Consider the following 124,813-nt stretch of genomic DNA (forward strand, 5'->3'; position numbering starts at 1 on the left):
GGAAAGTAGGGCATTCTCATTTTCTGGTCAAGAAAAACTGCAGTAAATATTGGTCAAATACCAGATTTGTCCGGAATTTATGAATACCATTGTTTCTGTTGCCTTGATACCTGTTGGCCCTCAGCCCATCCAGAATCCCCCAGAATCCCGAATGCAACCCGCAGCCGGAGTGAAGATTCATCCGTTTCGACTGTGCAGAAGACCTGGAGTGGGATTTGAAATACTGCTGAACGACCCTGCAGCACGCCGTAACGCCCGAAATTGCTGTCGGTCATCACCAAAAAAGCTGCGGAGGTGATCGGCTTTTAATCGACTACTAACCAAGTCATAGTGACGGATGGCTAAGCTCGACCTTAGGTCAACCGCGGTGGGCAGCCTCCTCTCGGTGTCGAGCTGTTCGCGCGCAGGCGTTTGTTGAGTCCTTTTCGAAGGTCAGGAAGCCCATCTCACTGGCAGCAATAATACGATCCTTTGGCGACACGGTTACCAGGGGTGTCCTTTCTTAAGTCGTTTGGAGCTCACCCGACAGGGCTGATCTAACCTGCCCAAAAGCCTCATTTCTCCTGGATTTCGGTCATTTTAACTTGTGTCCCGGAGTTTCCAAGAAATATCGCTTTTTTTGTCTGTTCAAAAATCCTTTTGCTGCGGAGGAAGCGATGCGTTGCATTTTGTGACTATTTTCCCATTCCATTGCATTGCACTTGCACCTGCACTTGCATGTCGAAGGCATACTGTTTACCCCGAGTGTGCTTGTATCCTTTCGAGAAATGGATTGCTAACGTAATGAAGCTTACCTTCAGGAGAATACAAAGCAAGCTTCCGCAAGTTTACCCTTAAGTTGACAGCGTTGCTGGCTGTTTTGTATGTTGAAAAAGGGAACGTAGCGGATGTCGTTACGCTCGTTTTATAGAGTGTCAACGACTGCATTGGCCATATTAGTAGCTGCTGCATACCTCTGGCAATGCATATGGTCAGAGCCCAAGTTTGGCATGGAACCAGGGATCGCCACTTTTCACCTTTTGAATGATTTGGTGAATTGCCTGAACTGGCCTTTACATCCTATTTCATAAATAAAGTCTTGTTCCCTTAAACCGGCAGTTGCGCATAATACATCAAAATAATATCAAACCACATAAATGTGCGCCGACTGTGCCGCAGCCACGTTATCGCAATCACTCTTGCGCACCGGCCTTTGAAAAAAAAACTCGGAACCCCAACTTCATCTACCCTTATCAGACTCTAAAGGATCTCAATAAAAACAAGTTATATTCGATTGCAAACAATAACAACAAGTTCAGCACAGTGCATATCACGGCCCATGTACCTTTGTGATATGGCGGCAGAGTTTGGAGATACGAATTCTTAGCACTTGGCAAACAATGCACTTTGTCCCAGCTTGAAAAACGACCCCAGATTTCCATGCCTACTTGCTTTGCCCTGTCATGTGGACGTCTGTCCCCGCTTCCACGGCTTCCGTCATGAAGAGCAAACTGACCTTACACACGACCCACAATTATGGTAGTCGACGCCCTTTCATTGTAAGCAGTAACCTTTAGCTTGTCAGCGCTGTTAGTGTTGTCTGTGTGAAAAATGGGTTAGCAAGATATTTTGCAGTGTTGTAGTGCTTAAAGCGAGCCCAAAGTGATAAAAAACGCAAATCTGCATTCAGTTTTCGCTGTTTGATTACAAAAACAAGGCATGTTTCAAATAGATAGACTTTATCTTGGGGACGAGTTTAAAAATATCTGGGTTTTGCAGCACCGTTGAGAATTACACATGTTTCTGTCTGTATTTTGACGCGCTCAAGTTCGGCTGTCGAAGCCTTTTCAATAGCTGATTGCTCATTGTGGTGGTTCATTAAGAAAGTGAACCCTGTGAGCACAACAAAACGCATTTGGAAGCAAACAGGCCGTTTTCACACAAGCGAAATTAGACAGGGACCTAATTTGGTAAAGTATATTTAATGTACGAAAACCGGGATGAACGGGAGGAAAACATCGTTTACCGTCCATGTATCCATATAGCCTGTAAATGTTAGTCCGGAGGCGATGCGAAGCCTGCACTCGATGTTACAAACAGCGAACACCCCGTTGCAACGCTACGTTACTGCACGTTAACCCCTAAATAGTCTGTGGAGTGCACCAGGCGATGTGCCACCGCCCATACGGCTGTGGCGACAGTCCCTGGTGACCAGGCGCAGGTAGAGTCACGTGACGTCAGTCAGAGGCTGCCTCTGTGGTGGCAGGACGTCTGGCTGAGCGTAGGTGTTTTGCGGCGGCGGCGACGGAAGTCAAGCAACAGCCGGAGCGGTCGTGCGTCCCGTGACAAATCCCACACTGTTTATTGTGTCACTTATTATTTACTTTTGGAGAATACAGCGCGCACTTATTTTGCGGAGCGTCGATTTCCAGTTGCATATGGCTAACCATGCCCATATCAGACCGAACAGAAGACGACATCTGGTTTCAAATGTTTAAAATGATGTCGAAAGCTCATTGCCTGCCATTGCGGCGAGCAATGTCCGTTCAATGCATGGCTGATGTGGTGTCCAAGTCGAGCTTCAAAAAAACAAAAAAAACACTGGGCTGACTCGTATCTTGAGGTTAAAGGGCTCGGGTTGAGAGGATCTTACAAGGGGCCGGTATTACCGAAAGACCATTCTTATGCAGAAAGTGGCGCCATTCCTCACCCAAGTGTTGTAGCCCGTGCTGCACCTTTCATGAACTGCATCGGATATTATCGGAAAAAACTGAAAAAAACACATTAAGCAGAATATGCAGAACCTAAGCTCATATAATGCGGTCATGTGTATCAAAATGACCCCGCAATTTTAGTCCGGCAGCGTTTTCGTTTAGTCGCCGTGCACTCATTCGTCATTTTGCGTTCCGATACTGTGTGATTTTGCCCCATTGGACCAAAGTCGTAAATGCGAAGTGACGAACAGGTACATGGTAACCACGGACGACGACATCGTAAGGTACGTGGTGGACGCGTCCCGCACAGCCCTCAGATCGTGGGCGACTGTCCCCACGACCTCGGAGAGCCACGACATTATCGAACGCACGTACGTACACGCGTTCTGGTCAAGCGAGCACAGAATCTCACATAGAGCGCTGAGCGTATTTGATATAATTATTGCAACGCCTTGGAAATAGTGGATCAAGCACACTATGCGTAAATCCTCTCAGTAGATGGCTCCTTGCGCTGTAAACTTAAGAACCCACGCTTGCCATTTCGGCTGTTCAGCGCAATATCCATGCTTTTCGGCAGCTGTTCCACAGGGGTGGAACATTGTATGTCCACGGGGCTATGGTCATGCCGTCGTCGAGCTGCCTGCCCCAGTGTATGGTATACCCCGTCACGTGGAATTTGGCTCAAGATAATCTTCCTGTGCTTTGAAACGGTAGAAACTTGAAATTTTGAGGACGGAAAATAGATCGGAACAATCTATATTTTATGCGTCTCCAAGATAAGTCAAAGGGTTCGCTGAACTTTTGTTTTGAAATAGTTCATGTACTTTTATGGTGAGATTTGGCTCAACAACCTATTCAAATTAAATGTAAGCCTAAGCCAGCGACGGACCCAGAAGAGGGGGGCATGGGCCCATGGCCCCCCTTGGGCCCCGAAGGGGCCCATTGGCTCCGAGGGGACCCGTAGCCTGCCGAACAGCCGCAGTGATTTTTAACACAAAGCGCAACAAAACTGCTTATCTGGACTTCCAGGCGACCAAGAACAGCTGTAGGCGAAAGTGAAGGAAGGCCCTGTGAGAAGTAAAAAAAAAATGATATGATTAGAGAAGTTATGAACTGGGAATCTTAAGCCTTATTACACTGTCTAGGGGCTCCACGCTGTTCCTGGGGACCTATATACTACTTGCAGGATCATTTCGATCGTTGAGAAGCATTCCTCGTTGCCCTCCACCTCTTTGCATTTGCTTGGAGGGCCCTGTGCTTTTTGTTGGGGCCCTTCCTGTCAGCGTGCCGAGTCACTCTTGTCAATCACGGGCCCTTCCATGGGTTCTTCCCAATCGCGAGAAAGGCTCTGTGAGCTATAGCTGTGGTCCCATATCGTAGCTTGCCGGGGTATTCTCGGTTGCTCATGGGCACTTTACGTGAGTCTCGGTTAACTTACCGACACACTTACGATATGCTCATGGGCTCTCTACATTGGTCTAGGGCGTTTCCGATTCTCTGTCACTTGCTTAGGGCCCTACGCTCTTGTCGGGGGCCCATCTGATGGCCTGCTTGGGCGCACTCAGTCGTTCGGGGACCCTCGGCACTGGGTCTTGGGTACTTCTTTTCTGAATGGGAGCCTTACGCTCTTGTGGGGGCCTATCTGATAACCTGCTTGGGAACATTCGATCTTTCGTGGGCCCTTTACATTGGGTCTTGGACACGTTCTATTGGAATGGGGCCCTACGCACTTGTCGGGAGCCCCCTCTATCCGCCTCCTCGGCCACAGTGGATTGCTCGGGGGCCCTGCACATTGGTTCTTAGTGTTTGAATTTAGTGCCCTCTGCTCTTATCGGGTTCATCTGATAGCCCGTTCGAGTACACTCCATCTTTTGGAGGCCCTTCCCACCGGGTTTTGAGCACCTCTTATTTGAATGGAGGGCCTTACGCTCCTGTCGGGGTGCCTTCTGATAAGATGACCGAGCCCATTCGATCGTGGGGGACCTCTACATCTGGCTTTGGGTACTTCCTTTTTGAATGGAGGGCCCTCCGTGCTCTTCGGGGACCCTATCTGTTAACCTGCTCGGGCACACTTGAATATCCGGGGGACCCCCCGCATTGTATCTTGGGTACTTCCTATCTGAATAGAGGGCCCCACGCACTTGTTGGGGACCCAAGCCGTTCGCCGCTTCGGCCACACTGGATTGTTCGGGGCCCTTTATATTGGGTCTTGGTGTTTGAATTGAGGGCCTTGCACTCCTGTCTGGGCCACCTGATAATCTGCTCGGGTGTACTCCATCTTTCGGGGGCCCTCCGCATTGGTTTTGGGTACTTCTTATTTCAATGGAGGGCCCTACGCTCTTGTCGGGCCCCTTCTAGTAAGCTGCTCGGGCACATTCCATCATACTGGGGCCATTTACATAGGGTCTTCGGTGCTTCCCATTCGAATGGAGGGCCCTACGCTCCTGTTGGGAGCCCTATTTGTTAATCTGCTCGGACACACTCGATTGTTCGGCGGGCTCTCTACATTAGGTTTTGGGTACTTCCTATCTGAATGGAGGGCCCTACGCTTTTCATGGGGTCCTATACGTTAACCTGCTCTGACGCACAGGATCATTCGGGAGCCCTCTGCATTAGGTCTTGAGTACTCTCTATTTGAATGGAGAGTCCTACGCTCTTTTGGGGAACCTTATGTGTAACCTCCTTGGGCGCACTCGATCATTCGGGGGTCCTCTACATTAGGTCCTGAGTACCTCCTATCTGAATAGAGGGGCCTAGCTCTTGATGGGGGCCCTATATATCAACCAGCTCTGACACACTGGATCGTTCAGAGCCCTACGCGTTGCGTCGTGAGTATTTCTTAATTGAATGGATGGCCCTATGTTCTTGACGGGCTCCATCTATTCAGCTGCTCGGGCCGGTGGCGGATACAGAGGGTGGGGGGAGGGGGGGGGGGGGCCCGGGGCCATGCCCCATGGACCATGTCAGAGCCAAAGGTTCTGGTCTCATTTGCGGAAGACTCTTCACTCCTATCGAGGCTGGTGTTGTTAACCTACCCGTGCACTTTTGATCGCACAGGGATATTAATTTATGATGTTGGATAATTCCCTTTCGCTCGGAGGGTTCTGTACTATCACCGGGGCTTTATATTTCAGCCTGTTGAGGCACTACCAATCGTTTAGGGGCCCACGACGTTGGTCTTGAGTCCTTTTTGGTTGCTCTGGGGACCTTATACTTGTTGACGGGAGCCACTTTGTTGGCCTCCGCGGCACCCAGCATCGCTCAGGTTCCGTCCCTATTGGCCTTAGTGCCTTGGTCTAAGACTAGCAGTCGAATATGCGCCGATGAATTTTTACGCGCAATTGCCGAACGTAATTTTACATGCCGCCGACGTCGTATGTCATTTCCATCGGCTATTGTGTGACACTTATTACACTAGTGCATTACGTTCTTAACATATTTTGAATGCTACGATACGTTGCACTCCTTTATAACGAAGGAACAGTTCTGCATTAGGAATCAAGTCCATGCTTCGTTTGATGGTTGTTAGCAGCCAACTCAAGTTTATTTTGCCTGTTGTTCCGAGACACTTGGCCTCAAAATCAAAGCATTACAAAATTATCTGTAGAAAATAAGTGCTCTCCACATGTATGCATGCGTAGCACGCTTAGCTTTATGGGACTGTGCACAGTAAGGTGGGTTTCCGTATTTATCAAATAACTGACTAAGAATATATATACACTCTACGTACATATATACATACACACACATATATATATATATATATATATATATATATATATATATATATATACACCAATACATACTCACACACACACACACCTATATATATATATATATATATATATATATATATACCAATACATACTCACACACACACACACACCTATATATATATATATATATATATATATATATATATATATATATATATATATATATATATATACCAATACATACTCACACACACACACACACCTATATATATATATATATATATATATATATATATATATATATATATATATATATATATATACATATATATATATATATATATATATTACACACGACTTGTCTAACAATGCAATGACCGAAATGCAAGGATATTTTTTGGAGGGCGCCCCCGACTCCAAGGGGCCCCACAATGTTGCGTGCCCCCCCCCCCCCCCTTGACGAAATCCTGGATCCGCCCCTGACCCAAGCGCGCCGTTGCTTAGGTGATGTTTTCATATCCCCCCTTCCAGTCTTGTTTGCAATAAAAAGGCGTGAATTGCCTCACATTGCGTAGGACACTGGTCAAGACTATGAATGCCCCCCGCGGCAAGCGTCCAGAAATGCCCGATTGATTTTTAGAGGGGAGGGGCAAAAACCTCTGCCAGATAAAGTGAGATACGTTTGCTGTTAAAGGCGAACAAGGACTGCAGTAGATAATTCAAAGAAAACTAAGTATCGATCACCTTTGAACCAAACCACCGGTCCAAATCCAGCCATGCTGAAACCCCTTCATTATTGAAGTGCGATTTTCAGAATTTGCGTGCTCCACTTGACTCAGCCACCGGAAATCTGGAAATCGCGAATTATTGACACATTGATGATCATTTTTTCAATGGTTCACATGGTCTTTTTCTCTTTGTGTTCCATCGTAGCCGGACACTAGCAGATCAGGTGTCATTCTGGTCATGGCCCCAAATCCCTCCCCCCAAAGTGAAGGATACCAGTCGTGTGTTTCGGGTTCCCCAACAAATCCACTGGCTTTCGGAGCTACCAGTGAAAGGGGAAACGATTTTTTAAATATCAAATATATTAACTTTTCGCGTAAAACACTAGGTGTGTATAATATGCGATAAGAATAGTTCACACCGACCTTAATCTACATTGAAACAAGGCTTGACTAGTGGCTTCATAAACTTTAACTTCATGCATCGAAGCCAATGGGTATGGTTTCTCGCTGATTCTAGAATAAAAAAGCATCACTCACAGCAGGACACCATTAGGAGCAATTTAAGCGATTTAAGCGTTTTAAAGTAATAAGCGTTAATTTAAGCGTTTAGCTTAAAGCCCGCAGAACCTTCGGCTAGCGGAGATAGCGTATGAAAAAATGCATGGATGACGATGATTGATCGAAATGTATTCCCTGAATGCATGTGTGAGAATTAGTAACGTTTGGCACGGCGAGCCATCCACGCGGTGGCTTCCTCGGGGTGGATGTAGCAGGGTAACTTGACTCTCGCTACTTCGAAATGAATTCTCGAAGTGAGGGAAATTTTAGATATCTTGGGGAAATAATTGTATCTATAGACGTATTATTCTGGTTTTGTCCATGAAACGTAACTTCAGACGCTTTCCTCCCGGCAACCTAAATATAGTACGTGTACACTAGTAATTCAGCGGCCTTGCAGGGACTTTTATACCAACGACACATTGTCCTCTACCCATGTTGGGTTATGGCCATAGCATAATTATATTTGAAAGCAGAATTTTTCTTTTGTAAGGTCTCGTGAACAGTTTTATGGAGGGGCTGAGGCGACGTATTAGTATCACGGTTGGAGTAATTGTTTGGACTATCGTCCTCATCTGGTGTGTTAGTTACACAGCGTTTCGGCCAGCTGACTCTCCGGCCGTCGTCAGGCGTCGTGAAGTCCTAAGAGGGACTGGATGGTGCTGGGCTATCACTCACGCATGCGTCACAACCCCAATTCCCTCTTTGGAATTGCTGGCATTCGAACTAGGGTCTTCTTAGTTGTGAGTCCGCTGCTCTAACAACTGTGATAGCCGAGAAGGACCCCTTGTATTTCCTTCCCCGTAAACCCAAACCTAAGCCTAAACCCAAAACGTTGGGTCATAAGGACCGCAATGGTTTGAGAGGTTAAACTGAACAGCTCCTGAGTACGGGTTTGACCTACGTCCTTCATCGGTAACCCAGTCCCCGTTTCCCCACTACCGATCATACGTTCCGCTACCCATGACGCTGACGAAGCAAGAACGCTTCCGCAGCAAACCAAACCTGCTATTTACATAGACCCGACGACAAACATTGGGTCTCGCTCCCTTTTATCCCAGTCTCCGTGCATTTCAGATTTGTTACGAAATTAAATCCATGTTTTATAAAGCATTCAGACCAATATCCGAGACATTTTTATACGGATGCTTTTTCCGAATGCAATGAACCGAATGAGGTTTGTTCTTTTCCGCACCGTGCCAATAAGTTAAGATGCGAAGTCAAAATGAACCTTAATTTATATTTACCTAATTTTAAGTCGCCAAAATGCTTTTTAGTCTAGTGCTAATTAGATGAAGGTTCTGAGGTTGAATGCTCATTTGTTGATATGTTATAAGTGGGTTTTAGACAGAAGCTCCGGTCCAGTAGGCGCTTTTTCACCGTTGCTCTGCAAAGGGGTCTCATCAGCCCCCTGAGCCTACCCAGCTGCGGCAGATTTCGAAAGCCAAGCATACTAGAGTTACGGGACGATGGTACTGAAAAGCTCTCGTGAACTATATCAGATAGGTGTGACCAATGACAAAACAATGGCGAATGTTACTTTTGACTGACCAATCAGGTCCACTCTCTTGTTACTGCAAGGACTGCGGACACTATAACGATGCGGACAATTACGTTGAATAAGTCTGAAAAAGCTTCTATCGGATGGGCCCCAGTAGACATCGAGATAATGTAATTTAATGTAATAATGTAGTAATGACCTGTAATGTGACACGTCAGATCAAAAGGATGAAGACTATTGGTCTGTTGACCCATACAATTATATCAAGAATCAAGCAAGGCACCCAAACCGAATTATTCGATGCATGAAAGCTAAAAATGCATCTGCAGCTTCCAAACATTTTGAGCATTTTAGCTTACGTGATGGCTATCATTTCCATAGCGTTGTGTTGTCACTCGGTTCACTTGCTGTTTTACAACTGTGGTCATATCTACACACTGGGCATGCAAGAACACTGAGGACGAAAAATTTGCACATTTCTGGTCAGGTGGGTAGGGGACAATATATAATAATTTCGATGTCCGCTTATCCTGTTTTCGGCTACTGGTGAAGCCCGAGTTATATATATATATATATATATATATATATATATATATTGTTCGTCTATTTGTTTATTTAGGACATGGGCATTACACAAGCAAAAGCCCAATTACAGAATCCAGTTTTAAGACATAATTATACGATGCGCACACAGATAAAAAACCTAACCAAACAACCACTCATATACACATTGCACACAGGCGTAAATACACCTTACACATTCAGACACAACGGTCATCAAGAGAATGCTCCACGTGAGCCGGCGAACCTAAACAAATCAGACCGGAATGATTCTGTTGGATGGAAAAAGTCAGTTGAGGGAGAATGCTGCAAAAAATGATCGCAGACAACTGGTAGTCGTGCGACGAATCCATTTTCGACAGTGTTGGTACTTGCAAATGGCTCGTGGAAAAAGGCCAGTATGCCGAGAACACCGGACGGGTGTAGCCAGACCGAATAGTGATGTCAGGTGAGCCCAGTCAAGCCCGTGATGATATAGGTTGAATAGAAATAAGATGTCAGGCTGAGCAAAGCGTGCCTAGATAGATGCTGTTTCCAGTGGAGGATATCGGGACTGGCTACTCGAACCCAACCACATGAGAAACCGGCGTCGTGGTCTGAACGGGGCGAGACGGGAGACGACACCACCGCTCCAAATAACGCTACCGTACACTTATCAATGATCTCACATGAGCGTCAAAGGCAAAAAGCAGGGCCTTGTGATTGAACCGCGCTTGACGAGGGCACGACGACATCTGCATACTTTGCATGAGAAGGCCCGGCATCCTGTTTGCTTTGGAGACAGCTGAATCTGTGCGATCGGCAAAGGTGAGTTTGGTGTTCAGGAAGACGTCAAAATCGCGAATCTGCTGGCAGCTAACCAAGCGGTGACCGCCTGGTGCGTATGAGGAGTGAACAGGTGACGTGCGGAGGGTGAATGAGATGATATTGCACTTAGCTGGGTTCAATTTCAGTTCCCAGTTTTCGTATAATTTACAGAGGCGATCCAAATCTGCCTAAAGTGTGAGAGAATTTGTTACGTCGTCGATTCGGTGATAAATTATCACATCATCAGCGTACATAAGGTACTCTCAATTTAGTCAATACATATGCGCTCAAAATAGAAGGCACTGACTCTCAATATATCCGTGTGTGTTCCTCAGAGCGGGGTCTGGCCATCAGATGCCACGAATGCGGCCGCTTCTCGAAGGAGAAGGGCATCATCGAGGCCTGCAACAAGACGCAGACGTCGGCTGCCGACCGCAAGGAGTGCCACCACACCAGCATCATGTGCCTGGTACGAGCAGCAGGCCGGCCAGCCGTTGCTGGCACCAGCGGGCGCGATGACTGGACATCAAGGGATGCAGCATGCCGGCATCATGCCGGCACGGCCGTGTGCGTTGCTTCACCAACCGTTTGATTCACTGATTCTTATAATGAGCTTAATGGCATGGGTTGTTTTGATCAGGTGGCGCTGTGGCGTCGTGATTCGAGTCCCTATCCAGCATGTCTTATCGCGTAAATGCCTGATACGTCGGGCCCAAAGATAAACACAGAAATGCATCGATATACAAAAGTAGGTAAAAACAGGTAGAAAATGGGTATTAAACCCGACTTGATGGGCGGCATGACGTGAGTAAGGCAAAGGTTTTTTTTGGAAAAATGATTTTTGTAGAAAAATATACAGTGCACATCTTGCATTATAAGGGACTCGTCTGGACAAAATGACGCATCACCCCGTGTTGACCGCAAAAGATACCGCAATTTTAGGATGAATATCGTCGCCTCTGTCCTCCTACCTTTCGCCTGATTTCAGAAACATGTCAATGGCAAGAAAATGGTGAAAATGTGCACCGACTTTTGCATACCCTACAGTGAGTATGGCTGTGTCGTTTACTATTTGTAATACACACCTCAAAACGGGGCCAAGGGACGTGAGGTGGCCAAAAACGTATATATATATATATATATATATATATATATATATATATGTGTGTGTGTGTGTGCGTGTGTGTGTTTGTATGTATGCTTGCTAACTTATGCCAGGAATCGTGATTAGATGTAATATTCTGAACAAGTAAAAAAGTGGCCCTTGTATCCTGGGCTTTGATGTAGATGCTCAGTACCATAGATAAATGATGGTTCTAGAAATGCATGTATAGCACCGTCCATAGCTCGCTCAGCTGTCGAACTCATAGGCTGCTGTGATTATCTGACTTTGGAGAGGGAGGGGAGTTGGGAGAGAGAGAAAGAGGGAGAGAGGGAGAGTGGGGCAGGAGGAGAGGAAGGAAGGGAGGAAGAAATGAAGTGAGAGGGAGAGGGTGATGTATATATATATATATATATATATATATATATATATATATATACGTATAGCTTAAGCACTTGCGGCGCCAGATAACCGCAACAGGAGGAATTCACACGCTCGTGAAGGAGTTCGCACGTATGCTAGGTTTTCACCTTACACGCGCAACCAGTGCATGCACTTACATACCCACTGATAATGCCTGCTATGCAAGTGATCAGCCTCGCGTTGTGTCATAACTTTACGTGTTGAAAACCCACTAACCTAATATTTGCAGGCTTATTGGACAGTTCACTCAGTATTATATAACATACCACGGCTCGCCCAACAGTCAAATTCCGACATGGTGTTATTCTAAATTCGTGCATGTGATGCTTCTAGATATTGTCAAAGCTGTGTCACAACTTGATCACGCGAACACCCCTTAATGGCTTGTTTTTCTGGCATGCTTGCAGGAGATGGTAAGTACATTAGGGAATGCTAGATCTATTCACGGCTAGGAGCTTTTTTACCCGATCTACCCGCCCCTCAGGAGGCTGTGTCGTTTCTCACCCATTACCCGATCAAAATCAGTCGTACCCAACCGTTACCTACCTGTTGGCATTTCACCAGCGCTTTTGGGTATAGATTATGGAAGGGTTATACATAAACGTATTTTTTATATTAATGCTTCCAAAAGCAGTTTGAAATGCAGCTTATTATGAACAAAAGAGGCGTAAGCAGGAACATGTTTATTATTTTGGGCATATGTACTGTCACTCTCCCATACATCTTAAATATACCCGTACCCATACCCACTTTTTCCCCAAAGTTGCACTCAACCCACCCGTTACCTATTTCACCTGATTACGCATGGGAATCACATGGTCACTCACCAAATCCGTAAATTTCTCTAATGAGCGCTGCTAATTTATGGCGCCAGAGCATGGAGAACATCTCTCCTCGATTCCACACGTGGAGCAAAATCATGCGTCTCTTTGGCAGCTTTGTTCACTGTCTGTCGCTAAGTGGGGCGTTAAGAACCCCAAAAAGTCGGAACCGGTAGGGCTCAAGTTAGCCTATAGGTACATCTACCGTCCAATTGTCCGTCTTCGATCTAAACATAATGATCATGTGATACTGCAATCAGGAATTTGCTTCTGCACTATGACCAAGCTATGTTATAGGCCTATACATGACTTAGATGATTCGAGCCTTGACTTATACTGCCATGAGTAAGCCAGCGACAAATGGTCTCAGTCGTTCTTTTTTGTTGTTGTAAAGTTGACACCGTGGAAAGGTTACCAGAACCTCTATGAAAGTCGCATAAGTATCTTAACACGGAACGAAGCGTCTCGAAAATACAGCATACTTAACGATGTCTCTGTCATGAATCAGTTAAAACGATTGAAGATGCATGGTGGCCGGAGGCTTTTGCGTGAAGCAGTATAAATAAATAAAGTTCATGTTTTTTTACGAAGGGCTGATCAGGCCTGTCCTGGCGTAACTGACGCACGTGTTCGCGACCGCGTCCCGCGGGCGCCCCTGACCATGTCCGTCATCATTGCAGAGGAGAACGGCGGCGAGACGTACTGCTGCACGATGCCCGACTTTTGCAACAGTGCGACCGTCCGTCTCCCAACTGTGGCGTTCTTGATCTCCGTCTTTCTGGTCACACTCAGCTCCAGCTCCACAGCTGCGGCCTGAAGTCAGACAGGAGACGGCGCCTTTCATGATAGCCGTCCTCCTGGCAACACGAGGAGCACCACAGTAAACCCTTGAGCAGTTCTTAAACGGCTGAACACCTCCCGAAAACCAGCCCGACAGCACGCTTCTGCTGATCTCCACCATGGCCTAAACAGTGAACAGTCAGCCAAGCGCTGCCTGTGGTCCAGCGATTGCGTATTTTTACTTCCGCCCATCTCCAGACCGTAGAAGCCTGAACAACCACGCTTAGACGGCCAGCTCTTGACAACGGTGAGGGAAAAGAACTAGTTCGTGTTGGTGGGAACCACGTCAGCACTGTTTTCAAATACAGCCCCCTGTCTGAAAACGACAACAAAAATATGTGCTTCGTCAGAACATTTTGGCTTCTGTTTATCTCGCCTCTCAGCCAGATGACGCTGAAATAAGTTTTCTCCGAGAATACAAGTTGTACGGGCGGAGTTTCTGAAGGGAGGGCCCAGAGCTCCGTAAGTAGGCATGACGCCGATTTTGAACTTTCTGTCGGGAGCCATCTGTAGTGAAATACGAAAAATTCGGTCTTAAAGGGGGGGGGGGGGGGGAGGGCAAAGTGGTGAGTTTGTTTGGCTGTATGCGTGGGCTCTCTTCGAATACGCCGGAAGTTTTTCGTCACATTATTCGTGCGATGCAAAGATAAAAAGTACCGAAAGCGCACATAGGAGCGTGACTAGTACGCTGTTAGTTGATGTCCTCGCGAAAGGTGTGCAATGTAAAACACGGGCAAACATATTTTGAATAACTCTGTGCGTTGTAACCGGCCTGACGTAGCTGTAGCTATAGCTGACGTTTGGCCGCTGACTTCTGAGTGGAACACTACTTGCATCGATTTACGCTTGATATTAAGCTTCATAATTCATAATTTTTCAGAATGTTTGCGTAGCATTAATTCATCATGGTGTTAAGTTTTTTATAATTTGTGTTTTGCATTAATGTATTATGTTGTTAAATGATAGACTTAATTATTTAATGTCAATGTCTTAACTAACATCCATCTAAGGCGTTGATTTCTCGTTGACGGTTGACTGGTTATATAACCCGTCACTCATGTTTATTGTCGTGGTGGTTGCCCGTAGCGCGGCTTAGAACGGCTTTTGTAATCGCACATCACCTTGCTTTTTTACAAGTGATTTCCTCACTGTGCCGTAATTGTGTTAAACGTTGGTACGAAGGTGTGACCCCACTGTAGCAAAATAATTATAGGCAGGAACTCGATAGTCTCTCAGTACTTGCCTACCCCGTACTTGCAGTTTGTGTTTCGTGAAATGTTTCTGTGGATGCATAATACGTGATCACGAATATAGATCCTGGGTAATGACATTCTGCACTTGATCCAACAAAGCCGATGAGCTCATACAGTCGATGTGCCGATCCTGTCATTACGAGATAAAGAAGCGCGGCGTAAAAATGTCACGAATGTTGATGTGTCCATGTGCTGATGACAGCAAGTAAAATACACAAGCGATGCCATGAGATCCACACTATCCCCGGTGAATTCCACGAACGGTTTGAACAATGAGCCACTTGTATCCTTTTTTGCGACGCCTTGTGTGCAGCGGCAAGAAGAACTATATTATATGTATGTATATACATATATATATATATATATATATATATATATATATATATATATATATATATACATATATATTGCTGTGTTTAGCCAGTGTGTTATCACCTATGCAAGCGTTGTCTAAGACCTTGCTGTACGTGCATTGAATGAGCTTTTTCTGCATTTGCTCTTGTTTTCTAATCACCGTTTCTGTTCCGCACCGAGACTTTAAAATAAGTTGTCGAAGGTTGACATCTATTAGTTGATCTGATGTTCCGTAGTCACCGCATTTTAGTCAAAGAAGCACATAAACAACATTCAAGCGACGAAGATAACATTACACGAAAACGGTAAAGTATAGGAAAATTAATTTGCAATCCATTCAACTTCAAAAAGACTTGGTGACCGTCGCTGGATTGTCAAATCATAGTTTAAATCAGATGGTTAACATTTACATACGCCTTGGATTGAGGTGTATGATCCCGCTTTGAGTTGCCTTGCATGTATGCATCGCCTCGGTTGACATGTTTGGGAACATAAGAATTCAACCTGCAAAACACGTGCTGGAAAGTAAGACACGCTATTCATACTGATGGTAACGATCATTTCTAAATGAGATGAAGTGAGAATTTCGGTTGTTTGTTGAGTTCCGGAGATGATACCTTGATGGTGACGGCGTCCAGAGTCTGACGCTCTCTCCTGTTTAATGATGATGGTAGGGTACTGATGATCCATATGAGGTCGTCTCGGGTGATGATTCGGCGTGTTCGTTCGTCCTGTGTTCTTTTAGAGTGCTGTGAACCAGGTGCGTCGTCACCCGCGCTGGGAGTGTGGTGGTTGTGGCACCAACGTAGTTTGATTGCTTTAGGAGCCTGCAATCCGCTACATCAGAGTAGGACTGGCAAACAACGTTTGTGCATTTCAAGGGGTTATATTTGGGCGTGGGGTTAACGTTGGATTCTGATAAAGCGGTTTAATTTAATTTTGTTGATGTTTGACGCCACCATTTATGCCGGTTATTGCGTCATAAAGGCGTTGATCTCATGGTGGATGGCGATGTTGAAAAAGCCATTATCTACAAAGATTTGTTTGATGCTCTGCTGTTTACTGCGAAGCTGCGTCCAGTCAAAGCAAAGTCGGAAGCCTCTTCGGAGGCAGGGAGCAAGCTTCACTTATATTTTACCGTCCCGAGCACTCGCTTATGGGACCATGGAATCGTCCAGCCTGCGTTGGCTTTGTGTACACTATTCTAAAGAATCGATGATCAGCGAAGATGTCCGTGTCTAAGAACAGACTGCGTTTAGTGCCGCTCGGTTCGGAGGTGAGCCGGAGAACGGTGGCTTGTTCCATTGCACTTTTTGTTTTGAGCAGTTGGTTTTCGCGGAGCACTCGTGACTCAGCTTTTAACGTTCAGCAATACCGGTAAGCCAGAGGGCTATGTGCTCTTTAGAATGCCCGAAAACTCGTCCGTTGGCTTTAGGTTATGTTCGATGGAAGCGTACGGGGAGACGAGACAGTTGAGCTACCCGGCCGATTGGTAGGTGGACGTTGGACACTGAGATGACGAGTCACAACGGATTTCCTGCTTTATTATTATTACCTGTGCTGCCAAGTGTTGGCAATTTCCGATGGATCATAAATTAAGTGCGTATTTTGTTAATCAATTTACTTAAACGGCCTTGGATTATGTCTAACTATTTTCACGGAATCATGTTTTCGTCGATTGCATGTTTTGTGTGTGTATCTTTGAAGATGGAATAAGTCATATTTGTCAATATTTGTCAATATTTGAATATTCCCAAACGTTAGTCCAACTAAAAGATACTACATAGCAGCGAGATGCTTTTTTGTCTCAATGATGAACAGAGAACTGTAACAAGAAAACTAGAGCCGGGCAGAAATTATCGTGCACAAGTGCACGCACGCCAATATATATATATATATATATATATATATATATATATATATATATATGTATTGCACAACGTGATGCAGTCTTCTGCATACAAGAATATTTCTGATCTTATTGAACACAATCTGACTGTAATGTATGTCCTGAGTGCAAGTATGGTAATCACCCCATGTCTTAACCCATGTTCCCACGATCCGAAGCTAAGTGCTTTACGGCACTAGTTAGCGTGTCCTCTCGTTAGATAGGATCGGATGCCAAGACGCACAAGAACGAATATCTTGCACATTTTGTGACTGAAAAGAGCTATGACTACAGACAAACGTGCTATGGCAGGGACGCAACAGGGAACATCCACCTGCCAATGTGAGCACCGCCGTCGGTGAAGTTGTGGAGGGAACACGGAGCGACGGCGGAAGCCGTGGAGGAAAGGGGGAGGTCACTGGGTGCGGCCGCTCATCAAATTTGGGAAAATATTAACATTTACTCTATTTGTTATGTTCCATGAAAAGGAACGGGGCAGTCATCGAACTTGTACCACCCCCTTCCCTATTCCCCCGGCTTCACCTCCTCGCAGGATCCGTCGCCACCGACACTGCACCTGCACAACAATAAGATAAGGACAAAGCGTTGCTCTGGGATGTCCCCATTTATCAATGTACTCTGCGCAAACACCCCATCTTTTTCTGCACAAGCTGAAAAGGCACGGGCAGCGGCTATGATGGATAGTAGCGACATCTATATCGTCGAACAGGATTGCGCATCGTCGCCTGTAAGAACGTGACTCTTCAAGTTTCCACGAAGCAAAGCTGCGCAGATCGTCGTTGGAATACGGCGCCTGGTCCTGAACGAACCCTTCTTTGTTTGGCCGGCGGGTCTTGGCCCAAGTACGCGATAACTCTTTGGATGACTGTACCTATTCTTTCTTGTCCTCCTAAAATAGCATCGAGACAGTTCCACTTCAACTGCCAAATGCCGCCGCTCATACAGCTAAGGCGACAGTCCCGGTGCTCTTCGCGCCGCTGAAGTCACGTGACGTCGGTCAGGGGGTGCCCCTACGATGGCATTGCATTCGACTGAGCGTCCTTGTTTTGCGGCGGCGGCGGCGGAGGTCAAGCAACAGCCGGAGCGGTCCTGCGCCTCTTGGTAAATTCCGTACCCTGCGCGCGTTATTTCAACTTCGAAAATGTCCGTTTAGTTCCTTTGTTCACTTTAGAGTACAGCGTGCACTTATTTTCCGACTTTATTATTCGAGTGCTCATTTCTTCTATCTTCTTCTTCTCTTCCTCTTCATTCTAATGTCTTCTTCATTCTAATATTCTCTAGTCAAATGCTAATGAGCTCAAGGTTCTTTTGTTGAATCCATGTGTGTCGAAATGTCGTTAATGGAATGCATATCCGAATAGATTGCAATCAGGCTGCAGATCAAGGCCCTTGAGCCTCGCCCTTGGGATGCGTTGTTTTCATCGTCGCCCTACGACAGGAGGCCTCAGTAGTCCCCTAAAAATGCAATGTTGCGTGTCTGAAAATGGTGATGAAAGCATCAGATATGATGGAAAAAGCTCGCTTGAAACTATTGGTATGCATTAAAGCGCAAACGACTGGCACAATATAGATGAAGACAACACGATCTCACTTTAAGTAACTAAACTTCTCAATATGTCATCGATTGATTACGTCAGTGAAGTGCTTATGACATCAGAGCCACTGCCAGACTGGCCGCGTCACAATTGTCACTGTAGTGGACGGGCTGACTCGCCTGCAGTGCTTCAACTCGCTGCCACGTATTGCAACGTCCGACTCATTCGACTCGTTGCAACGTAAACTAAACCTACGATCGTCATATGCGTGTATTGACCTTCGCTCGTGATCTTCCGGTAGATTTGCCTGAGATATCGTATGTTTTTACATTTGCGTTTTCGATTGCTGCGTTATTGTTAAAGGGAATGTTTCATGTTTGAAGACACTGAAGCAGACATCGTATGTGATAAAACAAACTTATTGTAAATAACAGCATACTGTTCAAGTGGAAAAGACTGCTCTAGATAGCACAATTCTCTGTCAAGTAAATATGCTCCTGGATGCGTCATGGTTTGATTGCATCCTTAAGATGGCAATGCCAGTTTAAAACCCCATATAAATGTGGAACACTTCCTTCAACTTAGTTTATTTCCAGCCTCATTTCCGTCCTCACAAGAACCGTCCAAATGCCTGTATTATGCATCACAAAACGTGGTTCGCCTTTGACTCACCTGCCACTTTTGTCCTCTTTCTTGCTTCAGCCTGCAACCTCGCGACGCCCTGCTTAGTCGGGACAGGCTGTATGCGCCAGCCACGAGTGGGCCGAAGCGCCCCCTGGTGGGGGCCTCCGTCCGCGCGCCAAAGCACACACCTCGCTGAGGGGCCCTGTGCGGGCTAGGTCTAGACGGATGCGTCCCCAGATGCATGCGCTCTGGCCCGACCGTTATCCATTCTCGTCCATCCGATAGCCCTGAAATAGTCATTACTGGCCGAAAGAGCTCCAGTCCAAATCACCAATCATATTCGAAACTAGCATGTGACGTGTTAAGCTGGTTGAAAGTCTGCTGCTCTCCGCTGATGCGACCATTCGTGCTGACGTACCCCAGATGCGAACAAGTCAATGGTCGAAATTTCCTTAAGCTTGAACACAATATGCCATGGAGGATGCAGAATGTGTGTGGCGTTTCTATAGCGCCACAAGTCACTGGATGACTTCCAGTTATGTGCTGCGACATAGCCTGCACAGATTCGTGTGTACCTAACTGAGAAATGATAATATTTGCAGGCTTGGGAGGGTATAACTGTGACCTGCAGGGAATGATCTTGAAAATGGCTACCTCAGTTCAGGACCCTTGACAAATGTGGAACAGTCCATCTGTGATGCCAAAAATTAGGCAAGCTAGAGCGACGGTAAAGCTTGTATTGAAAAGCTCTCGCCAAACTGCATCATATTGGTGTGACCGAACAATGGCGTGTATGACTTTTCACAGGTTAAATGGGGTACACCATCCCGTTACCGCAAGAACTAGGCATCTATTTATTAGGCATAGGCATTTGGATCAGACACCGTCAGCTACAGCTCCAATGCGGAGCTACTGGTCCCAGCCCCCCCCCCCCCCCCCCCCCCCCCAGCCGGCTGATATCAGACGCCTCCAGGTGGCTGAGCACCAACCGCCAGTGCTGAGTGGTTCGCGTCACAGTGTCAACGTTACATCTCACTCCCTTACACACGCACAGTCGCGCAGTGTCAACGTTACATCTCCTTTCCCTCACACACGCAAAGCCACGCAGTGTCAACGTTACATATCACTTCCCCTACACACGCACAGTCACAGTGTCAATGTTGCATCTTCATTCCTTCACAGACGCACAGTCACAGTGTCAACGTTGCGTCTAACTTCCCCTACACACACACAGTCACAGTGTCAACATTACATCGCTCTTCCCTTACAGACGCACAGTCGTGCAGTGCCAACGTTACATCTCCTTTCCCTCACACACGCACAGTCTCACAGTGTCGACGTTACATCTCACTTCTCTAACGCACGCATAGTCACATTGTCAACGATACATCTCCCTTCCCTTACACACGCACAGTCGCACAGTGTCAACGTTGCATCTCACTTCTCTTGCAGACGCATAGTCGCGAAATGCCAACCTCACATCTCTCTACGCACGCACAGGCTGTGACAGCATAGATGATCAGCAAGTGACACGAGATATAGCCAATGTACGCCGTGCGTGGGCCTAGACCATGGCACCAGAGAGCGAGCACTGCTTACGGCACATAATCTGCCAACGACGAAACGGGCGCGAGACACGTGATGACCGACGCAGCGACATGGGGACGGGGGGCTCCAGCGAGTAGTGGCAAACAAGTCAGAGGCGACGGCTGTGGACGCCACTTCATAACTCCCCACCCTGAGTCGCAACGGAAGACCCGGAAACTGCATAAGGTGTAAAGCAGACGCACAATGGAAGACGCATCAACCCATTTGTCCATCTTCTTGTAAATAGAGACATCATCCCTACACCCAAGTGAAAAGCGATTTCATGACGCTGGCCTGCCTGCACCGTTCACGGTCTTTCACCTAAGGCTGAGATAATGAATAGCACTAGCCATTCACTGTATTATATTCACTTCCACAGGAAGTTACTTGACTGACATCACGTGAAACGAGTGTTTCATTTATTTCCAGGCACATAAAGCGAAACGGAGCCACTGCCGTGCCAGGGCAACAGCAACGTTTTACGCGCAGTCAGCTGAACCAGCCACTGAACTGGTGACAGTGGAAGTTGCCTTCACCGATTCCGACCCGCTGTCCAGTTTTGGAGCCTCACCAGCTGCATTCGTCGAGCCGCCCCCAGCGCCGGACGTTCGCGTAGTACACCTCCCCGCTGCCAGCCCCTACCACTCAGTGGCAGGCAGGCTTCAGCGGCCTTATGTTCGTGCCGTCACCGCTTCCACTAAACCTTTGTCGGCGGATGCAGCCGATCTGAGGGCACGCTACTACGCACTTTTGAAAATGTCAGCTTCGGACCGCACACTGTAGGAGTGAGCGGGCTGTCGTGGAGCGGTATGCGCCCTGAAACAGTGTTTGAAGCTCTCGCTCCGTGACTGCACGTCGGCGAGGTGGTACCGGTGAAAGAAATGACCGACATCGCCAGGCTTCCAAATTCTAAACTGAGTCGAATTCCAAAACTTCGGCTCTCGAAGCACAGCGAAGCTCAGCGGGCATAAACCGCAGTCGCAGTTTGCGGACATAAACCGCAGCTGAGGTGCGATTTTTGACAGCGGTGAGGGTGGGTATGTAGACACCCCACGCTGGAAGCGGCTCAACATCCGTGACGTTCATTGTGAAGTGGGATTGAAGTCATTGCGTTGCGTCGTTCGCTGTTGAGTCAAGGTTTAACACGCACTCGGGAGGGGGAGTCAATTTGACCTCCCGGGGGCTTTCCGGAATGGTTTCCGAACGGCGCGGTGTAGCCACGTCAAATCTTGCATAGCCGTAGACAACTGAATAGCGGAACCTTATAAGGTCGTTGGCCTATGGAAGATCAAAGTCGGGCCAGGATTTAGCGAAGTCAATTTCAAGAGAATCGTTTAATCTGATGCAACCACGGAGTGTTAGACGAAGCCATAATTTCTGTGGTACCTTCTTAGTCAGCATAGCAATTGAATGAACAAAGTCCATTGATCTAGGGTCAGGTATGAAGGTCAGAACACAACACGGACGCAAGCCTCCACACTGTACAGTCGCAGCTTCTTGCTGTCCGGGGCCGGGAGGCGGAGGCGAAGATTTTTCAAACAGGTTTTCTACCACGAGTCTGGTTCTCCTATGGGCTGAGTTGAACGTGTGGCAAGGCATTTTGAATTAGTTGATCGCAGCGTCCAGCCAGGCTGCACAAAGATGCTGTCTAAAAAAACTCTTTTGAGAGATGAAAAGTACATTCTTGGCACGCTCCAACGTAAGGTAGGACGATGCTATGAACTGTCATCCTGACGTCGCGTGACATCGTGAGCTTGCGATCAGGGACGTGGCCAAGGGCGTTTTTCTCCATAGATGGCTCCCGACAGACAGATAACAATCGGTTCGCCGAGCTATGGTACCTCCCTATAAAATCCTGGCTGCGCCATTGGCTGTCAGGATTTTATAGGGAACGAGGGTCGGTATCGAAACCCCTAGTGTTTGTAACCACTAATGTATCGCAACGCCTAATGTATCAAAACCGCTAGTGCTTCATAACGCCTAATGTACGCAGCACCTAATGGGTCATAACGGGTCGAGGGGATACGAACATTAGGTGCTGCGATAATCCCCCGTTCTTTCTAGGGACTTCGGCGAGTCGTCGGTGAGGCGCTCCCATGCTCAATATCTTGCTTCTCTCCTCGGTTGTTTATGGAACCGGCACGGGCGTGATCAGCGTGGACAACACGGTCAACTTGGGATGCTGCATTACCATGCTCTACAGAACGATCTCTTCGTTTAACGTCAGATGGCAGCACGCAGCGATGCGCATGAGCAAGCGTGTAGTGGTAACACCATAACTGACAACATGTGCAAACCGAAACTTGCATTTCAATTACAGCAGTGCGTGACGTTTCATTGTGCTTGCACTAATAACAAGCATCGTTTCTTCACAAATGCACGAAAGGCTTACAACTAATCCACGCCAGATGTCCATAAGGCACGGTCGTCATGGATACGACTGGTCGTGTGCGCCGGAGGAGCGAGCACCTCGCGGTTCGGTCCAACGACGGCAAGGCTCGTTTGCCCTTCGCAGTTTCTGTACCGGTCGACTTTATTGGCCGCCACAGTAATATTGACATCTGTCACATCTACGTACCCTGAAACACTGATGACGAATGCAGACGTTTCGCTTCGGAATGCAGAACAGCAGCCAGAGCTTCACCTCAATTAAAGAACAAAACCGTAGGATTACGCATGCATCGTTTTCTAACCATTCATATAAAAAGGCCTCGAAAGGAGTTCGACCTTTTTAGCAGCAAAAGCTGTACTGTGCACGTGACGGGTTCACATGACGATCAGACCAACCCAAAGTGTGAGACGTGATTAGGCAGTCATGCGGGTGTAATGTCCCGTTGGCGGGAAACCTCTTGCATACGACATTCGGAATACCCTGCATACGAAGCAATTCCGTCTGGACTTCTTGGAGCCTTTACCCAGTTGGCCACGCCATGGCGCCAGCTAGTCGAGCCTGTATTGGCGGCTTACCGCGCTTACGCGGTGTATGACGGGCATACTGTGGACTTCGACGGTCCATGGCCGTCCGCCACACGCATATAAAACCCACCGGTTGTAAAGAACCTGACATTTAGGCAAGCACGAATGCGTAGACACGCAAGTAAAACCCACCAGACGCGAAAGACAATTATATTGCTGTATCATTCTTATCATTATTGCAATATGAACATGAATTATCGAACTAATTAGTCACGCTTCATTGTTTTCAAACATCTCTCCCCCCAACAACGTAGTAAACATACTCTATGTTTTGTTGGTTAGTATACGTGAGATGCCTTTTTAATAGCCTCATATTCTTAAGCTTCAAGCGCATTTTTGCAGGTGCAATAGGATGAGTAGGCTACACGTGGCATCAACGGCATAACATACTGACGACTAGGCATATCTGGCTGATGGTCGCCGAGAGTACCATTCATCCACATCATATATCATATTCATGGTACATCATATATCATATTCATGATACATCATATATCATATTCATGATACATCATGCCATGCATATCCAAAGACAAGACATATAAAAGTTATCCCATACACAACTAGCAATCTGCCTTCACATGTGCCAGGATTATATTCGCAATGTTACCAATCTGAGCGCGATGACCAACTGTTCGCATGGCGCCAGTGCCCGGTTGCGCCGGGAAGGGTAGGCTAGATCAAGACCGATTACACCCGAGATGATCTCCGCCATCCCAGCAGAGATCCGAAAGCGGCGTCTGAAAAGGTTTAGAGATTATACGCAATGAACATACGGTTTGAACACAAAAAACAACATATTGCGATTTTACACCTTGTGAGCTGGTTTTAAGGACACCCAGCTGTTACACTCCCGATATATACATTTGATGTTCGCACCCCATCAATCGTCATGGTACGGCGTATGGTATCCGACGTCCATCCAACGTCGGCGTTATTAGGATACCCCTCAAGTTCAACCTTTAAGATTTGTTTCAAGTTAGTTTGATGCGTAAATCCAAGGCTATCTAGCGAGTAAGTCACTCAACCCAATACTTTCCGACCGATTTCGTTCGTTAAGGCATCTAAACATTTCGTTCCGGGTGGAAACTAGTGTGCATTAAAACCTACCACCTGTAAGTCAACCTTACCTCCCCAGACAAATATAAATATATCGGTCTTATTTACCTTGAATTTGATCCTAGACCTGCACCCTGAGAATTTCAAAGTTATTAGAAACACACTGCACATATTTCATTTGACGGAAATGACGGAATCACAACGTGCAAAGACGGCCTACACGTACCAATGTTACCCGGCCTTGGCAAAGTTGAGCCTTAAACGTCGTGAGATGACGTCATATGACAATAAATGCACATGGTGGCTTGGCGTGTTTCTCGTGGTCCCCAGGTGCCAAACCTTGGGAAGTGTACGCTTGGCTTCACTCGGCCGGTTTTTTGTACGCAGCGCACGCAGTTCATTGTTCGCCGGCTGAAGCGGTGGGGTTGTATTTATCAGCAAAGCGTTAGTGGGACGGGCTGATATTTAGCGAGCTTGTGGTCAGGTGGATATCTTGTGGATTCCCTGCTTTCACACGGATACCTGGGTAAGTTGTTGACGTTTCATTATTGCTTTGTGTGAGCAGTCAATGACATTGCCATTCATTAGGCCAGGATTTGGCCATTGTACTATTAAAGCCTAACTTTTGCCCGGAAATGGCAAGCACATGCGTTTTAATGTTGCATAGCAGGAGTATTATAAGGTTTTGGCATCTTCTCATTTGTCATGACTACATTCATACTGCTACCTAATTCAGCTTAAGTGTGTTGAGCTAGTTTCCATTGTATACAAATTAAGCAGGCAAATTTTCCACCCTTTACAATGAAGGACAAAGCTGAAGCTCCAAAATGTGGTGTTAGATATCATGTGTCAATGCGTACAGTCTCTCATTTACACAGTATAAAACAAACGGTCTGAACATTTTGAATGGACCAAATCATGGTGTCATACCAATCTGCAAAAATCCACCCACTGCCCAGGATGCCCACATGATGTTAGTTAGTTGAATCTTGCAGCATGCTCATGCCAAAATTTGGCCAGGCCAAATTGTGCATAATTTTTGAAATATTTTTGCTTAAAATAATGTAACCAATATGGTAATTCATTGAAACATTGGCTCTGTGTGGTGACATTGGTGATGAATGCACACTGAAACGGGGTTGTCAGGTAAATTGTGTGCCCACACTTAAATATTGCGGGATGCTGCTGCTGCCCAGGGCGTATTCAGGATGGCCTATATTTTTTACAGTCTGAGGACCAGAGCTCATGTGAAGGAGTGCCACTGTGAGCTGTGGACCCTACCAGCTAGGCACAAAATTGCAGGTCAACAGGAGCATTTGGTGGCAAGATTTAATTAAATACAATCCTGGGAACAGTCTTGCCTTCTGGAATCAACTGATCTTTAGAGCCACTGCCACCTGCTGCAGGTCACACTGTCAAGGGCAAGTAGCAGGTACCTGAAGAGACTCAAACCAGCCATGCCATGTGTGGCTGAGTCAGAAGGGAGGCACTCTAACCAACTGGGCATCAGGATTGGCAGTGGTTCAATACTTTTAATTGCTTCAATGTTCCCATCCAGGCTTTCAAATCACATTTCTATAGAAGGGAAGGCCCTATGAAAACATTATGTTATGGTTGTTAAATCCAGTTTTGCCTGATTTCTGTCTGTGGGCCTGCACCTATGGCATAACATGAAGATAATTTACATTTGGTCACTTGTTAGCACTCGTCTGATGCCAAAGCCTGTAGTATTCTTCTGATATATCCATGATTTGTAGAGTTTCTGATCATTTAGGTTGTATTTTAATGTCAAATGTTTATGAGGAATACTGTTAAACTATAGCAGCTGCCCAACAAACTAATGTGGTATCATTTGATGATGGTGTGACCTTGTGCACAATGTTCCAAAAGTTGTCTTGCAGAGCACCATATGAATTGTTCAATGCCCCTTTTGAATGAAGTTCAGTTTCCTGAGGCTGATTTCCAAGACAGTCTGCTGCTTATGTGCATGCTGTATGTTTTCCCCATTTTTTAATTTTAATAGCTGTGAACAGGAAAAGGTCTGGTTAATGCACAAAATATTGCATGGTGCAATTATTACTACCTGCTTTTCCACTGGTAAGTCCACAATCTACTTTTGGTGGAAAATGGCAAATTGATGCTGTGAAAAGTGATCATTGAAAAAAGCTATGAAAATCAGCCAACCGTCAGCTGCGCCTAGAGAGCGTCGAGTCGAGTCGCGTCGCAGACAGTTAGGAGCTGTCCACGGTCCGGGTTCCGCATGTCTCGCGTTCTGCTTGTGCATGAGGCCCCAGTCTAAACAGGTTAGGTCTGGCAGCAGATCTAGCCGGAAAGAAGCACTCTGCTCGTCTTGACTCTGTCGGCCGCCAATACCAGCCGAGGGCGAGCGGAGACTTTATTTTGATTCACCCCCGTCTCTCTTGGGTGAGGCGGCCGGTGACTCACGGCCGTCGTGTGTTTTGAGGTGGAACAGGGAGGAGCCGACATCTGCTGCCAGGGAAAGGGGGGATGGGGGGAATAAACAGCACATTTCCGACGAACGCGCCGTGAAAAGCCGCCCGGCCTGCCAGGTGAAACAAAGCATTCGTGGTCTCGCTTGTTGCGCACTATCTCTTTCAGGCTGGAGGTTAGGTTATGACAGGACGGTATGGTGCGACTCCTTTCATTGCTAGGGCAACGGGAACCGCAGTTGCTATCAGCAGTCGCTCACTTTATAAAGTAAGGGATGCGTGACATCGATGTCGTTGGATCGTCATTACACGCAACTGATGTGATGGGCATTGACTGTTGATTGGCACGATAACATGAGCTCATGGGCAGCTTTTGAAGTGTTACAGCGCAGAATGATGATGGCCAAACCGCATCAAAGTCTGATGACCCCAACTATGTTTGCGGGTGTTGGTGGACAAGATAATGCGAGCTTTCCATGCGGGGACCATCGCGTAAGATACTTAACTGATTGTCCCGTGTTTTTTTTTTTGTCACTACCGCGGGTATGGTTGTTATATCTAACCATTGGTGTTAATCCAATCACGCTCCCTCCTGCAGCCACTCACATGTAAGCATGAATTGTCTCTTTCATTCAAAAGTAGCCCTCCACGAAATGATAAACGCCTCTGTACAGGACACGTTATAGCGATCACTACACGCGACGCCACGAGCTCAGCTTCTGTTACATGGACGGTGATATATTTTTAAAGTTGCGCGGCCCAGCCTTACCCGATGGCCGCACTTTCTAGCGATTTGTATTTTCACATCCACTATTCCAGCTCGATGCAGGTTTCAGCAAAAGGAAGTGAGCGGCTCTAAAGAAGGGCAAAATGTAATTGATGTGCGTATGAGGTGGTGATGCGTGTTTTTTCTCAACGCCACAGTGTGAACGAAGTCTGTGTTCCCATTCACTGAGTACTATTGCTTACAGAAATCTGCTTTCAGTTTTTCTGGAGATTAAGGCAACGAGTAGAAATCTCGACGCATTTTTTTCAGCCCCATCAGGTGCATAATTACGACAATTTGACCTTTTATCATTGTTCCGTTCAACTGACCTCGTGTCGTTTCGGCTATAATGAAAATTAGTGTCATATTTGAAGCCACCATATGATCATCCGTTAAAACCAAGCTTCGCAAAAGATTTACAGTGTAAATAATATAGCATTGATGTACTGTTGACAACCTGGTTCGTTGTGCATTACATAGCATGCTATATGTGCATCCACCACCAGGGCCGTCATATTTTTGTGGCACGATATACAAATGTTTGTGATTATGAGGAACGAACTCCCGGCAAAGCGAAAAATGTCATGAAATAGCAGGAGATGGCGCAGCTTTCTTCATATTCGACACATCTGCGACATGAAACCAACACCTAACGGAAAAGAGAAAGAACATTCGTATCGGCTGGGGTGGGTTGATTTGTACAATCGGCCACACGTGTTCATGGATCCGCCTGCTTTGGACGTTTTTAAGAATATAGCTCAGATCTGGGCAACCAGTGCAGAGAGAGTAGGAATGAAACCAACTGCGCGGTGCTGACAAGCTCTCCTTCCGCGGATCAGTAAACGGGTGCACGTTTCACTTGCTGGGGCGTGGGTGCGTCAACAAAGCGGGCGGCCATTGACGCCGTCTCGAAGCCGGCCTCAAATTCGCGGCGGCTAAACCCTGGGTTGTGCCGTGGAAACAACATGCGTGTAGCCTCCAGTTCGCTGTTACCTTTTGCCGCACAAGATATCTGCGGTCTGTTTATCAATGCTGTAGACAGGGCAGTCACTCAAAAGTAAGTTATTGCAATTCAATCGCTCCCGTCGACTAGAACTGCGACTCCTGGAAATGCTCATTGTCAGCCAATTTTCAGCAGATGTTATATATATATATATATATATATATATATATATTCATAGCTCTCGCGTTGTTGTCATTTTACTCTTACTGCAGCGTATTTGGCGTATCGTTGGCTCATGTTACCGGAGGCCATGTTAGCGCCATTTAGAAACTAATGCAATGGCTTTTGTCTCGTGAGCATTTTTGTATCCTCAATCCATAAGCCCGGAACTAAAAATTCTGTTCAGCTGCCTGGACATCAAAGTGTAAGTGAGCTACGAAAATCAGATACCCTGGCATGTGTCTTTCTGGACTTCCAGTTAAAGTTGCCGTAAGTATGAATAATCCTAGTAACCCGATGAAGCGCACACAGAATGTCGGATGGGCTCGCTGCATCTGCATGACATTCACTTGTTAGACTAAGCAAAGGGTCTGGGATAATCCGACTTTTGGAAAGCGAGTGCGATGAAGCAGTAGTGGCTGTGTCTGACGTGCGTAACGTAATGTCTCACGGTCTCGCGTAGATAAGCTTATGGTATTATTGATTCGTATTGCATACTCAGCCAAGAGTCTGCATAACCCGACCGCACCGGCCGCGGGTGCGGTCGACTTGCGGGAACCTTTCCGCTCTCGGCAGTGTATTTTTCCTACCGTTTGTGGATTTACCACGCGTAAACCTTGACTGGGTTCACACTTGTGCGGTTACGTGCTTAGCTACGTAACTTGGTTTGAGCGGTGGGGAGCGAGTGTATCAGAACCTCATGCGCAAATTACGGTTGACGCCGTTGCGTTTCAATTGAGGAGCGTGGTTCGGTTCCATGATTCTTCGTCCACTGCACCAGATTCCATTGCAGCAGTTAATGTTCATTTTGTGACCTTCGAACTTTGCTCCGTTCGGTCCATGTTTACACAGTCTTCCACAAATGATAAGGCCGTTCACCCTCTGCTCGGCGTTATCGCAGTGTATTTTGGAAGCCCTGCAAGGCACACCGCGCCGTCGGCCTTCCTTCGTCCTCACTTTGCCTTCCGTGCTGTCGGTCGTCGCCTGACACAAGCCTGCGCTGCGCCTCAGTCAAGGAGCGCTCCCGTCTTCCCCGCCGGCCGCGTCACCGGCCGGCCGGACCGGCTGTTGCACAACCGAGCAGGTGGGCGGCACCGGTCTGTTTGCGGTGCTGTCCTGCGTACGCGGCCGTGTTTTTGTGGCGGGGGCGCGGCGTGGGCCGGCGCGCGGCGCGGCTTGCGATCGTCGACCGGCCGGCCTCTTTGTGCGGCGCTGGCACGAGAACAGAGCGGCCGCGTCGGAGCGCCGGCCGCCGGCGCTGTCAGGACTGGACCGGCCGTCGACGGAGCAGGAGCGCCGCGCGCGCCGACCGCTCTCGACCAGCGCTCACCGGCGTTGTTCTGTTGCAGGGCCGAGCGTGGACGCTGCTGTGGAGCCCAACGGCGGCGGCGGCGGACGGTTGTGTGGTGTGATCGCGCGCGCGCGCGCGCGCCCGGACGATGTGGATCTGAGCCGCCGGGTGCAGTGATCCGCAGCCATGGTGAGCCACGACAAGAAACTGTACAATAACTTGCTGCAGATGGCCATGCTGGCCAGCCTGCTGCGGTTCCAGCCGGACATGTACGGCTTGCAGGACCAGCCGGTGGACGGTGACCTGATCCTGGGTCAGAGCTGGGCCCACACGTCGGCGCGTACGGTGCATGCGCAGCTGGAACACTTCGCCAGCCACAAGAACATAGACAATGTGATCGAACGGTACCAGGAGGAGCTGTTCGAGGAGCTGAACGCGCTAGGCCGCTACAACCGGATATACGCCAGCGACATTCAGGCGTACCAGGTGCTGGACGGAGAAGCGACGCCGGCCGGCGACGGGCCGACGTCCCCGGAGCCGGCGCCGGCCAACGCCACCGAGCCGCCGCACACGACGCTCGACCTGGACCTGGACCTGGACGGTGACCGGGAGCAGGTGGTGCCGCCCGAGCCGGGCCGGCCGGCGCGGCCCGACCTGGCGCCGCTCGACCTCGACCTGGGGCACGGGCTGGAGCGGGCCGACTTCGACGTCTGGGAGATGATGGACGCCGACCTGGCCGAGGCCGGGCTAGCCAACGAGCCGCTCGTCGCTGCAGCAGCGGCGGACGAAGAGCTCGTCACAGCCGCGGGAGACGACGCGGTGGACGAGCTGCTCGCCTCGGTTGGACGGATGGACGAGTCGCCCGTCACAGCCCCAGGGGACGGCCCGCTGGATGAGCCGCTCGTCTGGGCTGGATCGATGGAGGAGCCTCTCGTGACGACATGGCCCGCGAACGAGTGGGCCGGGGCCTCCAGACCCGCGGACGAGCTCCTTGCCTCTTCCGGACCGGCGGACGAGCTCCTCGCTTCGACCGGAGCGGCGGACGAGCTGGTCGCCTCGGCCGGACTCGTGGACGAGCTCCTCGCCTCGACCGGAGCGGCGGACGAGCTGATGATCTCGGCCGGAGCGGAGGACGAGCCCTTCGGTTCGTCCGGGCCGTCGGCCGACTGGCTCAGCGTGGCTGGGCCCTCGCGATCCAGCTTCAGCACGGACGTGTCGGACGACTTCATCCAGCTGGATGCGGACATGTCAGACGAGGTATGTCGGACGAGGTAACACACGGCTCGCTCCTGCCGAGCTGCCCCCCCCCCCCCTTCCTCTCTTCCGGTCGGTTCTAGTCCTGCGGCCAAGATCTATTTTGAGCGGGCACGAGGCACGAAACACTTTGAGTGGGACTTGCTAGACTGCTCTCCATTGTACCTGCTGTGTGCATGATCGTGGCGGTTTGCATGCGCGGAAAGGGTAAATATCAGTGTTCGTGACGTTCGAGTCCGGTGCGCATGTGCGCTCGTAATTGCGTCGTCCCCGAAGCAGTCACGGAGCTGTCATGGTCATAATGCGTCACGTGCGACCCAGACTACTGAGCGATAGCTTGTTTGCGCCGGGTTGTCGCGCTGCTCATTTGTACGCATCTGTGCCGACCGTACGCGGCACGCCGTGCCCACACACGTGCGTAGAGACAAGTAGCCAACAGCTGTGCGGCGCGATTGCCCCCCTCACAGCTGTGCACCGATGCTCGGACGCCACGCGCTTGCGCCGTGTTACCGGCCGTCGCATCTGGCATCAGGGGTGACCTTTGGCTCATGGGTTGGCTGGATGCTGCCCGCTAGGTGAGCGAATGGTCGACGTTTCCCAGAATTGGTGCCTTTGTCCATACTGTGCTTGGCGGTGTGGCCAAACGCGAGGTACGCTGCAGGTGAGGAGACGCGCCGTTGTTGGTCGCCTAGCGCTCCTGGCCCCCTTCCAGCTGCTGGTACCGTGTGTTTTGCTGCACCTTTTGCGGGGCGGACGGTGCGGCGCAGATCTGGTTTTGCGCAGGCTTTTTGTTCCCCTCAGTAGTGAGCGTTGGACGTTCTTGGCGTCTTGGTTGCCGTCTGGCGGTATAGCGGTACTGCGCGTCAGCCTGCCGGAGCCTGTATTCCCTGGCGCGGGTCGTGCAGGCCTCAGGGGCCTCGCCAGCGCGGCCTCTCGAGCGGTGCCCCTCTGCATTTCCCCGCGGTCGTCCGGCCGCGGTGACCTTGAACTTGGCCGGCTGGCGGCCCCGGGGCCAGGTTTAGCGGTCTGACGTCAGGCGGCGTTGCGTCACCGGCCGGCGCTGACGCGTCTGGAGCCGGCCGGCACACCGCGCCGCGCGTGTACGGACACGCGCGACGCCGCGGCCCCGGCCGGCTGCGGCAGCGCTTGCGCCCAACACGGGCCCGGCACCGCCGTATCGACCACCGGTTTTTTCCCCTGGCCCATGCATGCGACCAGGCTCATTGGGCGGCGCGGCGCGGAAGAGCGCCGGCTCTGAGTCATGGGTCGACCGTGCCATTCGAGAAACTTCGCTGCCGACCTCGCTGACTCATCGCGCGCGGTCTTATTGCTGACGCGGTATGAGCGAAGCTTTTCACTGCTGTCGACTGCTGTCGTGGTTGTGTGTGGTATTGAACAGGCCAGCCGACTCGTCAGGTTTTGTACGCTATCCGGTGAACGACATGGTATCACAAAGATGGTATGGATCTCGTGGTCTGTTGACTCGCCAAACAAATTGCTGGCAGTATCGAAGCTGTCGGTATCGCCCACGATCTTGCTACCCCGACTGACAGAGATTGTGACGTTCCGTGCCATTATGTGTCCCAGTTTGAGACAGATACAGACATCGCGACCCAACAGTCAGCTGACTTTCGACGCGACAGGCGAATGGTCCGATTTCGCTCAAGGCAGGCGGCGAGCCGTGCTTCCCTCAGAATGCGTTGGATACCGTATGACATGTGATACGCGTTCCTCGAGCCCATTGTGGTGTGACGTCACCGGGTATTGTTCGCTCAATCGTGCGATTCAGAGGCTGGGAAGCAGCTGCTCCAAGCATCTCAGCCAGTATCTATTGCAGCTCGTTATCTTGTGGTCTCCCCCTCCGGAGATGGCGATGGTTCCAGAGTTTTGGACTTGCGATGTCCTCGGTCTTATAGCGAGTGCTGGGGTATTTCGAAAATCGTGTTGCCCCTTGCCTTATCCTAATAGTATTGCCGGAAGCAAGCGTTGTGTCTGCCACCGGTCTAGTTTGGCCAGCTTGATCCGCCATAAATGAGGTCGGCCTCTGTCAAAAAAGTCATCAGCCGTCTTAATTATTCCGATTTCTGTGGTATCTCGGAATGGAAGGGGAGACTGAGTGAGCCAGTATTGCCAAAACTACAAAACAAAACTATTCGAACTTAAAATTGTTTGTCCCTGTAGCCGGCGTCTCATCAGAAATCGTAACAAGGGTTCGCATGAAAGTTCGGGTCAAAGTAGGGAGTGCCGGAGAGAATGAACTCTACCGAGATATTAAGAGTACTAGATTCCTCAACGTTATACGTCAGTTGGTGTCCGAGTTCATTCTTTGTCGAATTCACCCTCGTTCCCTGCTGATCGTCGGTAGGGACTGAAACGTAAGTTTCTATTTTCTCCGACAGATGGCGGGAGTTTTCACTGCGGGTCGCTAGACTCGGTTGGTCTACTAAAACGCTGATCGGTGTAAACCGCCTCGTAACTTAGTATCATTGGCAGGGTCTGAATACTCGTGCTTAGCACTCATTTAGTTGATTGTTGTCAGTAGCCATCTTGCAACGCGACATGTGCCGTGCATCTATGCAATTGATTTTGCCGAAGGTCAGAGCAACGGGCGCAAAGTCGGCCAACGATTCATAGTCCATGAAATGACAGCACGTGTCTAACGTAGTGCAGTTGCATGTGACCAAGTTGTGTGTGATCATTACGGCCCTAAATACCATTGGAGTCAGCATCCTCTAAGACGATGGTGACTAGAAATATCGAGATCGATGGGCAAGTTGGACAGCGGTGGGACTCGGATCTTCTTTTCTCTGAGCTAGGCTCCGATCCCCAGTTTTTTTTTTCGCCGGACCTGAAAGGCTTGGTACTGCAACATCACAAAATAACCATGCACGTTTGTGTTTTTGTCAGCTGGTTAACAATCCAGAGTCAGTCGGAGAGACAACAAGTAATGTGGCATTTCCCCTCAACATGGGGGACCGGCCTGAATTATCCCTGCTATCGCCGGGTGCCTCACATCTTACGGCATCTGTTGTATTTAAGTTAGCCTGCACTTCAACTGAAACTCGGTCCTTTAGTATACCCAATCTAGTCATGTCCAATCTAGATGTTGTGGTTTGCATACAGTTGGCCCTTCAGGTCGGCCGACCTGGGAATGGATCGTGCCGGCCAAAGTTCAGGTTTTATTTGAATACGTAGTGATCGAGGGTTGTGGCATACTGCTGTGGAACACATTTTCTTTCTCTTTGACGTGAGTTTTTTCCATGGACTGCAACAATTTTGCAAAATGTTTGCCTCAACGCAACCCGAACGACTGCAAGTACTTTCTCACAGTACTGCCAATATAACAGCTTGAGCCCGTAGCGCTACTGCCGAGGGGGCCGACAGTGGTGTCGACTTATCATTTCCTTGATATCTGCTGGGGTTAAAAAGCGGCAGTAAGGATCATTATATTCTTGCCGTTGTAGGAAAAGAAATTCTTTCTGTGTTGGTCGGTTCCTTATTAAAGCCTCATCCCAGATGTCCTCGTTTGGCCGGCACGGTCCGTCAGTGGCGTTTTTCAGTCAGTGACGTTAGACGCATCTAAAACAGAGCATGTAGTCAATAGTGTTGCACCCTCAACTCTGAACGTCGTCATAATGGAGGTAGCATTATGGGGTGCGCGTCTTCCGTAGAATCCGTGCGACGGATACAATTTTGCAGAAATATTACAGCATGAAGATGTGCCAACTGAATGATGCGCCAAGTATGCAGTAAACCTTACTTGCGCCTGAAGCTAAGAAAGGATTATCTCGTCAGGCCCGATCCCTTTGAATGTGAGGAAAGCCTCTACATATTCTTCTGATTTCTCTGCCGTAATAGAAGTCTTCACCGCGGTACTTATCTGTCAAGGTTTTGGCTGTTGCGCGGGTCCTATGAGAGGTAGGTGCCGCGTCGTGTTTTATTCTTGATAGCGGCATTTTAGCTCATTTATGGACGTCATATTGAGTTATTTTTATTTTGATATTTGTATTATGAGCGTTATAACGCCTCGGACAAGGACAAAGCGGAAAAGTGATAAGATTTTAGGTATGCTGTCTTTGTTGAGAACCACGACGTTTTGAAATAGGAATGTTCTGTCCAATATATTTCATTCTCATCGAGTGCACAGATAATAGATGCATGTTCTCAAACTGGGTAGAGATGGGGGCTACTGCAGCAAGCGTCGTAGAGAAAATATTTTAATTACGTCTAGCGTGATCTTTTTTACAATTTAATTTTGTGTTGGCATCACCATGTCATCATGCATAGCATCACCATTAACATATTATCATTAAGGCGCCGTTGCTGGTGCCGCCTCGTGCTCATCACAGCAGGCTGCACGCGGTTGACAAGAAACATACAAGCGTGAAAAGCACAATCTGTTATCTTATCTGTTATGTTGTCTGTTATTGCGTTTTATCTGCTATTTTATGTTATAATCTGTTATTTTATTTAAGTCTGTACCCGTTCGCATCCGGAGAGCTCGTCATGATCCTATGTCCGATGGATTCTAGCCAAGCGTGCTTCCCCACGCGTCATACGCGTCATTGCTTATTGAACCTGTCTACGCGGTTACGCTCAATCACCACTAGTTTTACCACATCGCACTTATCAGCAGTATATACCTGGAAGGCTGGGAAGGCAGGCACTGTTGTTATCTGTCAAACGAATAATTTCGTTAAGGCTGCTATTGGCACCATTCAGATGGTATTAATTTCGCTCGCATTGCAGTCCAGATGTACTGAGTGGGTGCCAGGAGTATCCTGTCCTAATGGAGTATCTAGCATTTATTGAATCGCTCCGCACAGGGTCATGTCATGCAGTTGTCATGTCAGTTGTACAGTCATGGCATGTCATTGGGCTTTACAGCGCACTCAGCTGCTGAGGCTATATGGCGTCGTCCGCCTCTCACCCTGGCAGGAAGGGCGGGCACCGCGGGGAATCGAACCCCGTACCTCTGGCTTCCCAGACGTGCAGTGGCTAACGCAAACGCGTTAACCACTACACTACCGGCACCCCTCGCGCAAACAGTCACAACTAACGAACAGGTGACGTTCAGTCTCGGTGTGCCGCCTATGCAAACGACATGGCTCTTCAGCCGATATACCATGCATCTGAAGCAGGCGTTTTGTCGGCAGTGGTCTACACAACAACCCGTACTGAAGCCACCTGATCTGCACTTGGAAAAGCACAGATGCAAATGGTCGTGTCCGTTAATGCTGTGGTGGCACAGCTAACTCCAGGCGCCATTTTCTTTTCACGCTAAGTGGCGTCTCTGGCTTGCCAGCCGCTAGAAATGCTTCTGTAGGTTTTGAAAGGCTCAGTGCTTTGGCAAGCTGATCAATGGTTTGTCGGCTGTGTCCACGGGGGAGCTGGCCAGGTGGATAACGGGTAGCATGTAGTATTGATAGTAGCAACATGAAATTGACACTAGGAAATTTGTTATTAACTCTAAGTAAGTAACTTATTACTTATAACCTTATTGACTTATTAACTTATAACCTTATTAACTCCCGCACGCTTAGTCACTCTCTTGGGTCGTAAATGTCGCGTAAGTGGATAATGCCTTACGCGATGTAAGTAGATAATACGCTGCTCTTAGGCACTCGGCAGTATTAACACTATTGATGCATTCATTCTTCAGTGTCGTGCTCAACCCCAGTACCTCTGACGGGAGCGAGTCATTTCCGAATTTCTTTCGGATGTAACTTTCTTGGAAGTCTGCCCACGAAAAACGCGTCTTAAGTTTCCTGCCAAAATGTGTTCTAAATGGTCAAGTATTCGTGAGCATTTCTATATGACCTACACTTAATATTATTGAGGTGTGGGGAGGATGTCAGCTTATCCATACAAATATCTTACAGTTGTAATGTTTTCACCCAAAGGGGCCTCTTTACCCATGCGACTTTTAAGCTCTTTTTCAAAGAGAATATGTTGCGGGCCGTGAAGCCTCCGTTTTGCAACTCGTTTTTCGTCACCGCGCGTTTGACTCAGTCAAGCCTTCCGTTCAAAACAATCCGGGAACTGCTCTGTTCTGTTACCTTAAGTTGGGCAGGTGATGGACTGGGTAGCACAGTTAGGAGGTGTAAAATTGTGATAGTGCCAGCGCCTTGACTAACAATGTCTTTCTCGGCGCAGCTATGTAGCGCGCTAACCATGGAGAGGATACTCTGCTCGGTTTGACTATCTTGCTGGGCAATTCAGCTGGCGCGCGTTTTCATTGGCAACAGGAGGATTAACGCCAAACGACTGAACCGATGGATGAGACCACCGTGAGCATTCATCGTCACAGATACGGCTAGTCAAACACCGTTCCGAGATGATCCAAACACATTAGGTTAAATCTGGGTTACGTTCAATCCAGATATTTTTCCGAAAGACTTGACAAGTTTTCAAAGCTTTTGAAAATGAGTGCAGAACCTTCTAATACAAGCGTTGTCGTCGGCGCAAAGGGAGATTTTAACGTTTCGGGCTTGCCGCACGCGAATTTCTTTGGCGATGTGTTCCGTATTTTATTCTCGAGCGGTTCGATACACAGCGCGCAAAGAAGTCTAGCGTGGTCATGGTAGGGGCACAAGGGGCTCCAGGCACTCCCCACCAGCCCTGATTGCGCCGCACAAAAAATTTCTCAATCGCGGAGGCGAGAGGTGTGTCTTGGACCTATCCTTTTAGCCCCTGTTTATAGGGATGACTAGGCTCTGCAGCTCCAAAACGTGTTTTGTAACGACTCCGATAAATTTCTGTCCTTTGAAAATAGCGATGTTGGAGAACGGCCAGGCGTCGTAAAACCCTGCTAGCGCCGACCCGTGCATTAGTTTTAGCATTTCTGTGAGCAGCATGTCTGTCTAGCTGTTCTTCCCCATGCTGGCCGCTTCTCTTTACCGCCATTGCTGGGCACGGTCTGTGTTGGCTAGCACAGCTGCACGAAAGGCCGGGATAGGTCGGCTCCGGTCGTCCCGGCCTTCAGGGCGAATGTCACGTGGCTCTGAGTTTCCGCGGCCAGAACTTGGAGCAATAAGGAGCACAGGACGTGACTATTTTTGCCGCCACTATCCAGGATTCTATTTTTTAATGCTTTGCGAAACGTGTTAAGAGTTGATCGGCTTCTGCAACATTTGCCAACGCCATCCACAAGTTATGCCGTTAAATCCGCTTCCGCCCAACTCTGGGCAGGTTAGGCTGTGGTCCCGCCCTGCGTCGCCCGATATCACCGCTTTGCAATGCACACACAGCTGTACATGGCCCTGCCTCCTCCTCCCCACTTATCTTTTAATCATCTGTGTCGCGTTACATTTACTTTCGGGTCAACTTATCATATTTTAAACGGAAAAGTATGCGAATTTTCCGCAGCCTCCATTATATTTGAGACCCATGTTACTGCTTGAGATGCGTGGCCACGTGTATCTACTTCCGTTGTAGACCACGACGCCGGTTGGATGCGATGCAGCCTGCTGCGGGCATTTGGCGAGTAGCTTTCGGGTCATGGTGACCTGGCCTCCCACCTAGGCGCGGGCGAGCGACCGGCGAATGGTGGACCAGTGTCTGTGGGTTCGTTATCGTGTAAACAACAGCGGCCGGATGACATTAATCCGCTAGTGCTGAACGGCATGGGTGATAGATTGTAACCACGCGACCGGGGAAAATATATGAGGCACAAGTGGGTCTCGTGACATTGGAAAGCCTGTTTCTCGTGACAGTTCAGCAGGCGGAGCTTTAGTGTCACGGTAAGCGCGCGCTGTCTCACAAATCACCCGGGCTGTAAATGAGGTGATCCGGCGGCTGTTTGCCGCTGGATGTTTCTGTACGGTAATGGACCAGGTGCCGCCGCAGATCATGGACTGGGACCATATGATCACCAGTGGTCATACCACCGCCGTTCATCTCATCACGCGAGCGTGTACACGAGATTGATCACGGATAGGCGAAACCAAAAGCATATGTCAAGTTGAGGTAAGCTCCGATGTCGATTAGGCTTTCATCTGCATGAACTTTGCCGTTAAGTCTACGGATATCTGGCGGCCCCTCCGAATGTGTTGGAAGCAAAGCCCAAAGTTTCCAGTTTGGCACAAGTGAAGTGGTGGAAGGCATGCGGGCTTGCATGAATACTGTGTAAGCCATGTTCAGTGCTGCTTCACGCCCGCTTACCGAAAAAGTGGGCATTTGCGTTGTTTTTTCACTTGAAGCTGGATTGGCAGTTGCAGCTTTTCTATATGTTTTGAATGGTTTTGAAAGCGGTAACAGTATTTAGCTGCAAATAGTTGTTATCCATTCACCCACTTCAAAATTTTCCATCGTCGCTACGCGACGTGTTTTTGACGGTGACTGACATTCGCAGTGGAGCTTTGGCCTTTGCATTGGCTTTTGTCGTACCCGATGATTGGTTATCTCGGATATGTGGTGCCCTCTTGCAGTGTTCGTGCATGGTGGAACACATCAGCCCGCTGCCCATTGACTTAAGTTTTGGTAGTTTATCATGTTATGAAATGAGCTCGCTAAAAAATTCAATTAAATGAGCTTATTAAATTAAACAACCCACGCTCGGGAAAGTGAGATTAAAGAAACCCTTTGTTTCGGCGCCAATTTCTCTCAAGCGACATCGCCGTGTTAAGAAGTTGTGACGGACTTGGTCATGAAACTTCTGCACTAATTTCCCCGATTTTTCCATCGTTCTGTGCTCATTGCAACATATTTCGCTTTGTTTGGTGTTAGTGGAAAACTTTAAGCTCTATCTCATCGCCAGTTGTGAAATCTGCATATGCCTTTGAATTAAGTTACCACCAGGTGCTGCCAAAATGTTGAGGTGCTGTAGGCGGGTGCAGTCTGTAATTGGCAGCCACCCATGACATTACCGTGTCGCCTACGTCGTCGACCCAGTGACGTTCGTGAGGTCAAGCAATACGGCCATTTGCAGTCGACGCGCCTTACAGCTCCGTGAGGTCACACGTGACCCCTGAGGTATTCCCGGTATGTTGTACTGACACCGCGGCCCGTCAGGTCGGCGCTCATCTTCGCGCCGGCCGTCGTTTAAATGCATGAGAACAGGGTCGGTCACTGTGCTCCATTAATCATCGGCCGTTAATGGCGCACCTGGACAAAAGGCGTCATTTTTCAGGATTGTTTACGTGGAGTGGGCCGGCCAGCGCGCTGTTTGCCAGGATTTTAAGCGCGGCATTCTGGCCGGTGTCGGCCGCCGGTCCGGGCGGCCCCGTCCACCGTCGTCGCCGCGTCGAGCGGCGTTCTCGTGCGCACCGCTGGCGCTGAACTGTGCCGCGTCCGTGTAGTGACCGTGTGTAGTGCCGGGAAGAGACTCCTCGTGGTGGTGTCCCATGACAAAGCTTTGGCTGGCTCTCCGTAGGCGATGACCGAACCCTGCTGAGAAAAGGCTCTCCGTTGCACGTAAGGCATTGGGGTGACTCCTGCGTCCTAGTCACCGTTGTGAGAGGCTTGGGGTAGATGGTAGTGGTTAGGTCCGAAGTAGTGGTTTATTCTGCTTTATCCTGGCAGTTGACGCGTCTCTGTCCGGTGACACGTCGCCATTTTGTTCGGCTATGGGACAGGTACAATGGCGACCGTGAGTCATTGGACTGACATTGTGGGTTCGCCGATGTGGAATGCGTCCGGCAGCGGCCGTCCTGTGCTTTCTCCCTCTTGCGGCGTCCTCTTTCCACTACTGCGCTGAATTCACGAGTGTTGTCCCCCGATCGCGGCCCATCGCAGCCCACCCTGACCGCACGTGCGCTATCACCAGACGTATGCTTCGGGGTGCACGGCCGCGGCTGTCCCGGCCGGCGCGCTGGTTGGCTGCTGAGTCCTCCCCCCCCCCCCCCGGGTATTGACAGCCGGTCGCCATGCTGGTTGGTGTCGGCCAGCCGGTTTTGTCTCCGCCACATGAACAGCGCTTCCCTCCGAGCCAGGTGTTCGTTGCTTTGTGGTTGTGACGCTGTTTCGTTTCGATGATGGAATCTGGCGGCCAGGAATGAGCACATGGGTGTTCTATAGCTGTGGTGTGATAAAACTAATTTCGGGAACGTGAACAAATCGCCTTTGTACCAATTTAGTCCGACTCGTAACTGCCCATCCTCGATCCAAAGATCGATAACGTTAAGAGACTGAATGGCGTATCACATGCTTTTCGACGTTATTTCACGATTGTATGCCGTCGCACCATTATACGTGTGAACGGCCAACAGTGTCATACATTTTAAATAATTTTTCAGGCTTTTCTCCGGTTTACGGTCTGTCGTCACCAGGGTGTCACCTTCTAAAAATCGATTGAAAACATAGCCAAAAGCGTCAACCTAAGCTAACGCCAAATCTAGATTTCTCCTCTGATTTCGGCCAACTTGATTTGTGTCCCTGATGTGAAAAGTTGAATGACAAAGACTACAGATTTAGTCGGTCCCAAATTGTTTTGATGCTGAGGAATGAGTTGTTATTTGAAGCCGATGTGAAAGTGACAATGATGAATATGACGATCATGATATTGGTAGTGATGCGTATAGGTAAGCATTGTACTAACACTTCAGACACTCGCCGCATTTCATTGGTCCAGTGTTCCTTTTTGCTCATATGCAACGCAGTATAATATCAAGGGTGCTCAAGTCAGCATGAGGGGACTTAGGTCCTCCAAAAGTACACAAAGTGACACCCATGGTTCCTAAGTTTACACAACGGTGGGAGTTATGTATTCTGTTAACATTTCTTCGCCGCTCATAGGTGCCTCTTTTAGCTCCTGGCTATTGTGCAAGTAGCAACTAACTGCTTGTTTCATTTGTATCGGATTGCATTTAAGAAATTTGGAGCATCCATTGTTCAAAAGCGTAGATTCTGTAGGAATATTCATGTCTCCATGACTGAAACGCAGAGACGCGCAGTTGAACACGATAGTAAAAGTCGCTTCCACCGGGCTGGTTAAGAAGGCTGTGTTTCCCCGCCAAAATTTCACCACGGCACACGTGTTACGACTCTGCGTGATGAGAAACTGATTAGAGCTTTGGAATGACTGCTGACGTTGTGTTTGTGATTTCTGCGGCAACTGATTTTGATTGGATTAAATAAGCATTGAGATTTTGGACGCTGACTTGACTGACTTGGCGTGAAGTCAAAACTTTTATTCGGCCACCATTTAATCGACAGCTCGTGAGAGGCAAGCTTCGGTTCAGTCGCGAATTGGCATTTGGTGAGAGAAGTCTCAAACCCGGTGTCGCTGGTGCAGGTCCCGTTTTATCATAGGGATAATAAGTCGGGCCAATGTTGTCCCATAAATCCAGCTCAGGGGCATGGGTCATTATCCACACAACAAGCTGTGCGTGTGTGAACTCTGATCTCTACATTACGAGACCCAATGAGTCATGCGATGTAATCTGGGAACTAAATGCTGCCTTGCAACGATTGATACGAGGCACCATCTTAATATAGGCACGGATACCATGTTACTGGGTAGCGCAAACGCCGTTTGGAACGCTCAAAAAGTCTGAAAATTACATTGCGAGATGTTGGCTTGTCTTGGGCTTGCATTGTGTACGTGATGCAGGAAGCTAACACTGAAACATTTACTGACGTTATACATATGATAGCGGTTCCATCTGGAGTCGGCCTCCCCGCAGAATGGCCACTGCAGTGTCCGAGTGAGTGTTTACTGAGCCGCTACCGCATGCGCGCGGTCATGCGGCGCTCGACGGGTGGCGTGATGGTGCCGTTTCGGGTAGGGCGCGTGGCGAGCTGCGGCAGACACTGCCACACGCGTTCCAGTCGGTCAGTAGGCCGGATCAGGAATGGTGCCGGGGTTGCCAAGCTGTTGAAGGGCGCGGCACAGACGGCGCTCACATGTGGGCACATGTGGTGTGGTACATGATAGGATTAGCAGCGAACGGAGCGTGGCACAGGCTCCGGCGACAGCTGGCAATATTCGCCGTTATTGATCGCCGTCTGACGAATCAACGGTTTATTTCGTATTTTACCAGCATCGTCTTCCGATCTATCACAATGCAACGTGCCACCGGACAGGATGATCGCCGACTTTGGGAAAAGTTACGCAGGATATTAATGTCGTAAGTTACATCAAATTTGGCCCAGTCGGTTTCATGAGACACAGGTACCATGTATCGTATGGACCGGGGGAATATTTTGAGTTTCCAAGTCAGGAAAAACCTGCAACTCATTCATTGGAATCATTTGATGCAACTAAAAGTTTACATCGATTTTCGAGCGTTTTGCGTTAAAGCATCTATGGGTGTGACAAACATCGCATAAGTTATGGTCTGTGTATATAATATCCAGCATCGGCCTGTCTTCCCCCTGACTTGAACAGAAATAGCAATTGGCACAGCTGCCGACTGCCATTGTTATGAACAGGCGTTCATTCAGCATCCTGGTCAGAGCATCACGTTGTAATACGAGCCATCGAAACGATGGTAGTTAATGACGGTAAGCAATCAAGTTTTGGCATTAGCACGCGTTGCTGGATCCTGAGGTTGATGAGGAAACGTCCCACGCATGAACAAAAGACAGCGTTTCGTTGTTTTTTTCTCGCGTAATGTGTTTAAGGGCGAACATGCGCGCTTAATCGGAAGCCCTTCAGGGTGGTTTCTCAAAATCGGGTCTCCAAATATTGTTTTGAGACACTGTTTCGGCCATTAGGTGGCATTGTACCTGTAGAGTTACTATGAATGGTGTTGTGGCCCTTAACACTTATTGCTAGAGGTGAATTTCGTTGATGCAGGATATAATTTGATCTATAGTGTATCAGATTTCGTCGTTAGATTTCATCTGAGACGCGCAAGAGGTAGACATTGCCAGTTGTTCGAGCCGAAGCAAGTGAGCGCGGCAGCGGCGCTATGTTGTTTCTAATGGAGCGGTGCGAGCGTTTGATCGGCGCGGGCGGCGGCGCGCGATGACACCCGCCATTACCCCATTATGGCCCGGTCATTACGGACGCCATCACGGGGAACGGCCGGACCCCGGGCGCGCAGGAGTTGGACGCCGCGCGGACAGCTGCTTATGGCGCCGAGTGACACTAATGCCGCTTAAATATCACACAATGTCACATTCGTTCCCGGTTTTGAAGGTCTGGAATGTCTTCATCCCACCGGTAACTCAGGCGGTGATGCACACCTTGAAACGTCCCGACTACTGCTAGATTGGCTTCCTTACAATCTTTGTATCGCGATTGGCACCTATTTTGCGCGATTGGGGTGTTTTTTATGCCTCGTTTCTTTGTGATGTCCTAAACAATAAGTTGCCATCGAGATAGTGATATGGCTACACCAGCGACAAAGTGAATTAGCTAGCTAGTGAAACGTAACTCCAATACCGGCTTGCCTTGATACATATTTACGTTGTTCAAAAGCGTCGTAAGACAAGGCGTTCCGGGTATGAGAGGATAATTTGAAACGAGTCAAGAGTAAGAGTTTTATGGGCTTGGTGTCGTGTAGGTGCGCTGTCCGGGCCGTATTAGGATGTATATGGCCACCTGTAATTTGCTAGAGGTAAGAAGGCATTCCAGACCTTCAATGGTACGAACAAAAATCGTAATACGTGAAATTTTAGCGGCACTGGTGCCACCTGGCACCATAGGCAGCTGTTGGCGCAACTGCTTGATGGTGGCCAACTGTTTCATTTGTTGCAGAAATCGGATTTTGTTCATATATACACCTCGTTTATTACAGCAACTGTCATTGGCGCAATATGACCTCAGCAGTGGGCTCACCCAAGACCCCAATCAGCAACAAGAAGATCCGCCGCAGTTGCGCTGTTTTATCATAACATTACGCATTTTGACGTATTTGTTACCGCACCGTCGGCTGAGCGTTTACCGTGGGCTGCTGGCACGCGTGGCGGTGCGGCCGCCGTGTGTAAGCGAGCCTGTCCGCGCGTGTGCGGCGCTATCGGCCGGCCCGGTCGGCGGGGCGCGAGCGGAGCGGCGCGCCGCACCGCTGGCGCATCCGCCCATCCAATCGACGCACCCACGCACCGATAACGGTGGCGCGCTCCAAGCACTCGCCGATACCGTGCCGGAGCGGCGTCCCTCGGCGGCGCGGGCCCGGCACCGACGGACATGGTATGTCTAGTCGCACGGCGGCGGCGCCACACCGTCCGCCGTCAGCGGTGAACTGCTCAGCAGCGGCGTGAGCGTCCCACGCGCGCGCGTGCGTAGTGTGCCGGCCGCCCGACGCTGGCCGTGTGTGCTGTGCCATCGGCGCCAGCCGGTGGCGTATAGCAGGTGTTTCCGCGACGGCGGCGGCTGTGCCGCCATGTGCCAGCGAGGGTTGGTGATGATGTCGATGTTGTCTGTCGACTGATCGGGGCTGGACCGAGGGCAACAGCTGTGTGCTGGGGCAGGCCCGCACACCGCTGTCGATGAGATCGGTTTGCCCTTCATGACTCACGGTATGGTAAGGGTAGGCCGCGCCCCGTGTGGAGCATCGCCAGCCCACCGGGTATGACGCCCGCTATTTCTCGAGAGTATCCTGCTCATTGACTGGAGGCAGCACCAGGTCACCAGCTTTGGTGCTCCCTGTCTTGGGTGTAGAAACCATCGCTGGGGTTGGTGATGTCCTGACCCCTGCCACTTTTGGGCAGCTTGGATTAGTTTTGTGGTGTACCGTATAAAGTCGGGTCACCAGCTGTGATATTCCCTGCGTGTCTAGCATACCGACTGTATCATCAGGTCACCAGCTGTTGTGTTGTATGCATGCGCGGCGTCCCGATCTGGCCGCCACTGGTCACCACCGTTCCGACCGTGGGCCGCGTGCCGAGTCTGACCCGAGCCCCGCCGCATGCCGAGCCTGACCCGAGCCCCAGCACTTGTCGAGCCTGACCCGAGCCCCACCGCGTGCCGAGCATCACCCGATCCCCGCTGCGTGCCGAGCCTGACCCAAGCCCCACCGCGTGCCGACAGGACGCCGAGGCGATCGAGGTGCTGCTGAAACAGGACATCGACCTGGGGCTGACCCGTTGCGACCTCGACCCGGCCCGCTCGCCCTCCGGCCGGCCGCACGATGGGGACGCGCCGCGGCCGCGCCGGCCGCCGCCGGAGGTAACGGCAAGGGGCGCCGCCCTCGGCTCGGCTGTCGGCACCCGCAGCGGCCGCCCCGCGCGCTGCTGCCAGGATGGCGGCCGGCGGCCGGTGGCGCCCCGTCTGGGCGGTCTCGCCATGTCACTGGGGTTGCTTTGCGACGCACTCAGCGGTCCTAGCGTGTGGGATGATGTGTGGATCGTCACTCAGGGTTCTCTCGAGAGGCGTGATGATGGTATGCAATCTATCATTTGCTTCTGAGAGGTGTTGCAAACACCTCACGAGTCATTCGGAACTTACAACTTGCTTTTTGATCGTGTTCGCAGACATCTTCATGACGGGGCAGGCCTGCTAATGCCAGCTGTTGTTATGCTATTTACTCCTTGCTTTTTTCCAGTATGTTGCTAGATTTGCCGTGGCGTATGCCTTTGCTTCTAAAGTTTGGTGTGGATGATGGTGCACCTTCTCCTGTTCTGTCCTTTGTGCAAATCTAATTGACCTTTCCAACAGTTCGCCAATGAGTCACTGACTGATGATGCAGTCAAGATGTTCACACTCGTCCGCGCCTCGGCGATATGGATCTTATCACTGGATCGCAGCGTGACTGGCAGCATGCTCCGGTTCCGCTCCCCGCTAATGGGGCGCCGGTGTTCCGGTGGCCTGGGCAGTGGGCGTCTGGACCGGACTGGACCAGCCGAAGCCAACCCCTCAGCCGGGCTGCATTCGGGTGCTGTTTTGTGATGTGATGTTCACCTAAAGCCCATTGGTTGTCGTGTCGCATTGTCACACTTCCTTCGACTGTAGTTCCTCATGCACTTGCTTTCGACGAGTGCACCGTCGCCTCCAAACGCCCAACATTGTACCCGTGGTCGAAAAAATTTGTACAGCATTGTGCGGTGTTTCGTCGTTTTCCTTCCCCTTGTTGAGGCGTAAAGTCCTTCAGTGAGCAATATGGGCAGCGTCTTTACCTTCTGCACGTGCGACTTCGCTCATCCGCTTGTCTCGGGAGGAACCCTGGTAACAAGCAAACTACCCCGTCCATTTCCCATGACTTTTGTCTGTCGGGAACCTGCGCTGTCCGCGTCCACCCGCCACGCTCGGTCGTCTTGACGCTGTCCTTGGAAACGTGCGTCATTCCTGTCTACCTCTCCATGGGTTGGTGTTGTTATCGCTGCATCAGTGCCGCACCACATAGCACCCGTCCGTTGCCGTGGTTGCGTTGGTGCCCTCTCGAGGGCCGTGCCAGGAGCGCCCTGCGGCCGGCTCGTGATGCCTCCGCGTCCGTAACGCGCCGCGGCCACCGCAGACCCGGCACCGGTGGCCCGAGCGCGGCGCGTGACGGGCTGGGAAACGGGACGGAGCCGCCGCCGCCGCCGCCCGCCGCTGCTGGCCTAATGGGATGATTTGTGATATTGAGTGTCGCCTCCGAGCCGCCTCCGAACGGGCGTGGACCGAGATGTGGGGCTTTCGAGCCCGACCTGTGGCGCCGGCGCTTCTCCCTTCTCACCGTCCAGTCGTCAGGCGCCGGGTTTCGACTCCGACCTGTGGCGCTGGCGCTTCTCCCTTCTCACCGTCCAGTCGTCAGGCGCCGGGTTTCGACCCCGACCTGTGGCCCCGGCGCTTCTCCCTTCTCACCGTCCAGTCGTCAGGCGCCGGGTTTCGACCCCGGCCTGTAGCGCCGGCGCTTCTCCCTTCTCACCGTCCAGTCGTCAGGCGCCGGGCTTCGACCCCGACGTGTGGCGCCGGCGCTTCTCCCTTCTCACCGTCCAGTCGTCAGGCGCCGGGCTTCGGCCCCGACCTGTGGCGCCGGCGCTTCTCCCTTCTCACCGTCCAGTCGTCAGGCGCCGGGTTTCGACCCCGACCTGTGGCGCCGGCGCTTCTCCTTTCTCACCGTCCAGTTGTCAGGCGCCGGGCGTGGCGTCATCACTCGGCCCATGATGACGCTGAAGAGTCTCACGATGGGTTTCTGATGGTTTTCCCCTACCGCTTGAATGTGTCTTGAGAGCGTGTTTCTAGAACTTGCAGCTGTCTGTAGGCGTTCTCACGCACCAAGTGTGTGTGTATGTGTGTGCCTGTGTGTGCGCACTTGTGGTATGCGCAGATTGGCATGGATGCAACGTCTCGGTAACGTCATAAGACTATGTTGTCGGTGCTGACCCCTTGACGGACCCCACTCCAGTCGCGATGTCGTCCCACGTTCTCACCACCAGGGCGCTTCTCCTGTGGGTCCGCCAGCGGTGGCGCCCTGCTGAGTGTTATCCAGGCGTGTGTGGGTGCGGCCCTTCAGCTGACGCCGGCCGTTCCGTGGCGTCGCTCGGGATCGTGTGTCCGGTTCGGGCCGCCTGAACGCACGGCCAGCAGTGGTGGGTGACGTGGCCTCGCTGACACCGGCTGGTCGCTCTGCTTCACAGTGGCGCTCCGACTACAAGCTGGAGGAGGAGGAGGAAGAGGAGGAGGCCGGTGGCCCAGCCGGCGATCACACGCTGCACGAGCTCTGGGCCGGCCTCGACTACATGGTCGACTCGGAGACAGGTGACTAGCGACACGCGGCGCCGACCGAGGTCACGGCGCATGCGCACGGCGTCGGCGCGGCCGGCCGCTCAGCCGCCGCCAATCATTAGTCATTTGCCTGTATTTTTTCCATCGCATCAATAGGTAAGATAGAGAATTCATTAATCACCGGCTCTGGCCAGGGGTCCCGTGTATGTAACAAAGGCTCCGGTCTGAAAGCTTTTTATGCCGGCCGTTAATAGATAGAGGGAGCGCGGTCCTTGGCATCTGGCGCGCGGCGCCGGCGCTGCCAGCGGCCCCCGCCTCCCGGTTGCAGCGTGCTCTCGTGACGCCGCCTGCACGCCGCCGCCTCGGTAATTGCCTGCCGGCCACGGCCGGCCGCGCTGACGCTTCCATTGTCCGGCAGCTGGCCCTCGGTCTGCGGCCGTCTGCCGGCGGCCCTCGGCCCGGTCCGGTCCGGTCCAGCGCCGTCCGGCGCCGTCCGCAGGTGACTTCGGGTCGGAGGCGCGGCCGGCGGGTCTGCCCCGGACGAGCCGGGCTAGGTGCCGGCGTGTCAACCGCCGGCGTCTGTCCCAGCTGGGCCCAGGATGGCGCGTCGGGCCGCGTCTGGGCGCCGACGCCAGCCGCGCCGACCCGGACATCTGCCGATGGCACGGCGCGGCTCTGCCAGCCGCCTGGTCGCTTCGGGCTCGGTCGGTTTGGTTTCGGCTGTGGGACGGGGCGCTCGCTGCTCGCACCTGGCCTCAGGTCCGAGCTGTTGTCCGCTCGTGTGCTCTTGTCCGGCGCTTGACGGCTTGTGGTCTGGGCCTTTTCCTGTACCTGGCCTGGTTTGTGGTCGCCGCTCTGGTCAACCGTCAGGTGGCGGGTCCCGACCTGAGTGCCCTTGTCCGGTCGCTCCTTCCTCGTGGCGGCGTCCGTGCAGACTCCCCGCCTGGTGGCCTCCCTGGTGGCCATGTCCGGGTGGACTCCTGGCCCAGTCCTCTGCTCGCGAGGCCTGGATGGATGTCTTGTCCACGGCAGCGGCGAGTGAGCGCGCCGCGACCCTCTCCTCGTGACCGTGCGTGGGCGGGCCGCAGCCCGGTCGCCCCACTCCTCGTGACGGGGCGGCTGGCGGCCGTGACGCGTCCCGGCCGGGCAGGGCGGGCCGCCGCCGCCACGCTGAGGGCGCGGCCGGCCAGCGCCGCCGGCCGCGTCCACCATCAATCGCGCGCGGTCTGCACGGTCGCCTGTTTGCGCCGCGCCGTGCGCCGCGGCGTGTGCAGATCGGCATCGCGCCGCGCACGGCCGCTCGCCGCTCGCCGCTGATTAATGATGGCCGCCGCTTAATGCTGATCGGGCCCGGCCGAAAACACGCATTCACGCCATGCTCTGGCGCGCCGGCGGCCCGGCGCCGGACACGGCTGCGCCGGGACACGGCGCGGCGGGACGCGGCAGCCGGCTGGCGGCGGCGGTGGGCTCGCTGCCGGCGCGGCCGGGTGGTGGCGGCGCGTCCTCCGGGTCGTCGCCGTCCCTTCGCGCCGGCTTTGTCCGAAGTAAAAAGTCACTCCAAATAATGGAATAATGGCAAAAAATCGCACAAGAAGTCGGCCAGGGAGATGGCGACCTGTGATTACTCGCCGGCGACGGCGTCGCGTCGCTCCGCCGGCCGACCGCGCCGCCATTTTGTCGGCACCGCCTGCGGCCGTTCCAGCGCCGCTGCACCATTGCACTCGTTGCTGATTGCCGGCCGCGGGAGGCGCGCCGCCTCCGCCTCTCGCCGAAGACGGGGGCAACCCCGGCAACGGCCGGACTCCCCCGCCAGTGGGTCACCAGCGCCGGACGCCTGCGCGCGCTCCGTCAGACGCGGCGTGCTCACTGTGGGCGCTGCGCGGCGACGGCGCACGGCGGTGGTCGACACTCTGTCGCAAGGTAGGCAGGGAGCGGCGCCGGGCGCGCGCGCGCCGCCGCCGGCTCGTCCGGCCCGCTGTCGGCACGCGAGTGCCGCCGCCGTGTGATGACTGCCCCCCGCCGGCCCGCGCTGACTCTTCAGAAGGCCGGCAACAGGCGAGTCATAGCCCAGCGGATTGTCATCCTGCTGGCCGTCCAGAGACGGGGGCTGGAGCGCGGGCGGCTGCTGCACTCGGAGTGCGAGGAGGTCAGCCTCGGCTCTGGTACGGCTTGTGGAGGTCGGGGAGGTCGTCGCTCGCTGATGGCCCACTGGCGTTTTGGCGACCGGTGGAGGCGGCCTTTCCGGGCGGAAACCGCGGTGGAGTCGTGTCCTTTTCGGTGGTGATTGTGAGTTCGCGAGAGTCTGCATCGTCTTTGATCGCGGAGTGGGAATGTCATGCTGGCGGCTCCTGTTGTGGGTCGCCACCGAGCCGGAGGGTCGTGCTCGACCCACCAGCGAGGGGTTGTGCCAACAGGTGTGGTAGACCGAGGCTCGGCTGCCGTGTTTACCCGTGGTCGGGACTGATGTTGAACTCGGCGCTGGGGGACGGCACCTCCAGACACGGTCTTTATGTGATCTTCATTAGCATGCACCACGAGTTGATTCTTCCGCGGTGGCACAGCGACCATCCCCGTCCAGACGCGACCTGCCCGTCGTCGTGTTTGTTTTGCTAGGCCACAATGACATGGGCTGCGGATCTCCTAACCGTGTTTCCCATTCGAGTGCACCTCTCGTTTGTGTGACCACTCGAGGCCGTGCCGCCGGCGTGCAGTTTCGTGCAGTGAGGTGGCCCTCAGATGGCACGCCGGCGACGCCTGCTCCCAGACTGCATGCTGATGAGACACACACAGCGATGGCGTCCGACCGCGCTGGTCTGCTCTGCTGCCCTCGCCGAGCGCGCTCTGTTCGGTGGTCAGATGGGGGGAGCGGGTGACGCGCTGCCCCGCACGCTCCCCGGTCGGATGCCGGCGCGACCTGCTGTGGACGCGTGAGGAAGCGGCTCCTGCTCCCAGGTGATTTATGGTGAGCATGACTGTTGCGTTTTCGTCTCTGACTGCTCCGCTCCAGATCTTCTTTGCCGGGGTCGCGCTCTCAGAGTGGTGTGGCAAATTAATCTAATCACTGCTTTGGCTGTGCGGGCTCGCCGGCCCACGCCGCCTTTGGCCGAACCGGCTGAGTCACACCGGTTTGTTTAGTAATCGCGCCGTTTATCCAACACTCCGTGGTGAATTCTGTTCAAATAGGCATTTCTTTGGCTCTGTCCGGTGCTCGGCTGTCATTTATCATCACTAAAGCTGCATTGGCGCGCCGCTCGGGTCGTGCGCGGCGTGGCCGGCCGGCCGGAGCCGCGCCGGCTCGGGTCATCATTAATAACGCGCCGCCCGGCGGCCCCCTGGGTCGCGCCGGGTCGGAGCGACCCGGCCGCCGCCGCTGCCGGCATGGTGGCCCCCCGCCGCAGCAATTACACAGACGGCGCCATTAGCGCGGCCATGGGCGCTCACTGGAAGCGGATCGGCCGCGGCGCGCTCTCCGGCGCCGGTGGTCGCCGGGTCGGGTGTCCGGTCGACTCGGTGGTCCCGCCGAACGGTGCTCTGGCGGTGCTCTGGCGGTCAGCAGGCACTGGGCCTCGGGCGTGGCGGCATTCAGAGGAGGCGACCAGTCGTGGGAGAGTCGGAGGACTCAGTGATGCGATCCTAACTGCGCCAGACTGGTGACGGTCGGACGTGGCAGGCGATTTCCTGGCACGACCAGGCTGCTGCCAAACCTAGCCATGTAACTGTCGACGCCTGACGAGATCAGCGTGATGACCATGTCAGGGTGTTGTTGATGTTCGGTGATGTTCGAGTCGGTCGCAGCGGCTGACCGTTCGGTCCGATCAGCTTCGACCAGCGACGGCGGTGTTGGGCCTGGGCCGGCGTCCCGCCGGTCGGCCAGAGGAGGTCGCCGTTGCTCTTGTGGCCCACTCACCGCTGTCCCCGCGACCGTTCCGGACAGTCACGGCATCCTCTCAGCGCTGCGAGCGCGCGGGATGGCAGTGTTGCGACAGCGTCTGACTAATGGACACACAGCCCGGCCGGTGGGGCAGCGCCGGACAAAGAGGTGCGTGCCGGCGCCACCCAGAGGGCGCCGCGCGGGCATGACGCGGCTCCCGCTGACCCGGCCGCCCGGCTGCCTGCAGGGCGCCGCGCCGTCTCCCCGCCCGGCAGTGGGCGGCGCCAGGTGGCGCTGCCGGCGCCGGTCCCGCTCGAGGAGCCGGCCGGCCGTCAGGGGCCGCCGGTAACGGCGGGCGCCCCGCGGCGTCCTCGGCGCGGAAGGCACGGTGCGTTGCCACGCCGCCATTTGTTAGCGGCGCGCATTGTCTTAGGGGCTGCTGCGACGCCGGGCGACGGCCGCCCGGCACAAAGAGCCGCCAGCCGGGATGGTCGACCGCCTCTGAATAGCGTCCCCTACAGGGCCCCGGATTAGGGCGATGGCGCACCACCGCTCCTGATGAAGATTAAACGTCATTTATAATGGCTGTCAAAAGTAAGCCATTGGAGGACGGTGAGCTGCGCGCTCGGAGGCTGGTGCTGCCGCCGCGCGCCGGCCGCCGGCCGCCCTCGGTGGCGCCGCCACTGCCGCCGCCGCCGTCCGCCCGCCCCGAGGGGAGCGGCCCTCGTGCGTCGAGGAAGCGGATGCGCGTTTTTGGTCCGCCAGTGTCTGCGTCCGAGTGGTGCGGTGCGCGGCGCTCCGCTCTTGGTGATTAGCCGCCATCGTGCCGGCCGCACAAAAAGAGTCCTTGGGGCGCGGAGGTCGGCCGCTCGGCTGCGGCGCCGCTGGGCGTGCGGCCGCCCCCGCCCCCTGCCAGGCGGCAGCCAGTGGCGAGCCGACGCGACCCGGCCCCCGGTCCCATTGGCACCGGCGCCGAGCGCGCCGCCGCCCCCGCCGACGCGCGAAACCGACGGGTGTGTCCAGGTGAGCCGGGCGGCGGGCGGAGGGCCGAGGTGGCCCTGGGCCGCACATGCGCCGCTAGGGGGCGCCGGCCGGCCCGCCGCGGTGTGCTGAGTAAGTATGCATCTGTCGGGCGGTGTGTGCTCGGTCGGGGCCGCCGGAGAAAGAGCCGGCGGCCGCCTGTCAGCCGCTCAGGGTCGCGGCGGTCACGTGTCCGGCGGCGGCGGCGGCGGCCTCGCCGATCGCCCCCGGCCGCGGGCTGTCCGACCCGTCACAGCCGTCCCGTCGCCCTGGCAGGCCGCAGCGGCCGCCAATGAAGCCACTCGCCGTGCGGCGCGGCTGACAGATATTATCGGCTCGCATACCTACGCGTCGGACGCTTTTACGTGGCGGTAACGAGCGCGACGCGGCCCGGCCGGGCGCGCTGATTGTAGAGCCGGCCGCCGGTACGTCGATTGGCTGCAATCGTGGCCGCGGTGACAGCCGCCGGGCGGCGGCGCAGGTCGGCCGCCGGCGCCGGCTCGCCGCGGCGGCCCGGTCGGCCGGGTCTCCGGTCGTCCGCCGTCCCGGCTCGCGACGTGGGAAGGCCTTGCACACTCTGCGGGCACACTCTCTCCACGCATCCCGAAAGGAGCGGGCTGCGTGGGGCAGGAGTCGGGGAGTGACGCCGGACGAGTCAGAAGGAGGCGCTGGAGCGAGGGGTCGGTCGGCGCGGGAGGAGTCCGGGCGCTGCACGTGTTCACACTGCCCAGACCCCGTCGGTATGGCCTGGGCCAGCCATGGCAGGCCGTGACCTGGGAGAGCGGGAGGAGCTGAGAGGCCGGAGCGCAGCTGGTCGGAACAGCTCCGAGGAGCCTGGCGTAGCTTTTGCCAAACTGTTTCTCTCCTCCAGCCGAAGTACCCTGGAGGCGTTTGTCGTGTAGCGTTTCTCGGGCTGTGCCCGCTCCCGCAGTCCAGCAGCAGCGGTCAGCTGGAGGTGTCGCGTTTGAGTGTCGCTCGCGAGCTCCCGCGGCGCCGGCGTGCCAGCAGATGCCATCTGGCAGCGCGGTTGCAGCGGGGCGAGTCACTCGCTGCAGGCCCGGTCAGTGCTCTCACAGATCGGCAGGCTGGGCTCCATTCAGAGGCGGCACGCGGATCAATTACGGGCTGCAGATGCCGGCCGCGGCGGCGCCGGCGGCCCTGGCGCCGATGGCCGCCCGGCAGATGCCGGCCGGCCGGCGGCAGATCGGCCGCCGGCTCGGGTGACCGGCCTGTTTGCACACCGCTTGACCCGGTTTGGCCACTTGACGCGCCGTCGGCGCCTGTGTGGCCGGCGGTGGCCGGCGGCCTCAGACGGGCGACCCTGGAAGGCCGGCCGCGCTGCCCCGGTGCCGCCGGGGGAAGGCCTCTCGAGCGTGCAGATAAGGAACACGTGCGCCGCGCCGCCGCCCAGCCTGCCGTCCGACAGGCTTTGCTTACCGTTCACGACCGGGCGTGTGCGGTGCAGAACTGGGTCTGGCGCGTGCGTGCCTGTGAAGAGCTTCTCCGGGGTTGGCGTTGGTGGAGGTGTCGGGCGTAGCTTAGGTAAGGCGCGCGCGCGGTGTCAAATGCCGCAGAAGTCATATATTTCATACTGTGCGAAGTCATGAATTTCCGGCGACCCGCCAATTGGCCGTTTGGGCAGTGATGTCTGCATTAGATGTGCTCATGGCAAAGGTTTGTCACATATTTATGTTGGCATGTGACGTGTGATTGACGCAGCTGGGTTGTGCTCGCCGTCGAACCCAGGAGCTGCTGCAATCTGTGTAGAAATCACAGCTGCAGCATTTGTTATCGTTCCGCTTGCTTTAATTCCAGCGAGTTCAAATGTACATGTGGTTGTCGATGTGTGGGATCGCACCTCAACGCCACTTGGACGCATTTAAGTAGGCAAATGGGCGTGCGGTGTGTTTTTTTTACGCCCACACAGTTGGTCGTGTTTGGCTCGTGTCTGGTAGTTCCGCTGACGCACGGTGCTGGTCTGAAAGCCACGTCTGCATTGTTGAAGGACGCCTGCGGCGTTTTGTTCCTGCGTGACTTTGAGCTGTTCTTCTCCGTGTTCCCCGCACTTGACAGTGTTGCACTGCAGGCGAGTGGAATGCCGGTAACGAGCGCAAAAAGCGCCGTCCTTTCAGCGGCGACTCCCCTTTCGCGCCGCAAGTGGTGTCGGCGGTATAAGCCGGGCCAGATGTGGCCTTTTTGCGTCGCCGTCGACTCAGCTCACCGTCGTCGCGGCCGTCGTCGGCGTCGTCGGACATAATGGCGGCGTCGGCGGCGTCTGGGCGCGTGTCGCGCGCGCGGCTGGCAGTTGCCTCAGCTGCGCGCCGGCCTGTCGCCGCGGCATTGTGACGCCCCCCGCGCACGTGCGCGTCTCGGCTGCGGCGTCGGCCGCCGCCGCTTTGTGCGGGCCGACGGACGTGCGTCAGCGGCGGCCACATGTCGATGACGCGCCGGCTGCGCCGCCAAGGCTGCCGGGCGGCGGGGCGGCGTCGGTCGGTCCGGACGCCGCCGACGCGCTCGGGCCCGGCCGCTGAGGCCAACAGGGCGGGCGCCGGCCGTCGCCTCGATGGTGCCCCGGTCTGGGCCCGGCGGTCCACCTCGGCGTCACGCCCTCCCCTCCCCAGCACCGCATCACACTGTACACACACACATACACACACAGACACAGAAACAGACAGACACACACACGCGCGCGCGCTCGGCCGCGGCGGCCGCGGCGGCCTGACGTGCAGTCTCGGACGTGTGGCCTGCATGACCGGCGAAACAGGCATTCTTCCGACTCATTGCCGGCCTGCCTTGACCTTATCGCTCATATTTCGCCGGCGTCGTAGTTTTGTTTACTACGTACGTGATACGGCGTTTTGATGGGCGCAGATGAATTAACAGAAATAGTTGTGCCGTCTAATGGTGGCGGGCGGCTGACCGGCGGTCGCGCGATGACGTGGGGTAGGTGGCGCTGCCGCCGCCGCGCCGCCGCCCCTCATTGTCGGCGCCTGAATGAGATGGCCGCGCGCGCGTGTGTGCCCGCCGTGACGCCGCTGCCTCGTCCGCAGGGGAGACGGTGCCGCGGGCGTCGCCCGAGGAGCCGGAGCCGGAGTCGGGCGCGGCGCGGGAGCCGCCGGCCGCCGGCGGAGCGCCCGGAGCCGGCCGCCGCCGCCGGCCGCACCACTGCGCCGACAAGGTGGGATCGGCGGGAAGAACCGCCGCACTTGCAGGGCGGGAGTAGCTGCTGGGTGTGTGTGAGGGGGTGGGGGATGGGAGAGACACCGACCATCCTGTAGCCAGAGCACTGACGCTGTGGTGGCTCTTGTGCCTCGCGCGGTTAGCATGCTTGTCTCTGGATCACACCTGATAGGTTACTGGAGTGCCGTCGACCACTGCTCAAAGATTGCGTGTGTTGCACTGACGACTTCCGCCTCCAAGATCCGCGCTCTTGTGTGTTGTGTTTAGCAGCAGTGGTGACTGATGTGCCGAGCTGCCCATGAGCGGCACGTAGCTTTTGTCTAAGCTGTGACAATTGGGATTTGCGGACCGGTCACTGGTCAGTCCGATAAGACGCTGTGTCGCCGCTCCGCCATGTCCGCCTGTGAGCCTCCTCTCCTGTCCGCCTGTGCCGCTGCTCTCAGCTGCAGACGAGGACCGCGTGTTGACGCCGTGTGTGTGCGTGTGCCGTGGTCAGGTCGCGGCCGCCCGTCACCCGTCCGGGGACGACTCGGGCCAGGGCAGCTCGGCCGAGTCGGAGTCGGGCGACACCGAGCTCGGTCTGCTCGATGAAATGATTCAGACGGCCCAGCGCCCTCCGGCCTCCATGCAGGTACGGTGCCGCACCAGCCCCATCCCGGCCAGAGAGAGAGAGAGAGGGAGAGAGAAAGAGAGAGACGCGCGTCGTCCGGGGGTGGGCGTCGTCCCACCCGCGCTGGGCGCCGGTGGGAAGGGGAGGCTGCTGCTGGCGGCTGGCGGCAGCCTGCTGCCGGGACGTGCAGTCGGCGCCCGGGCGCAGTGGCCGGACGCCTGAGCCGTCGCTGGGCGCCGGTGGGGAGGGGAGGCTGCTGCTGGCGGCTGGCGGCGGCCTGCTGCCGGGACGTGCAGTCGGCGCCCGGTCGCAGTGGCCGGACGGCTGAGCCGTCGCCGGGCGCCGGTGGGACGGACCGCGGCGCCTCACGCTCCGGGCGACGCCGCTCGGCCGGCGGAAGCGTGCCGTCACGAGGCGCGGCCGGCGCCTCGGGTCGCGACCGGCGCCCCGCCGCCCGGAGCCGGCCTGGCGCCGGCCGCACGGCCCTCCATAATGCCTGGGAAGTGGCGCCACTTGGGGCCGTTTCAATTTGGGGAAATGTCAGCCGACGGCCGTGCTCTGTTTGTGTTTTGGGAACGGATACTTGAGCGTAATTGAGTGGGGTCGGGACAGGTGGGCTGGGGACTGGCTGGTGCGCTCTCCTGCCCGGCACTTCCGTGACGGGTGGCTGCCAGCTGGCGGCCCGCTCCCATCACGTCAAGTTGTCTGCTGTGGTCCGGGTAGCGGGAGCTGGGACCCCGGGCTGGGTCCGTCGGGCTTTTTTTCTAGCGGGTAGCGTTTAAATGGCCTGGGTTTCCCCGTATTCTGGCGGCACTTTACAACGCGGCTGCAGTGTTGACACAAACAATCAGCCCCATGCTGCCAACGGGCGTCGAGCGGGCGCGCGCGCACCGCCGCCGAGCTCGCACTTCAAACCCCCGCGTCCGGCCCGGGGGCAAGGGATAAACCAGCGGGCCACTCGTCTCTCACCCCTCCCCCGCCCCCCCCCCCCCTCTCTCTCTCTCCCTCTCTCTCTCTCCACGGCCCCTGCCGACATTGCATGCTCGCTGCTCCCCTCGCACCGCCGCCGCCCTCCTCGGGAAGGGGCCGTTCCGGCCCGCCAGGTAAGTGCGCCGCCGACTCCAGGTCGTCGTCAGCAGGCCTGCCTTGTCAGCGCGGTGAGTGCGGCGCCGTTCTGGCCGGCGCGGCGGCCTTGTCGCCGGTGGCGGCGGCGCGGGCAGCGCTGCCGTCTCCAGCCGGCGGGCGCGGAGATTACCTACGACAAGCCGGCACGTCGGCCGCCGGCGCTCGTTACCGGCGCCGGGCCGTGCGCCCTGGCCGCAACTGACCAATGCTGCGGTTGCCGTACGGTGCCGCGGCCATTCCAAGCGGAACTAAAGGCGTGAAACTCGCCCGCCGCTGCGACCGTTTCCAACTGTAAACCAGGAAAGTGTGAAATATGCTGATTAAATGTTTGCGCGCCGCCCTCGCGCTACCTGTAATTCGCCGCCGGCCGCTTGTGATCGTTACCGCGACTAAGCAGAGTAATAAAATAATTTAGATATTCATATTATAATATAACTAAAAATAATAGACGGTGGTGACCGCCTGGGGAGCCTGACCGGGCCATGCGCTGCAAGGCCCCCGGCCGGCTGGACCCCGCCCGCCTGGTAACGGCCCTGCGGTCCCACGGACGGCTGGCCTGCCGCTGCCGCTGCCGCCTGACGACAAGCCGGGCCCGGCGGCAGCCCGGTCAGGCGAACATGGCACGTCGCGGCGTCGGCGTCTCCGCGTGCGAGCCAGGTGTCGGGCGCTGTCTGGAAGAGGGCCGTGCCGTCTGCGGATGGGCTCCGTATCTCCGCCGAGGGTGTGATCCTCGACGCCGGTCGTGGCGCGGCGATTTGCCCCGCCGGGTCGGGGACGCCGGCCGACCGCCCAGAGGTCGGCTTAGGCTTTCCCACCTCTCGCGGGGCTGGGCGCCATATACCAGCCTCTTCACTGGGCTCCTCTCCGGGAGGGGAGGAGGATGCCGACGTGATGTCTAGGTTCGTTGCATCTCCCCGCTGAGTGCCGCGTCCGGTTCGGCCGTGGCGTGTCTTCGCCAGCAGCGTCGACTCGAGCTGCGGCCGTGGCGCGCCTGCCCCAGCAGCGGCGGCTCGAGCTGCGGCCGTGGCGCGCCTGCCCCAGCAGCGCCGGCTCGAGCTGCGGCCGGGCCGCCCCCGCTCCGGGCGGCGGCGGTGATCTGTCGCCGGCGCTGGAGCCAGGCCGTGGGTGTTGGGTCGCCGCGTCAGCGCCGCCGCGCGCCGCCGGACGTGTCGGGCCGTACGGCCGGCGTATTTGCATGCTGATGGGCCGGCCGGCCGTCCCGGAGACGGGCACGGCGCCGCGCCGGGTCGGGGCCGGCCGCGGCGTCGAGGGCCGCCCGGCCGCCGCCGAGTGTTGACTCTGCCCGCCGCCTCTGTTGACTCGCCGCCTGTGTTTGCCCTTATGCTGCGCTGCGCATTTGCATAAATGCTTCTCGTCGTCGCCTGTGAGCGACATTGAAAAGTGAAAGACGCTCGGAGGAGGCTCGCTGGCTGGGTCGACGGCGGAGAGGCGGTGGCCGCGTCGGTCGACTGGCCGTGCGCGGGTGGCGCCTGACTGTAATGCTCCTCACTCCCGTCCAGTTGCTGCGCGACGTCCTTCCTCGCGCTCAAGCTCGCGTTCGCCCACCGCACCGCACCGACGGCGTCGGGCCCCGCCATGTCCACGGCCGTCGTCCCCGACCGCCGGTGACCCCGCTGCTGCAGCGCGTGCGATCGGTGCCCCGTGTCTCGGTGGGGGGAGGCAGGGTCGCTCGGTGCCCGCGGTGCGGTCCTGCGGCAGCGTCCGGCCGTCCCGTGTGAAGTGGCCCGTTTTCGCGGACGGCTGAGAGCGGCCGCGCGCCCCTCGACTGCACTGCACGGCGGCGGCGGCCGGCGACTGCACGGCTCGGCCGCAGCCGCACACGAACACCGGGCCGGCCGCGGCCGACGCTGCCGCCGCCGGCAGCCGACGCCCGCCGGATGCTAGGTGCCCTGCGGCGTTGTCGGAGGCAGCGCGGTCGGACGCGTGGACGGTCTGTCTATCGCGAGTGGGAATCATTAACGGAGGTACTGGCGACGAGACTGAGGGTCGTTGTCGCGCGCCAGCATTAGGGCGGGTCGCACGGTCCAGCCTCATGCACAGTGCTGTGCAGCTCCGCGCCTGGCACGGTAGTCTGCGGGGCGAAGTCCGCGCCTGTGTACGTACTGTCGGGCATCCGTGTGCTCAGCAGTTGTTGACCGAAAGCCATTAAGCCTAGGAGGCCACTCAAATACAACGGTGAGGAGCTGGCACGACTTACCCGAATGCAAAGCGGCGGAGCAGATGCTAAATTAGCGGCGTGTTAACATGTGTGCACGGGGTGTTCCCCGCGACGTGTCATTGACGCCGGATGGTGGGAGGAGGGTCAGGGAGCGAGAAAAGTACAGTGCAACCGTGAATTGGCAGTTTGATCACGCATGACAACGTTGCACTCTTCTGGCAATATCGGCAAAGCGATGACAAGTCCCTCCCGTATCTGGTTAATTATTCTTCGCATCTGGGGGAGCTGAAGGCAAGTCGGGGCGAGGAGTGGCCGCTGTCTGATTGTTTAAGTCATGCATTGGATATGTGATGTAAACGTACCACGGAAACTGATTGCGAAGACGTGAAAATAAACACAGTTGTCGCTGTGGTCACTGATGAAGGTGCAGCGTCAGGCACTGGCAGAGCCGGTGGTGGTTTTCTGTCATGCATGATCGCCAGCCAGTCGTACAGTAGCTCGGGCGCCGTACTGTCACGCGAGGTTGTAAGCGCCTTGGATGGAGAAATGTCATATGGTTTTCGCCAGACATGTCTTATTTTCGTGACAAGGGCGCCTGGCCCGGGTCCTGCGGTAGTTTCCACCTGGTTGGACGTACTTCGCATCCTTGGGCAGTCGTAGACCAGGAGGACAACAGGGACTGCAGCAACAAGCTCCGCTTGTTATGAGCTCGGATCCTGACAATGCTCACTTCGAACGCCTGTAGTAACTTAGAAGCTGCCGTGGACAAACATTTTACCCCATGTCATTTCATAGGAGTCATGCACGTATCATTGGGTAAGGCTGAATTGATCTTATGTAATCTTAATTTGGGAAAGCGTGCTGGGCGAGTGCACAGTGGGCCTGGAGACCGAACAACATAACCACGAAAATAAAGTAGGAGTTCTGCGGAGCAGTGGCTCCCGTGGGACGGGCGGACATAAGTCTGGCGCGGCAGGAGCAGTCCACGTGTCTACTTCCCGTGCATACCGCGGGTGTCTGACATTCTTCGGACGCAGTGTTCTATTGGGTGCGAGTCGCAGTGTCGTCTCCCGCTGACTGTCTCGCCGTCGGACGGCCGCTGAGGGGAGTGGGACGCCGGCGCCAGGCGTCATGGAGGATGTTGTGAGGCGTCGGGCACCGTTGGCTGACCCTCAGCGACGAGGCTTGGAGGCTGACCGGACTGGTAAGGCGGCCCGTGAGTGGCGTGGGATACCAGTGTCCCGCCCGATTTGGCCCGGGCCGCCCCACTATCTGATGGCCGTCGGCGGCCGACAGACTACATTAGGTGCTTTAGTTCAAGATGCCATTAATCGCCCCGCAAGGTGGCTTGCTGAGGGAGTCAGATCGGTTGTGAAGTGTTAGCTCAACTGCTAACTTAAACTTCGACGCGTCTATGATAGTACTGCGCATTTCGGGGGGTGCAGTTGCAGCACAATAAATGCATTATTTGAGCGAGTCATCGTGTTGATAGCAACATGCCACTTCTCTGGTTTTGTGTATTGATTTATTTATATTGTGGGTGACATCCTCAGCACCCCGACCGAGGATACTCGGGCTGCTCTCGGCCAGTAATGCTTAATGAGCCCACCGGCTGCAATGCGTGTATACGGAAACGACGCCTTCGATGCTGTGTCATATTTTACGTCGTCTAGGTACATTTAAGAGCAATAAGAAGGCGTTATGAAGGTTATACTAACGGATTCGCGTGATCTTAGTCACATCGCGACGAGGCGATTTGTTACAAGAGGTGCGGGGCTGCTCCAGTATTTGAGATACATGACGACGAAATGTTAGGATCAGAACATGATTGGCAAGGGTGTGTTGGAAGCGCCGTCTCCCCTCCCCCTGTCGGCACCTCGTCCCCTCTCGCGCTCTCTCCGCCACTCTGTACGCATTTGCCACCAAATCCATTGAGGCGACTGAGCTTGACTTTAGTGTCGGCGGTCGCCGGTGGGCGGCGCTGCGGTCGGTGGTCGCGTGGGAAGCTCGGTGCGATTGCTGCGCCGGCACGGGCCCGGCTGTTACCCGCCCCCAGTTCCCCTTGCATGTATTTACGTCCGGTTATAAACGACGCGCCCCGTGGCCCCAGGGGACCTACAGGCCATTGCCCTTGCTCCCGATTGTACCTTATTATCAGCCTGAAAAGGTGACCCCGCCGTCTGCCGTATGACAAATCTACACATATCTATACAAGCACCGCTAATTATAGGGCGCCGCTCCGGGGCTGTTGCGCGCCGTAGTTTTTTGCAACATTTCTATCCGATGCACACTGACGGGATATTAATAATACGTATGTGAATGACCTCGGCGCATTTATCACGGCGCCGGCGGGACACGAGTAGCCTGCGGAGCGGCCGGTCGGCGGCTGGACCGGGCGCCGCGGCATGGGGCGCCGGCGGCAGGGCGGGCGCGCCGCTCACTGCCTCCCGCTTCTCGGCCCCACCCGGCCCCGCACCGAGCTCAGTGGCTCGGGTCAGCATCAGCGTCAGCGCGTGACCAGCACCGAGCGTGCCGGCGGTCCGAGTGCTGCGGCCACTCCGCCGCCGCTGTCCTCCAGGTGGGGCGGGCCGGGCCGCGCGCCGCTCGGCTACCGGGGCGCCGCTGGCGTGTGCCGTGGCCCGACCAGCCGGGCCTGCAGAGCGGTGGCGTGCCGCGGGCCGACGCCACCGGCGCCTGAAAGTGGGCTGGTCTCGCCGGCCGGCGGTGCCGGCGCGTGCGCGCCCACCGCGGCCGGGAAAACCCCACTGTCGCCGCGCCACGCCGCGCCGCCGTGTTCAGGGTCGGTTTCGCCCCATGTGCTGGTGCACATCCCGCGTGCGCCGGCTCCGGGCGTCCAGGTGGGCCGCCGAGCCGCCGTCGGTGCTGGTCTGACGGCGGACCGTCGGCGCGGTCGGCGAGTCCGCCCGCTGCACGGCATCACCGCCAGTATATCAATCACGGGCATCCGGTGGGTGGGGAGGCGGCGGCGGATGGGCCCCGATGGCTGGGCGGGGTCGCCGTTGCAAGGGGCGCAGCTGTGCCGGGCTCTCGTGTGGCGTCGACCGCCGCGCGGACCGCGCTGGGAACGCCGCGCCGCGCCGTCGCTCGCCGACGTACGCATGGCTTGTCGCGAAAGCATTTGCAAAGTCGGCCACATTGATGGATACCCGGTAATTGCTGTTTAGTTACATATTATCATCGGGCGGTTGCATGAGGCGGGCCCATTACGGCCACCGCAAATAATTACAAACGACACAGCCGAGTTATGCCGGCTTAGTGGCGGTGCGGCGGGCGGCGGCGGCGCGGCGGGCGGGGTCTGCGAGCCGGCCGGGCGCCGCCGGCGGCCGCACGTGTTGACGGCCGCAGTTGGCGTCGAGCGCCGGCCGCGCCACGGTAGCGCGCGGCGCGTGGAGCCGGTGCGTGCGCAGTGCGCTGGTGGCGGCGGCTCGGGGTGCCGGCAGTGCTGTGCGGTGCGGCGGTGGCGACAGCGGCGTGGCGTCGCCGACGCGGACCGACGGGCGGCGGATCCCGACGCACTCGGTTTGTAGAGGCGGGCAGAGCGGAGCGGGGCCCGCCGCCGGCGGCGCAGCCGGCCGGGGTTTTCCGCCGACGGCGGCCCGTCCCGCTCGCTGGATCCCACGGGAGGCCGCCGTGCAGTGTGACGGCCTCTTTCCTAAGGAGCGCGGTGCAGCGCGCCCGGCCGCTGGCGGCCGTGGCAGCCACTGTCGGCCGGTGCGGAGCGTCGGCGCCGGCGCGGTGGGCGGCGTCGACGACGTGCGGGCGCCGTCCGAGCGCACGGCTCCGGCCTGTCCTGCCGCCGGTCGGCAGTGACCGCCCCGGTCGCCGCCGAGCTCGTGCTGACCTAGGGCTCACGGCGCGCCAACTGGGGGCCGTGGCAGACATGCTGTGATGCGAAATGTGGGTGTCTGCTCTTGGTGGGAGTCGGGGTCTGAATCTGATTGTGAATCTGGGTCTGTCGTGTATGACTATGTGTTGACACAGTTGTGTAAGACGATGCTCAAAGTGGTTGGGATATATTGGCAACAAGTGACAGGGCGTTTACCGTTTGCGAAGCGAATGTAATTTGGGAGCGGCTGTAAAATGTAACATGCCTCCTGGTACAACTCGTAGGTTAAAACATTTCAGGCAGCTAGTGTTCATTTACACTCGTATTCTTGCACGTCACAATGAGGCTAATCGTGAAGCTTATTAATGATGACCCACGTCCTGTGTCGGCGTTGGCCTCGCCAAATTAAAGGCAAAAATAAGCCCACCGCGAACATTCCCCTGTCGGTAAAGAGACGGCGAAAGCCTGCTATTTTGCATTCGGCTGGTCTGAATGTTCAGCAATTGTGTCGGCTCTCACGGGAGCCGAAGCCGACGACCGCCGAGCCGGCGCCGGACGCGGCCCTGCCGTGCGTCCAGCGAATGTGTTCATTAGCGGCATCGGTGTATCGGGAAAGTGTGATGGCGTGCCGTGCCGCCGCGTCATTCGTCATGGGCGGGCGCCATCGTGCATGCAATCGGCCGTTCATCAGTTCTCACGGGCGCGTCCAGTCGCAAAGGCTATTTACACTCGGCCGTGCGGCTCGGGGTCCGAGCGCGCTTGTGTGGTGCGGAAGCCGCGGCGGGTGGCCCGCCGCCCAGCCGGCGCCGGCCGCCGCTGTCGCGCTGCCTGGTGTGAGGCGTCAACAGACCGACAGGCTGGGTGCTCGAACCGGGGCCGAGCCACCGTCTCGTGGCACAGTGGAGGCTGTTGAGCGCAGCGGCGGATGGTGTATCCAATGTTGGATGCCCGTGGGTGCACGGTTGGCGACGGACAGTGAACAAATCGTCGATCAGAATCGCTCTGCTGTTGCCGATCTCTGGATTGCACCGAAAGCAAGTACAGCGGCTTCCATTATTTACCTTCCGTTCTGGTGAATGACAACGGGCTTCCGCGTAACTATTGCCTTCTAGCGGGAGATGCCTGTGCTCTGGGAAACAAGGTATACAAAAATGCAACGGTTGTTCTGCTTCACTCGATAAGCATGTAGCCCCTTTTTTCCGTAGTTTGACAGTCTCTGCTTTTGGAATTGCCTTCGACATTACATGAGGCATGAGGTTTGCCGTTTTCCTCTAAAACGACAAGTGCCGAGCGAGTCTGACGAGGCGATAGCTGGGCCCCTCGAGCCAGGCTGGGGACGCGTCCGCGGCGTACAGATCGGCAACTGGTATTCTGCACTGCTTGGGGTCGCGCGCCACACCCCATGAAGAGTACAGGTATTGATTTATTTGGGGTGGTCCGCGGCGTGTTCCTCATTTTATCCTGCAGCTGTGGCGCAACCCACTAGCTTCCGACTGTGCGGCTGCCGGAAAAGGAAGTGGTGCGATGAGCACAGTTTATGGCCCATTTTTGGCAGCGGCTCACGCTAGTAAGTGACGGGAGATCCGATGAGAAATTATGAAAAGGCGGTATGGAGTACGAGAAAATAAAACACGCAAAAATGCGATTGCAGATGTTGTTGTAATAATGATGATTTCTGACCCCGAATCGTTTTCTCCGGAAGCCCCCATTGCCGGCGGTGGTACGTGTCAAGTTAGTTACCTCGGGTGCCGTGCCAGAAAAGCCGTCAGGAGCGCACCAGAGGGAGACCAGGGTGTCGGTTGAACTTGTGGTGTGCTTGAAGGCGTCTGGGCCCGATTGTTTCCGGACTGAGCATTGCATATGTGGGGTCGTCTAGAACTCCTAGATTTTAATGTCCCCCGCTCGAATGGTTAAGATGTCACGGGGATTTTTTTCAAATATTAATGTCCCCGGCTCGAATGATTGAGATATTTCCGGGGAGCATATATCTGTCGAAACTGTGGCACATGCGTGTCTTGGAAGTGTGGTAGGGCTTAAATGTTCGGTGGTGTTACGTGCCTGTGACGTGCCCGTTGGAATCAGCCGGGAGAAAAATAACTTTGGTGCTCAGATGTCAACGCTGCCGTTGCGTTTCCGTCTAAATTAATGCGTCTGTATTGTCGCCGCAAAGGCTGTCTTCAAGGGGGAGGTTGCTTCTTCCGGTTATCCGTGTGTCCGTGTGTTTTCCTGACAGACGAACTTCTGAGCAGTCTGCAGCCGCATTGTAAACGCCCTCTTTGTCGCATGTCTGCGGTGTTCTCATCAGCTGAGCAAACTTGACGCTGCCATGGAACTCAGTGCATAGATACGCTGTGTTTCATTTCATTTGAGTCATTGCATTTTGAATTGGTAGAGTACTGGCTTGGCGGAAAGTTGCAAGGAGTCCTTCCAGCCATCTTTCTTCGTTAAGAAAGTGAGCGCGAGGCACGTCACCGCGAACCCTGCTGTGAACGGCGGCGTCAGTCACTTGTTGAGTTGGTTTTGCTGAAGTGTGTTTTAATGACGTTGTTTTGCGATAACGACGGTTAACGTTGACACAACAGTAAAACTCTGCCATAATCCCTGTGCTACTGGGATCTTTTATTTGGTCAATGCACCAGCGACGGTACGGGTGTGCCGGCAGAACGAGGTGTTTTTAAGTTGGTTGTCCATGACCAAGCTCTCCGAGCTATGCTCTGTCGTTCGCATTGGAATTTGATGCATTCGTTTCTGATCGAGTTCAGATTCGGTAACTGGTTCACGGCCCAGTCATTAGCCTCCGTCACCAGACACAACAGAGCTGGGTACGTGTCGTGTTGATTTGAGAGCCGTCTCGGCGCCGCGGTCGTCGCTGTGTGACCTGACGTACAGGGCATGTAACAGATGCGTGGCAGTCTCGACCAGACGCCAACGCGCACATGTTGCGTTCACCTGCTGGTCATTGTACTTGCGCAGGGAACTGTTACGTTGCCCAAGACTGCTTTGCCATGTCGTGAGCTCTATAAATACATCAATATGGGAACGTTCGTTGTTCACAGCCAACTATCGCGAATATTCATAGCTGGCCCGTAATGGGATTTGCTGGGGGTGCTCATTGCGGTGCTGTTGGGAGTCGTATTCCTCGTATATCACCCTTCATAAGCATAATTCACTACAGGTGGCAATTAGCTCACTTGACGTAGTGGTTATGTGCTGGCAGCGGAGCGCTGTGCGTTGCTGGTCGTCCGTTACTCCGCGCATGCGCGCTGTCCCATAATGTGCTGTGCCGCGCAAGCGCGCTTGCAGCCGGGTGGCTGGCTGGCTGGCGGCCGGACGCCCGTCGCGCCGCTCCGCTCCTCTTCGGCTCCTCTGTCGCCGTTATTCACACATGTGGAAAATTGTCGGAACTTTCGCGCGACAAGTGCCCCAAACAAAGCGTCATGCTCGACGGCGCCCATTCGCCGCGGCCAGGGTCGGGCGGCGACGCGGTCGGTCCTGCGCTCGGACGCGCCGCCCGTTACGGCCGCGGCGCCCTGCAGGCGGGCGCCGCTCCAGCCGGCGGCGCGCACGCCCGCGGCGCCGGCGCCGCCGTCCGCCTGGCGACGCTCGGTCGCCCCGGGATGAGGCGCCGAGTGTCCGCGATGCCGGCGAGATTCCTGTCCTCTGGTGGGTGACCCCGCCGGGGCGGAGCTTCGCTGAGCGTCACTGAGCCGCGGAGGGGTCACCTCAGACCGGAGGATCTGGCGCGCTGTTGGGACTGGCGGCACCCGAGAGGCGACCGGTTGTGGTCGGGTGGGCGGCCGGGCGCCGGCTGGCCGAGTGTTTTCGCTGCCGCCCACAGCGGCCCACGGCGCCCTCTCGGCAGACCGCTTCGCACGACGCGGCGTCGAGTGGCCGCCGGGCGGCCCACGCCTGGCCGTCCGTCGGCGCCCCCGCCCCGGCCGGCCGCACCCGGACGCGCGCCTCACAGAGGTCATGCTGGAGTCTGCCGCTGCCGCTGCCGCCACGCAGAGCGGGGCGGCTGGGCGCGGACGCGCGCCTCTCACAGAGGTCACGCTGGAGTCTGCCGCTGCCGCTGTCGTCATGCAGAGCGGGGCGGCTAGGCCTGGGCAGAGGGCTCCACCCTGTCACAACGCCAGCGCCGTCTGCAGAGAATGCCACGGCGGGCAGGCGTCCGGGCGAGGCGGGCCAGACGGTTGGTCGGGTGGTGGAGTAAGAGGTGATCCCGATGGCGTGTCTGGTCCCCGTAGTCCTGGCGCACGCCGTGTTGCCAGGCTGCCGGCGTCTGCCCTCCCCTCCCCGGAAGCGGGAGCCGTTCCCAAGCTTTACTGGGCTACCCGCTCGTAATGTTGGGCGTGCTTTACTGGCGCTGGTCACGGCTGGCGCCGCCTCCCAACTCCACACGGGCGTTCGGGAGAAAACATAGCTGCGGTCTCCCGAGAGACGTCGCGGCGCTGGTCGGCTGGCGGTCCGCTGTGTGCCGGCGCTGTTTGGGGCCGCTGTTCGATCGGGGATGAGGAAGAGGCGCGCTCGCTCGCGCCGCGGGCCTGCCGCGACCGCGGCCGAGGCCGCGGTGCACCCGGCAAACCGGACCCTGACTCTGCCGGACACCGGCGGCCGAGTTGGCCGGCGCTCAATATTTGCCGATCCGACCGCCGTATCAATCACGTACGGCTGCTGTTGACTCGGCGGCCACCTGCTAATGGTGTTTGTGTTGACGTGTTCGGCGGGGTCGCCCGCCGGCCGGGCCGGAGCCCATGTCACCGGGCCTCGCTCCGGCGGCGGCGGCGCCGGCGCCGGCACGTCTCCGCCCCGGAAGCGCGATCGCTGATGGATGTGGCCGCGTAAATCACCGCCGCCTGCACTGTTGCAGCCCGTCCGGCCGATAATCGGGGCTCGGCCGGCTGACCGTCACCCGCGCCGCGCCGTAATTAATGGCTTGTGGAAGTGGCGGAATGGCGGCAATCACGGAAGCAGCGCGGTGCAACCAGGGTCGCGTCGCTGCCGCCGCCACCGCCGCCGGTGGAGCCGGTGGAGCCGCGCGCACGGCGAACCCGCCGGTGGAGCCGCGCGCACGGCGGACCTGCGCACGCTGGCGACAGTGATGGATGGATGAACGGCCGTCTTTGCGCGGCCAGACGCGCCTGTTGATCCCGCGGCCACGGATTTGATGAATCATTAATTTACGAGCGGCATTTTCACATCGGGTCGTGTCGTGTCATAATGGGCCCGGTTTACGGCGACGGGCGCCGATTGTGCCGCGGAGAAACCGCGTCCGCGCCGTGTTTGCCGCGGCGCGGCGTCTTTTGTCGCCGCGCGGTTTCACCTCCCGTTAGGCGAGGATCACGCCGCGGACGGAGGCTGCGCTCGGCCGCGGCCGCCGCCGCCGCGCCGGCCGGCCCCCCGCCGTCCGCCTCCGGCCGGCGGCCGGCCGCCCGTGACCGGGCGCCGGCGCCGCGCGCCCCCCGCGCCGCGCCGCCGCGCCTGACGCGTCTCCGGCGCGCCGCCGCCGCCGCCGCCGCCGCCGCCCGTGACCCGTACAAAACGGCACCCAGACGCCGGCGATTATTGAAATGACGTAAACACGGCACCACGCGTGCAGGAAGTTCGCGTGGAGATTTACGGGCTGGTGACATGGCAGCCCGGCGCGGTGTGCCCAGGTGTTCCGGAGGCGCCGCGCGGACTCTGCGTCCGTCGCCGCCCGGGAGTTCCGGTAGCTGCGCCACGGCTCGGTGATCGTGATTGTGCAGAATTCCTATACCTACATTATGAAATTGTGGCTTTCCGGTGTGATTTATGGCGCATTTGCAGCGCCGCGCGCACGCATCGCTCCTGCCGGACTGTCTCCTTTGAACGGGCACCGTTAGATTCGCCGTGCGAGCGCCGCACACGCAGAGAACTTTGTGCGAAACTGTGCTGTTCGTACGTGCCGTTACTGGCGCGTTGGGAGAAGGCCGTCGCTTTCGTTATGGAGAATTGGGGAGTGGGACAGGGCGACGGCCGTGGGCTGTGGTAAAGTTCAGGAGCAATTTGTCGCCCTGCCACCGAACGCTTCATATGCGGTAGTGTAATTGGCTTCTCAGGAAACACAAGTCATTGTTTTCCAGGCAGTGCTCCGGACATAACCATCCATTCAGCGTTTTAAGCTGCTCTGGCCAGCCGAGTGATGCTTGGTGAAGCCACAGTCGTGCGGCACGCACTTGCCTGGCATTTCACGCCACAGGAGAAGTCGGAGGAGGCGCGTGCCGGTCCGGAGCGGCGGCGTCTCGGCTGCCGTGCCCTCGGCCTATTAGCTCTCCTCCCCTTCGTACGTCGCATGTGTTTCGCCAGTGCGGTAGCGCTGCGAGGGCCGCTATGGTTTAATTAGCGGCATTTGTGATCATCAATTAGCGGCAAATCCCAGTCGCCCCTTCCGTATGCAGCGCTGCCGTCTGCGTACGGGGCGTGTCGGTACAGACGCCGGCGGCGTATGGCGGCTGTGTTGTCCGTACATCCGACGGCGGCGGACGCTGATCAGCCGGAGCGCTCGCAGCAAGCCGGCTCGCCGACTCGTCTCTGTCGGCCAGATCCTGGTCCTGTATCGTACTGTCGAGTGTCTGGTCCATTGGGCAGCCCCAGCCCTCTGGTACAACGTCCGACAGGCAGCCCCAGCCCTCTGGTGCAGCGTCCGACGGGCAGCCCCAGCCCTCAGATACAGCGACCGACGGGCAGCCCCAGCCTTGCTACAGCGTCCGACGGGCAGCCCCAGCCGTCTGGTGCAGCGTTCGACGGGCAGCCCCAGCCGTCTGGTACAGCGTCCAGCGGGCAGCCCCAGCTGTCTGGTACAGCGTCCGACGGGCAGCTCCAGCCCTCAGGTACAGCGACCGACGGGCAGCCCCAGCCCTCAGGTACAGCGACCGACAGGCAGCCCCAGCCCTCTGGCACAGCGTCCGACGGGCAGCTCCAGCCCTCTGGTGCAGCGACCGACGGACAGCCCCAGCCTTCTGGTGCAGCGTCCCACGGGCAGCCCCAGCCGTCTGGCACAGAGTCTGACGGGCAGCTGCATTCGTTCGATGCCGTGTCGGGTGGGCTGGCGGCATCTTATCCTGCATCTGACGGGAACTGTGCATGTGCAATGAACTATCCCCCGGTAACTCAGCTATCGCGCTGTGGAGGAATCATAAGATTGAGCTAGTTTGTTGGTCACTTCCTGGGCGGGATCTTTCTCGGAGTGCCATTTTCAGGCTCGAAATTTGCATTCCATTCAGCTGACGAATGACGTCAGCGGTCGGCGCGTCTGAGTGCCTTTATTGTCACCGTTAGCAGCTGCTGTCGCGTTCTTCAGCGTCTCTGTCGTTCAGTTGCCTAAACAGGTGGTCTTGCCGTAGCTCTGGCGCTCTCTGCAGCTCCGCACAGTCTCGCCGGCGCTCCGCAGCTCCACATAGTCCCACCGGCGCTCTACAGCTGCACACAGTCCCGCCGGCGCTCTGCAGCTCCACACAATCCCACCGGCGCTCTGCAGCTCCGCACAGTCCCGCCGGCGCTCTGCGGCTGCACACAGTCCCGCCGGCGCTCTGCAGCTCCACACAATCCCACCGGCGCTCTGCAGCTCCGCACAGTCCCGCCGGCGCTCTGCGGCTGCACACAGTCCCGCCGGCGCTCTGCAGCTCCGCACTGTCCCGCCGGCGCTCTGCAGCTCCACACAATCCCACCGGCGCTCTGCAGCTCCGCACAGTCCCGCCGGCGCTCTGCGGCTGCACACAGTCCCGCCGGCGCTCTGCAACTCCATGCAGTCCCATCGGCGCTCTGCAGCTCCATGTAGTCCCTTCAAGCTAGTTGATTTGGATCCCGGTTAGCTGGTGAATGTGAGCAGTTCACAGGCTTTTAGGATCATATCAATGTTACAGAGCAATTATAGTTTGCATGGCATGTACGCAATTCTATGAGGGTGAACAGCTCGTATGACCAGGCTAGATATGCACGGTATTTGGTGCTGCCGGGCCGACGCACGACGTGCGTGGTACGCGCTAATTGCCGAGGCTCTCCGGTCGTTCGTTGTCGGCCGTGTTCTCGGCGGGATGTCCTCGGGCCGTCCATCTGCGGGTGGCTGTCCCGCGCGGTCCGGTGACCGGCTGCCGGACCGACAGCCGTGCCCCCGTCTCTCCCCACGCCGGAGCGCGGCCGTCCGTCTCGTGCCGCGACCAGCCGCCTGTGAGCGCGGCGTGGCGGAGCGTGCAACGCTGGGACGCGGAGCCGTTCCCCCAGTTTCCGCGGATGCGCGTCGTCAGCGGGCCGCTCCTTGGCCGCGCCCGCGGCGCCAGCGTCATTACAGTAATTCGCCGCCATTATTAGCCCATTGTCGGAGTGGGCCGTCCGCGCCGCGGCGCGGCCCTGTTTGCCGTCCGGCTCATTGCACAAATTCGGCACGCTAGTGGCGCCGCGCCGCGGCCGCCGCTCGAAGCAGCCGTTCCTTTTTTGCCGGCTGAGCATTGTCGCCATGGAGGCGGCCTTCGGGTTTCCCCGCGAGCGCATTTTCGAATAGTGCGGCCCGCCGGGACTCGAAGCGTCGATTCGTGCCTTTTGTTAGCCCGAGTCTGGCTGTTTCTTGCCGGCGCCGGTGATCTTGACACCATCGCATTGTTGGCGGCGTCTTCAATCACCAGCATCTGTGAAGGGTTGCCCGGGGGCGATTCAAGCGCTCTGCTCGCGCGGAAGATGTTTCGTGCTGCGAACTGCAGCGAAGGCTCTGACTTATACATGCCTTAAATGGCCGTAGCTCGTCGAGGTCTGACAAGTGATAAACGATGTCGCGTTATTTTCAGCGCGTAAAATATTCCTGCTGGCGGGCGCTGCGCTCCTGCGAATTAAGTGAGCAGCGTTGGTAGCCGGTGCGGTAGTAGCGCATCTAAAGCGCGTGTCGCCTGACGGCCTTCCCTAGAGCTGCAGAGCGGTGATTTGTACGCCGCGACAAAACGGCGCGATGTATAGCCGTCCACAAATCTGTCGAGCGGCGGGCGGCGGCGGCCGTGTGGGGGCGACGCTCCGGAGCGGGCCGGCGCCGGGTGCAGGGGCCGCCGTTGCACACCCGGCCGACGCTCCGAGCGCGCTCACCCTCCCGGCCGGCCGAGACGGCGCGCCGCTGGCCGCCGCCATCATTTACGCCGGACGCAATTATTTAAAGGGTGTCCTGAAAGGCGGCCGATCCATTTTTGTGACGGGCCTCATCAGGGCGCGGCGCTGCGGCCGATACAATCTGCGCCAGAATGCCGGCCCACCGGCGCCTAATGGACGCTTTCAATAATTCCTTGCAAAAAGGCAGATCGCCACGCCGATGGCCACTTTTGAAGGGCTGAAATTACAGGCATGCGGTGGGTTTTGCGCGCGTCGAGCCGTTGACCCGGCAGCGTCCCGCGGCGTGTCGGCTTGATCGGCATCAGGCGGCGCCGGCCTCAGACGGCGCCCTCTCCCGCCGCTCAGCGACGCTCTCGGACGGGGCGTGGTGCTGGGCGCCTCCCGCGGCGGCTCGCGCGCGGCGGCGGCCCGTCGCCATCGGCTGCACACGGCCGTGGTGTACTGCCGGCGTGGCGGCCGCATGCGATCAGATCAGGAGGCCTGGGTACTCGACGCTGACGTGCATCTTGGTTACGTAATAGTGCTTCGAGTTCTGTAGCTACGGGCGTCAGCGCAAGCGGCGCCGCACCGCACAGTGCTTATGGAGCTCAGGCTGCGCCACAGCCCGGTGCTCGGGTGTCGCATCGCACAGAATCAGCCCCAGTTGGGAGCAGTGCCTTCCTTTGGAAAGCCGGGGTAATCGGCGTTTGGGTGCTGACAGTCAAGATTTTGACGTTAGGCACAGTGGCGTAGTCAAAGGGGTCTCTGGACCTATGTCCCCCCCCCCCTTCACCACCTGTCTGGTGGTGGCGGAGGCCACCGGGTCAGAAGACTTCAGTACTCTTTGGCCGTTTAAGCCACCCAAAGGACTTCTAAGACATGAAAAACGTATCCTATAGGGATCAAAATGGGACACGAGACCTGAAAAGGTCCACGAATAAAAAACGGCTCGATGGCTACGAAGTGGATGCCCTGGGCTGAAAGGGCCTCCTATGCTCCGATTTGGCCCCTCTCCTGGGTGGCGTCCTGGCTACGCCTCTGCTTCAGGCCAATGGCCATGTATGTCGAACATGATCTTAACAGCCCGGAATTACTGCTGCAAATCCCCCTCGGCCCTCTTCGAAGTCCCTGTTCCCTTGGACGGCGAGTTCGGTAACCCACCGGGCGGGGAGCTGCGGTCTGCTGACTGGCGCAGACCCGTCCGTGAAGGCAACCCACCGGGCGGCGAGCTGTGGCCCGCAGACTGGTGAGGTGTGGACTGCAGACTGGCGAGCTGCGGTCTGCAGACTGTCGAAGACTGGTCCGTGGAGACATCCCAACGGGTGGCGAGTTGTGGCCTGCAGACTGGCGAACTGCGGTCTGCAGACTGGCGCAGACCCGACCGTGAAGACATCCCGGCGGCAAACGGACATACTTCGGCCGATGGATACTCATAACGCTCTTTGATTGCACCTATGCAAGCTGAAAGCCTCTCGCCTTTGCCTTTTTAATCCCGTGTAATTACCCTTATGCATTATTAAAGCACAGAATGGAGGAATGATTAATGAAGTGCACTAATGGTGCCTCGTTTCTCTCCGCCGAGGTGAAACGGTGCAAAAAGTGTTGTGTCGGCCTTTTTGCAGCGCCAGTGTCCGTACACTTTGCGCGTGAGAAGAAGAGACGGTCGGAGGGTCCCCTCCGGTGCGCGTACCCGGAGGGGAGGGGAAGGTGGGACTCGCCGCCGGCATCCGGGCCTTATGCAATGCCGGCGAATTGCAGGAAGCGCTTCCGGTCCGCCTCATGGCCTTTTAATGTAAAAAGGCCGCGTTGGTCGGTGTGGCGCGGATTGTAGGCACTGGTAATGACGCGGAACGGACGTGAGGCGGCGTGAAGGTCCGATTAGAGCCGGGATCCGGCGGCGGGCGGCCTTTGTGGCGTCGCCCGGTCAGCGCGCCGCTCTCCCGGCCTCCCGTGGACCGGGGCTGCGCCGTGCTGCACGCATTCCAGCCTGTTGTGGGCCCGGCCGGCCCGATGAGGGCCACTTGGCCGGCAAACACGGCCCCGCCGGCCCTGATTAGCCCTCATTGCGCGCGAAGGCCGGTCCGGGGCAGACTGTCGGCCCCGCGCCGCCGCCGCTGTCGCCGCCGCCGCCGCCGCCGCCGCCGCCGCCGCGGCGCGCGCAGGCCCCGCCGCCAGCGGCCGGCCCCGCTCGCCCATTGGTCGGCCGGTCCGCGCCGCCCGGCCGACGCCATTTTGTTGCGCGGCCATGCCGGCCTGTTGAACGTGTTGCAGACAGATGCGCGCGCGGCCGGCGGGCCAGTTTTTCGTCGGCGACGGCGGCTCGCGCACTGGCGGCGGCCGCGCACATATCGTGAGTGGGCAGACGCGCCGGCGACGGTGACTCGCCAAAACCCCGTGACTCGGTCACCCCCCGCGGCGCGGCGGCGGCCGACGGCGGCTCGGCGTGACTGACAGGGCCCGGCCACGCGACCGGCCGGAGGGAGGGCGGGCGGCCGGAGCGGCGATGGCGGCCGGCGGGCCCGCTCCGCCGCCGGCGCCGCGGCGATAGCCGCTGACCTGACCTCCCTCGATAGCGGCCGAGCCGCGCCGCGGACGCCGGCTGCCGTCGGCGCGATAGTCGCCGGCCCGACGGGCGCCGGGCGGGTCGCAGTACGCGTGTCGCCCTGCGGCCGTCGCGGCGGTGGCGTGTGCGCCGCCCCGCCGCCCCATGCTGACGGCCGACTGGGCGCCGGCTCCCAGCGACTCATGGGACGCGTGGCGGCTAGCGCGAGCCGGCGACGGCGACGGCGGCCGCGGCTCGCTCCGGCGCGCGCGCCCTCATGGCCCTAGCGGCGCCCTCGACGCCAGGATTCTGGAAGAAGCGCAAGAAAAGAGAAAGGACAGACTGGACGACTGGGTATGCAGCTGCAGCGCTGGGCGCGGCTCGGGCGGCGCTGGGTGGCGGGAGCGACTCACACACTCTCTGGGGTACTACATGCCACTGTCGGCGGGCCGCGCCGCGGTCGTGCCGCGGTGCCCCGCCCTTGCACTTGTGCCGCTGTCCTGTCGGCGGCTGCATGACGCTTTCGCTTGTCAAACACAGCCGCGCCTGTCGCACTCATGTCGGACGGACGTGCGCCGTCACGGCCGGCCCTGATCACCTGCGCCGGGGAGGTGAGTGCGCAGGGAAGCTGGGTCAGAGGGCCCGCCGACCAGCTGCCGCTGCTGGTCGGACAGTGGGAGCCGCTAGCCGCTAGCGGTCCCCTGGACGAGGTGTTCGGACACGCGCTCGAGCGCAGCTTTGAGTAGCACAATATCTGGGGCAGGGGGAGTTAATGGAAGGCGCAGGACGCAAAAGTGAGGACTAACGGAGCCAATACTTTGTCCTGTTTATTGTCTAGGCTGACGTACCGGAAGGCGACCTGTGCGATCGCACGTCCGGCATTTGCAACCCCAAACAATACTGAGTTAACCAGCATTTTTTGCCCCGAAATAGTTTTCGCTTATTTTATCGAAGAAATAGTCAGATGTTTATACCAACGACTCGTGCATTTATACGAAAGGGCACTAATATTCGTTTGTGTAACCCACCTCGTATACTCGCCGAACCTGTCTCGTTTGGAAGCCATTGTGAAGTGCTAGGAAATGCGTGTAAGGGTTTTTTCAGGGGCTTCCCGAGTCGTTAGGATCGGACATATGTCCTGTATAATACATGGAGTACGGAATGATCGGCGCAAGAAGTCAGTTTGTTTAATAAAGAGTCCGTTCTATGCTTGGTCACCATCGTTCGGCAGTATATTCCTAAGCCATCGTTGCTATTCATCGAATGGAAAGTCTTTGGTCGTAAACTAATTTGATAGTAGCATTTGATGGCCGTTGAAGGCCCGTTGTAGCAAAGGCCCGTTATATCGCACAATTACGCTGGGAGCTCGGTGGCACGTTAAACCCGTATTTTGTTCTTTCATGTTACCGGCTTGTTGACTTTGTTATCGCGGTCGTGCGCTCCGTATTACCGCAATGTTCAATTTCGGAGGATTTATGGGCCCACCGTAACCGCAAAGGCGCATAAACCTGGAGCCAATTGGGCGGGCTTCCTTGGCGCGTGGCGCGGGCCGACAATGCCGCACGGCCGGCGGCGGGCGGGGCACAGGTGGACGGGTGGTGCCGTACCTGCGGCGACCGGAGGCGTGCGGCGGCGCCGCCGTACCCCGGCCCGGCGCTGTTGACGTCCGTCGGTACTGCATCGGCTCGCTCCCGAGCCGGGGCCGGCTCGCTGTGTACTCGCTGCGCACTCGCTCGCTTGCTGTAGCTTTGGCCGCAGCACGGCGGTCACCGATCGAGACCGAACGGGAGTGGTCCTGCATCAGGAACCCGTAGATCGCTGTCACAATTCGCTCTGCTATGGAACACCCGTCCAGGACAAGCTACGCCTCAGTTCTTGTAAAATCGGAGGCTGCTCAGATGATTGTCAAACATTGTAGCCCTTGATGTGTTCCCTGCTATTTCCATTTCATGGTTGTTAGGATGTGACATGATGTGGTACAAATATTATGTTGTACACGATTATGCTACCTTGTCCTGCCACGTATCTATTTGTGATCATTGGCGGTTCGTCCTCGATTTCTATCAGAATCTGCAGATGGGGCTGCATTTCGTTGAAGGAGACATTTCGGGACACCACAAAATAATGTCCACGGCGTGGGACGGCGTCTTCTTGCGCGTAGTATTTACTTTTCAAGTGAGCGCTGTTGGATGAAAGACATTGCTGATAGAAGCAGTTACATGTTTTTTCAGCGAGAGTATGACATTCATATGCAATGAACGGTAGCTTACATTTGCTTTTACATCATGTCAGACCGTCGCGTTTGGTTTTAGGGCCATCATCACGCGGGCCTACCCACCGCATACGCTGCAGATTCAGGTGTTGTGGCACCGTCCGCAGTACACCATCTGCGCCTCGCACACCTGTGAACACGATTTGTCTTGCAGTACTCTGTATTCCTGTCACAAAGATGGCAATCGCTTTTAAGTAGACGACGAGTATTGGAAGCTGATCAGGATTATATAAACACCTAGGCAACAGGCGCACAGGCGCACCTCTCACAAATGTAATCATCTCGAATTTAAGGACTTTCCAGCATATGCAGGCATGACGAGCACACAGCTATACGAACCAAAGAGTTGTAAGCCAATAATGGAGACCGAGGCCGCCATGATGGAGTGCTTCATAATGAAATCGCACATTTGTTTGCCTCATTAATTTTGCCTGGAAATACTGTATGTAATATCGAAATTGCACCATAGAAATGGAAAAGTTGCCCAGAAATAGTTGTGGAGCTGGTGTTAACTGCCGTATATTGCCGCCGTTTTATTCCGATTTGGTTTCAAAACGCGACTGCCATATTTTATCCATTCTATGATTCCGTAAAATCAGGAGTTCGGGTCAAGTCAGATAGCAATTTAAGAAAAAGTGCAGCTCGCGGGCGACATAGTTGTCTCGCATGCTTAAACTTACAACTGTGTTTTGTGACCAACAAAGATGATCTAATTAGTTATTTCAGAAACCATGCATTTAGAGGGTGTCTGCGACGGATAACAGTAGCGGGCCTCCAGCTAGAGACGGTGAAATGGCTAAAATGAGAATGTCGTAGAGGCTTTGTCTTGAAAGGGTGTAGAACTTTCCATTTGCGTGACGGGGATCATTATAGTCGCCTTGGAAGCATTCGAGGGTGGCTGGCACCAGACCCGAAACCCGCAGTCCATTGAACAGGCCTGAAGGCTTCCCTGTAGCTTCCCAACTTTCGCATGTATTCTGCTATAGGTATATATTACTTCAGTCAGTCATTTTTATCAGATCACCAGGCCCGAAAACTGGAAGCGTATGTCCGCATTAAGGTCTTTTGCTGAGTCAAACAGCTGTAAGCTCTTGAAGCTCCTGGAGACTTGAAGTTCGACGCTTGGAGAACTGTTAATGGAAACTTGGTGGCATAGAATAGTGAGAAAAACAAGCCTGAGCGCGTGGTGAGGGGAATCCACATTGTTTCCTCCAAATTGCAATAATCCGTAGCAATCGCTGGGGGTGAGCTTTTGTCAGCCGTCGTACTGCTCGTTCTGCACTAGTATCCGGCGATATCACAATATCTTAGGTTTATGTAAGGATGCCTCCTGTAGAAAACCGCATCAGGCGATTTCAGGGGCGTATGCGAGCGCTTCGACGAGCGTCATGGCTTGTGCGACTTGATGTCGAACAGGAGTCCGGTTTCGACAAGGTGGGCCGATTGCCGGTGTTCAAAATAAGCCCTGCCGAGCGCAAATAACCGAGGTTGTTGACGCGCCCTTAAAACTCAATAACTAACGAAAATAAACCCCGCCGTATTGTGTTTGGCGACACGGCCCACGCAGAACCAAACCGCGGTGCAGGACGGTCTGCTTGCCATGTGGGGCTCGTCACTCAAGACTGGGTTGTAGATAAAGGCTCCAGAGCCTTTTCATGATCATCGTGCGAGACACGAGCCTTACCGGCGCGGCCGTACTGGGCAGTCGGCAGCCCAGCTCTAGTGGGCCAGTCTGTTCCACCGATGTACGTCAGCGACGGCCGCTTCCAAGGGACGGTTTAGAATCGGTCATCTAACTGTTGTTGTCTTCTTTTTTCTTGGGGGGAGGGGTGAGGGTAGGTGAGAAATCTGAACATTCACAGTTGGCGAAATCTTCAGGCAATCAAACCACGGACCCAATTCAGCATGGCTTTATCATACCGCTCGGTCTTCGGCTGTTTCCCTGCCTTTAACCCTCGCCCATGGTAGTCATTCAACTGGCTGACTCCTCGCTGCATTACAATCACATGTCGCTGTTTGTTCAGAGGTCAGGAATTGGGGCTGCCGCGACTGTAATCACCGCTGTAATGGGCCTTTTCGACAGGCTAGACCGATCCCCACATTTCTGCGAGCCTTCCGTTGGTAAGCCACCACATCTTTCCTCGCCGGCAGCGTGTTGGCCTACCACCACCTTGCCGGCCGGGAGCAGGCGTTCGTCGCAGCTCGCCCGCGATGTCCGCGGCGTCATGCCGTTTCACAAAAAGCGACACGCCTTGCAGCGCGCCAGCCAGCGCAATAGAAACGCTTCTGACCAGTCCCAACCAGCCGGTCACAAGTGCTGCCGAGGAACCGTCGGTCGAATGCCGTGGTGACGCCACCTTCTCTCTCGTTCACTCGTCTATTTCGGACCTGTCTGCCCGCTACTACTTTGGATATGCCGCATAATTGCGAGTTTTCATCGCTCGGGTCGAGTCCAGCATTCCCGTCCCTTGTCTGTGTACACGTTATGCAAATATGCGTCTGTGTGTACGCAAGACTCACATACGCAACAAAAACTGAACAAACACCGCCCGTCCCCGCGTTTCCGTGCCTATATGGCTATGTTAGTGCGGCTTATTGTGACTTTTACCTACGTTGCTAGCTGTCGATAATCCGTTGTTGCGAAGGTTATTGCCGCGCATTGCGAGGATGAAGTGGGGACCTCCTTCGGTTTTCTTGCGCCCGGTGTTTGACGGTAGAAGCTCAAACACTGAGCGCCCGAACATCGCGATCTGGGGTATCGGACTGTGTGTGTATGCAGCTTGCACAGACGCAATGTGATGATGTGGGCTGATGTCGGACATCAGGTGCTCGCATGGTGATCGTGCGTCTCCAAGACGAAAATGGGACTCTCCTGCTCGGCGTGGCGCCGGCCGATACAGCAGCAGCTCATAACAGCCGTTACCGCACTCGGATACTCGGGACTGGTGCGATCGAAGCGATCGCGGCCGGCTTTCAACATCACGCGACCTGAGTACGTGCGCCGGCGTAGCGTCGATTGCTGTCGACAGGCGACAGTCGGCGGGTGCGCCGGCGTAGCGTCGATTGCTGTCGACAGGCGACAGTCGGCGGGTGCGCCGGCGTAGCGTCGATTGCTGTCGACAGGCGACAGTCGGCGGGTGCGCCGGCGTAGCGTCGATTGCTGTCGACAGGCGACAGTCGGCGGGTGCGCCGGCGTAGCGTCGATTGCTGTCGACTGGCGACAGTCGGCGGGTGCGCCGGCGTAGCGTCGATTGCTGTCGACTGGCGACAGTCGGCGGGTGCGCCGGCGGAGCAACAAATGGCCTGTGGGGTCATACGCGTGGTTGCGTCGCCGGTTTCCGGTATCAGAAGAGGGTTTAACGATGCGCGCATATTGTTTGCGCTCCCCACGCGCAGTTTTGGGAAAGGGGTCAACATTGGCGTTCACAAATATGTATGAATCTGACGCGCTGTGCGTTGGTCAGACCCCGGTGGGGTTTATGTTTTGTGCGCCTTATATTCGAGCTCTCGCATGCATCACTCATATTAGAACGTGAGAACATTCTTCTAGATGTAAGATGTAACCTGTTCAGCAATCATCATGGCTTGTTGTATTCGCGGCTTATTGTTATATTATTCATATTAGGGGCGGAATGTAAAATGTATCACCCCGATTGGTTTCGCAATTTCTCGCCTTTTATCCTCCCACCTCTGATGTTTTCCTTAACACCGGGTGCATAAATCTGCTTTTCCAAAAGTTGCTTTATTGGGACTATCATCCAGGTGCAGAAATGAGCATTGACCAAGATAACGTATGTCAAGTTAACATTACATTGCATGTTACACACATGTCACACGCCATGTTACATGCCATTTCCAATAACGTGTCACATGACGTTACATGTCATTGGAAATGGCATGTAAAAAAGGTGAAAAATGGCACATGTTTTTGGAAATGCTGGATGTCATGCCAAGCACCTGTGACACCAAAACAGTTTGAAATCATCCCGGAGTCGGGCCTCATATTGGCTAAATTGAACCCACTGCGCCGCAGACTTGGTACCACCCCTTCATCACCTGCGGCACCCAGCCACGTTTTTGGGTACCGACCATCCGGAAGCCTTTACACAAGCGAACTTATCTCAGCCATATTTGCCACTCGGCCCAATTTCGAATCAAACAGATTGGGGAGCTCATGGGGCGCCCGACGGTCAGTGCTATCCTGTCCATGAGCATATCATGGAGGATGCATGGAAGTGGTAAACCTAAGTTTGGTGTTATTTTATTTCCTAGATATGTATGTCGATCAGCAATTATGCCCAGATGCACATGCTTGAATGAACCTGACCGGCCTCATTTCTCCGACTTGTATTGTCTGAAAATAGGAGTACCTGGGTCAGCTCATTTTCCAACTTGATATTGTACCAAGAAAGTTTCGGAACAGTGGACGCTCGTACGGTGCATCACGTTATGCCTACTCCTTATGTTGATGTGAATGGCATTCATTTTTAATGATATTTTAAGGCAACATGAATCACTCTCAGCTCTTGCTTGCCTTTGCTCCGGACGGAACAGACAAAAACGCGCCGTTTCACCTGTACCGCGAGACAAAGATAGCGGGGGCGTGACCTCCTCGTCGAAGACCCGAGGCCGGTCTCGGGGGCCGTTTCCCAACCGGTCACAGTGAGCCGCGGCGGCAGGCGGCGGGGAGCGGCCGCCGCGCTGCGCGAAACCGCCGGGGACGGCAGTCGGCGCACGAAACCGCCGCGTCCCGGCGGCAGGCGGCCGAGGGCGGCTGCCGCGCTGCGCGAAACCGCCGGGGACGGCAACCGGCGCGCGAAACCGCCGCGTCCCGGCGGCAGGCGGCCGAGGGCGGCCGCCGCGCTGTGCGAAGCCGCCGGGGACGGCAGCCGGCGCGCGAGACCGACGAAACCGACGGCAGGCGGCGCGCAGGCGGCCGACGCAGCCGCCGGGAAACCGGACCCGCTACAAAGTGGCTGAGAGTCGCCTGGTTACCCACCCACGCGCGGGCAGGGCGGCGAGGAAAGGAGAGAGATCCACGGCGCGTGCACTCGGGACTGAGGTCTTCACATATTTTCCACGGAATCTGGGTTGCTGGGAATCGGTGCTTGCGTGCATTTTTATGAGCACCTGCATGAGAAAAGTCATGTCTTCAGAGTCCTCAATCGTGGCTAGCTCGATCATCATACATGTGCTACGTCACATGACTTTGAATTTACCGTACTCCGTACATATGTGTTTGACCAGCTAGTAGTCGTATTCATTGGTTAAGGCTTTGGAACGGTGACCTCTGAGGTACTCTCTACAATAAGTTAAATTGTACGATTGGCGCTTTAAGTACAGCTATGTTTAAACAAGTTACGGGGAAAGCGGTTGTATTCATGGATTGAGATAGGCTAATTTGTGGCATTAATAGACTGTAAAGGTTGATAAGATTTCAGGCTTTCAGGAAACGTAGCCATCTGAAATATTTGTCTTTTTCGATGTAGTGTTCCGCATAAGGATATTGCTTGGACGCAGCATAGCGACCACTGTACCATGGTATGCGTATGCCATGGTGATGCTTATGATAAGTCAATCCAAGTTAAGCATTCGAACGCATCTGGGAACGCGCAGTGTTTGCCCCACTCCTAACTATGCGCTGATGGGCTATTGGAGGTCGGCGGTTTTGGGTGTACACGTCACGCGCAGTACTCGATGCTGTCTTGTAGTGCGACAGCCGAACTCATCGAAGCTGAAATCATGGTCATAAACCTCGGTCGTCATCCCATTTTATTGGCGTCATATTTCGTCACGTTGTTGATCGGGGCTGCCCGCGTGCTCTGCTAGTCATGATCATGTCTGTATCCTTGTCGGATCGGCGGCCGGCGGCGATACACCGGGCTCGCCTGTCTGTATCCTTATCGAGTATCAGCTGACGTCACTGGCAGCGATGAATTAGCTCGCCCGGAATAGGACATGATCTCAGCCGTGTTCCAGTGATGCTATCAAACTCTGCCGGCTGGGCGGCAGGCGAGCCGTTTATTTGTTCGCGGCCGGCGCGCTCCTCCAGCTCCGCCCCCTGTCGTCCAGCCGCCTTGGGCCCGATGCCGTAGATCAGGTCGGATTCGAGCCCGGAGTGAGCCAGATCGCTGTTGGCCGCACGTAAGCTTCCGCAGGAGTTCGGCTGGTTCGTAATCGATTTATTCCTCATTGACGCCCGAAGTCTTCCCCGAGTCGACTCCAGCGGATGTAGAGAGCTGCTCGCACAGGGCGGTAATAATCGCTCAGCTCTGTGTGTTGGACCCACAGGGGTGGAGTCGAGCACAGGTCTGCCTTCCAGTGCAGCCCGGTGACAGCAGCGGCGACAGTCCGGCCGGTGTGCGCGGCCCCACCACACTGCGCACGGCTCCCGCGAGCCTGGCGCCCTGGCGGACCCACTCACCGGGCGTCGGGGTCCTCGCGTCCGTGGCAGGTCCGCTCGGGACCCCACGAGCCTGGCGCCCTGGCGGACCCACTCACCGGGCGTCGGGGTCCTCGCATCCGTGGCGGGTCCGCTCGGGACCCCGCGGGCATGGCGCCACTGGTGGGCCCGCGCCTGCTGTGGAGGACGGGCTGCCCATGACGGACCCGCGCAAAACTTTACGAAACGAGGATGGTGGAGCCAGCTTCGAAACCGGAGAGACCAGTCTTCCCGGACGGGCCGTACTGGACGCGGCAGACATGGCCTCCGTGACGAACCCGCGCAGGACCCTGTGGATTGGGTGTGTGTGGTGGGCTCCCACTGCACTCTGCAAACGTGGCGGCCATCGCCGCGGCAGGCAGCGCCCGAGCCTCGGTCTTCGGCAGGGCCGTGCCCAGCGCTCGGGACGCGTCTGGCGGCGGCGCCAGGTACCCGAGCTCGGCCGGCTCGGCCCGGCACCGATCCTCAGCCGGCCGGCCCGGCCTGGCACCGATCCTCAGCCGGCCGGCCCGGCCCGGCACCGATCCTCAGCCGGCCGGCCCGGCCCGGCACCGATCCTCAGCCGGCCGGCCCGGCCCGGCACCGATCCTCAGCCGGCCCGGCCCGACCTGGCGCCGATCGTCAGCCGGCCCGGCCCGGCCCGGCACCGATCCTCAGCCGGCCGGCCCGGCCCGGCACCGATCCTCAGCCGGCCGGCCCGGCCCGGCACCGCGGCACCGATCCTCAGCCGGCCGACCCGGCCCGGCACCGATCCTCAGCCGGCCCGGCCCGACCTGGCGCCGATCGTCAGTCGGCCCGGCCCGGCACCGATCCTCAGCCGGCTGACCCGGTCCGGCACCGATCCTCAGCCGGCCGGCCCGGTCCGGTGCCACGTCTCGATCGTCCTGCGGGATGACTGTGCGGCCATGTCGAGTCATACTGCCGGGCGCCGACTCACGCCCTGTGACCGGGTCCGGTCGGGTGCAGGGGTCGGAGGCCGAGTCGTGGCAGTCGGCCTGTCGTCCCGCGGCGGCTGGCACGGACTCCCGCTCGTCGACGGCAAAACCTCGCGCGGGTCTGAATGCTTGCTGTAGCAAGGTAACACTTATAGAGATACCCTCAATGAAAATAGGATGCAATTAATGCGGGTAAATAAGCTCTACTTCATCGGGTGACGCGAAGTAGTGAGTGGTGTGAGGACAATCAATTGTTTGAAGTGATGTAGACTGACTCGCTCTTCTCACGGCCTGAAACACGTCGCAAATCCATAATTTCAAGTATGTCACTTCTCTCTCCCCTCAATTGGCCGAACTGCATGACGTGCAGATTATGTGATAACAGGGCTGCTGTTACAAGCTTACGAGTACTCTAGCACCAACGCGTTTTCACGTTTTTATGGAACGGGAAAGTGAACAACCACCCTGCGTCATAAAACAGATGACACTGTGCGGTTTTCGTTCTCATGTACGGTGGGTAAGGGTGGGGATGTGAATGTCTGGCCGGGTGTGAGGGGGATACTTCGCGCATTTGCTGTGGTCATGTCCAGAAGTGCCAAGTTTTCGCATAGCTGCAAAGCTACTGTGCTGTCGACTCTACGTCGAACATGGGTCCAAGCCTCGTATCTCTCGGAGAAGTTGTCTCGCCCGCACCCCAGTAATGTTGTTTGGCTCCGACAAAAGTCGCCCCCCCCCAAAAAAAAAAACTGAAAGCAGCGGAAGGCTGTGTTGTGTACTGCAGCCGCATGGGGTCACGTTAGTGTATGGAGCTCCACTCTTCGCGAGGGAGATGCTTTGGAGTTGTCGCATTGCGTTGAGGCGAGCTAGGTTGCCAAGCTGTGGAGTCCACCTGATCTGCGACCGTGGACTCGCTGAGCTGCCCAGTCGAGTCCGCCAGCCTTACACGCGGGCAGTTTGACGGCCGTTGCCGTCCGGTGGCTCGCGAAGGCCGTTAAACACATTCAAATACTGGGCGCATGATGACCTCCGACATCAGCGCGCCTTTAAACTTAAGTCATCATCACGTCCAAATCCGCATGTTTCATTTGTTCTATTCGGTATGTTCCGTTTTGTCTTGTTCGTTTTTAGGTTTGTTTTGCTTCGTTTCATGTGTTGTTTTTTTAATACCGTTTCATTTTTTCTTCTTTGTCAGTCGCCATCTCCCTCGTAGGTAGCCGACCCTCGGTGTAATGAAACTTGCACGGGCGCAGTGAGGACCGAGACGTATTCATCTCAGTCTCGTAAGAAGAGTGGGCATCTAACGGTGCTATAGTCTCATGCGCGAAATCGATTGTCATGCGGAAAAAACTTTTACTAAGAGCCGAAAAAGGGTTACCGTAAGCGGATTGGACCACGTCCGTGGGAGATTCATGCATGTCGTCCGCAACAGTACCCTACCAAAGAACGCGGAAGTTCTTTGAACACACCGCCGCGCTACTGCTCTTGGAAAGTGGATAATAAAGAATAGCCCCGGCTGGCTATGCCAGCAGTGTAGTCTCGCTGTCGTCATCGCCGTTTGTTAAACGCCACCGCTGCTTCCCCGGGGTCGGCGTTGTCGGCCGCCATCGCCGCCTCCTTCTCTGCCGTCGCCGCAGCGCCGTCTGACGGGCTCGGCCGGCCGTCGTCGCCGACGGCGCTCGGCGTCCGCGCCGCCGCTGGTGCCGCGGCTGCGCGCCGGTCTCGCTCGGCCGGCGGCGGCGCGGCCCGGCCGGTCAGTCGGCGGGGCACGCCGTCACGCGCGGCCGTGCCGGCGCCGTAGCCGCGCCGCGCCGCCTTTGTCAGCGGCCGGCCGGTTTCGCCGCGTCACGGCGCCTCTCGCGCGGCGGTCGGCCCCTGCATCATTTGTTACGGCCCGGCCGCAGCGGCGCTCATTACCGGGCCGGCCAGATTGCCGACCGATCGGCGACGGCCGGCGTGCAACCAGGCCGCAATGGCGCTCGCCTGCGGCACGTGTCAACGGCGGCCGTCGTCCGTGGGACGCAGGTGCGCCGCCGCGCGCCGGAGCTGCCCGGCGGTCCAGGGCCGGCTATGATACCGGCAGGTGTTGGGCCGCTGCCGGGGGCCGCGGGCCGCGCCCGCTGCAGCGGCGGCGGCCAGTGCACGACTGCGCGTGACACGCCGAGAGGGGGAGCGGCAGCGGCGTGTCACCCCGTGGGCTGACGTGCCCGGGTCAGGGGACCGACCCGGCGCCGTTAGCGGCGGCTTGGGTTGCCTGCAGGCACCGCGCCCCCCCGCCGGCCGCATTCAAACAAACTAACACGGCGCCCAGCTGGGTCGGATCAAGTGATCTTAAAAATATACCGCTAAAAAGTCGGCTGTCGCGGCGGCCGGCTGGTCTGACGACTGCTTTCCCAGGCGTCCATTACTGTCCCGCTGCGCCGGTCGACAAACACTGCGACTGGCCAGGCGCCGGCGGATGTCACGCGGTCACCGCTGGGCCGGGTCACGTGCCACGGACCTGTGACCCGAGACGCGGGACACGTGCTGGCGGCGATGCGTCCGGCTCGGGCCGCAGCGGAATCCGCGGACCGGGGAGGGCGACCCCGCGGCCCGGGCGGACCCCCGCCACGCCGATCGACCGAGGGCCGTCTGGAGAGCTCGACCGCAGTTTGGCACGGATCGGCGCCGTCAGTGCGGCCGGCCGCCGCGGAGCTGTCCCGTGGCCGCCAGATGCGCCGCTTCCTGCGCATTCCGCGCGGCTGTGGGCGGCGTCGGCGGCCGGTCGCGCCGCCGCCGCCGCCGCCAACGGCTCCGGTTGCAGCGGGGCCGTCCATTTTGGCCGGCGCCGCGGCCGGGAGGAGCGGCATAAAACGCCCGTCATCGTGCAATAAGGCGCGATTGGTGCAGGCGGCGGCGGCGGCGCGGCTCATCGGCATGCAGCGCGGCCCGTGATAGCGCCGCCGGCCGCCTCCCCCGCCGCGAGCTGCCGCCGCCGCCGCCATGTTAGCCGGCCGCTGCGGCGCTTTGTGGTGCCGACACGCCGCGGCCGCCGCCGCCCATCGATGAGCGGCGCGGCCGATCGGCAGTGTGCGTCGCACTCGCCTCGGCGTTCTCGGCGCGACCGGCCCGGCCGACTTGTATGCCGCCTGCCCGCTGCTGGGTTAATGATGCATGGCCCCCACGCGCCCGGGGAGTGCAGAGATGTGGCCGCCTCCGGTCGGGGTCCGCCGGCGGTGCCGGCAAAAACGGCGCCGAACATTCCGCACATGTATTGGGTCATTTGTCACATTCTGCCCGGCTGTCGGGAACAGCGGCGGCCAGCCGCGCATGCAGGGGAGTAAACCCACCGCTCGGAATCAATAGTTTTTGCTGCAGCTGGCGATCGCTGCTGAGGGCTGCCTGTTGCTGGTCGGGACGGAGCCGGCCGCGGTGCCGGTGCCGGTGCCGGCGCTGACCCGCGCAGAGGTCGGAGCGGAGCCGGCCGCGGTGCCCGGCGCCGGCACTGGCGCTGACCCGCACAGAGGTCGCCCCGCCACATTTCGCCGCTCTGCAGCGCCTTGGCTGTGAACGCTCCGGCGGCGGGGGTCGCGCCAAAGGTGTCGACGCGTTTGTCATCGGCGGTGCGCGGAGGTAATTGATGATTAGGGCGAGGTGTCTTGAGTCATTTATTTATCCGTAGATCTCGTGTGCCAGTTGTCTGGAAGGTCGCTGGACCTTTTATTTCCAGCAAAACTAGTATGTATGTAGTCCTGTGGCACCACGAGATCAGACAGTTAACGACTCGAAATTTGACGTTTCCACGTCCGTAATTTGTCTGTCTGGTGAATAAGCTTTTTTGCAGCACGTTTTAGCCAATTGGAAGTGAATATGAAGTTACCAGTGTGCACCAAAGACACGTTTTTCGTCACTTAATCATAATTTGTGTGAACTCCGGGACAAAAGCATTGTAATGCCTTGCCATTTGTATCGCCATAAACTTCTCCACGCTTTCCACGACGACAAATGACGGCATTTTGTTTCCCTCTTGCGCACTATTTCAACAGGCTTACACGTGAATCATGCCTTTTCTGTGAGGTATGGGTTACCAAATCGCGACTTTTTCCCGTCGAGTGAGGCCAAACTTTGTCGTCCATAGCCCGCGTATCGTCCTTGCAATTAAGTGAATGCCTCTACAGGGTGGATATGTCGGAAATCGTTTGTTCTCTGATTGCTGACCTGTCATAAAATGAAGTTCGTGGTCGCTTCTGAACTACACACCGTCGGGGCCGGCGCCGCACGTAAGTCCAGCGGCCCGGCTTTAGAGCCGTGCCAGGGCACGACTGTGGCGTCGGGTCAGATGTATGACGGCGCAGCGGTACGTCGTCGACGCTGTGCCGAGACGAACCGGCCGTTCGGTGGCGCGTGCTCAGTGCCGTCACCATGTGGGCGCCGATGTAAACGGTCTGCCTGCTACGGCCCGCGGCTCCCATCAATTGGTTAGCGGAATGGCTTAAATTGCTCCAACAGGCACCTTAGCGTCGTTGCTGGTTTTGATGGCCACCTCATGGAGCAATTGCGCATTCGCATGACGATGAACGAGCCTTGAACATGACTGATGTGCTGAGTTGCAATTGCGCGATGCAGTTACTCGTATGTGACATAGCGCTTGCCACGCTAAGAGCCATGCGCGTTATTCCTAACCCAGAGCCTTCTCATCCCCTGTCCGGCGGCCATTGGAAGACGCCTGCGCTGCGTGCTCGCCGGGCCGTCGGCAGACGCGGAGTCAGATCGGCTGTGGGAAGCAGAGCGCGGCGTGATCGGCAGATGTCGGCTGCGAAAGCGTTGGCGCCGACTGGCCCTCCGCGCGCCGGTGGCGGGGTGCGCGCCCGCCGGCCCGGCCCGTCCCGGTCACGCCTGCTGACCCAGTTGGGCGCGTGCCGCGCCGAGCCGTGACCCCTGGGCGGCCGGCGGGCGCCGCCGCCGGATGATCTGTGCCGTCACGGCGCTGCCGTGCAGACGGCGCGGCGCGGCCGGCCGATATCGGCAACTCAGCGCGGCGCGGCCGGCGAGGGGCGGGCGGCGGGTCACGGGCCGCGCGGCGCACCGGCGCGGCGCCCGAGAGGCGCGTCCGACACGGCGGCCATCCGTCACCGCGCTCTCTGGTGCGGCGGCGGCGGCGGCGGCCCGGCTGCCGCCGCCGCCGCTCTGTGAGCGCAGAAGCCCGTCGGTCGTTATCTGACGTCGGATATGGAATACGCCGCTATCTGCGGCCCCCATCTCGGGGCGACTGTTTGGCAGGCGCTCGGTGCTATCTGGGGCCCGTATATACGCCGCGAGGTCGGCATCCCATGACGCAGTTGGGTCGGGCTGTATTTGTTGCTTTGGGCAGTTTTCGTCGGCTGCGGACAGTAATATACAATGCGGGTATTCCCAGAACGGCAACGTGAATTCAAAACGGCGTGGTGCTTGTGGAAGAACAGAATCGTATGGCATCATAGCAGCACTTAATTGCCTCAGAGACACGCGGAATGAGGTTGCACTGCACAGCCGGCCGCGTGATTATCCAACTCATTGGAAAGGAATACGTATGGAGGGTAACAACTCTGAACATCATTCAAAAACACCCGCTAGATCGCATTGTTCTCCGAGCAATGTCATGTTTAATTGAACTTGTAGAATGTCTGGCTGGCCGGACCTGGAGGCGACCTCTGCCTTGTGCACAGTTTGTGAGCGCGATTGGCGCAGGATCGCCCGACAGCCGGACTGTGCACGCGCGTCGGCTGCAGTACAACATCCGGAAGAGGTCGGCCGGAGAATTAATGTGTTTGGGTCCAAATGGAAGGCAACGGATCGTGGCTTCCCACCCGCGTGTGCTCCGGGTTAGGGCAAGCGTGATATGTTCCGGAGAGTCCTGAGTATGCATTGCTGTCGCATATGTACACACCCACAGTGAAGGCGGACAAAGGAAGAGGTCGCGCTTGCGCTTGTTTACGTGCATGGTTGAAATGGTGGGCGTTTTTACTGGTTATATTTTAGGAAACTGGCTGCGACAAGCAGGGGTATTCCCACCGAGTGCATTGTTTCAAAAGCAGATCAATTGATCATGGGACGAGCTGCAAATGTAAACATATATTTCCGGATCTGGCATCAGGACAATGTAGCGGTCGAGGCCACCAAGGGTTTTCGTGTGGGCAGTGAAATTAAATTCGGCTTTTCATTTATCTATTCGTGGTTATTTTGAGAGACCGCTCCCCATTGTGCGAGTTAGCGTTGGCCTTCTTGGACGCAGATTCATAAACTGACTCCTCATTCGAATGCAGCTCACTGAGAGTTTCGCTTCTCCGCCCCTCGTCACAATGGGAAGCCCTCCGTTCGTTCTGTTAGGATTGTCGTTTTAGCGTGTGCTATTGCACTTAATTGCCAAAGCTTCGCCCGGTGCGGAGGGCTCGTCCCCGGTGCCGGCTTCACGCCCGGGCTCTGGCGGCGCCTCCGCTCCGGTGCGCCGAGAGACGGCCGCCGGCTGCCAGCGTGCATGGCTCCTTATGGCTCCTCATGGCTCCTCTGGCGTCCCGTTCGGCGCGGCGGCGGCCACCATTTGCGGCACAAAGCGGCCGGCGGGAGGGGAGCGCGAGAGCGCCGCGACGCGCGCTCCCACTAATGCGCGCGACGTGATCACATCATCTGCACACGGGGCGCCCATGCACCGGGCCGGCCGTGCAATCAGCGCATTTGTCAGCGTTGCAGGGCGCGGGCGTGATGGAGGCGCGACCATTTTTCGGTGTCGTTTTGTGAAAACGGGCGCCGGCGCTGAATGGAAGCGGGCCGGCTTTACAGAGGCGGCCGTCCGATCAGTCAGCGGGCGGCGTGCCCGAGCCGTCGCGTCGCCATTGTCACCGGCCGGCATACTGATGAGCGCCACCATTGCAGCGGCGGCGGCGGCGGCCGTGCCGCTGGGGCGAGCCGCCGGCCGCCCGGCGGCACGGTGTGGAGAGGGACGGAGCGGCGGCCGCCACCGCCCGGCCACCCGGCCGCCCGGCCGCGCGCGCTGATGGGGACCGTATCGCCGCCGCTATCAGTAGTTAGTATTCATTGTGTCGTGCTGGCGTGCTAATAGCACTGTTCAGATCGCGCTCAAATCAATCAGCGTTGCATTCATTCATCTTCTGCCCCATTGATGCGGTGTCGCGGCGGGTGAGGAGGATGGGCTCACGGCTGGTAGGCCGCTGAAGGCGAGGTGCACGGCCGACCTGGCGGGACGGCCGGGCCGGCTGCCATGCGGACGTGCTGTTGAAGGTCAGGTGCCGGAGAGAAGTGGCGCCGAAGGCTGGCTGTGCGGCCGACGTGGTGTGGAAAGCGGGCTGTGTGGCTGGTCCTGCGGCCGAGACATCCGTTCAGAGCGGAGAGGTAGCCTAGATGTGTGGCGAAAACACTACGAAACCCCATGTTTTTGCGTTTCTCGAGGTACGAAGGACCTATGAGGGGAAGCGTGCACTTGTCTGACTTGTGCGATGGGTCAGGTACCTGTCTGACGTAGTGTGGAAGTCCAGGCACTTGACTGGCGCGCAACGGAAGGCCAGGTGCATGCGTGTCATGGTACCGAATCCCAATTACTCTCCTGACGTGGTATCTGGCAAAGGTGTCCTCTTACCTTACGTAGTACGAAAACTGCAGAGCTCATGCACCTTCCTCGCGTTGTTCGGAAGCCCTGCATGCCCTTGCCTGACGTGGTGCGGAGCCCGGGTGCCCCGGTCGGCGTCGGCGCGGCGCCGGCGGCCGGCCGGGCCGCGCGCCCGGCCGGCAGCCTTGTGCTCCCCGGCGGGGGTTCGCCGTCGCCGCCGCCGGCCGCGCCGCTCTCTCCGCGCGCCGGCCCAGAACTTGACCTCCAGCTGATGAGTGTGACAAATGCGCGCCGAGTGCGTCGCCGCGACACGGCCGGCCGGCTGCCGGCCGAGCGGAGCCGGCTCCTGCGGCTCCCGCCGGACCGCGCCCGGCTCCCGGGGTCGCCGAGCCGGCCGGGCCGGGCGGCGTCGGCTCCCTGGCACGGGCGTCGCGCCGCCGCTGGGCCGCCGAAAAACATACTGCTCTGTGAAGCGGCGCGTAGACGGCCCGCGTTGTGAATGATGTCGGCGTGTTTTTGCGGGGTTGAGTGCGCCGGTGTTGATCGGCGCAGTGCAGTGCGCGAGGAGTGCAGGTGTGGCCGGGCCGGGCGGCGCGCGGCCTTCCTCGAGTCGGCGGCCGCTCCATCTCCGGCCGGCCGCGCGCCGTAAGGTCACACCGTTTGGGCGCGCGACGGTCGCGACCTTCACGCAGTCGGTTGCTCGCCAGTGATTGATGACACGACTTCAGTAGGCCCCTGACGGCGGGCCGGGAGGGCGGCGGCGGAGGCGCGGCGCCGTCCCGCGCGGCCCGGCCGCCGCCTGCGCGCTCCGGCCGCCGCCCTCGCGCCGGGTCGCCACCGGCCGACGCGTCGCGCGCGCACGCGGCCGCCTGCGCCGCTTTGTACCTGCGTCGCTGGCGCCCCGGAACGATGATTTATGAACGCGGAATTCAAACGGCGACGGCGGCCGGTTGAATCTGATTTGCCGGCCAGCGGTGTCGGCGCGCCGCTGCCGGGGCTTTGTGGGTCGGGCCGGTGTCGCGGCGCCGGCCGGGCCGCGCGCCGCCTCCCCCCGGTGACCGATCACCGCGCGGCGCGCCTGCATGCCGAATCGCCGCCAGGGCTGCACGCCGCGCTGCCGGCCTCCGCCTCGCGCGATTTGCTCACAAATTAATAAATTGTTAGATGAAATCGCGGCCATCCATCACCGCCCCGCAAAGGTGTGAAATTGAATTATGCCCTCTCGGCGCGGCGCGATGCTATCCGGGCGCAGGTCGCGCGTCGCCAGCGCCCTGGCTGACGAGCGACTAACGCGTGGACCCGCCCCGCGGCCCCGGCCGACCGCGCGCCGCGCCGGAACGGCCGCCACGGCGCCGCGGGGCGGGGCGCGCGCCGCCCGCCGCCGGTCGGAAGCACAGCGGCGCGGCGGATGTTGTCGCGCCAAAACGCGCCGGCGCGCGCATTGTGCACGGCGCCGCCGTCGACGCGCTGACAGGATGGCTCAACAGTTTAATTGATTCGACGCCGTGCGCGCGGCATGGCGCGCCGGTGCGCGTTCCGGTGCGCCTGATGAATGGCGCGCCGCCCATTACCTGCTGCACACCCGGCTCGGACAATTTGTCATGAATTTTAATTTGGATCAGATAGGGTGTTTTTGCGTCGCGGGCGGGCGGCGGCTCTGGGTCGCCCCGCGACAGTGCCGGCGGCGGCGGCCGCCGCGCCGACGGACGTTTTTACCGCGCGCCGCCGCCGCAGACGGGGGGCCGCCGGTGACACTAATTTGGCCGCGCGGCACGGCAAAAAGCCCCGCCCCGGTAGCGGGGACAAACGACGTCCGTAATGTGCGGCTCATTTTGCGCGTGTTGATCAGCTGTCGGCCGGGCGCGGCGGGCGCCTGGCAGCTGGTCACCGCGGCCGCGTGCAATCGGCTCCGCTCGGCCGCTCTGTCATCGTCACGGTCCACCGGCAGGAACGCGGCACCAGCATGGCCCCGCAGGCGGACAAGAACGCTGCGATGTCAAGGTATACTGCTAGTCGGCCAGCGAGATAGTAGTTGTAGTTGAGCTCGGTCTAGTCGCCTTCCGACCGACGAGGCAAAGGCGTCAAAATCGGCAAGAACTCGAAGAGAAGTATTGCTGTTGAGCTTGTTTTTCTGAACGCACGGAACCGTGCGTCAAATGCCAATGTATGGGCATAAAACATCATCTCCCGGAGGTAAGCGGTACTGGTCGCTGATGCATGTCCGTGTTGCACGCCTCACCCACCTGTGCTTGTGTGCCATGTGCCGAAGTCTAATCGAGTCCATCGCAGGGAAGCGATAAAAGCTGTACGATTGTTAGTTTAGATGATCCCGGAAATTGGACGTGCCAAAGCTAATCACTTTACGCCTAAATCTGCATCAATATTTGACGAGTAATTCCACGATTTTTCAGTGACATCAGGAGTGATTTAGTGAATTATCAGATTTGTTCCTCGCGTTCTCCGGTCATCCGTGGAGTGTTTCAGCGCGTGTGCGCTCACTTGTATGCTCACTCGTATTCCAGTACAGGCGTGTGCGCGGCCGCTCCCGCCCGGCCCCGCCCCGCGCTGACCCCGCCCGACTGTGACCTCACCCCGCGCTGACCCCGCCCGACACTGACCCCGCCCGACACTGACCGCGTCCGGCCCGGTCGGCAGGGTCGTCTGCCGTTCATTCGGACGATGAGCATGGAGCAGCGCTGGCAGGACCTGGCCAGCCTGCTGTCGCTGCCTCCACAGGACCCCAACATGACGCACGCCCACCAGCACATGCTGGCCACGCACCACGGCCACGGCTACCCGTACCCGGCCGCGTACGGGCCGGCCGGCCACCCGGACATGGCGCGCTCGGTGCTGCTGCAAAACGCCAGCCTGGCACCGCCCGTCGGCGACCTGGCCGCCAACGGCAGCTACGCCAACGTCAGCATGGGTCAGTCGGAGCCGGCGGAGGCGGCGCAGCGCGCGCCGCCCTGCGCGCCGGCCGCCGTCGTACAGTCAGGTGTGTCGCCCGGACGAGCAGGCGCCGCCGCAGGCTGTTGGCACCGGTGGGGCCCAGTGAGGGCGAGCGTCGGCTTCGGTCGAAATGAGGCGATTTGGTACTGGAATGCGCAGTCGATTTGACGTCGCCCTTTTGGGCATGGGGACACGCCAGTATGTGCCTCGCACAGTTTATGGGTGGTTATGTTTGGTTCAGAACGCTTTGCTGTTCGGCGCGCCCGCCTTGCATCTGTGCAGGATTGAATGTGATCCGGGCGCAGCGGGACTTGGATGGACCGTGACCGGCTTGTGGGCCGCGGTCTGCTTGCCTCTTGTGCGCCTCGTCATCTGCCGCTGACCCCGACACTGACCCTGACACTGAGCTATCTCGGCGCCGGCAGGGAGTGTCTCCCACATCGGCTCGGCGGTGGTCTCTTCGATGAACCTGACCACGGACGGGCTTCACGCGCACGCGGCCGCCACTAGCGCCGCCGGTGCCGAAATGATGTACTACCCGAGCACGGCCGCGGCGCCGGGCGCGGCCGGCCCCGAGCCGGCGCCGGCCGGCGGCCCCGACGGCGGATTCCTCTCGCAGATACTCGGCGTCGACGAGCTGCAGCTGATGGAGATGCCCATTGCCGACGGTGAGACGCGTGCTGAAGCGGGACCAGCGCCCGCCTTTTCCGTCAGCGGCGGTCGGCAGCTGGCTGCGGAGATTATCACGCCCAGTCTGAACTGAGTGGCGCTTGTTGGCGTGTCGCTGGCCGGGGAGGGCTGCTCCGTTCCACCGCACAGCGAGCGCGATGGCCGCTCCGATGGCGTGACGTCAGTATGGTCTTCAGCATCAGCATTTCAGCGTTTGAGAGTGGTTTGGCGTTGGGACAGCGCGCCAGGGGTCGTGCGAATGGCGATGTTTTCGTGTTCAGATCGGATCGATTGTTCCACAAAACATACCTTCTGCGTGGGCTGTGGTGAAATGTGCGATCATTCCGCCTAAGTTGGTTAAGGCTTTGTTGTTATGCAGCTTGGCACGGGTTCATCAGGCGTTTCTATTCCGTTTCTTCTGGATCCGAAGCGAACCCAGGAGAGCGGCAGGCAGCCGTAGGAGCCTCGCGGCTGGTCGCGGCTTTCCGTAGGCTTGTGAGCACGAGTGCGTGAGACGCCACCAACTCTGCTCTAAAGCAGAGCTTTGTTTCGCCCGTCCGGTCGCCGTCTGTCCCGGCAAGTTCTTTCGAGCTGCCTCCTGACCCGCCTTGTTCCGGCTCATAGGCGTGTTCCGGCCGATTCGATCGTCGAAGTCCTGTGCCGGTTCTCGCAACATGCCGTCCACTGCTGTCCGCCGCACGTGTTCGCTTGGGGCGTGGGCTTGTTTTTTTTTTTAGGCCCGGCGAGTACTTGGACCACCGGGCTGGGTCTGGTGAGGAGTTGAGCATGCGGGCGCGTTGGTCGACATTTCAGTCCGCTTCAGAGATATGACGAGGACCGCCGACTATACCCGATAAGCCCGGGGGCCTCGGAGGCAGGGGCGGTGGCGCGTCACGCCCTCACCGCCCCTGCCCTGAGGCACGATACTCCCACGGTGCGCGTCGTGCCCGCAGCCGCGCCGCGGCCCTGCTCGGCCGTGGCGTCTTACGGCGGCGCCCGACGACAGCGGCGGGCGCGGCGCCGGCCGATAAGCGGGGCCGGTATCTCGCTCGGCGGCGGCGGTGGCTCAGGACTAGCGACAAGAGCGCGGCCGCAGGCGGACGCGGAGCGAGCAGCGCAGCGGCGCCCGGCGATGCGCGGCCCGCCGTCTCAGTGCAAGTATCACTAGACGTCGGCCGCGCGTCCGCCGCGCCGCGACCTGCCATGCTGCCGGCGGCGCGGCCGGTCTACACGCCCTCCTACGCGCCGCCCACCTGTCCCTGCTGCCGGCAATACGTGTTGTTCACCGCGCCCGGCGTCTGCCACCAGACACCATGCGTGCCGCTCGCCGGTAGGTGGCGTTGGGACGGCTGCGGCCGACGGCGTCCGGGGAGGGCGCCGAGGTGCGCCGCTCCTGGTCCTGTGGGTACTCTCGGCCGCCCGCAGGGGCGCTCTTTAGACTCCGCCGAAGCACTGCTCTGGCTGCCGGTCTGGCCGCCCTATAGCCATGACGCATCTAGTCGCTCTTTGTTACAGGCTGTCTGGATTGCACAAGCCAAAATAAGGGCTCCCGTGTACTTTCGCTGCCTGCGTCTTGCCAGATAGCGTATCTGTTGGCCTGGGTATCAGCGAGGCGGCTAGTCGCGGCTCTGTGTCGCGGCTGCCGCCGTCGCCGCTGCTGCCGTCACGCCGCCGCCGTCCCTCTGTGTCCTCTGGCCTCGTGGTTCCGCTCGGAGTGGTGGTGCAGCTGGCGGCCGGGGGCGTCCGCCTCCGAGTGTCGCGCGGCTCCGCGCCGCCGGAGAGAGGCCAGCTGGCCGCGCTGTGGCCGCGGCCGGGTACGGCGCCAGCGGAGGCCGGGCTGGTGCCGCCGGGACGCGACCCCGACCGGAACGGCGGCACCCCGCCGGCGTGCTTTGCTGCGGCGCCGCGGACGGCCCGGCGCCGACCGTGCCGTACGTTCTCAAGGGCACGGCCGCTGCAAGGGCGCCGCCGCCGGCAGGCCGCGTTGAGTCGTGTGTACGCGGGTGTGATGTCACTGCAGTCTGGCCGCCGTCTGCCTGCAGAGCGGTGTGTGTGTGCGCCTGCGTGACGTCACCTATCGGTCCGCGGAGCCGCGCCTTGGCGGCGGCCGTTTGCAGCTGTGTGCGCGGCGCGGCTCGCCATGGCTGACGCCGTGCTCCCGGCCGCAGGTCATCCTGAGTGGGTCAGCACGAGCGGGGCGGACGACCAGTACTCCTCGCCGGCCGACTATGCCAAGTGAGTGCCGTTCCGCCGCCGCCCGCCGCGCGGCAGAGGGGCTGGCCAGGGTGCTTTGCACTGGGTCAACTGTTCTGGCTGCGTCGCGTGCTCCAGTGGCCTGTTGTATCGCATATGTACCCTTGAAGTGGTGTGAAGCACCAGTTAATCGTGCACAACAGCGAAACGATCTATACCACATCTGAGCGTCCGCCGCGGACCGACCAAAGGATTCGAGTTTGCCGCACAGCGCGTCACTGTGCCGTCTCGCAGCGCGCTGACGCCCGGCGCCGCGCCGCAGGGCTTCGCAGGCTCATCGGCTGTACGAGTACGGCGGGTACCGGGCGGCGGCGGCGGCGGCGTCTCCGGCGGCGCCTGGCCAGCCGCACGACTCCCGGGCCGCCAGTCTGCCGGTCGCTCAGAAGAAGCACCAGATGTTCGGCAAACGCTACTTTCAGGGCCCGGACGGTAAGAAGCCGCTGCGTGACGCGGGCAGCGGCAGCGGCGCCGGCGGCTGGACGCGCTGTTCTTGCGTCATTCCGGAATGCTCAGAGTTGGCATGATTGTCGCGAATGTTTTATCATGTTTAAACGGCCAATCCAGAGAAGTGGGTGGCGTCATTTCTGTCCAGCAGCATGTGTTCTGCTTCACATGTGCCCTTATCGTGCACAAGCGGTGAAGCTGGCGTCCTGTTCCAACCGCTGACGACGAGCGTCGCCGCCAATGCGCCCCGCGCGCGGTGACGCTGCCGATGGGGCGTGGCCAGCTGCTGTGACGCCGTCGCCCGCCTCTGACCGTGCGCCGCCGGCCGCCAGGTGCGTACGGCGGCTCGGGCCCGGCCGGCGCGAGCGTGCTGCCGCCGGGCTCGCCGTCGCCAGCAGCAACGCTCAAATACACGCCGTACGGGGCGGAGGGCGGTGCGCCGGCCGGCCACCCTGCCTACCCGCCGGCCACGCCCGGCGCCGCCGAAGCCGCCGCCGGCCTCGACTCGCCGGAGCTCAAGTACAGCTGCAGCATGGACTTCATGAGGGGGGTGAGTGCTGCTGCGGGGACCGGCTGGACCGTGGGGTTCTCCACGGTGGGGTGGGCGGCCGTGTGAACGGTGGAGAGGGCAGAAAAAGACACCGGGCGGCAAACGCCCAGGAGAAACGGCGACTGGCGTTGTGCTTCGAGCGCGTGTTGTTAGGAGCGAAGGGATCATTCTTCTGTGGTTGTGTAATGGGTGACCGAGTTTTCAAAGACTCGTTCGGGGGGGGGGGGGGCGGGGCTGTACTCATTTTAACCGTGCGGCACTGGCGCAGAAGCAGAATGAGCGTTGCTTTGACACAAGTAACAAACGCTTGCAGCTATCGTTACGTTAGCTCGTGCCGTATACGTTAGCTCATGCCAGGCTTCACTCCCTGCTGTGCATGTTTTGGACGCTGAGTCCGTCTTCTGGATGTTGCGTCCGGTCCTAGCCACGGCTGTCGGTGTCGGGCCTGCGCCGTGTCGAGCTTGCGCGTCGGCTGACGGCCGCCTCTTCCGTCAGCACCCTGGTGGCGACCGGATGGGTCTGGTGTCGCACAACCACAGCTACCACCTGCCGCCGCAGACAGAGGGCCCCAGCGGCGTGCAGCGGCCCCTGGCCAGGGACAAACGTGAGAGCCGGGGCGGCAGGGGTGGCCGCTCCCCGGCGGCGGCTGGCTGGGTGGCCGGCGGTGCGGGGCAGGCCATAGCGCCATGGCTGGCGGCAGTGATGCGACCCGGCTGAGGGATTTCAGGTCGTTTGTGTATTGTGTAACCGTGCCAACGGGGTTTGCTGCCGGGTTTTGTGCTAGGAACAGAAAACAAACACATGTTACAGCAGGGAAGGTGGTGCGAACATTCTCGTTGTGCGTGCATATAACTCATTGCTGCTTTCACCCAGTGGCACCATTCTTTAAACGCCTTCTGTCCAACCGAGCATCGTCATCACGAACCGACATTCTCCACGAACTCTTTAAACCAGACACGGCTAGGTACCCGAACGCCGTCGCGTCCTCCTGGTCCATTCGGACATCGCTCCCACCCAGCCGGAGGAGCGTCGCGGTAGTCTGCGTCGACACCGCTGTCGCTCGTGCCGTGCACGTCTGCCGTCCAGCGACGACCGCGCTCTGTTCTGCTGACCTGACACAACCCGGCCCGCTGGCCTAACCTGACCTGGCGTGACCTGACCCGCCAGACGGCGAGCGTCCCAAGGAGCACCTGACGCGGGACGAGAAGCGCGCGCGCGCCATGAGCATCCCCCTCAGCACGGACGACATCATCCACCTGCCGATGGATGAGTTCAACGAGCGGCTCTCCAAGCACGATCTGACCGAGGCGCAGCTCAGCCTCATTAGGGACATCCGGCGGCGCGGCAAGAATAAGGTGTGTCCGGCGGCTGCCCCCGCGCGGGAAGCCAGCGACGCCGGCTGGGATCCGCTCCCGACTCAATGTTACGACCAACGGAGCCTGCGAGTGTCGGGCGTTTGTTAAGGCTCCTGTGCAGATATATAGGAAATACGCTTGGTTTCAGTTTAACCGAGTTCGATGTTTGCTGGTTTTGTAATAGGTTGCGCAGATTGGTCATTGTAGTTGCATTTCTTGCTGTGAATGTTCTGCAGATAGGATGTTCCCAGGCTAAATATGCAGCCAAGCTGCGTGCTTAGAGAACCCCGCCCACACCTGTGCGTGGTCTGAGACGTCTGCCGTCGCGAGGACCCGTGACCCTGCTGTGGTCGTCGGCCGGTAGCGTGGTCCGTCTGTTGGTGATCGTGTCTTGGGCCTACGGTGTGGCGTCCCGTGGCGCCGGAGGTAGACTGGAGCGGCCCGCCGCGCCGAGCCGCTGACGCCGCCTGCCTCCTGGAGATCAGCCAGAGCGGCCCGCCGAGCCGCTGACGCCACCCGCCCCCGGGAGGTCAGCCAGAGCGGCCCGCCGCGCCGAGCCGCTGACCCCGCCCGCCCCCGGGAGGTCAGCCAGAGCGGCCCGCCGCGCCGGCTCGCTGACCCCGCCCGTCCCTGCCCCCGCAGCTGGCCGCGCAGAACTGTCGCAAGCGGAAGCTGGACCAGATCCTGACGTTGGCCGAGGAGGTGCAGCGCGCCAAGGACCAGAAGCAGCAGACGCTGGCCGACCACCAGTTCCTGAGCCAGGAGCGCAGCCGCATCAAGGAGAAGTACTCGCAGCTGTACAGACACGTCTTCCAGGTGAGCGCGGCGGTGTCCGGCGAGCGCACGCCGCGCCTCGGGCTGCGCCGGCGGCCGAGCGCGGTGCAGGGGTTAGCGCGGCCGCGCTCGAGGCTCGCCGGCCTGGCTGGGCGGCATCCGATAGTGTCCCTCCCACGAACGAAAGATGGGATCTGTCAATAGTCGGCGACCGAGTTGACTGGGAAGACGGCAGATCTGCCGAGGAGGGCTCGGTGCTATCTGATAGCAGGCGCTGCGCCACCATGCGCCTCGTAAATGTGTGGTGATTGATTGCGTAATGTTTTGTACGTTATCGAGCGACTGTCCTTGTGTGCCGTGTTAATGATTGCGAATTACTGGCCAGTGTGGATTTAGTAAGTGATACAAAAAAATTGCAACGGAGTCATGCAGGCCCTGTGTGTTCACGGTCGGTTTGTTTCTCCGGTACTGCAGACGCCGTCGCCTGGGCTACCCGTCCCAGTATACATCACTTGACCATTGGTAGGGCTGCGGGTGGTTCGTCGACGTGGTGACGGTTACGGGGCGGTGTCTGTCGTGTTGAGTTTGCGGCCGGCCCGGTCCAGACTGACGCCCGCCTCCCGCCCGACAGTCGTTACGGGACCCGGACGGCAACCCGTACTCGCCGCTCGAGTACAGCCTGCAGCAGTCGGCAGACGGCAGCATCCTGCTGGTGCCGCGCAACGCCACCAGCGGCGCCACCGTCGAGCCCGACCCGTCCACCGGCGCGCGGCGCAAGCAGCGCGACCCGCAGAAGCCTGAGTGAGCGGCCAGCCCGCGCGCGCGCGCGCGCGAGCCGCGCGCCGCCCTACTGTGATCCTGCCCGGCCCGCGGGGGGCGCCCGCGAGCCCAGGCCAGCGCAGCCCTCGCCCCGCGCCGCGCCGCTCCTGAACAGATCCCTATTCCCAAAGATGGTACAACACGTTTTTTTAATGTTGCTCAAACCGGAGAAGGCGCCGTGGGCAACCTGTTGTTTTATTTGTGCGTGTGTCTTCGTGTTGTGAGGCATGGTGACCGGTGCCCGCCGCACTGCTATTGCTTGGGTGCCTTTGGCTTGTCTACACCACTCTGGGACGATTTACACGTACTTCTGTGGCCACACGCCAACCATCACTGCGCGTAGGTAACCGGAACTGAGTAGGTTTTAAAGGGCACGAAGTCAGCGTGGGTGCGTGGTCGCACGGTCGCGGACACCGGGCTGACCGTCGCCCACCGCGCGGCGCGGCACGCTCGCCGCACGGTCATACTCCACTGGAATTACCGGGCGAGGGCGGGACCGATAGTGGCTAGTTTCGTATATTTTGGAAGTCATTGACTAGAGATTCGTTCGTTAAACGTCATCGCCGACTATGAAGTGTTAATGTGTAAATGCGCTGTCCTCCACTTAGGCGACTGATGTCTAATAAACTAGTGGAAAAGAGCAGGCGTTTGGTACGTGATCGCCGGGCGTAGCACGTGGGGGTTCGGCCACCACGATGTGTGTGAGATGGTCCCGAGCAGCGGACCATGTGATTCTGTCTCAGAGCCAGTCTCTCGGCTGTGTCGAGACAAAGCTTGCGCGGCGTAAAGGGGATGTTTGAGCTGTACTTGTGCTTCGATTTCGCGTCCATGTTTTCGTTCGCTTTCTTTCGTTTTCTATATGTGCGGCCACACTTGCCGAACACCAAACGGTGGACGTCTCTGAACGAGGCACGTGATCGCCGATCGAGGATGATCGCCGAGTGAAGGAACCGAACGCCGTCGCGGATGCACCGATGCGTCGACTGCCCGACGGCCTGTGCATTGCTCAAAGGCCGGCTCGCACGGGCTCAGGGCGTTTGCGAACTTAACGGATAACTGATCATCGAACATTGAAAATGCCAAGAGGCGCCGCAAACTGCGGCGCCCTTGTGAGTTATTTTCTTATTCATGGTCTTAATATCGTCCTTTCTCAGATCTTACTCGTGTTGATAGTGGAACATGTGAGTTAGAGTTGGAGATAGCTGGATAGCTGGAAACATTTGGTTGACGATGGTAAGTAAGGTCGAGATAGGCCACAGGAAGCCTGTCTTGATGTTCCGAGCAAAATGCTTGCACTGTAAGCAAAGCGCATCGGCACGGGGTCGTTTTGGTAAATACGATGGGGAAGTGATAGGTTGTTGTATGGCTAAGTCCACCATACATCTGCGCTCGAACTATCCGCACCCGCAGATTTTGCGTGCATTCAGGGGGAGCGCCGGGTGCACGTGCCCTTGCCTTACCAAATTGTGCATGTACTGATATGCACGTCAAAGAAGGGCGACAGTAGACAGTTGAGTTTGTCAGGTCGCGCTCCTTTTAGGTTAAGACACAGTTAAGTCCGATGGTACCATTTGTCTAGCATGATGCAGATAATATTGTCTTCGATTAAGGACAACAAAATTGTATATTGCAAATGCAAGCTGACTTGAATATCAACGAAACGTTTGCACTGTGATTCCACGAGCGCCAGAGGCGAGCGCGGGCGCATAATGCACTCCAGCAAGCAGGGGTGCAGTTTTATGTTCAGTTGAGGGGGGCCACAAGCCCTTTATTTCAGCAGCCCTCAAGTTTAAGAAGAAAGTGGGCGCATCCCGGGGATAACCCCGTTCGATGGCGTCTTTAATCTAGGTTGTATCCAATTTCATCAATCAGCTCCCCCCGCCCCAACTCATTTTGCGAAGGTACCCGCTCCCTGCAACCCCTCTGACTACATCACTGGCTCTAGCCGCTGGGCCGCGGTACGCCAGTTGTGCTGACGCACGCTGACGCAGCGAACACCTTTCTTTCACGTCTGAGGCAAGTTTTTGACCTTACCTAGCAGCTATATATGAGCTACCAGATATAGACGCTTGCATGTTCGTAGCACCCTAGATTGGAACATTGTTAGTGAATTCACCAATGATATTTCATAATGTGAAAATATTAGCCAATCACAGAACTGGTATGAAATCTTGCCGCTAACACCTCTTTGAGAACACAGTCCGTAGTGGGTACTTCTGTTGCGGGGTGTTGTGCGAGTGGTCGGGAGTTGGTTTCATTGGTGTCGAGAGGTATTTGTGTTATCATTCATTCGCGACAAGGGAAGGTGAAGATGTCAGACGTTCCAGAGAACGCTCCAGAACGTGAGTGATCTGCCTATGCATTTGTAAGAGGCTGAAAATATGGCAGGTTTCGGTCCAGGCGCGCCACGAATGCTCCATTGTATGTTTGCTTCCAAACGTTCGTGCGGCGTGCTCAACGATACAGCTGAGTCGCATTGCAGCTGAGGCGCATGAGAGAAAGGGGGCGGGAGACCCTGTGCATAAAGGTTCCCTGTTCCAAGAAACCCAACAGTTATCAGTGGTGTGAGCTATCAGCAAATCTGTGCATTTGGTAGGATTGTGCAAGTCATGGATCCTGAAACAGCAAAACTTCTGTTTGAGGGGGGAGCAACAGTAGTGTTTTTAGATGTGCCTCAAAACACAGAGGTTGGCATTGACATGAATGTTTGGAGAACTGGAGAAAGATTCAAGGGTTTGAAGATGATACCTCCTGGGTTTCACATGTTGCATTACAGTGCAGTTGGCAAAGAGGGTGTACCTGCACCAAGGACAAGCTCATTTCACATGTTCAGGGAGAGAGAAGTCTTTGTTCGTAAGTGGGATCCATCCTCAGAAAACTTTGGTGGAGACATCTGACAGTGATGAGGATCAAATCAAAGCGAATAAAAGAGAATTGGACAGGTTCTTAGGAGCTTTTCCCTATGAAACTTGGAAGCAGTGGTACTCCCTGACATCACATGTTTATGAAGATCTGATCCAAAAAGTGAATCCGCTGTCAGGGACATTGTGCTCAGCATCAGAGCTAGAGCCAGATGATGAAGAGGAAATGGAGGCTGGTGGAGGTGGTGTCATGTCTGAGGAAAAGATGCTGCCCAAAATGCATGTTAGGCATGGCACTGAGTTGAGATTTACTCAGCTTCCATCAGTTCAGTGTCTAGAAGATGCATCTCCAGAGTTCAAGACCAAGTACTCACTGGACTCCTCACAAAAGCTTGAGAGTATGCTTGAGGTGGTTCCAAGTCCAGACCACCTTCTGGGGGAGCTGCAGGTAGCCTTTGTAGCATTCCTGGTTGGTCATGTGTATGACTCTTTTGAACATTGGAAGAGGCTGGTCCACATGTTCTGCACATGTGATGAGGCACTGGGGAAGTACCCAGACCTTTTCCTCAAGCTACTTTCATGTTTGCATTATCAGATACAGGAGGTGCCAGAGGACTTTTTCACAGACATCATGTCTAGGGAGAATTTCCTGGTGCATACTCTGCACACCCTGTTCTCTAACCTGGAGGATGAGAACATACCACAGACTCTGAAGCAGAGGGGTGTTCTGTTCAAAACTCACCTCATCAAGAAGTTCAAGTGGGACTTCAGTGAAGAACCAGAGGATTTTGCACCAACCATTGTTGAAACTGAGTGATCACACATATGTCCATGTGATATGTGTGGTCTATGATCACACATCTAACAAGGTCTCTGTGATGGACTCACAATGTGGTTTTAGTTCATGGCACTTCGGAATGTGTATTCATTTTGCTTTACATGTGACCTATAATGTAATAACTCAAAATGTGTCATGGAGAGAAACTAGCTCAAAACTTAGATGAGCGGTTGTGTGATAGGGCAGGACTTGTGCATGGAAAGTTGTTTGCAAATTTTCTATAAAATGTCTTTGCCTGATCATAATAAACTGTCATGCATTGGTGGCATGATTTTGCCTGCTTGTCCCATCACTTTCCTTCTGGTATTTTCTTTCTTAGACATGTAAGGAAGATGTAGTGCTGTATGTTGTGCTTCTTGGCAACCAGTGAGGTGGTGGTTCAGCTGTGGTGACAATACAATTGCTGAGGCAGATTCCTGACACCAGTTTTGTTTTATTTGTGTAGCAGAAACAACTGGAAGGAAATGATCTATAATACATGTGGTGCATTGTCATGTAAGCTGTAGCATTAACATGCTACCATGCAAGTGTGGCACAAAATGTTAATGTTTGCCATGGTGTAAATTTGGTAACACACACATGGATATTAACATACCTGTAGAGAGGCAATGAATATGCTGTTTGCCTAAATGGGGTGGGGATGGAGGGAGCAATGGCCATTTTTGATTATTTCCTCTCCATCAATATGCATAGCCTCAATGTTACATTTTCATAAAGTTTGTGGTTCATTCCCCCTTATGCGTACCAGTTCCAGTGCCCCTGTGGCCATATGGCATGATAATAAGTTCTCTACATTGCTTGTTTATGTACTTTTGGGCCTGCTGCATGCTGACCAGTGCACAATGGTATTGACATAGGGACAGAAAATGGATTGTGGTGGTCACCACTAATTTTGCAGTACCCTCTGCAGTGCTCTGCCTTCACATCTAGCATTGCTGTCATCTAATGCCAGCGCTACTTTTCTACAACACAACAGTACACCTGCGGTCATTCTCCCATATTTAACTATGCATGCTTGACATCTAAGTGGTTAGGGGCTGGTTATGTCATGTGAGTGTTACCTGAGGGGACTATGGTCTGGATGTTGCTTCTGCAGATATATGTGTAAACTAAATGTTCATGTTTTGCAGTATTTTCAATATTCCCCTCCATTGTTCATAGCCTGAGTGGGCACTCCATGACCAGATGGGCTCAGTGACAGAAAGCCCTGTAAGTGATCAGTCAAGCAAGCACTGGATGGTGTCTGTTTATGGCACACGGCGATCTCCGTGCAGACAGCCCCTGAGGAACTGCAGACCCTCCCCCTGTAGAGCTGTTTGGGTGACCCAGCGCCTGTCCACCGCAGACTGCCCGGGCACTACGAGTGAGGACGCTGGCAAGGCCTCCTCGTGCGCCGGCTGTCCGAACCAGCAGATCTGCGCCTCCGGACAGGCGCGCGCTCCCGACCCCGGTAGGTCACGTAAGCTCTGAAGCGCTCGGTACTCCGCTGCGGCTCATTACCAGGTGTGTCGGAACATCCGTCCCGCACCGTGTCACGTTGTCGGCGCCCATGGCTTCCGCGGACGGCTCACCGAAATGGCCTGATGGCATCCTCTCAAACCACGCATCGTGTGAATGTGCCGGGTAGTGCGTTTCTAGGGTGAAGAACGCAGAATTGATCTGCGAAGCTTCCGCAGAACGTTGAAATGGACGCTATGTAAAGGAATAGTTTTAGCGTCTTAACTGTGTTATCATCAGTAGAGCACATCAGTTTGCTGTTAATGCCGGCCGTGTCAGAATTGTTAGCATATGTGATATACGTACGACAGCATGAGTAAATTTTCACGACGTTGGTTAGATTTGCACTCATTTAGTTTCTTCTTTCCATGTAGCCACTTGCAATATCTGCAGTACACCTTGCTTGTGTTTTCAACAGACATTGGAAAGATCGAAGAGCGTTTGTCATGTGTGAAACACAAGATCCTCGTGCTGTCCGGAAAAGGTGGAGTTGGAAAGTCAACAGTTTCATCTATGCTCAGCAGAACACTATCCATGGATGTGAATAAAAGCGTAAGTCGCTCAATGGAGGTCCATGTTTGCAGGACATCGCACCAGCTGCTTTTTTGTGGGTTGGAAAAGTTGAGAGTTGAGAGAAGTCAGAGCTTTTGTCCGTCAGTTTACTTTTTCCATTTGTTCTCCATTTCGATATTCTCGTCTATTAACGCTTTGGTCATTTCTTGCCGCGATGTTTGCTCATTTCTGGCCACCGGCCTTGCTCATTTCTAGCCGCGAGATTTTCACCTGGCGATTTCATACTGACTCAGTTGTCCCTGAAAATTACTGTGTCCAAATTCCCGTATCTCCTTAATTCCTCTTTGAACTCAACTACCCTGGCTGTGCGTAGCCCCGCGTGCCGTCGGTTCTCGAGTGCGCCCCCGAGCGCGCGGTGCCGAGCGGCGCGCGGCCGCTGCCTCTGAGCTGGTGTCCTCCGCGATAGGTGGCGCTGCTGGACATCGACATCTGCGGCCCGTCGGTGCCCCGCATCATGGGCCTGGAGGGCGAGAACGTGCACCACTCGGGCTCCGGATGGTCGCCTGTCTTCGTAAAGGTCAGATCGGCGTGGCCGGCGGGCGATGAGTGGACCGCACATGAATTATGTGTGAAGCACTTGTTTTGGCAAGAATGGTGTTGTCCTTCCTTGCTGTTGACGTCGTTCAATACGCAATGAAGGTCCCAGAGTGGCGTTGACGGCAAGGCCGTAAGTTGTACGTTCTGATTCTGGCGTGATGCAGGAAGAGTTACGATTTTGCTCTACATGAGGACGACGGAACGGACCAAGTCATCGTCGTGACGTTTACATTCCCGATAATGTGGTCATCGTTTAACTGGCCTGGAGTGGGAGCCTTGCCATGCCGCCTGCCAGCAGGAGGTCTCCGTCATGATATCGCGATCCCCGGTACGATTACGCCGCCGCGGTGTCGGTCTGCTCCACGTGACGCGTGTCGCCGGTAGGATAACCTGGCCGTCATGTCGGTGGGCCTTCCTGCTGGCCTCGCCGGACGACGCGGTCATCTGGCGCGGCCCCACAAGAAGAACGGCCTCATCAAACAGTTCTTACGGGACGTCGATTGGGGCGACACGATTACCTGATCGTGGACACGCCGCCGGGCACCTCGACGAACACCTGTCGGTGGTGCAGTACCTCCAGTCCAGGTGAGCAGTCTGGGTCCAGGCTCCCCCAGGACAGGGTCTGTACCGCCGAGCACCTGGGACGAACACCTGTTGGCAGGCTATCCCAGGTCAGGCGATGCTCGTAGCCAACGCGGTCGTGGAACCGATCGCAAAGGTGCACATTTTGTGCGGATATACTTCGTGTCTGAGCTCTGTCTGATTTATGCCTGCCCGTTGGGATCGGCTGATCAATGCGCGTTGAAAGGCCAATCATGCGAATGTGATCGAAATGAGTCGTCAAGTTTGTTCTCAGGAAGTGCTTCGATTGTTGCTTGAATTACTTAAGTTATTAAATGAAATCTTTACATGGTCGCGTTTATCAGTGCTTTATGGATGCATGGTATGCCTTGATCTGGAATTTCCCGTAATTTTGGTAGCATTCTTCCTGCTCCGTAATGCTGTTTCCAGCCACCTGCTCGCGGCGCCGCACTAACTTACGTTACGACTGGCACAGTGGTATAGACGGCGCCATCATCGTAACGACACCGCAGGAGGTGGCGCTGCTCGACGTCAGGAAGGAGATCACCTTCTGCAGGAAGGTCGGCGTGCCTGTCCTCGGCGTGGTCGAGAACATGGCCGCCTTCGTCTGCCCCAAGTGCGAGGTTGGTGAACGCCGCCGACGCCCTCCGGGTATTCGTGGTGTCGGTGTGTGCGTGTTTTGCACGCAACTCCTCGGAACGGGACTGCAGCATGCATTATACTGTGTGTTGCTGAAGTAATTGCCGTTTCCGAAGCAGGCTAAAATAACATGATGAATTCAGCGTTCTTATGTTGACAGTTGCTAAACCTGTATGTAGCAGGAGATGCGGATTAGGCTGCGTTTATGACGTTTCAGGTTGTACTCATGATCACAAGTGGGTTCCTCGGATGTTCATGATCAATACTTGACCGGTCACCAGTATATTTATGCTTTGTTGACAGCCGCCCGCTTTTTCTTGACGTAAAAACAGAGGTATTTCTCTGTTTACTCGACTGGGATTTCGCGCTGGATTTGTATGGAACGGCATTTGAGGTGTGTGCGTGACACACTGCTAGTAGATGATTGACTCGACATGGCGGCCGCGGTGAGCTGCTAACCGCCAGACCGCCCTGACACGCATGAGCTGTGCGTCATGATGAGCCCGCTGGCTTTCAGACGACCACCAGAATCTTCCCACCGAGCACGGGAGGCGCCGAAAAGATGGCACGTGACATGGAGGTGCCGTACCTCGGCTCCATCCCACTGGACCCCAGGTTAGCAGATAGCTCGTGACTTGCGAGTGCCGCACCTCCCCTCAGTCGCATTAGACCGTAGGTTGGCAGACGAGGCGTTCTGTGCAGGTACCTGCCTCAGCTCCATGCCACTGGAGCCCGAGGTGAGGCACTAGGAGATAAGGCAGAGGGCATGTCACTGCTTTGTTTCGGCCTCCGGTTCACCCGCGGCCCAGGTGAGCAGATGGCACAGTGCAGAGATGTCACACTGGCATCATCCTGCGGGACACGTGTGGGCGGAGCCATTGGTTGGCGAACTCGCGTGACCCGCCTCCACCAGTGGTTCCCCACCCAACCCCGGAGTACTTGTAGGCGATTTGAGCGGCACTGAGCATGCGCTGGGCGGCGCGCGGCTGGTGTGTCGTGCGTTTCGGTGGGGTGCAGCACTGAGGTGTCCCGGTGGGACGTGTGTCTCAGTAGGGCGCAGCGCTAAGGCTCGTCCCGGTGGGACGCAGCACTGAGGTGTCTCAGTAGGGCACAGCGCTGAGGTGTGTCCCAGTGGGGCGCAGCACTGAGGTGTCTCGGTGGGGCGCAGTACTGAGGTGTCTCGGTGGGGCGTGTGTCTCAGTAGGGCGCAGCGCTGAGGTGTGTCTCGGTGGGGCGCAGCGCTGAGACGTGTTTCAGTGGGGTGTGCGTCTCAGTAGGGCACAGCGCTGAGGTGTGTCCCAGTGGGGCGCAGCGCTGAGACGTGTCTCGGTGGGGCGCAGCGCTGAGATACGTCTTGCCGGGCAGGGTGGCGCGCAGCTGCGACGAGGGCCTCGACCTGGCCGAGGAGCCGACCAGCACCACACGGCGATACGTCGACATCGCGTCCAGTGAGTGCTAGAGCCCAATGGGCAACGGCAGTTCATGTATTACGCTACGCATGGGAGAGGGGTAATAATGGAGCGTAATCGAAGCGTAACAAGGGGTAGGGGATTTGGACAGCGTAGCGTTGCGCTCACGTATGGTGGTAGATAATGCCCAAGTATTTTTGTGGTGTGTCAGCCCTTGGATACCGTTGGCTTCCTCTCGTGACAACGAATACGTCTGCCTTTATATTGCAACTCCAGCTCAACTGGGGGCCAAACTGACAGTACCTTTTTGGGACGTTACAGTTGACGTAGCCTAGCCAATGAGGACTTTTCGTTCAACGCAGCCAGTTCATAACTGGGTCGGGGGGGGGGGGGGGAATTGTGCAACATAATTTATGGACGGAGACGCCACGGACGGACATGCGATCTTTCATGTGTTAAGGAAGGGGGCAATAGCGAGGGGCGTGGTGTGGCATGTTCCTGTCCCCTCCTGTTGCTGTCCTGCTCGAGTACCCGTCTGTGAGTGTGTTGGGCTGATTGTTGCACGGTGAAGTAGTTGATTGCAATGTACAATCATCATTGCCAGGACCAACGCCGCAGTACGTCCTAAATAAGCAAAGTATAGTCAGTCAAGTCAGTAGAGATGAGCTCTACGTGGATTTGGCAACCTGACGGCACCGTCCTTCCATTTGCAGGAATCCTGGATGCCTGCGAGGGAACGGTTAAGGAGCAGAACGGCATGGAGACGGCGTAGTCGCGTTTGTCAGGGTTTGTTTCATTGTATTCCAAATGGATCGGTTACATTATACCCAGGATGAACGAGGCTATTATGGCACTCATGTAGCGTCTAGTGACCATCGTGACACTCCTTGGGTTGAGACCAGATGGGTCGAACTATCCTCTGAATGGTTTGTGTGGGGGTTCAAGAGAGGTCGGAACGGCGACGGTTCTTCCGTGGTACTGTTCAGGTCGTGGTAGACTAGCCCACCAGAGCCCTGCATCGTGCGTGCCATAAGCAGACACATGTCTAAGGACTCGACCCTTGGCTGCTTGTCGCCTATCGGCTGGATGTGGTCGGATACGGCAGTCTTCCGGGAAGGAAAGCGGATGACGACTATTAAATATATTAAATAATATCTCACCGGTATGTCACAGGTACAGATAGTATTATTTTAAATACACTCATTCCACTCTGGACTGCGGTGTCTCATGCGCAACCGCGCACGTTCACCGTCGTGTATGATATAATGCAACGGCCACTGAGGACTACCTGCCAGCATCTAATACCAACGACGCAAGCCAACAATCCCACCATATAACCATAGCCTTGAAGCATGAAAGACTAGAATGCGTCACAACACCAACCCATTAAAATTCCCTGTGCCGATCCATCTCATCGCACGCTAAGGCGCCTCACCGAAACGCCACGACGTCGCAGTAGGCGAGATGGCGCCTCCATCGTCTTCAGTGGCGCCTTCTCCCCGCGGGGACCTTTTGCGCCGCCCAGTGCGCGCCCCGCTCGGAACGGTCGTCACCGGGTGCGGAGCTCCAGCAGCAGGAAGGCCTTAAGACTGGGGTCGGTCACATTAGCCTCGATGGCGCGCCGGCCGGCCTCGCCGCCGTCGCGGTAGTGCGCCGCCAGTCGCTCGGCGTACTCGATCCAGACGCAGTTGGCACAGCCGGACATGCAGCAGATGGTGGGTTGCTCTGGCGGCGGCGCGTCCACCGCCTCCGCCAGCGCCGACAGGTTCTCCAGCAGCTCCACACTCTCGCCAGAGGACGACTCGCCGTCAGAGGAGGTGGCGTCGGAATCGCCGGAGCTGTCCGAGGGAGACGCGACAGGGGATGGTGCACTGCTTTTTGGAGTGAGTGGTGATGGTGATGTAGATGTATTACAGGGTGGACCATGTCTGGTGAAATATTTCTTATCTGAGGCTGATTTGGCCTGGAGACACAATAGGTATGGATTGAGTACAAATTGTGGGGACCCTTGTTGAGAACAACCAATTTTTTCTCACTAAGCATCTCAATGGCAATGCCATTATTCTTTGGAGGGTTACTTAGCAAATGTACCAGGATAAATGAATAGCACAGCATGCAAATGAAATGCAGCTATGACAAAATTACTTTTGTGGTATGATTGACTTGATGATGATGATGATGCATCCTACTGGTGGGTCCAGAAACACCTGGAAGCACATAACAACATTTTACCTTGCAGTGTAACATGACAGTATTCAGGGAAAGTTGAAAGTTAAATCCATGAACAAAAATGACTTCCTTAATTCACAGCTTGCATGTACACTGGGTTGGTCAGAATGGTGTTCTTGCTCACAACAATGTCTTCATTTCAATTTGATCAAATTCACACACATTTCAATGCAAAATTACAGGGGAATTAGTTGCAAAGCTTAACATCATAGTATGTAATCTGTCTGGCATTGCATGTGCATATGTCTTTAAGAACTTGACATTCTTCATTGGACGGTCTATGGGGGAGCTTTTTAATATGTCATGTGTAATCAGGGCCTGATAAGGGAAAATCATTCCTCTATTCACAGTTAGGAAGCTATTCTATTCACAGTCAGAGAAAGGTAGCTATACAGGCTAGAGCACTTTAAAACAAGTGGTAGGAATGAAAGGGAGGATGTTCTTTAAGTGTATGCCTGTTGCTGTGCATATGCAGAATTTCACAAACAGAAATCAACATATTTCATTGAGAAATATACCAGTGCACCAAGCACATGCAGACCCTGTTGGATGGGGCAAAAGTTGCAAAGACAGTTACACGGCACCTTTCCAACAATATTTGTCCACCTGGCGAACAAGCTTCAAAGCGCAACCGATTACGAGTTCGCAGCGACCCACCTGCTAAACCCGGGCTCGCTCTTTTGAAAAAAACTGCGCAATTCACAAATCCCTTGTATGGATTATAAGCACTGACCCTTCCATCCAACCCACATGCACCGCATAGAGCCTCGCTGCACTCACCACGAGCGTCACCACACTTTTTTGCGATAAAGCAGCAATCGCCTCTTCTGCAGCATAGCTGCCGACTGCTTAGTTATCGGTAAATACCAAACAAATATGTAGCGACCCTACAAATACAATGTAGTTATTTATCTTGTATTTCGCTATTTTGGGTCAATATGACATATTGGTAAACAATTTAGTTTTACATTAACATTAAATTGAATTATGTGATTTTATGCTGCTTAAAAAGTGCTGAAAAACATTTGTTTTAAAATAGACTGAATTTTATTTCATGAGCTCTTGATGAGAGATTCACGGGAGTTATGGTAAACGGTGAACCTTCATTCAGATTCACCACTGTCTGCCGGCCTCGGTGCGCCGGGCAGGCGCCTTGGGGCAGGCGTGTTAGGAGCGAGTTACAGTGCAGGGTTGTGGTACAATTTTTTATAGCATTAGTGAACGTAAGTGCATGTTTTGAGTAGTAGTAGCATGCAGTAGCATGTCATGCCCAACAAGTTGTGATAGCAGGCAGATAACGGACAGTGAACGTCTTCTTTCTGTAATAATAAAATAAGTGTCATTTGCATGAAGCGTGGTTGAAGGAGCATTTGACAGAGTCACTGCTCAGAGACATACACCCTACCCCCTATCCCAGATGCTGCAGAAGTCTATGCGGTATTTGTGGTCATCACCTTCCAAGGCTCCTCATTTGTGGAGAAACTGGATTGTGACGACTTGCAGGATGTGACTGCTAGCTGGTTGCCTGCCTGTACAGAAGTCCCTCTAGCCAGGGTCAAATTACAGATGAGCATGGGTCATTGCTGGCATTTTATTTGCTAAGAATCTTGAAATAAGTGGTAACCATATCAAAAACTGCAGACTAACTTGTTTTATGGAACACATTAGTGTGTTCTAAATTGTGTGTTGTGTCCATTATATCCCAAATATGTTACAAATGTTGTGATTATAATACTCAGCTAATATACTAGCTTCACATTGACAGCCTTGCTTGAGCTGTTATGTGCAAGATTCATCAAAGTAGCAACTGATGATAATACTCATTCATTTGTCACTAGATGTAGCTGGTAATGGCTTGCAGTTAGCATTTCTGTGCATGACATTAACAGCAGTCTTTTGTTTCAGCATTGATATTTGCAAGTCATGTCCTCTGAAGCTGTAAAAGAAACTGGGAATAAAAATGCTGACCAACCTTGCCAGGACAGTGCGTCGCATGGTGACGGCATAGATGGTGACAAGCAGAGTTCAGTAGGCACAGACAAAGAAGATTTTGGTTATGATTTGTATCCTGAAAGACATGGTGGAAAGTATAAGCCAGGTTTTTGGGAGCATATGTTGCTTCATGAGGGTGAAAACCTAAGTGATCAGATTACTTGTGAGAAAAATGTCTTCAACTGCTTCAAGAAAAGTAAGTCTCTGCATCATTTGTGGGGAATCAACCAGTGATCTGTGTAACGTTTCTGAAAATGGCATGCAACAACTGGGATATTTTGCTCGCTGGGATTGTTTTCTGTGTGGACAGCTCAGGCATTGGTTCAGTGAGGACAAGCTTCTGGCTGCTGCAAGGAACGATTGGTAATTGCGGATGGCTGTTGACACACTGGACTAGGTTGGGATTTGGCAGGTATTTGGGATAATGATCAATGACCATCATTGGCCATCACTGATCAGTGATCATCATTGGTGCCATGAGGATAAGCATCGTGCCTGCTGCATGGGATGTTTGGCAAGCGCGAGTGACAGTGGACACACTATGAGTGAGGCTGGGACTTTACGGGCATTCAGGATAATGAGTGGTGATTTCATTCAAGATGACAGCTGAGGCAAAGAGGAATGGCATGGATAAGTCATAGTAATCATAAGGCACAGGAGTACTGTTTGCTTCCCAGCTGGCCGGAAAGATCGACCTGGGTCTCCATCGTAGATGTGATCTCTAGCCATTATTCTAGACGCATGTCTGAGGACATGTGATGTGCCATGCTTTGGACCCCATGCTTTCAATCATGGAGTATTAATGATGCTGGTCAGCAAAAATCACTGGCCGGGTGAAGCCAATCATTGCGAGGCCAGTTGGACGGTTTGCGTGGGGCTTCCGTTGCTATTGACATGTCGTTTGCTGGGATTCATAAGTTGAAACATCACACCACCCTGCTACTTTTAGGGTTGCCTGTGTTTCAGGTTGAGTGTATACAACATGATTTATGAGGAAAAAATGATGCACTGGTGTTTTTAGCACGGCCATACTGGCGTGTGGGTAGACATGATTGTGATATTTGTGTGATTGTTTATTGATTGCTGTGTTTCAGGTTATGGAGTAAGACTAATGCTAGATGCCTTGAAATCGGCAGGGTGGTAAGTGTTTTCACTTTTTACAATTCTAACTTTAAATTTTATTTCCTCATGTACATCTTGATAATGTTGTATTTGGTGTTCAGGGACAACATGATTTGACATGATGCATGAGAGGTTGCCCAAGTCAAAATGCTATTTGTTTTGCCTCACAGCACTATCTGCAATGCTAACTAGCCATGTTTCAGGGCAGATTAATTCTACTTTGTTTGGTATCTGACTCTGGGAGTCTGTTTGGCAATGACAACACAAACACAACAACCAGTAAGCGACCAGTAGTCATAAGGCACAGGAATGCTGTTTATTTCCCTTCGGGCCGAAAGGATCGACATAGTTCTCCACGTACATGTGATCTCCTACCATGATTTCAGACACATGTCTGAGGGCCCGTGGCCTGTCATGCTTTGGATCCCATGACCTCCAACATTCAGTACATGGTACCGGTGACTTTTTCTTCACAGTCCAGTGGATATGAGCAGGAATGTGTCCTGTGAGACATGTGAACACATCGTCACTGGTGGCTATGACCCTTCCACAAATCAGGTACGTGCGGCAAACCTTGCCTAACGGATTTTGCGCACATATTCATTCAACCGCACTTGCAAAGGTTGTTGATATATTACAATATACAAATAGTTAAATGCTAGTATCCTCGCTTATCAGCGTTGCCTCCATTTTTCGTCCCCCCACTGTGGCTAAGGTGATATGGCGGGCATCCTTATGCCACCAGAGCTCCTTACGTCCCGAGCCCAGCTGGTCGTCACGTGGTGCATAGTTTATAGGGCGTGCGATCTCGTTGAGTATCAGACTGTGTGGTTGGGCTTGTGCGATATGTGGGGTTTTGGAACGGATAACGACATGTTGGTTTTGACTCGGCTTTGTCTTCAGGTTAATGCCTTCCACTCGATGGTCGCAATAAACGGAGCTTATGCATGTATATATATATATATATATTATATATATATAATATATTATATATATACATATGTGCATATGTAATGAATATGTATTGTGAATATAGTATATATTATGAATATATATATATATATATATATATATATATATATATATATATATATATATATATAGTATATAGATAGTATGAAGCTTATGAACGGGCTGTTTGCGGCATCTAATGCTGTTTGTGTTGTTTTTTTTACAGATTGTCGTCTGTCAAAACGTTGCCCGGAAAGAAAGCGTGGTGCAGGGAATCCTGGTGCATGAACTTATACACATGTTCGACTTTTGCACCAAAAAGGTATGAGGCTTCAAGTGAAATTGTTCGTTATGTTCTATTTCCGCGCATTAACCACACTGGAAACGGCGGGAGTACTGGAGTCCGTTAAAGAAAGGGGTAAGTACTGCTCTCCCCCCCTCCCCCCCTGCGATCAAATGTTGAATGCTCTGAGAAGCTTATGAATAGATTCGGACACAGGGGTATCACTTCGTACACTTTCGGGAGGCTGAGCCCTCGCCCCCCCCCCCCCCTCCCCCAATCCTGACTCGAGCCTGCTCGATGCTCCTCTGAGTCTCTCCCCTCCCCCTGCATCAATTTATATGAGGAAAAATGGGATGTCGAGCCAATGAAATGCAGCAAGTGTCCGAACTGCTGGTACACCAGGTCCTAAACGCATCGCTATCGTTATCGTCATCATATATCATCACAACCACATCACAATCACATCATCACATCGCATCAAATTTTAAGTCGTTCCCCAACAGCAAGCAATTTTGGAACTGGCTAAATATTTGTTTTCTTTTTTAATTTTGACGGCAGGGACGCAAAAAAAGTGACCGAAATCTGGGGAGAAATCAGGATTTAGGGAAGATTAGGTCAGTTTATTGGCGTGGCCCCTTCCCCCCCACCGATTTTAGAAAGTGACAACCCTGGCTGACAATATTAAATCAAGTTAAATTAAAACTCGTAAGAATAGGTTAAAAGCAGGCGATGCTGGTAGACGCCATGCAAGCATAAAGATATTTCGCACGTCTGGTGCGCGAAAAGCTTTTCGTAGTCGATCTGTGCATTTGTGCTCCCTCCCTCCTCATCTCCGTGGCGAAATTCTGTATACGCCGCTACTGGGAAATATTTAATGTATTTTCTGTTGCCCCCCTCCCTCCCTCCCTCCCTCCCCCTTCCCCATGGACGTTATATGACCTCGCCGTCGAAGCGCCCATGAGCTCCATTTGCTACTTCTCTGCCCCTCCCCTCCCCGACAAACACTGCCCCCAACGACGTCTGTGACGGTGCCCACGTCTATGTCTCCTGCCTCTGTTGCAGTTTTCCTTTTTGTTTGCTGATCTGCAGTGTTGCCTTTGAATGGAAGTATCGAATATGTTGTCGTGAGACCGAAGTCACTTCCAATTTGGGACATATTTTAGTTTTCTCCGTAGCGGATGCTTGCGCAACGTGGCCACCATATTTCCCCTTTTGACTTGCTCGGTGCTTCGATCATGTACCAATAAGGTGCCCTTTTACACGTCTTCGGGTTATTATATCACCTGCGAATTTCTAGGAAGAGAATTGGTGTTAAACCTTGTCACTTCGATAGTCGCTATACGTTCGTTTGAGCTAAAGCAGGTCCCTGATTTGTGGTTCCAGTCATTGCGAGAGATATCTGGAGCGCCTTAGGCTACGTGGCAAACTACGCTTCATGGACACAATCTCAGATATGCGTGTGTTGCTGCAGGTAAACTTCGAGAACCTTGAGCATTTGGCGTGCACTGAGATTCGGGCTGCCAATTTGACCCACTGCAGTTACGTCAGCTCCATCTTACAAGGAGATTCCAGCCCCATCAACATCAAACAGACGCACCAGGTAAGATATGGGCTCCAAGTGAGCTACATTTTTACTGTGCACTAGAACACTAGGAGCGCTAGGGCACGGCGGCGGAGCGTATGTGTTCGTGCTCTGCAATGTGACCTTAGCCGAACAGTGGCAACGCTGGCTGAAAACGGCTACGGTTGCGAAAGTGGGTGTGTGTGTAGTTGTACTGTATCATTCATGTGATTTTTTATCTTCGTAGCGCGTAATGTTACTGATGAACATGAATGTCAACAGGACTGCGTCAAGAACAAAGCGGCCTGCTCCCTGGTGGCGGCGCGCGGAATCACAAAACGCGAGGCCGTCCGCATAGTGGACCTGGTGTTTCCTAAGTGTTACGCTGACTGGAGCCAGCCCAGCGGCCGACGGGTGCGGCGTCCGTCGTACGCGTAACAGTGAGGATATCCGCAGAGCTTACTTGGAGCGGCACAAGTACGGATACGTGTGACCAACCAATCGGACTAGTCATTTATGAGGAGGTAGCCATTTTGCATTGTTACGTGACCAAGATGCGCCGGAACCGCAGTGGACTTGTGATTGTCAATTCTCGTTGATTGCTCATTTATCGTGAGAGACAATACAAGGTTGTGCAAATTATCATGATCGTATGTGTTGCGAAGTGAGGGCTTGGAAAGTTCCCATAACGAGTTTCCTTGGGCGACAAAATGCCACAATTATGCTGCATGCAATTTTAATGTAATTTTAGGTAATTGTTGGTGTGTCCGACGCCTTCCATTTTAGACTGACCACCCTAGCATAAACTGGTCTAATCTAGCTATATGGCGCATGTTCTACATTGCCCATGCGAGCGAATGTAGCACGTGATCAGCAGGCCATGAAAATATGACAATGCACGGATGGATTGCAGCTGAGTGGTTAAGCCCAATAACAACGGTGGCAACGGTGGTTAACACGCTCTGTTTTAAGCTCAAGTTAGGGATGGATAGGTTGGCTGAATCTCCCAGTCTGCCGGTTTTTCTTTTATGAGTTACGGCTGGGAAGGAAATATTGTTTCTGTGAGCATTTAATCTATAAGTTGATTTTCAGTGACCCGTCTTTGGAAGAGACCCAGGATGTACGGGGGACGTGCCTTAAACGCATTGTCACGTGATCAAGTGTCTGTTTATATTCCCCTTTCACCATTTAGTCGCATTCAAAATCTGCGTAGATATACTGGACATTTGTATCATTAAATTCGTAGTCGAAGCATGCAAAAGAACGATCTGGAGGTGATAAAATTTGTTGTGTCATGTGTATTTGTACTGGCGGTGGAAGATACTACTACAGCAACATATCAAGTGCCTCCTATAGCTGCGCTGTCCACGCTTTCGTCTATCTCCTGATCCTCATCTACACCCTCAACTGGTTCATGAAGCCCAAATACTGCGGAGTCTGTCGGAGACGTGGCGGCAAGTTTTGCCCCCCTTCGGGCATGGCGCTCAGTCCCAACTGTCGGACCTCGCGCCGGTGCGACTGCTGCAGCCGGCCGCCCTCCCGCAGCGTGTCGCCTGCCGCCGGCCGTGCCCCGAGCCGTTCCGCTCCAGGTCCCGCGGCTCGCTGAACTGCGGCCGCCGGTCTGGCAGGCGTGTCGGTCTGCAGCGTCAGGCGCTGTAAGCGGCTGGCGCGCACCACCTTCTACCCGTGACGACAAATGGTGGGCCACGTGCCAGGGAGGCGTGGAGGAAGTCACATCGGAGGTCGATTGCGCGTATAAAATGAGCGTCTTCAAGGTTGCGTGGACCTCGTAACATTGCCGTGTCGCCATGTTATTGTATGCTAGACAGCTGTGTGGCAGAGCGTATCGTGACAGCTCGTGGACTTATGGGCAGGTAATTTTTTGAGCATGCAGATATACCTAGTACGCGCTTTTTAGCATCAACAGATCAGTTGATCCCTTTTCTATATAATGGTACGTAGGCAGACGTCCCTCGGGGGCATTCGTTTGCTGATGTTAATTTATCGGCGGCGAGCGACTTAGCAAGGCTTATTGCGTCGGGTATACAATGTCTGTAAAGGTTCGTACGCACGGGTGTGTGAGGGCTTATGCCGACTGGGATTTAAAAAGTGACGTCCATTTTCACGTACAATAGCATATTCGAATACATCTGTTGGCATTTTGTGCTGCAGTCTGCACTGTCTTGGCCGCTTCCGGAAAATCAAATGTGGTGCTTTATTCCAGTGTAATAACGGTACAGCCTCCTGACCATCGGGGAGGGGCTCCAACCCACGGAACTTTGGAGAGAAATTGCGTCGGCAAGAATCCGCTTGGCTATATTTGGGTGCATGTTGAGCCATATTTCCCCGCGCAGGCCCGGTCCTAACTTGCTTTGCGCCACAACCCTCCCCCCCCCCCTCCCTCCCTCCTGTGTCGGCTGATGTAATGTGCGAGCTATAAAGGAATTTTTGCAGCTCGTACAAGACAGCGCAACACCCAGACCTCCAGCCACGGAAACTTCCCCCGCGCCCACTCCCTACACTCTGCTGCGTGGCACGTTTTCCATGACACGTTTATGTCAGATTTCTTCATACCTAGCCATCATTGTATGATGTCATAGACAACATACGGCTCATCATTCCACGCGCCGTTTTGGAATGTCGCTTACACTTACTTGCATAATTCATGGTGTGACTGGCACGGCCAATGGTGTCACACAGAACCATCCCCTCAATTTGTGATGCAATTTGTACCTGAGTTCCCATGATGTTTTATAATTGGCAAAGTCGGGCATTGATATGGTATATGGTGACTCCAGGGGTCAGAACTGGCGCCCGCGAAAATCCGAGACCCGTGCTTGTAATCTCGGATGTTCTCAAATTACAACGATTGTAAAGAAATAGAAGAGGCTAGGATTTTCTAGGCTGTGTCTTTTTCTGATCAAGTCAATGAGAAATCATGCTTTCGGCGAAACTGATCATTTTAAGACAAAAATTTATCTCCGGGCTATGCGCCAATGAAAAATACTATCGATACGCTCGACTTACCATTCCATGAACTGTTTGGTAATGAGTCACATATCCTGCTCACTACAAATTTCGAAGGGTTCGTCGTTTTCTGCTGAATATGATCCAAATTGAAAACGACTGATACGGAACATACTTCACCAAACGACATCTCCAACGCCCACAGCGGGGGGGGGGGGGGCAAATCACGCTAGCGGTAGACTCGGACTCCGCTTCTACCTGCAGCAGGGGCAGAACTTCACTATTGTCCCGGTTTTTGGTTGTACGATCCCCGAAGCTGGACTCTCGGGGCAAAAGAATTGTCCTGCGTCTGAATGCATTCCAATGTTGACAAGCATTCTCGAAGAAAGGAAAGCGAAAGGACTTGCGTACGCTGATGAAGGCAAGGGTGGATCCGGGAGATGGGGGCCGACTCCCCCCCCCCCGCCCCTCAAAGGTCGTGAGACCATGGTTCCCCTCTCCAACGGTCGACGTATGCTGTTATGTGCGTGCACCGGCATGTTTCCAACAGTTAATGGCATAGCTGGTTTCTCGTTCTGCCGCTGCTGGGACAGTAAAATGTGTCAACAGTCGACACACACCCGCAGCCTACGGCGGTTGCGGATCTAAAATGACTTGTTCATTGCTGGCGGATGGTTAATCCGTTATGACATTGACATTTAGAGATGGGACTTAACCCGCTATTCTTTTGCCGGAATACCCAGTGATCAGAACGCTGATGACCATGGTGC

At 55.9% G+C, this 124,813-nt stretch overlaps 5 protein-coding genes across 6 annotated transcripts in view; 4 read left to right on the forward strand and 1 right to left on the reverse strand.

The window, feature by feature from the left end:
* Nucleotides 1-14,298, forward strand: part of LOC119110827 (uncharacterized) — an 18,435-nt gene extending 4,137 nt beyond the window's left edge. Inside the window, exons 2-5 of the mRNA XM_037234699.1 lie at nt 10,900-11,033; nt 11,553-11,610; nt 12,497-12,502; nt 13,591-14,298. Of these exons, the coding sequence (XP_037090594.1) occupies nt 10,900-11,033; nt 11,553-11,610; nt 12,497-12,502; nt 13,591-13,727 (335 nt within the window). The 3' untranslated portion in view covers nt 13,728-14,298. The remainder of the gene's footprint in view (nt 1-10,899; nt 11,034-11,552; nt 11,611-12,496; nt 12,503-13,590) is intronic.
* A 43,229-nt stretch (nt 14,299-57,527) lies between these two features.
* Nucleotides 57,528-103,994, forward strand: LOC119110823 (segmentation protein cap'n'collar). Of its 2 annotated transcripts, none has more exons than XM_037234694.1 (11): nt 57,528-57,572; nt 58,071-58,205; nt 96,845-97,115; nt 97,564-97,806; nt 99,976-100,042; nt 100,323-100,489; nt 100,837-101,054; nt 101,550-101,658; nt 102,222-102,409; nt 103,052-103,225; nt 103,815-103,994. In XM_037234694.1, exons 2-11 carry the CDS (start codon nt 58,167-58,169, stop codon nt 103,986-103,988), a joined length of 1,650 nt encoding a protein of 549 aa, XP_037090589.1. In that variant the 5' UTR covers nt 57,528-57,572; nt 58,071-58,166; the 3' UTR covers nt 103,989-103,994. The 2 variants fall into 2 exon arrangements, with proteins under 2 accessions (XP_037090589.1, XP_037090590.1); XM_037234695.1 differs by lacking the exons at nt 57,528-57,572; nt 58,071-58,205 and adding exons at nt 64,947-65,028; nt 96,138-96,382.
* A 2,213-nt stretch (nt 103,995-106,207) lies between these two features.
* Nucleotides 106,208-113,727, forward strand: LOC119110831 (cytosolic Fe-S cluster assembly factor nubp1-B-like). Its single transcript, XM_037234702.1, is given in 13 exon segments — nt 106,208-106,344; nt 109,047-109,151; nt 109,617-109,750; nt 110,178-110,288; nt 110,693-110,719; nt 110,721-110,765; nt 110,768-110,816; nt 110,819-110,851; nt 110,854-110,893; nt 111,366-111,513; nt 112,047-112,144; nt 112,895-112,977; nt 113,652-113,727. Coding segments are annotated over 13 exon segments (963 nt in total). The 5' UTR covers nt 106,208-106,313; the 3' UTR covers nt 113,711-113,727.
* A 5-nt stretch (nt 113,728-113,732) lies between these two features.
* Nucleotides 113,733-115,908, reverse strand: LOC119110826 (oxidoreductase-like domain-containing protein 1). Its single transcript, XM_037234698.1, has 2 exons — nt 115,901-115,908; nt 113,733-114,776 (listed from the first exon to the last, which is right to left on the reverse strand). The coding sequence occupies exons 1-2, from the start codon at nt 115,906-115,908 to the stop codon at nt 114,488-114,490; spliced, it is 297 nt and encodes a 98-aa protein (XP_037090593.1). The 3' UTR covers nt 113,733-114,487.
* Nucleotides 115,909-116,306: 398 nt separating this feature from the next.
* Nucleotides 116,307-121,514, forward strand: LOC119110830 (mitochondrial inner membrane protease ATP23 homolog). The gene is made up of 7 exons (XM_037234701.1): nt 116,307-116,390; nt 117,073-117,355; nt 118,254-118,299; nt 118,758-118,839; nt 119,459-119,554; nt 120,987-121,115; nt 121,359-121,514. The coding sequence occupies exons 2-7, from the start codon at nt 117,091-117,093 to the stop codon at nt 121,512-121,514; spliced, it is 774 nt and encodes a 257-aa protein (XP_037090596.1). The 5' UTR covers nt 116,307-116,390; nt 117,073-117,090.
* The last annotated feature ends 3,299 nt before the right edge of the window (nt 121,515-124,813 follow it).

This window comes from Pollicipes pollicipes, unplaced genomic scaffold (genome assembly GCF_011947565.3).
Source record: "Pollicipes pollicipes isolate AB1234 unplaced genomic scaffold, Ppol_2.1 Scaffold_7239;HRSCAF=8659_pilon_pilon_pilon, whole genome shotgun sequence".
In the NCBI taxonomy this organism is placed as follows: domain Eukaryota; kingdom Metazoa; phylum Arthropoda; class Thecostraca; order Pollicipedomorpha; family Pollicipedidae; genus Pollicipes; species Pollicipes pollicipes.

What these genes read in the sequence shown, in the direction of transcription:
- LOC119110823 (XM_037234694.1), top strand. Translation starts at nt 58,167, where the DNA reads ATGATTCAGACGGCCCAGCGCCCTCCGGCCTCCATGCAG. An exon ending in GGAGATGCCCATTGCCGACG is followed by an intron (nt 97,807 to 99,975) that starts GTGAGACGCGTG and finishes TCCCGGCCGCAG; the next exon opens with GTCATCCTGAGTGGGTCAGC. An exon ending in GCCCCTGGCCAGGGACAAAC is followed by an intron (nt 101,659 to 102,221) that starts GTGAGAGCCGGG and finishes CTGACCCGCCAG; the next exon opens with ACGGCGAGCGTCCCAAGGAG.
- LOC119110830 (XM_037234701.1), top strand. Translation starts at nt 117,091, where the DNA reads ATGTCCTCTGAAGCTGTAAAAGAAACTGGGAATAAAAATGCTGACCAA. An exon ending in ATGACCCTTCCACAAATCAG is followed by an intron (nt 118,840 to 119,458) that starts GTACGTGCGGCA and finishes TTTTTTTTACAG; the next exon opens with ATTGTCGTCTGTCAAAACGT. An exon ending in TCGACTTTTGCACCAAAAAG is followed by an intron (nt 119,555 to 120,986) that starts GTATGAGGCTTC and finishes GTGTTGCTGCAG; the next exon opens with GTAAACTTCGAGAACCTTGA.